Source organism: Nuphar pumila, chromosome 7 (genome assembly GCF_984573655.1).
Source record: "Nuphar pumila chromosome 7, dmNupPumi1.hap1.1, whole genome shotgun sequence".
In the NCBI taxonomy this organism is placed as follows: domain Eukaryota; kingdom Viridiplantae; phylum Streptophyta; class Magnoliopsida; order Nymphaeales; family Nymphaeaceae; genus Nuphar; species Nuphar pumila.
Genome location: NC_143255.1, coordinates 109,072,246 through 109,195,388, shown reverse-complemented (window position 1 = coordinate 109,195,388; position 123,143 = coordinate 109,072,246). Strand labels below are relative to the sequence as shown.

At 37.4% G+C, this 123,143-nt stretch overlaps 4 protein-coding genes across 4 annotated transcripts; 2 read left to right on the top strand and 2 right to left on the bottom strand.

The window, feature by feature from the left end:
- Positions 1-2,343: 2,343 nt before the first annotated feature.
- LOC149832871 (putative pentatricopeptide repeat-containing protein At3g01580) lies at positions 2,344-5,304 on the top strand. The gene has a single exon (XM_090013324.1). It carries the CDS (start codon positions 2,344-2,346, stop codon positions 5,203-5,205), a length of 2,862 nt encoding a protein of 953 aa, XP_089869450.1. The 3' UTR covers positions 5,206-5,304.
- A 2,584-nt stretch (positions 5,305-7,888) lies between these two features.
- LOC149832870 (DNA-directed RNA polymerase subunit 10-like protein) lies at positions 7,889-34,533 on the top strand. Its single transcript, XM_090014756.1, has 4 exons — positions 7,889-7,986; positions 12,687-12,745; positions 34,050-34,144; positions 34,249-34,533. Exons 1-4 carry the CDS (start codon positions 7,951-7,953, stop codon positions 34,272-34,274), a joined length of 216 nt encoding a protein of 71 aa, XP_089870882.1. The 5' UTR covers positions 7,889-7,950; the 3' UTR covers positions 34,275-34,533.
- A 2,691-nt stretch (positions 34,534-37,224) lies between these two features.
- On the bottom strand, positions 37,225-69,677 carry LOC149832869 (CAAX prenyl protease 1 homolog). Its single transcript, XM_090014751.1, has 14 exons — positions 69,515-69,677; positions 66,171-66,318; positions 65,875-65,959; positions 65,694-65,789; positions 49,141-49,206; positions 48,872-48,970; positions 48,550-48,663; positions 48,236-48,346; positions 47,434-47,496; positions 44,162-44,254; positions 38,987-39,100; positions 37,973-38,044; positions 37,826-37,891; positions 37,225-37,760 (listed from the first exon to the last, which is right to left on the bottom strand). The coding sequence occupies exons 1-14, from the start codon at positions 69,543-69,545 to the stop codon at positions 37,644-37,646; spliced, it is 1,275 nt and encodes a 424-aa protein (XP_089870877.1). The 5' UTR covers positions 69,546-69,677; the 3' UTR covers positions 37,225-37,643.
- A 17,523-nt stretch (positions 69,678-87,200) lies between these two features.
- LOC149832868 (protein BYPASS1-LIKE-like) lies at positions 87,201-88,674 on the bottom strand. The gene has a single exon (XM_090012619.1). It carries the CDS (start codon positions 88,598-88,600, stop codon positions 87,476-87,478), a length of 1,125 nt encoding a protein of 374 aa, XP_089868745.1. The 5' UTR covers positions 88,601-88,674; the 3' UTR covers positions 87,201-87,475.
- Positions 88,675-123,143: the final 34,469 nt, after the last annotated feature.

Below are 123,143 nucleotides of genomic sequence, written 5' to 3'. Positions count from 1 at the left end.
ATATTAGTTAAAAGAGGTCGGGGTAGGCCTAGGAAGACTTGGATGGAGATGATAGGAAAGGATATGAATGCTTTGAACCTCACCGAGGACATGGCATTGGATAGAAATGATTGGAGGAAAAGGATTCATGTGGAAGACCCAAAATGATTTTCTTTTTTGGTTCATATCGCTGACCCCAATTGTTTTGGGATGAAGGCGTAGTTGTTGTTGTTGTTGTATAAGATTTGGGTCATTTAGCCAAATGTGGGTCGAATCTGGGATAAATATATTTAGAGTAACCGGACCCATTTTTCACAAGAAAATCAATATGTATAACTTTTTCGCAGTGTATCCCATATCACAGGGTCTCATTTTCTAACCGAAATCAGGGAGAACTGTCTATGATATAGTTTTTTTTTTTTAAAGAGACTATGATATAGGTTTAAACTTGAACCAATATATAAAAACTGAATCCAAAACTGGACCTAATCCATGTGTGGGTTTGATAGTTAACCAATTTGTTTGGACTTTGATAGTTGACAGATATATTTGGGTGTCAATAGGTTAGATTTGGATGGACCCACATCGATTTGTTGAAGGTCAGACCTACTGACTCATGCCTAGTTAGATCTATAACAAATATATTAATAAATAGAAAAAGAAAAGGATAGGAGAATAGTTTTGATATTTTAAAATATCTAACTTAGGTTAACTGGGTGAGGGTAACCATAAGAGTTAGACCAGAGGCGGATCTACATTAAGCTCAAGGTGAGCACATGCCCACCCTGACCGGCAGAGGGGTAAGGCTAGTGCCCACTTGACAGCCATATGATCCCGACCTCTGCGGTTCTGCCCTTCCTGTGACCCCACTGTGGTCCCCTCCCTGCCATGACCCCACATCCAGTCCGCCCAAGCCCCCAGTTTCGCTCTCTCTATTCTTCTTCTCTGCCCTTCCCACAAGCTGATTCTGGAGTCATTATGCATTTGTGCCCACTCTGGCTTAAATTTTTTGCTCCGCCCATAGTGACAAATATGGCGAGATTTATGAAAATCTCGCGATAATATTGTGAGAAATTGCCTGAAAGTTTAAAACGTCGCAAGATTTTCAAAATATCACGAGATTTATGAAAAAAACATAAATACCGCAATTTAAACATAATATTTACGTTTTGAACGACTATTTATCATGAAAAAATCATGTATTTTTATTTTAAAATAATTTTTATTAATATTTTCTTATAAAAAATATATTTTATATTTTTTAATTTATTTTTTTATTGCTGAGATTTTGCAGAAAAAAAATGCCAGATTTATGAAATTTTTTCAATTTCTCGCGAGTTTTTTGAAAAGAGAAATTGCCGTTTTAAACGTTTGTTACTATGGCTCCGCCTCATGGGTAAATGTTGAATTTCAGGTAAAAGGTGAGACTGTATTAGAAAATTACCCTCTAACCTTTTAAGTTTGCCCGCACATGGGTTCGAATTTGATGAGGTTACTTGCTGAGCCGATCCGGTGATTGGGTCTGAGTACTTCACAAAATAATCGGACTGCGTAGAAATCGCTGTGCGAGTAGCGATTTTCTGTATTTATGTTTAAAACAAAAAATTGTCATGTGAGAGCAATTTTCTGTGTTTTGTGTTTGAAAATTTTACAAAATTTCACCTAACTTTTTTTAATTACAAATACATGCCTAATTTTTCAAATTTTACAAATAGGCACTTGAGTTACGAAAATAACTCTACAAAATCTGCTCCTTTTTAACTCTAGCATGTTAACTATGGTCAAAGTGCAGTTAAGCATGTCAGGTTACCATCATACCCATCATCAAAACATACTAAATGCACTCTAACTCGTTTATGCAGCAAGCACCCCATTTTTTTAAAGGCAAGCTGGGGTTCATACATTTTCCTTCGCAGGAAACCAGTCTAGGGATTGATTCTTCCTTAATTTTTGGATTCCCTCGTCGCTAATTTTGCTAAAACTTTAGCTGTTCGCAGTACGTTTGGCATTTTATCAGAGTCTTTAAATTGTTAAGAAAATCATGAGCAAGAAACAAAAAAAAAAAAAACAAGAACAATCAAACAAAACACAAAAAAAACATAAATTTTAGTAAAAAAAAAAACTCTCCTCAGATTCAAGAGAAAGTAAAAAACCACGGCCGCCCATAAAAAAATCTTATTACTTTTTTCCAACAGTGCGACAAACCTAAACTTAACCAAATCGGGTCTGATCCACTGAAAACCAAGTCCCAAACATAAGTCCAAAAAAATTTATTTTTTTTGAGGGGGGGGGGGCGGCCCCGACCCTGTCAGCTGACCGCACAGCAAGACCCACACCGAGGAGAGCCCCCGGGGGACAAAAACAATGAATCAGGCTCCAAATCTCATCATAAATATCATCACATCCCTGCTCCCCACAAGGCCTCAACCAATGCTTGTGCACCTCCCACAACCCTTCCCTCCACCCCCAATTTCAAAGTCCAACCAAAGATGGCAACAAAAGGAGGACCCCAAAGGAACCCTCAAACCCACCACCCACCACCTTCTCATCCTCCTCCGAGACTCCCCTCGTCTGGAAACGGCCAAGCAAGTCCACGCCCACTCGCTCAAGGCGGCTCTCCTCCCCAACGACCTCCCTCTCGCCACCAGAATCCTCTCCATCTACGGGAATTCCGGCCATTTGCGCGATGCCCACGCCGCGTTTCGCTCGGTTCTGAGGCCGGACATTGTTCTGTGGAACTCGATCATCAGGGCATTTGGGATCAACAGTGCGTGGCTTGATGCCCTCTTGTTGTACTCAGAACTCGGACGGAGTGGTTCGGTGAAGCCCAACAATCTTACATTCCCCTCTGCCATCAAGGCGTGCTCGAAGCTGATGCTTCTCGAATCGGGGAGACAGATTCATTGCCATGTTCTGCGAATTGGGTACCCGCCGGATTCGTTCGTCGGCACCTCGCTGATAGCCATGTATGCGAATTGTGGGCGGTTCGATATCGCGTGCAAAGTGTTTGATGAAATGCCTCGCAGAGAAACTGCATCATGGAATGTGGTGATCAGTGCTTCTGTGAGGAATGGGCTTGCGGAGGAGGGTTTGATGTTTTATAGGCGGATGAAGATGGAGGGCTGTGTGCCTGATGCGATGACGGTTGTGGGAGTTTTTAATGCTTGTACTGCCTTAGAGCGTGTGGGTTTTGGGGCATGTGTTCATGCCGATGTAGTGAAGCTTGGCTTGGGCTTTGATGTGTTTGTTGGTAATTCTCTGCTGGACATGTATGCGAAGTGCGGGTGTATGGGAATGGCTTTGAGAGTTTTTGACGAAATGGATGAGCAGAATGTAGTCACCTGGACTGCTTTGGTTTCTGGTTATTGCCAGAATGGAGAAGGTGATACTGCAGTCACTGTGTTTAAGCAAATGCTGGTTGAGAATGTGTTGCCTAATGAATTTACTTTAGCAGCTCTGCTTCGAGCATGCACAGAAAGGCGGCATTTGCAGATGGTAATGATGGTGCATGCTTATATCTTGAGGAATGGTTTTTCGGTAGATGATTTTTTGTTAAATTCTCTAATTGATAATTATTCAAAGACTGGAGCCATCAGTGCTGCTGAGAAGATTCTAGACAGAATGAATTGCAGAGATGCCATTTCATGGACATCAGTTATCACGGGGTTAGTATCCCATAACCTTATTGACAGAGCATTGATCTTGTTTCATAAGATGCAAAATGACCATGTGATGCCAACTGCAATCACTCTTGCCAGTCTAATTCACGGTTGTAGTCATCTGAATGCACCAGCAGTTTGCAGGTCAGTTCATGGTCTTGTAATGAAAATGGAGATGAGAACTGATACTATTGTTGCAGTTTCTCTCATACAGATGTATGCTAGAAGTGGATCAATGGATGTTGCATATCAAGTTTTTGATGAGTTGTTGGAGAGAAGTATTGAGTCATGGGGTGCAATAATCACAGGCTATGTGCATAATGGTTCTATCAAAAGAGCCCTGGAAATTTTTATCCAATCCCATATTTCTGGGGAATATTTGAGCCAGGAAACCATGGCAATCCTAGTTCAGGGTTGTGCCCATGAGGGCTCTCTTAAACAGGGCCTGGCAATACATGGTTACCTAGTTAAACATGGTTTCCTTCCCTGCACTGTAATTGAGAATTCACTCATGAATATGTATGCTAAGTGCAAGCAGGTTCACTCCGCCTGTCTGGTTTTCAATAAGATGTGCAGAAGAGACAATATCTCATGGAACACCATAATCGAAGGCTATGTTTGGAATGACTATTTATGTGAAGCTCTGTGGCTTCTCTGTGAGATGAATTGCCAATGTGGTGATATAGAAATTGATGCTGTTACAATGCTGAGTGCACTCCAAGCCTGCATTCAGCTCGGCTCTTTGCAGTATGGTGAAATTCTTCATGGGTTCATAATAAGATCAGGGATTGACTCAGATATCTTTGTACAGAATTCATTGTTGGATATATATGCAAAGTCTGGTAGAATTGATCTTGCTGAACAGGTTTTTGCAGAAATGCCAGAAAAGGATCTGAGCTCATGGAACTCTATGATTTCGGCATATGGGATGCATGGTGATGGTAGTTCTTCTCTGAAACTTTTTGCCAAGCTTCAAGAGTCTGGGGCCCCTCAGCCGAATCACATCACATTTGTGTCTGTGCTATCTGCTTTTGGTCATTCAGGCTATGTAATGGAAGGCTACAAGTGCTTTAACAGCATGTTGCTAGACTATGGCATTGAGCCTGGTTTGGATCACTATGCTTGTGTGGTTGATATCTTGGGAAGGACTGGGCGTTTGACAGAAGCAGAAGAGTTCATACACATGATGCCGGTCACGCCCGGTCCAGCTGTCTGGGGAGCTCTCTTGGGTGCTTGCAGGAATTCTGGGGATGTTGAAGTGGCAGAAAGAGCTGCAAGAAGGCTTGCTCTTTTAGAGCCAAAGAGCATGGTTTGGAGAGTACAATTAGCAAATGTTTATGCTGCAGCAGGAAAATGGTCTGAAGCACAGAGAATAAGAGCAGCTATGAAGGATAGTGGGATGAAAAAGGAGATAGGATGGAGTTGTGTGGAGGTTGGAGGGAAGAAATACAAATTCATGGTAGCAGATGCAAGACATCCAGAAAGCAAAAGAATTTATGAGATATTGGATAGCATTACAGCTCAGATGAAAAATGACAATGTTAGTGATAAGGTGCTCTTTTATTGAACATTCTGGAGAAGAGATTGCTGTGGCTTAGGCTCCATTTGAATCCCGCGGATCTCAAATCTTAGGATTCCAGATCCTCGGTTCTTCTGGGTCAAGAGAGAGGGGTTGAGCCAAAAATGTGTATATGAGGCCATTCTCGGATCTCATATCCAGAATGGGTTTCGCCCCAAATCCAATACTCAGATCTGAGATTCGTGGCATTCATATGCGCTCCAGTGCATTCTGTATGTATCTACTGAAACATATGGACCCCTTTCAAATGTCTCTCTCGGAGGCCAGCCTCAACTCAATTTAGGGTTCTTCAAGTTGCTCTTTGGCTTCTATAGGTACGCTAGTAAGCGCGGCATTGATTCGGGAAGTGGAATATCTATCCTTATCGTTAATGGGGCGGTCCACTGGACCTACAGTGCTTACAAAACTAATCAGCAGTAGAATTAAGGATGCAAACGGTTCGGATTTCAGATCCCGAAATACACTGGGGAGTCCGATCAGGGACAGCCAAAATTTGCAAAATTCATTTCCTGAATCCGACCCGTTTGCGACCCTAGTCAGAATTTTGTGGTCGCTTTTGATATTGGGAAGGAAGAGTTCAGCCTCATCCTGTTCCCAGAGCAATGCCGATCGGCATCAAGGGTTACAATGTGGACGTTGTGGAGGTCAAGGGTTGCCTCTATTTCCTCCACACCGATCCCTGCCACACATTCATGGACCTCTTGTTGCTCAAGGACTAAGCTTGCAAGAAGTGGACTAGGCTGCTCCATATTGATATTTTTTTCGACAGTTTTTTTTTCGACAGAGAAGGGAGAGAGAATATAACTAAAAGAAGGGAGTGCCATGGACGGCCAAATTTTTATCATCCTCATTGTCTACCGCCTTCATCTCTTTTGATCCTGAACATGGGAGTGAACAAGTTCCAAATACCCTACTAAGGGGTGGTACCTGGCTGTGTTTTTCAGATTATGGGTGCTATCATGGAGTCTTTCCAAGCAATTAAAAGTTAGGGGGGGGGGGAGATTTTGGAAAGCTGGGGAAAGATATTTCTATAAAGAAACAAGTGAAAACAATATCTGATTTTGTGCAGTTGAAGCTCAAGGGTCCTAAACGAAATGGGTGGAATGTTTCTTTGATGAGCTTCAAGGTGTCTTCTTTCCATTGTATTTAATATTGGTTCAGTTGATCAATTCAAAGTTGTTTATGTTTCACAAGCATGTCAGAAAAGAGGGAATACTGAGATTTGCATCATTGAGGTCGAATGAGATAGCTGGATGGTTAGGTTGCACTATTATAACTGAATGGTTCTGGGTTCGAATCTCATGGGGTTATCCTTTAGCTTGCATATCAAAATTAAAAAACAAAAAGGAAAAAAATGCATTATTGGATTAGATGCAAGAATCTTTATGGAATCTGTATAAAGTGTACGATTCTTATATGCCATTTCCTTGAAGACCTTAAATCTCATCACTGCAGAAGAACCTAAAAGATTGAAAAAATGGGAGGAAGAAATTGGTGGATGGAGTTGACTTTCTAATATTGAACCCAATGTCATGTATATATGGACCTTAGGTTTTTTTGCAAATTTACATATGCATTCGGCATAGTCCATTTGCTAAAAATCAACTGTTGGATCATCGTAATCTGAACAAGAAATGTGATTTTTTATGCTTGAATATTTATGAAAAATCTAAGTCATTGAGTTTCAACCCTTAAAAGATACTTTTTATACATCATAATTAAAAGATCCAAGAGTTAGTTTCTATAAAACCAATCATATCACATCTGTACTGTTAAATTTTCAAAAATAACCTATAAAAATCTTGGTTCATACCATTAAATATATTTGGTTGGTAAACAAATTTCAATTACCGGAGAACATATATCAGGAGGCTTATTGGTGGTTAAACTCATGTTATTTTTCTTGAACTTTTTAAGTTTAATTGCTATTTTCCATTGAATTTCTTATCTTCCTAACGTAGCTGGGTACAGTGGGTGTAATTTAGCTATTTTCTGCAATCTCCAGTTTCGGGTTATAAATTCAAAAAAAAAAATCTTGATATGATCCAATCAGGTTTCATGCCAAAATCATGGTTTTTTCTGGGTTCACACCCAGCCAACTGAAACCGGACCTAGAATTGTGGATTGGGTCTGTGTCAAATTCAACACTTCCTTTAGTTATGTTTCTAGTAACTCTTATGTAGAAAAAATTGGCCAGACGTGAATCGAACAGAATCATGCCACAGTTTACACATTGCAGGTTAGTAGCAATACGTGAAATGTCAAAACTAAAAATGAATACACGATTAAAAATGTTTGCATTAAAAAAAGATAGATATATACGGTTTAATTTGATTTTTATGTTATGAAAATTTACCTTGAAAATCAAGTCAGGGTACAGGAACTACAGGATTTGGATCCAAGATTGAACATATCCGATAAAATTAGATCTACATTAGCGTTTCTCGAAAAGCATTTCCAAAAGATTTTTTGTTTGTGTTTTAAACGTTTCTCTCAAAATAACACAGGTTTTTGCTTGCATTTGGAAAAAGACAATTTTTTATTTATTGAAAAAGACATCTTTAACAGAGTTTTGCTAGTTTATAGCGGATCAAAGACTGACATTATCTTTGGATTTAGGCCCGTTCCATTTTGTAGATGGGCTCAGATGTATGGGTTTATATACATATGCAAGCGGCAAACCTCGAAGGTTCCTCGGGCCGGAGAGAGAGAGAGAGATAGGATTAGGGCAAGATGATCATTCCCGTTCGATGCTTCACCTGCGGGAAGGTACTCTCTCTCTCTCTCTGTATGACGATCGATATTGGTTTTGGCTTGTCCTTTTGAATCTATTGCAAGGGTAAGCTTAATTCGGGGAAACGGGAAGATGGATTGATCTTTGTTTGCTTTTTCCCCGTTCTTCTTCTCTCTCTCTCTCAAACGAGGATGTGATGATTGATTGTACCATTTTGGCATTCTTTTGTTGAGAATTTAGTGTTTTCTTCGTCAGTACTTTTGAATGTTCTGATATGGTTTTCAGTGAGTTCGTGTTGATTCTTTATCTTCTTCTTCTGGGTGTAGGTGATTGGTAACAAGTGGGATAAGTAGGGTCAGTGATGTATAGTTATCCTTCTTGCACTTCAATTAACAGGTAGGGTCTGCCTCTGCCAAGCCCCAAATAAATAAAAAAAACTTTATATATATATAACTTCTCAGGGCGCATCCATTTGTGTCAGGCACAAAACTTGTCAGGCAGCTACCACTCACTATATATATATATATATAACTGAAATATGTTTACCAACCGAATATGTTTGCGGGTATGAATCTATATTTTCATAGGTTTTTCGCAAATCTAACCCTGCTGATGCATTTGGCGTGGTCAGTTTGCTGGAAATCTACTGTTGGATCTATGGATCAAGAAATGTTGAATATTTTTAAAAAATTTAAGTTGTTGATTTTCAACCCTTAAAAGATCCTTCTTATACATCGGAATTGGATGATCCAAGAGTCTATTTCTATAAAACCAAGTGCTAGATCACATAATTGTGGTGAAATTTAAAAAAAAATCTATGAAAATCTTGGTTCATACTAGTAAACATATTTGGTTGGTAAACATATTTTAGTTACCCGAATATATATATATATATATATATAGAGAGAGAGAGAGAGAGAGAGAGAGAGAGAAATTGGTAGCTGCTCACAGGTTAGGTGTGAAATCATTCGTGCTAAATTGGTTTTTCTACCCTTCTGGTGTTTTTTTGCAGTTTTGACCCATAAATGTGTTGGGCATGGTCGATTTATGAGGAATCCACACCTGGATCATGTGTTTTCGATGAAAAAAATGATATTTGGAGCCTAAAAAATTTACAAAGATTTTGGACTGTTGTTTTTTTTAACCTTATAAAAACCCACCCATATGTCGGAATAGAATGCTTCAAGAGCTGATCTCTATAAAATCAATTTCATAGATCAACAACAACAACAACAACAATTACGCCTTCATCCCAAAACAATTGGGGTCAGCGATATGAACCAAAAAAGAAAATCATTCTGGGTCTTCCACATAAATCCTTCTCCTCCAATCATTTCTATCCAATGCCATGTCCTCGGTGAGGTTCAAAGCATTCATATCCTTTCCTTTCATCTCCATCTAAGTCTTCTTAGGCCTACCCCGACCTCTTTTAACTAATATATTTTCCCATTTCTCCATCCTTCTAACTGAAGCATCATTAGGCCTTCGCCGAATATGTCCAAACCACTGTAAACGATTCTCTCTCATCGTATTTTCAATGGATGCAACACCTACCTTCTTACGTATCTCCTCATTTCGAATCTTATCTTTTATTGTATTTCCACACATCCATCTAAGCATACACATCTCAGCTACACTCATTTTTTGAATATGATGTCTCTTGGCAGCCCAACATTCCGTACCATATAGTAAAGCGGGCCTAATTGTCGTCCTATAAAACTTTTCCTTCAACCACAATGGCATTCTACGATTGCACAACACTCCAGTTGCACTTTTTCATTTCATCCACCCAACCTTTATCCTATGATTTACATCTCCGTCAATTTCTCAATACTTTTGAATGATAGATCTCAAATATTTGAAACAGTCATCCACCAATATTTCTTGCTCACCAAGCTTCACTACACTCCCATCATTGCTTCGTTGCTTACTAAACCGACATTCCATATATTCTGTCTTACTCTTACTCAACTTAAAACCTCTTGCTTCCAATGCCTGTCTCCATAATTCTAACTTAGCATTAACCTCAGCTCTAGACTCATCAATCAAAACAATATCATCAGCAAACAACATACACCACGACACATTTTCTTGAATTGATCTTGTAAGCTCATCCATCACTATAGCAAATAGGAAGGGGCTTAATGCAGATCCTTGATGTAACCCAACCGTTATAGGAAAATTGGTTGTCACCCCTCCACAAGTGCGGACATTGGTTACTACTCCTTCGTACATATCTTTAATTATACTAATGTACTTGAGAGAAACATCTTTCTTCATCATTGTCCACCAAAGAACATCCCTAGGTACTCTATCGTATGCCTTCTCCAAATCAATAAAAACCATATGCAAATCTTTGTTCTTCTTTCTATATCTCTCAATAAGTTGTCTAAGAAGATGTATAGCTTTCATAGTTGATCTTTCAGGCATAAAACCAAATTGATTCTCCGATATCATGACAACCTTCCTCAACCTATACTCAATCACCCTCTCCCAAAGTTTCATAGTATGACTCATGAGTTCTATACCACGATAGTTTGTGCAATCTTGTATATCACCCTTATTCTTATATAGAGGCACCAAAGTACTCTTCCATCACATAAATAAAATGAAAAAAAGGCTGAAAAACCCATTTAGCACGTTCATTTTGCACCTAACCTGTGAGCAGCTACCAATCACTATATATATATATATATATATATATATATATATATATATATATATATATATATATATATATATATATATATATATATGAGACGCTCCTAGCAGTGGACGGGCTTCTCTTCGAATGAGAATCGGACGCGCCTTGCGCGTCCGATTTAGTGTAATCTAAAGCATTAACGACTGTCACAATCATCGCTAATTCAAGTTTTACGTTTAAAAAAATAGGTAGCCACTGAACCTTTGGGATCAACGGGGGAGAAGCGTCCACTAACAGTTACGGGCTTCTCATATATATATATATATATCATTGTCTCAAACCGAGAAACATTTATAATGAGTCTTCTCGGTTTGACATAACTGAACCACGTAGCAAAAGTTTCTCGGAGTCTTGTCGTCTTGCAGAGGCTATATAAGGCCTTACCTTCCTCGGGCTGGAGAGAGAGAGAGAGAGAGAGAGAGAGAGAGAGAGAGAGAGAGAGAGAGAGAGAGAGAGAGAGAGAGAGAGAGAGAGATGATCATTCTTGTTCGATGCTTCACCTGCGGGAAGGTACTCTCTCTCTCTCTCTCTCTCTGTATGTGCTAATTCAGTGCTTCGTTCGAACTAATCTTCTAGAGATTCAAACACAGTATGTGACAATCAATATTGATTTGTCCTTTTGAATCTGTTGCAAGGGTAAACTTGATTCGGGGAAACGGAAAAATGGATTGATATTTGTTTGCTTTTTCCTGTGTTTTTCTTCTTCTTCTTCTCTCTCCCAAACGAGGATGTGATGATTGATTGTAAAATCAACATTTCTTTGCCTTTTTGGCATTCTTTTGTTGAGAATTTAGTGTTTTCTTGGTCCGTACTTTTGAATGGTCTGATATGATTTTCAGTGAGTTCATGTTGATTCTTTATCTTCTTCTTCTGGGTGTAGGTGATTGGTAACAAGTGGGATACGTAGAGTCATTGATGTATAGTTATCCTTCTTACACTTCAATTAACAGATAGGGTCTGCCTCTGCCAAACCCCAAATAAATAATATATATATATATATATATATATGTATATATATATATAAAGTGGTAGCTGCCTTACCATCTTTGTGCCTAACGCAAATGGACTCGCTCTGAGCGTCCATCGCGCTAGCGCCCTGTATAAAAACTGCCTTTAGCAGCGCTTTTAAAGCGCTGCTAAAAGTCAAAACTCTGCTCAGACCTTTAGCGGCCTTTTTTTACATGATGCTCATTGAGCATCCATCACACACGCCTGATGGACGCTCATCAGGCACCCATTTGCGTCAGACACAAAACCTGTCAGGCAGCTACCACTCACTATATATATGAGAAGCTCCTAACAGTGGAGTTGCTTCTCGTCGAACGAGAATCGAATTCACCGCACCTTGCCCATCCGATTCAGTGTAATCTAGAGCATTAACGACAGTCACGATCACCGCTAATTCACGTTTTACGTTTAAAAAAAATAGAGCTGCTGATCTGCCGGGGATAAGCGTCCACTATAAGTTACGGGCTTGTCATATATATCATTGTCTCAAACCGAGAAACTTTTATAATGAATCATCTTGGTCTGACGCAACTGAACCACCTAGCAAGAGTTTCTCCTAGTCTTTCCGTCTTGCAGATGCTATATAAATCCTTACCTTCCTCGGGCTGGAGAGAGAGAGAGTGGATTTGGGAAAGATGATCATTCTTGATGCTTTACCTGCAGGAAGGTACTCTCTCTCTTTGTATGTGCTTTCGTTTGAACTAATCTTCTAGGGTTTCAAACAAAATATGTGATGATCGATATTGGTTTTGGTTCGTCCTTTTGAATCTATTGCAAGGGTAAACTTAATTCGGGAAACTGGAAAATGGATTGATCTTTGTTTGCTTTTTCCCCGTTCTTCTTCTTCTTCTTCTCTCTCTCTCAAACGAGGATGTGATGATTGATTGTAAAATCAACATTTCTTTGCCTTTTTGGCATTCTTTTGTTGAGAATTTAGTGTTTTCTTGGTCCATACTTTTGAATGTTCTGATATGATTTTCAGTGAGTTCGTGTTGATTTTTTATCTTCTTCTTCTGGGTGTAGGTGATTGGTAACAAGTGGGATACATATCTGGACCTTCTCCAGGCAGACTATACCGAAGGGTATGGAGTCCTTGTTAATTTTTATTTATCTCATTTTCCTTTTAGTTACTTTGGTTTGTAGTCATTGTTTGAATTTTTATTTTTATTTTTATTTTATTTTTTTCAATACCTGAGATTCTTTCATCCGATGAGTCTTTACATGATTGTTGGAGGTTTGGCGGTTTAATAATTTACTTTTAGTTTTTATCTAGTAGTAATCTTGTGATTGGGGGACTAAGGTTGATTACAGTAGATTTAATGGATGAATCATTGTTGCTTTGTTTGTTTGAGTAACTAATTTATAACAATTAATCCTGAATTACAGAATTGAAGGTAGACTTCAGATATGCCCCACTCCTGTCTCCTCTCTCTTTAAAAAAAACCTACTGCGATTTTCTTTTTTCCTTTTCTTCGTTTTATGTCTGGGCATATTTACATACATATAAAAGCCTGGTGAATCTTCTCGAGGATCCAGAAAGAACCCAAAATTCTTCTTAGTCTAAGAACTTCAAAGATAGATTTGTAATCAAATTGGCAGAGATAAGCATAGGTTAATGAACCAATCACCGCTTGGATTCAGCTTAGCCTTTCTCTAGTTTTTCTTATACTAATATGTGGATGAATGCCCAAAAGATCCTAGTTCCCTAGATTTCTGAGATATGATCTTGTTGCGAGCTCCTTCAGCCATATCATGCCTTGATTTTTTTAAATTTTTGTGGTGTTAATTTCATAATCCTTGCAGGAGGTTGTGGGCCTCCTGAATGGTTTGAACAATTGATGAACATGACACAGATCATGAAAAAAGTGTAAGTGAGTACTTCACTGATAATGAATCATCATGTTGCGATGCTTCATATCTAGTCTGTCCTTACTGTTAAAATACAGTATGCGTATGGATCTGGATCCAGATCCATACGCACATTAAATAACACACGCACAATGCTGTTTCATTAATGGCATTTCTGTAATATCGTCTATTGTATATTTGCTTTTACTTTATAAGGATTAGGGCTCGGTGGTCGTGAGAGCTTGAGCCGCCCCGGCCATTCTACATCTCTCTCTCCCTCTCTCTCTGCTTTATGTTTTCTGTGCAGATTGGACTGCGGTAGAGTCTTCTCAAGACATCTTATATGGTATCAGAGCATGAGGTTGCAAAACCCTACCAGAGAATCGTCTTAACGAGATCTTTGTTTCCTGTGGTATCTTTTAAATCTAAATCCCTGTCGGTAAAGTTTCTGGCCCTCTTTTCCTTTGATTCAAAGCATCACGCACAACCCTCGATATTCTTTTCTTAAACCTCTGTCGCAAGTTCCCTTAATTCTTTTCCTTTTGCTGTACGTCATCCTTTCTCGATTTTGTTTTCTTTTAACTTATCGTTATTTGCTCTATTCTGCGTTTCTTTTTCTCTTTTCCTTGGCGTCATTGGTATCAGGTTGTGATTTCCCTTTTAATCTACAACTTACATGCGTCTGAATCGTTTCCTTTTATATATTGCTGAACGTCAGTCACTGTTATATCATTCCCGAACTTGTATTTTTGTGCGTTTCAATTAGCAATAAAACCAGTTTTGTGCTTATCTGCGCAACATCTATAGGCAGCCTATAACTATTTAGATTCCGAAAAAAAGTCGTTTCTTCCCTTCCGACCTGTTTGCTTATTCGTTGTTTCATCGACATGGATTCTTTTTCGTCTTTCGATCCCTCTGCAAATTTCTTAAATCAGCTTGTTACAGAAAACTTACTCATTCTAATTTCTTGACATAGAAGAGACAAATACTTCCGTTTATACAAAGTCAGGATCTCGATGAACATCTGGATGGTTCTGTTCCTGTACCATCACGGCTTATTTTGCAGGAAACCAATGATGAGAAGGGTGACATCATTACCAAATCTATTAAAAATCCAGAGTATACAGCTTGGAGAAAGCGGGATCAATCTTTGGTTGCTTATATTACGTCAACACTCTCTCAAGAAGTGTTGGCGACTCTTTCAGATGATTGCACTGCAACAGAACTATGGAGTAAGCTCTCTCAGACATACTCTAAGATATCTGAAGCTCGGGTTATGTGCTTGAAAAATGAGTTCCAGAGTTTGAAGAAAGGCTCAATGACAGTTATGGAATACATAGGCCGCATGAAGAGTATCACTGACCAAGTGGCTGTTATTGGAAGTGCTATTTCAGATAAAGATAAAGTACAACTTCTTAATGGATTGGGCCCTGATTTTGACATGGTTACCACAACTTTATCATGTCTTCCCCACTTGCCCAACTTTGACGATCTTCAGGCAAAACTTCTTCAGCATGAGATGATTATGAAACAAAGGGCAGAAGGAAATGAATCAGCCCATTCTCACTCAGTTTTGGCTATGGACACTTCTGCTGGCTTTGGACGAGGATATGGCGGCAATCAAGGAGGCAGGAACCGAGGACGTTTTGGGCAGGGAGGACGTGGTATTTTGCCTACACCTAATAGTTCAAGTGTCTTTAATACAGGGAATCAAAGGAGAGTGCCCACTTGCTTCTTATGTAACAAACGATGACATGTGAAAGTTGATTGCTGGTTTAATTTGCAGAACAAAGGAAAAATAAAGAAAATTGAAGATAAGCCAGCCACGATTATGAACTCAAAAGCACCATCTGCAGATGTGCAACAACTTTTACCATCTTCATTGTCACAAATGACGATCAAACAAAATGAACAAGGAGAATGGTATGTTGATTCTGGTGCTGCCACACATGTCACGGGTAATGCGGGTAAGTTATCTCACTTATTGCCTTATCTTGAAAAAGGTAGTATAGTTACGGAAGCTGAAACTTATCACTCCATCAGTCATTATTGGCCATGCACATATTCCTCTTTCAAAGTCCTCACTTCACTTGTCCAATGTCCTTTTTGCTCCTAATATTAAAAAGAACATTGTCTGTGTGGGTAAACTTGTTGACGATATGAATTTTTCAGTTGAATTTACTCCCTCCTCTATTTATGTTAAGGATTTTCGAACAAAGGAGACGTTCGCTAAGGGGGAGCGACGAGGAAACATGTACGTCTTCAACGAGATTCCCTCAGTTCCAGTTCTTCAGTTGGAGCCATCCAAGCATTTTTCAGTATTTTCGCCTTCAGAGTCTTTGTCATTCCGTCCATTAGAAATTTTTTATTCATCTCATTGTAATAAGCCAAATATCTGGCACAGTCGCTTGGGACATTGTAGTCGGGGTTTCATTGAAAAACTTGTATCTGATGGTCTTGTTCCAAAGTCTAGTTTATGTTCCTTTTTAGAGAATAAAAAGTGTTCATCTTGTGCACTCTGCAAAAGCCATGTTCTTCCTTTTCATGTTATTAATAAAAGAGCTTCAAAGCCATTTGAAATTGTTTCTTTCGATGGTAAGCATGAAGTTTTCCGAATATTTCGGGAATTCCATTCGATGGTCAACACAAAGTTTTCCTGTAATATTGTGCATTTACAATATGATGGTGGAGGAGAGTATTCATCAAATGAATTTATTGCTTTTCTTCGAGATAAAGGCATAAGTCGACAAGTTTCTTGCCCGCATACCCCTCAACAAAATGGGGTTGCGGAGAGGAAACATCGGCATATTGTCGAAAGTGCGATGAGCATGTTACATGATAGCAATATGCCCATTGGTCTTTGGACAAAAGTTTTTCACACATCTGTTCATGTCATAAATCGTCTTCCTATGGTACTTCTGGATCAGAAATCCCCTTATTATACTTTATTTGGGCAACATCTCTCTTATGATAAGCTGCGTGTTTTTTGTTGCGTATGTTATGTACATATTGATTCTTCTTTGCGAAATAAGTTCCAGAACAAGGCCACTAAGTGACGATTTGTTGGGTATGCGGATGAATACAAAGGCTATCGATGCTATGACTCTACCGTAAAACGTATTAGGACCTCTCGGAATGTTGTTTTTGATGAACAAAATTTTCAGATCAATGACTTTGAACCGTTGTCATCTTGAGCAGTAGAGGTGTATGATCCATGGATGAGCGCAACCCTTTTTGCCAATATAGGAGAGACATGTCAGGCACCTTGTCCTTCCTTCGACTTGAATAGGGAGTTGAGTAACACACAGATCCATGTCGAGCCATCCTTCGTTGAGCCACCTCCAGTTGAATGCTTTTCTGGATAGGTCTACACTAGACGGGACAAAAATACAGGGCCGAGAGATGTGAAAATCGTTTCTAGTCATTCGGCTCAAAGGCCGTCATGCATCGGGCACCCTATTCAGCGATGGGTGAGTTATGAGACTTTTTCTCTTGATTTTCAGTTGTTTATGTCTCAACTCACATAACAAAATAAACCCACTTGTTTTAATCAAGCTCTTCAATCCCGTCATTGGATTGAGGCTATGAATGAAGAAATGGAAGCTCTTCATGAGTGCCAGACTTGGGAAATAGTACCTCGGCCAGAAGGAAAGAATGTAGTTGGCTCAAAATGGGTTTATAAGGCAAAATATTAGCCCGAAGGAAGTATTGACAGATATAAGGCATGACTTGTTGCTCGGGGATTCACGCAACAATATGGTGAAGATTACGATGAAACTTTTAGTTCGGTTGTCAAAATGGGCATAATTCGTGTCATCATATCATTAGCAGTCGATCGAGGATGAAAGCTTAGTTAGATGGATGTTAAAAATGCATTCTTGCATGGGGCTCTAAAGGAGGAAGTATATACGGAGCAACCTTCTGGGTATGCCGAAAAGGATCCTACTGCCTGGGTGTGCAAGCTAAGGAAATCTCTATATGGGTTGAAATAGGCGTCTCGTTCTTGGTTTGAAAGTTTTTTCGTGCAAATTCAAGGCTACGACTTTAGAAGATGCTCTCTGGATCACTCGCTCTTTATTTACCAAGAGACAAACATAGTTACACTTCTTATATATGTTGATGATATTGTGATCACGGGGAGCTCAGATAATCATGTGCAAGAAGTGAAGCAGTTTTTGATGAAAACTTTCAAAATGAAAGATTTAGGGGAGTTGAGATACTTCCTTGGTGTAGAGGTTGACAAACAAGAAAACACATTGACACTCATGCAACAGAAGTACACTCTTGATCTTCTGGAAAGAGACGGGATGACGAATTGCAAACCTGTCAACACTCCGAGTGTACTACATCAAATGCTGAGCTCTGAAGATGGCCACCTTTGTATCAATCCTATAACGTATAGAAGTCTTGTAGGGATGCTGCAGTATTTGATTTTTACCAGACTTGGTATAGTTTATGCTGTCAATCAGGTATCTCAGTTTATGCATGCTCCAACAGAAGGTCATATAGAAGCTGTGAAGCGTATTCTACGCTATTTGAAAGGAACTATAGGAGACAGACTTGTTTACCGCAAAAACGATAACCTATATATAGGACATAAACTCATCACTTATACAGACACAGATTGGGCAGGGGATCCAAATGAGAGACTATCCGTCTCTGGATATTGTGTATACATTGGACACAATTTAGTGTCTTGGAGCAGTAAAAAACAAAGGCAGTGGCACAATCGAGTACAGAGGCATAATACAGGTCGATGTCCGCAGGCACGGTAGAAGTTACATGGATTAGACACTTATTGAGTGACCTTGGGGATACAATTATTCGATCATTTATCCTATGCGACAATCAAAGCGCAATCAATATTGCATACAACCCTATTCAGCATAGCAAAACGAAGCATATTGAGATTGATCAACATTTTATACAGCAGAAAGTCGAGATGAAAGAGATAGAACTACGTCATGTTCGAACATAAGATCAAGTGGCAGACTTGTTTACCAAGGGGTTAACAGGACGTCAATTTTGGCTATTGAAGAGCAAGTTGTACATGCTCCAAAACCACGTACAACTTGAGGGAGAGTATTAAAATACAACATGCGTATGGATCTGGATCCAAATCCATACGCACGTTAAATAACACACGCACAATGTTGTTTCATTAATGGCATTTTTGTAATATCGTCTATTGTATATTTGCTTTTACTTTATAAGGATTAGGGCTCGATGGTCGTGAGAGCTTGAGCCGTCCCAGCCATTCTACATCTCTCTCTTCCTCTCTCTCTCTGCTTTCTGTTTTCTGTGCATATTGGACTGCGGTAGAGTCTTCTCAAGACATCTTATACTTACTCTGTCTGATTTTATAAGTGAGCGCTGAATCAAGTAATGTTTATAATGACATACCAGACCAGAGTTTAGATCACATGACTATCGAGGTGGCCATAACATCATTATAGCTGAATGGCATGTTTCTTTTCATTTCAACAGTGTTCTACCTTTACTTTCACTGCGGGAGCACAGAGAGTAAAGAGGATATAACAATGGATTCACTTATAAGCTTATTTTTCCAAGAGATGGTAGGAAAGGACTTTGTTGACGAATATTTAGGAGTTTTGTTCCTTATTTTATCTGGAACACAATACATGTTCAAACATAAATGGAATCGGCTGTCAGTTCCAACATCCCTCCATGCTATTTATCTTGTAATCAAATTGATTGTCCTTGGATGTATTAACAATTACTCAAAGTAGATATTTGAATTATTCTGGACTGGACTATATATCTGGAAAAGGATTGTCTTACTGATTGAGCATAAGTAATTCACCCATCAACTTCTTAATGTTGGATCCATTTTTATCTTTGTCGTAGCATGTGACACTGTATATAAAGCTTTTCGGATGCCTATAGACTGTATTCAATGCAATATTTTTAAGATGTGTATATTTCTTAGTAATTGGTGCAACACTAAGGTTCACTATACCTATTTCTTTTGTTTCCCTTCATTCCGGATCAGTCCATGTTATGGAAGCTTATCATCATATTAACCAATCTTAATGCTCTCTCTCCCTCTCTGGTATATGGGGAAACCCTTTGAAATCCCGGTAAGACAGCTTAGCTACCTAAAGGTGGTAGCTGCTAACCATTTTTCTACCTGGGGTTTCACTACAAGAAAATGTGGATTAGCGACAGACGCTATCCGTTGCTAATCCATCACCAATCCATCGCTGAACTGTTTAGCGACAGATTGGCGATGGATTAGCGATGGATAGCGTCCATCCCAATTCCTTGGTCGCTAATTAGCAACAAAACCGATTTGTCGCTACTTCCGTCGCTAATTTGCGACGGATTAGCGAATGCCATGATCCGACGCGAGTCCGTCGCTAAATAAGCACGGATTTGGTTTTGCGACAGATACATATCTGGCGCTAATCCGTCGCTATTTTAGCAATGGATTAGTGATGGATTACATTCCGTCGCAAAACCAAATATTAGTGATGGATAATATCCGTCGCTAATCTGTCGCAAAATTTAAAAAAAAATTAAAACAATTTTGTTTGAAACTATGTTACATGGGTGCGGGTGCGGGGATTCGGCACTTCCAAAAAACCAGGGTGCGGGGGTGCGGCAGAGGAAAAAATGTAATATATATATATATATCATGTATAGTCTATATGTATGAATATATATATATATATCATGGTATAGTCTATAAACTTGAACCGATAACCCCATCCATTTAAAAGTTCCTGCATATGATATTTCAATAAAGATATCATTTAATCAAAGCTTTTGCATATCACACGCACGCTCTCTCAAATGCAAGAAGAGAGAGTAGAAAAGCATTTCCATGCGAGTGTTGGATCTATCCAAGTGATAAGCATATCCTGAATCCAGATCCAGTCTCATGGAGTTAAAAAAATAAATAAATGGTGACACTCCACCACGTAATAGGTGCTGAACCATGTGGCTGGGTTCGGGGGAGTCATCCAAAAAACGGGAATAACGCTAGTGGGGCGTGACTCGTGAGCTTGACGACGTGAAATGCAGGAAGTGGGGCCCACTGTGTCATTTTCGGGAGCACAGGTGTCAACATTTTTTGAGTCCCAAGGTGAGTGTCGGGGGCATAGACCATCGTCACCGTCGGTTTCTACAATCCAATGGTCTGCGTCCCACTGTTTCTGCTGGGGTTTACATCCCGAGGGCGAAAGGGGTTCTGGAAGGCGGTGTCCGTTGGCTCCTTGTGCCTTTAAAAGGCGAAGGGAAGAGAGAGAGAGAGAGAGAGAGAGAGAGAGAGAGAGAGAGAGAGAAGAGTCGATCGATCGATCTGAGGGATGGCGAAGAGGAGCGTGAGCGATCTGAGGGAGGAGGAGCTGAGGGGGAAGAGGGTGTTTGTGAGGGTCGATATCAACGTCCCCCTCGATGAGAACCAGAAGATCACCGACGACACTGTAATGAAAAGAGGCGGAAGCACCAATAGAGCAAAAGTCACTCCTTAAGAGTGACTACAAGAGCCAAGAACACAAACACCAAATGTGCACACACAAAACTCACAAATATAGGAAATGACTTAAAGTCATAAGTTGGATTTATTGAAGAAAGGAAGAGAAGGGTGTAAAAACCCATACATTTAAGAGGGGAAGACCTCCTCTATTTATAGAGGAGGGAAGCACTGAAAGGAACCACAAGGGGGGCTCCCTTGTAGTCGTTGGGAGCCCCAACAGTCAGAAATTTGACCGTTGGAGCCCCAACGACTACAAGTGTGGGGCCCCCTTGTGGTCTTTACAAAAAGGAAAAAATAAAGAAAAAAGAAAAAAGGAAAAAAGGGAAAAAGAGAAAAAATAAAAAAGAAAAAGATACATATGTGGTTTTACAAGAATACCCCTATCGGGTATTTATCTAAATGAGAAATAGTATATATATACATATATGTATATATATATACTTATATATATATAAGTATATATATATATATTTTAACACGCCCCCTCAAACTTTACGGGGAGAAGACCGAAAGTTTGCTAAGGAGGAACATAAATCGTGGAGTTGGAAGCGCTTTGGTGAAGAAGTCAGCAAGCTGATATTCTGAAGTAACATATGGTAATGAGATAGTCCCTCTGAGATATTCGTCTCTAACATAATGGCAATTCATCTCGATATGCTTTGTCCGTTCATGAAAGGTGTGATTGCTGGCAATGTATATCGCACTTTTGTTATCACAGCAGAGCTTGGTAGGAGTGGAAATGAGGACGCCCATGTCAGCAAGGAGACTTCTGAGTCATACAATTTCCATAGTTGTCATCGCCATAGCCCGATACTCGGCTTCAGTAGATGATAAAGAGACTTTTTGCTGCTTCTTGCATCTCCACGAGATGAGAGATTCACCTAAAAAGATACAAAGACCCGTAATTGAGATACGATCATTGGGATTGCCTCCCCAGTCAGCATCAGTAAAAGCAGTCAATTCAAGAGATGAGGAAGAGGATAAGAAGAGTCCCTTTGAGATGGTGTTTTTGATATATCGCACAATTCTCATTACGGCCGCCATATGAACCGTGGTAGGTGCGTGCTGGAACTGGCTTGCTGCATGAACCGCATGAGCTATGTCAGGACGGGTGATGGATAGATAAGTGAGGGATCCAATTAATTGACGGTAGGGAGTTGGATCTTCAAGAAGAACACCATCTTCAAGTCTAAGTTTTGCATTGATAACTTCGGGAGTCTCAACTTTCTTTTCATTAGATATTCCTGATTTGGTACAAATTTCAGCAGCTAACTTCATCTGAGATAAGATGTATCCACGTTCGGAATAAGCCACTTCAATACCTAAAAAATATAGCAAATAACCAAGGTCAGACATATCAAAGGTATCTTTTAGCATAGACTTAACATCATTTACTCCCTTTTTGTCATTCCCAGTGATGATCATATCATCAACATACAGCAGAAGCATAATAATGGAGTCGCCTGTTCTTTTCACAAAAAGAGCAGTGTCAGTATAACAAGAAGAAAATCCTAAATTTATTAATACGTTACTAAACTTATCATACCAAGCTTTTGGTGCTTGCTTAAGACCATATAAAGCCTTTTTTAATTTCAAAATTTTTCCATTTAAATCCATACCAGGAGGTGGTTCCATATACACTTCTTCATTTAAATTACCATTCAAAAAGGCATTTTTAACATCAAGTTGAAAAATTGGCCATTTTTTAACTGCGGCTATAGCAATAAGAGCTCGAACACTAGTCATTCGAGCAACGGGGGCAAAGGTTTCATCATAATCTACCCCATACTCTTGGGCATATCCTTTAGCTACCAACCTAGCCTTATACCTTTCCAATGAACCATCACTCTTAGTTTTTACTTTAAAAACCCATCTACATCTGATGGGTTTCTTGCCATTGGGAGGATCAATGATTTCCCAAGTTTGTGCCTTTTTAAGAGCATTAAGTTCAAGTTGCATAGCTTCATTCCAATGAGCATATTGCTTAACATCATTGTAATGAGATGGTTCATGAAAAGAGTGAAGAGCAAGAAGGCATGCTCGAAAGTTAGGCGAAAAAGAATCATAAGAAACAAATCTATTTGGTATTTTGGAAATCCGATTTGATCTTCTTTGAGAAGTCTCTTCGGTGAACTCATTTTGGGAAAATTTTTCAAGGGCACAAGGAGGATTCCTTTCATTCCTTCTAGAGTAGACTTGAATTTGTCTTGAAACATTTTCTTCAAAGTTTTGATCATCGTTTGGATGTTCAACAAGATCTTCACTAAGAGATTCATTAGAATCAATATGATCATCTATGATGTTTTCTTTAGGCAATAAGTCAAATAAGAATGAATAATCAATATTTTCATTCGGTTGGTGCGAAAAACCACTTTCCTCTTCAAGGAATGTGACATCTTTAGAGATATAAAGCTTATTTTTAAGTATGTCAAAACATCTATACCCTTTTTGTTTTTCGCCATATCCCAAAAAAATACATTCAATAGCCCTAGGGGAAAGTTTATCATTCTTGTGAGTTAAAACAAAACATTTACATCCAAAAATTCTTAGTCTTTTGTAATCGGGAGACATATTGTAAAGTTTTTCAAATGGAGAAAGATTTTTTAAAGAGGACGAAGGGGTTCTTATGTAGAGGTTAGAACCGCTTCGGCCCAAAAGGATTTTGGAATGTTTCTTGAGATTAATTACGTTCTTGTAGTCTCTATTATGTGCCTATGCTTTCTTTCCGCAAGTCCATTTTGTTGTGGAGTGTTGGGACAAGAACGTTGGTGGAAAATTCCATTTTCTTTTAAATAGTTTTGAAAATCATTGGACATATATTTGCCTCCCGAATCGGATCTAAGAATAGATAAATTTCCCAAAAATTGCTTTTTGACCATTGCATGAAATTCTTTAAAGAAGGAGAAAACTTCGGATTTGCGACTTAGGAAGTAAATCCACGTGAATCGAGTAAAATCATCAATAAATACCACATAATACGAAAAACCTCCTTTAGACAAAATAGGGGAAGGTCCCCACACATCGGAATGAATAAGTTCAAATGGCCGAATGGTAAAGTAACTTCTTTGTGGAAATGGAATAGCTTTAGATTTCCCAAAAATGCAATCTTTACAAGTCATGTGATTGTCTTTACAAGTATTGTTCAAAAACGGAAAAAGAGACATTTTTACAAAATTTGGATGGCCAAGTCTCTCATGCCATATTCCAATACTTTTGTCTTTTATAAGATTGCATGATGCCTTAGATGAGAGAGTAAAAAAATCCATAAAGTAGAGGTCACCCCTTCTATGGCCTTGCCCAATCAGCTTCCCTGACTGGAGATCCTGCACGGTGCAATCCTTAGGTGAGAAAGAGACTTGGCATCCATGATCGGTGATTTGAGATACGGAAAAAAGATTTAAATTTATTTTAGGAACGATTCTTACTTTAGGAACAAAGAAGTTTTTGTACCATCGGCCGTTGAAACACAAGAAGATATAGGTTCGGAAAAAATATTTGAAAGAGAATTTTTATGAGATGTCATATGAAAAGAAGCACCGGAGTCTAGTATCCACATACCTGGAGGAGATGAAGAGTAGGCAATGGCGGCCCCGGATGTTGAAGGAGAAGTCTTGAGAAGATGTTGAAGAACTTCGGAGATGTGATTTAGAGTTTCTTTGATATCTCCTTCTTTAGTACTTTCTTCCTTCTTTGGAGAAGTTTCCCCAACCACGACAACTTTTCCTTTGAGTTTTGGACAAGCCGGTCTAATGTGACCCGATTCATTACAATAATGGCATATTATTCCCCTTCTAGGTCCATTGATATTTTTGTTAAAGTGGGGAGGTCTATATGCTTTAACATTTGATCCGGGCCTATTAACGGCCAAAACTTCATCATTCCTAATGCTCAAGCCAAGTCGAGTTTCTTCTTGACATACCTCGGCAAGAGCATCTTCAATAGGTAGGGCTTTGCTTCTATGGAGAAGAGATGCCCTCACTTGTTCAAATTCCGGGCGAAGACCATGAAGGAATTGAAAAAAGTGCTCCTTTTCAATTTGTTCCCTTCTTAGTTCAATGTCTTGTGGAGCAACCCATTTGGGCTCAAGAAGGGCAAGCTCATCCCAAAGAGGAGTTAGAGAGCTAAAATAGTCCCGGACACTCATATCCATTTGTTTGGTGGAACGAATTTTTTCTTGGCAAAAGAATTGCCGAGCAAGATCCTTTTGGGTATACATACCCTTAAGAAAAAACCAAGCCTCATTGGCTCTTCTAAACTTGGCAATATTGACACAATTTTTAAGATCTACGTTGTTCATAAACCATGCCAAGATTTTGGCATGGTTTCTTTCCCAATCTTCGATTTTGGATTGATGTTCATTAATGGCTTTGATGCGCTCATCACCATCTAAAGCCTTTTCAACTTCATTTTCAATTTTGGTAAGAACAAGAGAGGGTTCGGGAGTAGTCCCCATAACAAAACCCCAAAGTTTCTTACCTCTTAGATGATTTTCCATAGCGGAGGCCCACATGAGATAGTTGGACCCATTTAGCTTGAAAGAGAGCTGCACTTTAGAGTCACGTTCCATCGACACCAAATATACTTTCTTTCTTCAAAAACTTTGAGAGGCACGCTTTCCAAGATGTCAAAAAGAGAAGCCCAATCACCAACCGAGCTCTGATACCATGTAATGAAAAGAGGCGGAAGCACCAATAGAGCAAAAGTCACTCCTTAAGAGTGACTACAAGAGCCAAGAACACAAACACCAAATGTGCACACACAAAACTCACAAATATAGGAAATGACTTAAAGTCATAAGTTGGATTTATTGAAGAAAGGAAGAGAAGGGTGTAAAAACCCATACATTTAAGAGGGGAAGACCTCCTCTATTTATAGATGAGGGAAGCACTAAAAGGAACCACAAGGGGGGCTCCCTTGTAGTCGTTGGGAGCCCCAACGGTCAGAAATCTGACCGTTGGAGCCCCAACGACTACAAGTGTGGGGCCCCCTTGTGGTCTTTACAAAAAGGAAAAAATAAAGAAAAAAGAAAAAGGAAAAAAGGGAAAAAGAGAAAAAATAAAAAAGAAAAAGATACATATGTGGTTTTACAAGAATACCCCTATCGGGTATTTATCTAAATGAGAAATAGTATATATATACATATATGTATATATATATTTTAACAGACACCAGGGTCAGGGCCTCCGTCCCCACCATCAAGTACCTCGTCGATCGTGGTGCCAAGGTCATCCTTGCCAGCCATCTGGTAACCAACTCTCTCTCTCTCTCTCGTGGTTTTTTTATTGTAGCTCTGGTGTCGATTGGTTTGGTTGGTAGAGATCCGAGGTGTATTCCAAATGCCATTCCGAGGTGAGTAGCCTGATTCATTGTTTTAAATTCTGCAGCCCATTTCATAGGGCAATTTTTTTTTTTAAATCCAAAAAAAAAATGGACAAAAATGACCCTGGGTGCGGTCAACGAACCCAGGGTCGGGTTGACTGCACCCGCGTCGAGTCGCGTCGACGCGGGTGCGGCACCCTGCTAGCCGAATCCCTGTGACATAGGTTTGAAATATAAATATCGAGAAAAAAATTATCGTTATATAATTTATATAAGTTGTGTATAAAAGGCAAAGTACACATAAAAAATACATATACAAAGCAGGTGAAACAAATTTAATACAAGTTATAAGTGAAACAAATTTAATAACCCAGTATAATCCTCGTCAAGTTCTAATTAGTTATAAGTGAACATATACAAAGAGTTTCGTTTGAAACAACAAGTACGTGAAACAAATTCAATACATGAAGCTACTCCTCGCCAAGATTCGGAGCATCATCCTCTTCGTTATCTTGATCTGCCCCTTCATCCATGCCTCCATCAGCTCCTCTACGCTGATCATCTCTAGCATCCTACAAGAGAACCGAAATGTTAGTATTGATAAACAAAATATAAACTAATTCTTTGGTGACATCATACAAGAATCAAACACTTTTCCTGTCACCTATTTACCAACTTGCATTAACATCAATGCATCAAAAACTATGAAGAGCTAAGGCCCAATAATAAGATTTTATCCAGCTTCAATGAGTCATCATTTACCACCACTTTATAAAACCAATGATCACAGTTTATTCTTTAACAAAAGAAAATAAAAAAAGTGCATGGAATTCCACTATATTTTTAGAGGAAACAGATCTTGAAACTTTTCTGATGAAATCTTGTAGCTGCTTCACCGAAAAGTCAAACATAGCATCCAACTGGGAGGAAGCTGTTCACTAGGGCAAGCTTAACATCTAAACCACACTACCCATATAAAAAGAACAAAATTAAACTTGACTTCTTATGTGCCACTGTGCAAGAACCAAAATCAGTTAAAGCATACATAAATTAGTGAAATGAGAGAAGTACAGTCAGTTCATCTCCTATTCTTTTCTAAAGTAACACATCTATAGTAAACTTCAACCTCATAATATCTAGCATTAAATATTAACTCAAATAAATTAAATATGTGCATTTAAATGAAGAACAATACATGACAATAAATTGATCCAAATGCCATATATATATATTCAGAATACTAGTTAAAATGATATCTGCCAACATCGGATTACCTGTCAAATCTAGACACACACATTACATACTATTTCCCTCAAAAAATGTTTCACTTTTAAAATGCAGATAAATATACTAGAATTTGCATGAAATGACAGGATATGCCTACTGTTATCCACTACATAGTGTGATGCATGTGCAGATAATATCTACACCAAAATAAACCAAGTGAAGAACACATCACTTGAAGAAAGGAAATTACCTTGATAGAAACCAAGCTTCCAATTGAATAGTAGTAGTCAGACAGTGAACTTGAATCTTTCACAATGGTTTGAAGCTTCAAACTGACATCCTTTACAGTTATATGATAAATATCATAAAAGTATTCAATAAACATTGAAGGTGAAGGAAACCATAGAAATGACAAGCAACAAAATACAGTATGCACATCCAGACCAGCAAAATTAAAGGCTGTCAAAGTACCTCCAGAAGTGTGGCATCTATTTGACATTGTACAATAGTATTGATTTTAAGAGCGTAGAAAAGCTCATCTGTTTTAGCAGATGATGGACTTTATTTCAGCATTTGGTTCTATGCCAAGAATCTGAAATGTTCTTAATGCCTCATATGTTTCCTGTAAACTGAGAAAAAATATACAAAATTGACCTGTTAAAAGTACTTCTAGAAATACTATATATATATATATCACTGCAATTCTGCATAAAAGGATCACTTTTCAATCTTATCCATTAAATGCTGCAACAACAAATGGGCAAGAGTGCGATTACAACCTTTGTAACCATGTAATAGAGAAAACCAACAGTTGAGATCGCTTAACGAACATAGGTAAAAATAAGGATGCCACAATTAACACTGCAGCATAGTACAAGATTTCCACGATCAATTTTGTCAACAGTCACATGTATAAGTCTCAACAATATCTTGGTGAGGTAACTCTCATGATATTAAAGAATTCTTCATAAATCTTTAAAAAAAAAATTGCCAATTAAAATTCTGAAAAGATAAAAATAATACCAAAAAAAAGAAAAGAACCGGCTTCAGTAGTATTATTTCAAACAGATGAAAAAAAAAACTAAAGAGTTTTAGAATACAAAATTATATCAAAAAAGACTGAAAAGAAAGTGATAAGATGAATTATTTATTTTGATATTTTGAAAATATCATGAAACTTTACCTTTTAAATTGGAATTTGAATATTGCTATCATGATATATTCAAAACATCAGTGATATTTGTGACATTGCTTTTGTCTTATATTGGTTCACCACCTTGGTTTAAAAGATAAAGATGAAGGGGGATCTTCTTCATGTAATATAATGATATGTATGGTGATGATGCAACAACTTAGATGTCAAATGTTGAAACCCCATATGAGGATTGAGTTGGATAACTTTAGCAGCTTCCACTTCTTACTTGTTTTGGTTTCTTATTGCCATATTGTCCTTTTCTCTTTATTTGGTTTGATTACATACTATATTTGATCATCCTGAGTATGATATGCTTTTACCTTAAAACTAAGGAGGCTTCTTATATGTTTTTCTCATATATCTATCCTTGTTAGGCTCATGGTTTGTGGTTAGAATGAGAGAAGCATCACAAAATAATAAAACAGCACCGTTACTTCAATGATCTATCATGAATTCCTTAGTAGTTTCCCTAACTTAAAAACATCTAAAAGTAGTTTGCATCGAATTCCTTATGTTCTCCTTAAGATTTCGAAGCAATGCCCATCATGATGCCATCAACCATACAACTTAGTGCATCCATAATTAGCCAAACAAAAGAACTAAGATACACAAAAGAAGAAGCGAACACACAAGATGAGGACCCCTACCCAGATCCCAGACTTGGAACTTAATGTTGTTGTACTGCACGGTCTCCACATTGAAGCCAATAGCTGAATCACAATTCAAGACCAAAACAAATCGTGAAAAATGCAAAAAGAACAAAAAAAATGCAAAAACCACCATAGACGGGAAAATTAAGAAAAACAGATGCCCACTTCTCAGAAAACCAAACAAGAATAACAAAAACAGAACTTTACTTGGAATGGTGGACTCCACTTCTCCCATCTGCAACCGATCTGAACAGAAAGAAACCAAAGTCACAATCCGCCACAAATAATCACAACCATAACGACCACCAAAAAGAAACGAACCAATCAAAACACCAGAAAGATCGAAATCGTACAGAGGATCGTCGTCTTCCCAACATTGTCAAGACCGAAAACGAAGATCTTGGCCTCCCTGTTTCCGAAGAGGGAGGCAAAGAGCCTAGAAAAACAATACCCATCTTCGGAAGCTCAACACATGCAATTCCCTACTCAGGTGGAACTCTGGATTTCTAGGAGACGACCTCGATTGGACGAAATTCGGTGGAACTCCGGTGAAGGAGGGAGGAGAGTGGTTGATGGTAGTCTGGTGGTTACCAGTGCCTGCAGAGAAGAACCGTTGTGGTGGATCGTGCAGAGGGTGGCGAAGAAGGGGGCGTTTGACAGTGGTTGGGGCTCCCGGCGGCATGGTAGCAGCATCGAGTCGCAGTAGGGGTTGGTTCGTCTCTGATCGGCACCTGAATAGGGAAGAACATGGAAAATAGGAAGAGGAGGAGGACGTCACGACGGTGACAGTCACGCTGGTCTTCGGCAGGTGCCCAAACAGACACTTCACGGTGGTGGCTCACCCGGCTTCTGGCGTTGATAGTGGAGGGTTTCAAAAGAGAGGGGGTTGCTAGAATGGCGTGGCGACTATGCACCCATGGGTGCTCGGACGAAAGGGGCAACACAGGAGAAAGAAAGGAAGAGGGGAAAAGAAGAAGGGAAGGGAAAGGAGAGAGGAAGGAGGGGAAGACAAGAGTAGGTCGGCGGGAGTCGGCGACGACGTGGCTTCGACCGGTCTGTGGACGAGGAAGAGAAAGGAGAAGAAAAGGCTTGGGGGTGGTTGTGTACAGTGAAAGGGGAAAAAGTGCGAAGGGGGTGACAAAAATTTTGCGCCCTAGATGGGCCGTTTGATATCGAAAATTAGCGACGGATTAGCGACGAAAATATTTTGTCTCAAACATCGCCGCAAATTAACGACGAAAAAATTCTGTCGCTCATCCGTCGCGAAGTTGCGACGGAGTTTGAGACAGAATGTTTTCGTCGCTAATTAGCGACGGATTTTAAGGCAGATTTTTTTCGTCGTTAATTCCACAACTAATTCCAATTTTAAGGACGACTAGTTTTCTGTAGCTAATCCGTCGTAAATTTGCACCGCAAATTTCCGTCGCTAATTAACGCTTTTCTTGTAGTGCTTTCCATGTTTTCTTTAAATATGACCGTACAGATGCATTCTACATGCTTGATTGTATCACAATCAACTCTTGGATCATCCGATTCCAATACGCAGGTAGGTTTTTATAAGGTTTAAAAATCGACAGTCTAAGATTTTTCCTAAATATTCAAGGCTTAAAAAATCATGTTTTTTATAAAAAAAATGATCCAAGTGTTGTTTACTACTAAAACGATTGTGCCGAACACATCTGTATGGTCAGATTTAATTAATACGTGGGGAAAGCCCTTCAAAATCCCAGTTAGCATGGCGATTAGCTAGAAAAATGGTTATCAGCTACCACCTTCTCTCTATATGAGGTGGTAGCTGCTAACCACTTTTCTAGCTAACCTTTGTGCTAACTGGGCTTTCAAAGGATTTTTCATGTTTTCCTTAAATTTCACTGTACATTTGCATTCCACATGCTTGATTTTGTAGGAATTGATGCTTGGATCATCCGATTTCGATACATAGATAGGGTTTTATAAAGTTTAAAAAATCGACAATCTAAGATTTTCCTAAATATTCAAGGCTTAAAAAATCATGTTTTTCATTAAAAAACATTATCCAAGTGTCGTTTTTTAGTAAAACAGCTTTGCGAACACATCTGTACGACATGATCCAAGTGTCATCTCCTAGTAAGACGTCCGTGTCGAACACATCTGTATGGTTAGATTTAAGTACTACATGGGAAAACCCCTTTGAAAGCTCGGTTAGCACAGCGAGTTAGCTAGAAAAGTGGTTAGCAGCTACCACCTTCGTATCTGCTAACCACTTTTCTAGCTAACCGGGATTTCGAAAGATTTTTTTATGCTTTCCTTAAATCTGACTGCTTGATTTTTATAGGAATCGACTCTTGGATCGTCCGATTTTGATACCCAGATTAGGTTTTATAAGGTTTAAAAAATCAACATTCTAAGATTTTTCTAAATATTCAAGGCTTAAAAAATTATGTTTTTCATGGAACAAACATGATCCAAGTGTTGTTTCCTAGTAAAATGATCATGTCGAACACATCTGCATGGCCAGATTTAAGTAATATATGGGGAAAACCCTTCAAAATCCCGATTAGCATGGGCAGTTAGCTAAATGGTTAACAATGCTAACTGCCATGATAACTGGACTTCGAAGGGTTTTTACATGTTTTCTTTAAATCTGACTGTACAGATGCGTTCTACATGCTTGATTTTAAATTGATTCTTTAATCATCTGATTCTGATACATAGATAGGTTTTTGTAAGGTTTAAAAAATTGACGGTCTAAGATTTTCCTAAATATTCAAGGCTTAACAAATCATGATTTTCATAAAAAAACATGATCCAAGTGTCGTTTCCTAGTAAAACGATTGTGCCAAACACATTTGTATGTTCAGATTTAATTATACATAGGAAAACCCTTCCAAATCCCGGTTAGCATGGCGGTTAGCATTGCTAACAACTTTTCTAGCTAACTAGGCTTTCGAAGGGTTTTCTCATGTTTTCCTTAAATCTGACTATGCATGCATTCTGCATGCTTGATTTTACAGGAATAGACTCTTAGATCATTCGATTCTAATACGCAGGTAGGTTTTTATAAGGTTTAAAAAATCGTTGGTCTAAGATTTTTCTAAATATTTAAGGCTTAAAAAATCATATTTTTCATTAAGAAAACATGATCTAGGTGTCGTTTTCTAGTAAAATGAATGTGCTGAACACATCTGTACAAACAGATTTAAATAATACATAGGGAAAACCCTTCGAAAGAACGATTAGCACGGCGGTTAGCATCTACCACCTAGAAAGTGGCTAGCAGCTACCACCTTCTCTATATGAGAAGGTGGTAGCTGCTAACCACTTTTCTAGCTAATTGCTGTGCTAACTGCGCTTTCAAAAGGCTTTTTCTTGTTTTTCTTAAATCTGGCTGTACAATTGTGTTTTACATGCTTTGATTTTATAGGAATCGACTCTTGGATCATCCTATTCCGATATTCAGATAGTTTTTCATAAGGTCTAAAAAATCGCTAGTTTAATATTTTTTAAAATATTCAAGGCCTAGAAAATCATGTTTTTCATCGAAAAAACACGATCCAAGTGTTGTTTCCTAGTAAATTGATCATGCCGAACACATTGGTCAGATTTAAGTAATACATGGGGAAAACCCTTCTAAAGCCCGGGTAGCTAAAAAAGTGGTTAGCAGCTACCACCTTATCTCTCTCTCTCTCTCTCTCTCTCTCGATATATATATATATATATATATATATATATTAGTAATGCTAGGGGTGCTCGGAGAGCACCTACTACCACATAATAGAAGCTTCAAATTCTGAGTGTTTTTTTCTTTGATCAGACCCTATATATATGATCTACAATCATTATTTAGTGAAAAATAAGTTTTCGATCATGTGGTTATGGCATACATGTAGGTTTTTTAAGATCTTCAAAAATGGACGACTCACAATGTACCAAAATTTCATGACTTAAAACTATTTTGATGTAAAAAAAACATGATCCAAAACATGATTTCTATCAAATAAACTGTTAAGTACATCTATAAGGTCTAATTGAGAAGATGCAACGTACACCTATGATTTCTAGTAGGTGGGCGTAGGTGCTCTTGGATCACCATATAGGATTTATATTTGGTACAAACTATTGTACCTACAATCTAGTTTGAATCTACACACACTTAGTGCTTGTTTTGGGAAAGCTACTAAGTAGTATGAATAAAAAGTGGTACTTGAGACTCCATATACTGAAACTCTTTCTCCTTTAAGAACATCCAGAACACCTACTCATTGTTTGCAGCATGAAGAGATGCGAACTTATGCTGAAAACACATTCATAACTGATTTTGTTTCCACTGTCACAGAAACATGATCAGTACATGCATCTCCGAATGATCTGTTATTACAAAATAGGAATTGCCAGATCTAGTACTTTTAAGTTTTAACTGTATGGTAGTATTTGTTTTACATGATTCTTGGTTATACTTGTTATTTATTGCCGTGTGCTAATGAGGTAACCGGTACTTCCTCGGTGATCGCATGGATGTTGCTGGTTGGCCATGTGCATTGTCTAATTAATGCTTAATTCCTTAAGTTTGCAGCCGGATATTTGTTCAGAAACTTTTGGGATTTTATGGTGAATGAATGTTTACTTGGCTTAGGTAGGTGTGCTGACTTATTGGATGTGGTTTTCAGGGATGCTCTTGATGCACTGGGCTTGGTTCGCTACTGTTGCAGGCGCATGCTAATGACTCATGTAGACCTCATTGAGAAGCTCCTGAACTATAACAGTAATCTCTCTCTCTCTCTCTCTCTCTCTCTCTCTCTCTCTTGGCTCGTGCTCATTCATCGGTCAATCTTTTGATTTGCACTGACATGTGGGTTTGTACTACAGCACTGGAGAAGAGCGAGCCAGCGTAATTTTCTTCTGTGGAGAACACGATGCTTAAGCTAATGAGACAATGCTGGAAGGAAACATGGTGTCTGTGTAGATGGTTCGTCTGCGTACACGAACAGAAAATTCTGCGTTTTGGTCTTGATATAGAAACTATGTAGCGAAGAGTCGGTCTTGTAGTGTGTGACTTTGTAGACTATGATTTCCATGTCTAGTTAAGTAATTTCTGTGGGCTACATACATGTTAACAATTACAAAGCTGGCAATTTCTGATATTGATTTTAGTAGACGGCCTAAACTTTCATCTGGTTTACCAATTACAAAGCCAGCATTTTTTTTTATTTGTACTCGGAGAAATCACGAAAGGTGCGGACCTATCAGTGCTGGCTTAGCTTGCTGTACTTAGCATAAAACTCCGAGGGCTTACCCCTTGACCCCAGGGAGTCACCAAGCTTCAGCTTACGCAGGAGGGTGACGCCCATTGGATTTGACGTAGGCTGCCTGTCAAACGGCCAAGGCCCCATCCCACTTCGCAAAACCCCTTGGGTCTGGGTGTAACCAACGCAATGTCAACGACACTTGAAGTGGGTTGGCTATCCTTGTTTTTTTCATGGATGGGGAAACCACCCTTGGGATCAAAGACCTAGTTGCGCTGGCTAAGCCTACTCTACTTATGGTCGCTTTGCCGATGGTGTAAACCAACGTTGTTAAATGTGATAAGGCGAAGCGAGGCATTGAGCCTGTTATGAAGCGAGGCATAAGCCTCGAGGCGTTGAAGCGTAAGCTTCATGATCAAAATAATAAAATATATAATATTAATAGAATAATAAAAATTTTAAATGAGAACAACTAATAAACGACAATATAAAATAAAGACTACTTTTCTATAATTAACTTGTATTATTCATTTTCTTATATTCATGCACATGTAAGCTACAATTAAGTTAGGCTCATAGTGCAAGATAAAACAAGTTATATCTACAATCATGAAATCATATTGAATACACGTGGGGCCATCTCAAATCGACCTGTTCTAGAAATACTTTCTATGCACAAAATTTTTGTTGTAATAATAGAGTTCAAATGCACAATTAATATAAAATAAGTTAATTCCTCAATTATTGTACAAAACTAGATCATGATAGAAATCAGTGTTTGGATTTTGTTATTCCAACATGTATGTAAGTTTTTACAAGGGTTAAAGCAACATCTTATAATGTAACAAAGTTTCAACCCTTATAAAATCGTATTTTACTTTGAAAAATCATAATTCAATTGTCAATTAGTTGATTCTTACTATTTTGACCATGCTATGGGTTGGGTATGACCCAATTTGGACCCGTACTAAATTTGATAGGGTCAAGGTTTGGTAACAAAGAAAGGAGTCTGATTAACTATTCGGGTCAGACCCATGAAGTCCAATATGGTTTATGAAATTTTATACCAAAATCAGATCCATCTCGAGTTCCATCCACAATTTTCAATGTAAAAAAAAATATTATTTTATCTGGTTTGGTTTATGTAATCCTTATCGAATCCAAGTATGGTCTTTCTAAAGAAATATCAAATCAGATCCGAATTTGAATACTTCCTACTCGGATTTGAGTACAGACTCACATGTAGAATCTGCATATTTTAAGTATTATATTTGCTGGAAGTAGCTTTTGTTGGATCTGAGATCTGATTTGGATCCGACCCACTTACACCCCACTTGGGAAAGCGATCGGGCGAGGCGGTGTCGCCCAATAGTACAAAGGAAAGCTTAACGGTAATGAGGGAGAGCACAAGAAAATGAAAGAATGGTTTCTCTCTCTCTCTCTCTCTCTCCGAGCCGAAGCCACCATCATCGGAGAGAGACCTCTGCCAGAGATCGTCCCTCGCCAAAGAAAGAGATCCATTGTCGAAGGCTCATGCCAAACTTCCTCCACGGACCACCATTATCGGAGACACCTGCCAGAGAGAGAGGGAAACCCCTTTTTCCCAAGTTCCTCGTTGCACCCTCTCTGCCTACTATTGCTCCTCCATCACCTGACCACTGTCACCCTTATCAAACCTAGTTGCCTGCGAACCATCTTTCTCAAATCCCTCTTACCTTCCCCTATATCCACCTGATATCTTTACCACGATATCTTTACCACCTTCCTCAAAACACTCAATCACAGAGAAAGACGACTCCCATACCTGAAAGAAGATCGTCAAGTCGTAGGATTCCATAGGTTTTGGCCGCCGGGGGTTTGAGCAATGGGGTTTGATCAACAGGTTTCGATAGTTCTTGATCGCTGGGTGACAAGGTTTTAAGCGCGTACGCCTTAGAAGCGAAGCGTGCGCTTCACCCATGTGAAGCATGCACTTTGAGCCTGCAAACACCTCCCTATAGCACCTCAGTTCCTTGAGCTTGCACTTCCCTTCTGAGGCGTACACTTCAGGTATTGAGGTGTTCGCCTCTAACAACAATGGTGTAAACCCGTGATGCACCCCTTGCTCCCATAGACTCCCCCGGGGATAAGCAAGGGATTATCCCTTGACTTTATCCCTTGCTCTCATTAATGCAAAGATTTCAACACTTATGAAAATGGAACCCTGACCACCGTCAAGTGACCAAGGACCCTGCTACTCCACCAAACACCTTGCATTAATGAGAGCAAGGGATAAGCCCTTCTCCTTAGTCCGGGTGAAACATGTCAACACTTGCATGTGGAGAACAATGATTGAAATGTAAATCACACGACTTGGTTTTCCCTTTTTTCTTAATGAAATCCCAAGAGAAACTTATTGATAAAACAGTTAAAAAGATAACTGCAATACCATGAAAAGCACTGAGACTTTTTTGGGGACTTCCGCACTACGCAAAACAGTACAGATTGAATTGCCTAAATGAGCCAAATATCCTGCATTACAATCACCTAATACTGATAAAAGATCTAGAAAACAATTTGAAATAGAAAGAAAAAAAAAGCTGGTCACAGAAACTAAGCATTTGCCTCTTCAACACATTTTCGAGAGATGCCATTTAAATTGCAATTGGTATTTAAACAGTTGCTTTTTCTTCATTCTGTATTGTCACGCTGATTTTTAACGCACCTTGATCATCCACAAAAATCAAACCGCAAAAAGTAAATTTCGCATCCACAACCAAATTTTCATCTTCAACATTGTCCAGTTTATAGAGATGTTTACTCTGAAAATTCAAACCATTATGGAAACAAATAGAAGGATCGTTGCTATCAGGCTCCATGGAACGTAAGCTGGAATTAGTAAACCTCGATGCAGTGGAATCACTTAAGCCAACATGTCTGAGACCTGCACGCCTTACGATAAGCACACAAACTGCTGATTCCAAAGCTCAAATTCTGGCGCTCTTTTCACTCACTGTTCGAATCCAACAATCAATTGCATTAATCTGCTTTCTTGCGAGAGGCGTCCAGAGCTGCTAGCCTCTCAACTAGAGGTGGGTGAGAATAATGGTAGGCAGAATACCATGGATCTGTGTTCATGGCTGAGAGGTTTTCCTCCTAAAGAATGCAATATTGTACATTAGTCCCAATTCAAATAAGCAGAGGGGCAGAGACGTACACACCTGAAGTTTCACTAGCCCTGCTCGCAGTGGTGAACCAAAGCCAAGCTTCTTTGCAAAAGCATCAGCCTGTAGATTGTAGACCAAGCAGTTAGACTGTGCACTTAGATGGACTGCTACTGTAAAGATCTAAAAATCAATGTGATTTACCTGAAACTCGAAGGCACGACTAACAAGATTAAGAACAAAGCTTACAAGATGTTGAAGGGGTATTACCGTATGCTGCAAAGAACAATCCAATGTCAGAAAGGCTAACAGCTATTTTTCGCTAGAATATCAGTAGGCAAAGCTTCCCTTTGACTTCTTTTCTTGAACTGCCAAACTTTCCCAAAATGCATGAAACATTTCCAAAAAAATGGCAACCACTTACAGTTGTTCGGTAACAGGAGATCAAGTAATTTGCCAACTAATTGCATTTTGTTCAATCAAACAAGCATGAAAATGAAAAGTGTCGGGTGATAATGAAAACATTTAGGTCAGTAGGAGCAAATGAAACATGCAGCTTGAGCAAAATAATGCAAGAAGCTTGAAGTTAAACCATGACCAAGTGCTGCTCGGGTGGATGATACCTCATGGAAGTACTTAGTTTGCACCACATGCCAGCACTCATGTATGGTTGGGAAGTCCATGATTGTGTTTAAGAAAAGCCAGAATGCAGTTATGTTACATAGACACCCAAGGTGTTAGTTTTCGGACACAGCTGGACACTGACATGGACATGGCTGGACACATAGATACATGACTTTTTAACATGCAACTGTCCAAAAAAATTGGACACCCGTCTGTGGTAGTTATATTCAGTATAACATTAAATACAGATTTAACTCTTTATCTGAAAGCATTCATTGGCAGTTACCAGCTAAAGTAAACAATAAATGAGAACTAGAAGATGAAGTTAATAATTCAATGGTAACATAAATGAGCTATTCGAAAGGTATGATATTATAATTAAAAAATAGTATGTCTGGATTTAATATTTGCACATATAATGCAATCAAGTAAATAAGCTATATAAGAAAATGGTGTTCCATTCTTAAGAATTATTCGAGGATCTAACATACTTTAATCAGACTAATTTTGCTAAGCTATCCATTCATATGTAGCTTCCCATGTTACCTTTCAGAAAAACGATTGGACCATTAATAGAGGGAAAAAAGGCAATACCTGAAAAATGATAAGCCCAATAAGTACTGGTTGTGTTTCAAATCCAAAACTCTGAAAGAGATCCTTTGAGTTCCTTACAAGTGTGTAACCCCCAAATTGCATAAAGGTGAGAACCTGCTTTCCAATATAAAGGTGGCTCAGAACATTTTGAAACACTGTTAGATGCAGGCAAAGTGGAAATAAGAAGTAAACTTCGCATTGGAGAAACAAAGTATATACAAATAATCCAGGCATCGTTAAATTACAGAAAACATGGTGCTAAATTATTGAATGTAACAGCAATTTAGTTTTAATATCTATTTTGTCCTGGTTTTTAAAATGAGAAAACTTGTCATTCATTAATTTGCATTACCTATTTAACTGTACATAATTACTCTATTTCCAAATTGATGGATTGTTCCCTCCCGGTTTATATGGACCAGATTTGGCCCATGCCTCGGGTGATTATACTGCTCATGCCGCTTGAACAATGACAACGAGCACTAGACACCTGTTGTCATATAAGCCGCAGCATTACCAACTAACTCTGTCTCTGCCCCTACTTTGAGGGCTGCTTTCCCTATGGCTTCTGTTTCTGGTGGTACCTCCGCCTCCTCCTACTATTGGAACCCACTACTGCAGCCCCCTGGGGGAATAGGAAGACTGAATTTATCTTATACATCTGCCATGCTACATTGGAGTGCAGTTATGGGGTTCAAATGCAGTTTCATGTACAGTTTGGACATCAGTGCCAGTTAGAAAAGTTGAAGTCAACCAAAATCAACCACAATCTGGATCTTTTACAATCTGAAGGCTTTTGAAGGATTTGAGAAATTCTAAAACAATAAGACATTATTTCAAGAAATCAAATTTTCTGGCCCAGATTCAGATCAATGCTTTCAAATGGCTCAAGCCTCAGATAAAGTCCAACTGGATGTTTTTTATGGCATTTTATATACCTCATTTGGTCTCACCCTGTCAGCATTGTGAGAACTGATTTAAGAGGACTCTTGATTTCACAGACAGCATTTCTACTTTTGCAGTTGATATGAACAAGAGTGAAATAGCAAAGGAATACTGATTTGTTTGATAAAATGTGTATCAAGATTTGAAAAGTTCAACTACCAAGAACCCTAGTTATTCTAAGATTTTTGGGGATTAACTGGAGATTTCAGTTTTCTGATACCACTTCAGGTTCGGTTACGTTTAGGTGTAAATTATGCTTTTTGTTTGATTAATTATGTAGTCAAAAGCACAAGGTCTAAGTACCAGAACCCTAGCCTAGAGAAGATCTACTAAAAGGTTTCTTTTAAAATATTAAAATGTATGAAAATTATGAAAATTCTAAAAAATATCAAACTATGGCTTTGTTCTTTTGGCATTTAATGTAACAAAATTTAAATTTTTTTATAATTGCCGGTAGGCATCTGCCTTGTGCACACCATTCGCCTAGGCATTGGGCAAATGCCTAGGCATTGGGCAAACACCTAGGCACAGCTTTAACTGCTTGCTTGATTAATATGATCAACATGGAGGATGCGAACCAGATCTGATGCCAAGGAACCCAGAGCCAAAGATAAACCCAGAGGTCCTGCTAAAATATTTTAAATCATATAACAATTAAGTCGAACTCCGCCTGTGTAGTTATACACTGCCGGTCCCAAGCCCGGATAAAGGAGGAGGGTTGCGGTAGGCCTGTGACAGCCAGCATAAAAACTTTGTCATATCCTATGAAAATGAACCAATATGAGAATTTTGTTGGGGCGTTCCCTACTGAGCGACGCGCTGTACTCTCTAGGCCCGGAGGCAGTGATAAATGTGCAAGGGTTGCTAGGTCGTCGCCCAGAAGCGACGCGTCACACCGGCGCCCGGGTGTGGTGTCAAATAGGCAAGGGTTCCCTCACTTTGTTGGACGGGTGGGGGTAAAGAAGTTAGTCCAAGACCATAAAATTAGGTTAGCCACTTGGAACATAGGGTCTTTAACTGGTAAGTTGGTAGAGTTAGTAGATGTTATGTGTAGGAGAAAGATTGATATTTTATGTCTTCAAGAGACCAAATGGGTAGGTGAGAAAGCTAAAGTGATAGAACCTTGGGGATATAAGATTTGGTATACAGGAATAAATAGGAATAGGAATGGAGTAGGGATTGTTATGAGTCGTCAGTTTATAGATAATGTAGTTGAGGTCGGTAGGAAGGGTGATAGAATTTTACTTATTAAATTAGTATTAGGTACGGATATTATTAATATTATTAGTGTTTATGCACCTCAAGTAGGTTTAGATGATTCCATTAAGCATCAATTTTGAGAAGATTTAGATGGAGTAGTACAAGAGACATCTTATGGAGAAAAGCTTTTCATCGGCGGTGACCTTAATGGACATGTAGGCATTAGTAGGGATGGATTTGAGAATATCCATGGAGGCTATGGTATAGGAGAAAGAAATGAAAGTGGAGAAAGGATTTTAGATTTTTGTTTGTCCTATGATATGATCTTAGCAAACACTTGGTTTAGGAAGAGGGAGTCTCACCTAGTAACATTTAAAAGTGGGGTTAATACGAGTCAGATAGATTTTTTCCTACTTAGAAAGAGAGATAGGGGTTGTTGCATCGATTGTAAGGTTATACCAGGAGAAAGTGTAGCTACACAACATAGAGTCTTAATTTTAGATCTTAGAATTAGACAATGCCGCAAAAGGGATAGACATAGGATAGATCCTAGAATTAAGTGGTGGGCACTGAAAGGAGCTAAACAAGGAATGTTTGTAGAGTAGGTAGTTAAGGAAGCTGATTGGTGTATTGAGGAGGATTCAGAATCAATGTGGAATAAGATAGCGGGTGGCATGAGAAAGGTGGCTAAGGAGGTATTGGGTGAGTCTAAAGGCGGTGCACCGCTAGGTAAGGATACATCGTGGTGGAACGAGGATGTCAAATTAGCTATTAAGGTTAAAAGAGAGTGTTATAGAAATCTAAGAGTCGTGATAATGAGAATTTGGAGAAGTATATGATAGCAAAGAAGGAAGCTAAAAAAGTAGTTCGGAACGTGAGGGATAAGGTATATAAGGAGGTTTATGACAAGGTGGATACCAAAGAAGGCGATAAGGATATTTATAGGCTTGCAAAGATAAGAGATAGGAAATCGATGAATATGGGTATGGTTAGATGTATCAAAGATGAAATGCAAAGGGTTTTAGTCAAAGATGAGGAGATTAAAGAGAGATGAAAATATTATTTTGATAAGCTATTTAATTAAAGTCATGCTCAAGATCTTGGAGACTTGTCCATTCATTTTCATGAGATGAATCGTGACTTCATGCGCAAGATTCAAAAGAAAGAAATTTCAGAGGCTTTGAAGAAAATGAAATCAAGAAGGGCAGTTGGCCCATATGGTATACCTATCGAGGCTTGGAAATGCTTCAGAGAGAAAGGTTTAGAATGGTTGACAAATCTTTTTAACAAGATTTGGCGGACAAATAAGATGCCTAATGAGTGGAGGAAGAGTACTTTGGTGCCTCTATATAAGAATAAGGATGATATACAAGATTGCACAAACTATCGTGGTATAAAACTCATGAGTCATACTATGAAACTTTGGGAGAGGGTGATTGAGTCTAGGTTGAGGAAGGTTGTCATGATATCGGAGAATCAATTTGGTTTTATGCTTGGAAGATCAACTATGGAAGCTATACAATCTTCTTAGACAACTTTTTGAGAGAAATAGAGAGAGGAACAAAGATTTGCGTATGGTTTTTATTGATTTGGAGAAAGCATACGATAGAGTACCTAGGGACGTTCTCTGGTGGACAATAATGAAGAAAGGTGTTTCTCTCAAGTACATTAGTATAATTAAGGATATGTATGAAGGAGTAATAACCAATATCTGCACTTGTGGAGGGGTGACAACCAATTTTCCGATAACGGTTGGGTTACATCAAGGATCTGCTTTAAGCCCTTTCCTATTTGCGATAGTGATGGATGAGCTTACGAGATCAATTCAAGAAAATGTACCGTGGTGTATGTTGTTTGCTGATGATATTGTTTTGATTGATGAGTCTAGAGCTGGGGTTAATGCTAAGTTAGAATTATGGAGACAGACATTGGAAGCTAGAGGTTTTAAGTTGAGTAAGAGTAAGACTGAATATATGGAATGTCGGTTTAGTAAGCAACGAAGTAGTGATGGGAGTGTAGTGAAGCTTGGTGAGCAAGATATACCGGTGAATGATTATTTCAAATATTTGGGATCCATCATTCAAAAGTATGGAGAAATTGATGGAGATGTAAATCATAGGATAAAGGTTGGGTGGATGAAATGGAAAAGTGCTACTGAAGTGCTGTGCGATCGTAGAATGCCATTGCGGTTGAAGGGAAAGTTTTATAGGACGACTATTAGACCCGCTTTACTATATGGTACGGAATGTTGGGCTGCCAAGAGACATCATATTCAAAAAATGAGTGTAGCTGAGATGCGGATGCTTAGATGGATGTGTGGAAATACAATAAAAGATAAGATTCAGAACGAAGAGATACGTAAGAAGGTAGGTGTTGCACCCATTGAAAATAAGATGCGAGAGAATCGTTTACGGTGGTTTGGACATATTCGGCGAAGGCCTAATGATGCTCCAGTTAGAAGGTTGGAGAAATGGGAAAATATATTAGTTAAAAGAGGTCGGGGTAGGCCTAGGAAGACTTGGATGGAGATGATAGGAAAGGATATGAATGCTTTGAACCTCACCGAGGACATGGCGTTGGATAGAAATGATTGGAGGAAAAGGATTCATGTGGAAGACCCAAAATGAATTTCTTTTTTGGTTCATATCGCTGACCCCAATTGTTTTGGGATGAAGGCGTAGTTGTTGTTGTTGTATATAACAATTAAGTCGGTATCCTTTTCTCAAAAAAAAAAGTATCCAGCAGTTTTTGTAACATTCTGGTCTAGTCTCTGGATTTAAACCTTAAATTGTAACAATCAACTCTGCACTAAATTTTTAGAAAGTAACATGAAAACTGCACACCTTTACATTTTTATTAACTAGAGCTACAATTTGCGATTGCATACATAAGGACCATGGTGACAACTTCATGTACCAACAAAATATTGAATAAAGATAAGCATAACTAAAATAAAAACTAATCAAACAAAGAATATGAACAAACACTTCAATATTACATGATCACCTTCTAGCATGAAAGAAAACAAACCTGAACAGCAATGAATGAGTACAATGTATGGTTAAGTTTCCAATGCCCCAATTCATGAGCAATGACAGCAACCACTTCCTCCTCATTTTTACACTGAAAAGGTTCCAAAGTGCAAGAAAAATTAGCATTACACAAGAAACAAGGATCAATACCATCAGAATAATCATTAACTTTCAGAGCATGATATATCAGTGCCACAAGGCATTAAATTTTGAGTTCTTATCTGTAGAACACATTAAACGAACTATAGCATCAGAAATAAAACGAACTATAGCATCAGAAATAAATGATATACAGTACATACCTTTATTTCCATGATTTCTTGCACCAACAATTTTAAAACTCTAGGCAGCATTCATTCAGTTCAGCCCTCACAAAAATGTCGAAAAGGGTTCAACTCAAGGCCCACCAGAATTTGGAACCAAATTCAGATTATAATTTCCCAACTCATGAGAAATTAAATGGCTTAATAATGACTCATAATTCATCCATTTCTTTAAAATCACTGACTAAGTTTAGGCAGACATTACCAGGACAAATCTGGGGTGCAAAACGCTAACTACTTCCTCCAATTTTTTAAGACAGGAAGTAGCACACTACCATAAGCAGATGGTGTTTGCTGAAGATTCTAAGCGGAAGGAGCATGTAAGAGCACTGGTTAGTGACACCATGCACATGGAGAAATGAGCAATGATCTTGAGATAAACTTGTGTATAGCATCATCTTTTATTTCTTCAAAAAAAAACAAGATGTTCCTGTAGATATGTGCCGTATACGCAATTTGTCAATGACTTCAATGTTCTTTTGGTCTAGTGTGCAAAGGCCCTTTTATCACTAATACATTTGGAGGTAAGAAAATGGATAAACCATCTTATTTTTTTATGATTATTACTGATTCTTGCCTTCAATCACTTGAAAATTGGTGGAAATGCCACTTACACCATTTTCCCTCTCACAATGGAGACACCTGATGCACTATGTCACATGGGTGCGGGTGCGGGTGCGGGTGCGGGTGCGACGCGGGTGCGGCGCAATTTAAAAAAATTTGGACACGGGGACTCGGCTATATATATATATATATATAGAAGCAATAACATAGCAACAGAAAAAATTTATTGGCAATTTCATTGTCATTTATCAGTACATGAATATATAAAAATATCAAGTTTTTCAGTAGAGAAAATATGACTTGCATATGAAAATATACATCTTACATATACATCTTACAGGAAGAGGGCACATTCATGTTTCAGTTACCTTTGCTCTGGCTAAATCCTGGTTGTATTGTATTTATATTCCTTTAAATTGATAAATTGAAAGATATTTCAAAGTATTGGTCCTGAACACTGAGAAGCAACTTTCTAGTAGGCAGCTCACCCTTCGTTGGAGGAATCACGCTTCCCCTTAAAGATCACACATCCCCAATCAAATGGACTGCAGTTGCATAGACTGTGCAATGCAGTCTGTGACTGTGCACAGTCACAGACTGTGCAGTTGCACAGACTGTGCACAGTCAGACTATGCAGTTGCACAGTCTGTGACTGTGCAACTGCATTGCAGTCTGGTTATATATATATATTTTTAAAAAAGTTATATAAAAAATGATTTTTTTTGTTTTTCGTCTTAAAATGGACATTTTTGGACTCGGTCAAAGTTGACCGAGTCCAAAATGTGGACGGACTCGGCCTCGACTTTTTGACCGAGTTCGACTCGGCGTTGACCGAGTCTGGGCCGAGTCCGAAGCCGCACCCGTGTCGGGGCGTGTCGACTCGGGTGCGGCGCCTCCCTAGCCGAGTCCGTGTGACATAGCTGATGCATAGTAATCGCCCACTTAGATGTCAATTTTACTCTCAGTGTGTGAATCTTTATTCCTTTCAATGACTAGCTACAGACATGGGGCATGGTGAGTGCACCATGTCCACCATCCATGAGATACATTTGTGCTGGGTAGAGATGGGATAATTGGGTTAATAATGGTAAGAAAAATTATGGTAGTAAGGCTAGGAAGCCACAAATGATCTTTGATAGGAAGGAGATAAGAAATGAGATGAGAATAGTTTGCATATCTTGAGATCTTTTGGATAGGCTTAGTTTTTTTCTGTCAAAAGATAAAAGGGTATAATAAAGAAAGGTGAAAATGATAAGGATCATCTTGTTTTATAGCCATTTATGAGGCTAACAATGTGCTTTCAGATGAAATAATGGTCGTCCATAAAATTTGTCAAAACTGTCTACCACAAGAATACACGGAACTGACAGAAAAATGTGGAAAATTCCAAGCATTTTCTACTCTGTGAAAATTTATGGAACGTTTTGTATGTTTTCACCAAAGATGTAGAGTTGTTTTGTATGATTATCCTCATGAGCTCTCAAAAAGCATACGCCCAAAGATAAATTTACTAACAATAAAGTATAACTCGACTAGAATGACGCCCTGGCCTGGCCAAAGTGTACCAAATCCTAATTGGTGTGACAGGTGTAAAACTAGCCAAGACCTCACCTCAAAAGGAACACATTGTGCTGTGCTAATGATAGCATTTGCAATAAACTAGCTATGCAAAAGCAACCCTGAGGTCATAATCTAAGGACTTTGGCTATAGATAAGCGCAGGTTAATATGTTGGTGATATAGAGATGTGTAAGCCAAGGACTTTGGCTAAGGATAATCCTATGTTAATAGGTTGTGAGATAGATATGTGTGTTCCTTTTGACTGGCTTTGACTTAATGTGGTCCAGATTCGTGTGTCCACAGAGCAGAACACCAAAAGGGGAGGTTAACGTCAAGTCATCAAGCTGATTTTACTGCAGGTCCAGCCCTAGACTCTAGTTGACTGCTTGTGAGTGGAGCCTGCGAATTGAAGCTAAATATGCCCTATACATTCTCTATTTTGTAATCAACTAGCCACCAAGTCAACCTGGCATTAAAAAATAGAAGCACAAATTCAACAATCAGATACTCCCATATCATCCATATTTTATGTTCACTCCATGTTTTAGATTCATGGCCTTGTATCTCCCAAGATTTCAAGACCTGTATGTTCCTGTTGCTGAATCACGACCCTTCAACAAAAAAACAAAAAGTTTGATGCTTCATAAAGTTTAACATGGAAAAGATAAAGAGTCAATACACAACCAGTCATAGCCATAGCCAACCACTTCAATTTTTCACTGCTCATATTCGATAGAACCAAACAGCACATAATCTGTGTACTCAATTAGAGATCCTGAAAAATATGAACAAAAGATACTAGAAATTCTTAGGAACCACCATACCTGTTGAATCAATGTATCATAAAGAACGATTCTCTTGTTATTGAAAAAGCCATACATATATGCCTGCCAATAAATGAAATGCCAATAAATGAAAAAAAGAAATATTTCAATGCAACATGAATATTAAGACCAAATACAGTGCATGTGTCAGGGAATACTCAATCCATAAGAATACAGGTGGTAATATATATGAACAGAAGCTAGTTTAAATGGTTCAATTTGATACAGGATATACTTATGAAAAACAATCTGGAGACAGCCACCAGTAATAAAGGGTGAAAAAGGCAACATTAGGGCCTCTTTCAAAATGTCCAGCAAATGTCTATTAAGCTTACATGAACCATTTTAGTATTTTACTGACATGTACCATTTGCAACAAGCCGCTCTAAGTTGTCTATCATTTGTCATTTTTATAATATAGTACTCGGCATATTCTGCTTCCCAATCTCATCTTTGTACTAAAGATATATAATATGCAGGCTGATATCATACTCAACATTTTGCAAAAAATCTTTAATGTAGAGAATGGTGTGGAAAAGGTTTGACAAAATGTTTAATATTGAAGACTGTAGAAACTAGTGAAAAAATAAATAAAGTATAGAATACAAGAGTATGGACTCATTGGTAACCGCGCACGTGCAAGAATAAAAGCATCTTCCAAAACTAAGGATGGATCAAATTCTGATAACACCTCAAGAATCAGATTGACTCTACATGTGCACTAACCAGAAGAGTGAATCTACAAAAAAGTAATATTGAGATAAAAATAAAAATATAAGAAGAATACAAAACCTATGCTCACATTACTATGGCTTGATCTTGTGGATCCATCAACTACGAACAGTTTCTTTAGAGGGAACTTCAGTGAAGAAGCCAGTTCCTCAATCCTCTCACGCAATTCTCCTTCAGGAAGCTTTTGGTGAAAAGATGAAACAAGATAAATAAGTAAGCATGTGAGGAAAAATCAATACTAGACAGATTTCTACACCCTTGAAACAATAAGAAGCCTACAAAAAGAATGGTAACAAATGTTTTAAGCACCAGTGATTCCATGGAACTACCAAAGATACATAAACATGAAATTGAGTTCTAATAGAAGTAGAGAAAAACACTCACAATGGTGAACTTATTGAACAATGGCGCTATCAGGATAGGATACAGGGTCATCATCAAAAGAGACAGCACAAACACAAACGCCCAAAGATATATTGCCAAGTATGGGCCCCCTTTCTGACACATAAACAAGCAAAGTTAGTGTTTTCATTAGGAAAACACACAAAACACACTCTCCAATTTACTTGAAATATACTAAATCCATACATCAAAATTAGGAGAAAGAAATCTCAAAATATTGTAACAATTAAGATAATAAAGATTCATACTTTACCAGAGCATGCTAAGCAAGCAATGTAAAATGTAAACTTTTCATTGATAATACCTGCACTATTACAATTATTGCAGCCACAATAGGTGGACCAAGTACAATTGATAAACACATTCCCTTGAACATGTCCCTGAAGAACAACCATATTGTTTGCTGCAAAAGAAAGAAGTGAAATTTCAGTTAGAAACCTTAACAAGGGCTGACAAAGTAAAGATGAAGATTCCTATTGCCTCTAGAATACTTGATGTAAAGAGTTACAAGAAGACGAAAAGTGGTAGAAAACTACTATACATGAAGTAAAGATATATAGAAAGGAGACAAACTTTATTAAAGCCATGGCGAGCCTCAATTACAAAGGTTTTGTACAGTGAAAATGGAAAGTCGATTATCTGCAAGATGATAATGAGAAAATCAGTAGAAATAACATGGAATCATAAGATACTGGAGAAATGAGCACAAGCAACATCACCTGGTTCAGAGAAGAACTAAACTATTGCAACAGAACTTGATTGGAGTTCATAAACATCAAAGGCTCAATATTAAAAAAAAAAGGAGACAAAGAAATAGACTAAAGAAAAATTTCCAGGAAATTTGATCCAAAAAAGCACATTGTACACTTGTATGTCTAATGTGTACCTACACAGAACATCAATAATTTATATAGAACAAATTAGAGATAAAAGACAACATAAGGTTACTTTTGAGGGCCAAAAAATATTATGGATAAAACCATTCTCAAGCATAACAAAAAGTAGCTCTTAGAAGGCATATCAAGCTTATCCTTAACACTCGTGTTTTTCAAAATCAATCAATAAATAAATAATATAGTTTTGGATTTGACCGGATCCAGGTTGGATCCGACCGGATCTAGGTCGACGAAGACCCCCCGCCACCCCTCGTGTCTCTATTTAAACCCCCACAGGGGGGTTTCTTTTTAAAAGGTCCTCGAGGACCCGAGCTCCCCTGCGCAACCCTCCCTCTTCCTCTCTCTCCCCCCCCCCCCCCCCCCCCGACCACCCGCCGAGATCCCCCTCTCTCTCTCTGCACAACCCTCATCCCCTGACGAAACCCCCCTCTCGTCTCTCACTTTCTTCCCCCTCTCACCGGGCTCCCCTTCGTCGGGGCCCCTCCTCACGCTGGAGCTTCGCCGGAGGCGCCGCCTCCCTCAGGTACGCAACTTCATCTCTCTCTCTCTCTCCCCCTTCCCTTTTCTCTCTGCTAGACGCCGGCAGGAGGGAGGACAACGCCCTCCTGCCCTCCCTCTTTTAGCAGGCAGGGGTGATGCCCCTCCTGCCTCCCTGTTAACACAGCAGAGGAGGGGCATCGTCCCTCCCTGCTCCCTCTTCTTCCCTCTTTTAGAGGGCAGAGGCGACGTTGCCTCCTGTTAACACAACAGAGGAGGGGCGCTGCCCCTCCCTGCTCCCTCTTTTCCTCTGTTAGCAGGCAGGGGTGTAGCCCTCTCCTGCCCTCTTCTCTTTCGTCCCTTTATTAAGTCGATAGAGGAGGGGCGCCTCCCCCCTCCTTCTCGTTCGCCTCCCTGTTAAGGCACGGCAGGAGGGCCAACCCTGCTGCCCTCTCTCGTCTCTTGTTTGACAACAGTAGGAGGGTGTTGGCCTTCCTGCCCTCTCCCACTCCTTTTACCGCAGGTAGGTGGGATGGCTCACCTGCCCTCTCTCGTCTCTCTTTTGACAGCAGTAGGAGGGTGTCGGCCCTCCTGCTCTCTCATCGGTGGCCAGCAAGAGGGTGCCAACCCTCCTGCCCCCTCTCCTTTTTCTTTTTAGAGGGTGTCGGCCCTCCTGCCCCCTCTCCTTTTTCTTTTTACCCTATCTAGGTTGTAGCCTGCCCAGCCATGGTCATGTTGGGTAGGCTCGATCGAGTTGAGCTCGATCGTTACCGAGCCCAGCTCGATCCCCGCCTTCTGCTGGTCGAACGCAACCGAGCTGAGCCCGGCTAGCACTAAGCCTAGCTCGGTTCACCCTTGGCATGAGCCTGCTTCAGCCGGTCGGTTCGAACCAAGTTCGAGTTCGACCCCTGTGACACAAACATCGCTTATTTCAATAATTTAAAAAGGTTTCATCGTTCCTTTCGCAACACGATAAAATACCTTTTAGCGCACTCTATCGGCGCAACGAAAGTGACACGTACACAAAGGTACGAGCCCTTGAAAACCTACACTCGGAATCGCTCGCGAGTTCGACAATCTCTGAGGTAAGAGAAAGTTGCATACAAGGACAATGGCAGAACACTTCTAACATATATGTATACGTACAACTCAAGGACGTAGTTTTGTGTATTCTTATCCATTTAAAAGTTGTCATTTACTTTGCCGCCACGTTGTTACGTGCATAGGCTACGTCTTGCGCAATTTACTTAGCCGATGTACGATTTCGTATATCGTGTACTACTTACACAATTTATTTAGCCGATGTACAATTTCGTAGATCGTGCATGGCTTATGCAGTTTATTTAGCTCGATGTATGGTTTCGCACATCGAGTCTAACTTTATGTCATTTACTTTGCCGCTGTGTTGTTATGTGCAGATGCTACTGCTTATGCAATTTATTTGGCCGATGTACGGTTTCGTACATCGTGCACTGCTTACATAATTTATTTAGCCAATGTATGGTTGCGTACACCGTGCATCGTTTACGCAGTTTATTTAGCTCGACGTGTGATTTCGCACATCGAGTCTTGCTTTATGTCATTTACATTGTCGTCGCACTGTAATGTGCACAAGCTTATGTTTTGATATATATGCATTATATATGCATATATATAGCTTTGTAAGGTACGCAGTTTTGTGTACCCTTGCCTACCTTGCATTATGCTTGCATTTAAAAACATAGAATTGTGCATGCTCGCCAAGTCTTTAAAGAAAAAGAGAATTTCATGCGAGATTCCTATGTTTGTAATATTCGTTGTTTCGAAAAGCAAAAACGAATATCTGGCGATTGCTTATTTGCAACCAAGTCTTTCCCTCAACTCAGCGTAGCCCTAAGAGGTACGTACAATCTTTTGTTGATATCCAAAACTGACTCGGATATCCCCGACCTAGAGTACGGGACATTAAAATTTTTCTAAACAAAGTTGGGATTTCTTTCTGAGAAACTGATGCCTCTTTCATCGTAGCGGTACTATCAGACATGTGCGGTATGATAGTACTATGATGATTGGATGAAAGGTTTATGGTAACTTCGTAGCATGCAAATATAAAATGATATATGTTGAGAAGCAGTCATCATAGCATCAAGGGTAGTTTAGTAATTTTTTATTATAGCAAAGGGTATTATTGTACATGCTTTATTTTCTGTCTAATCTCTTTATTTAAGTGAGATTAGACCTAAATGAGACTTTAACGATTTTTCCTCTCTCTCTCTCTCTCTCTCTCTCTCTCTCTCTCTCTCTCTCTCTCTCTGGTTTTCTCAAAACCCTAGCCGACTGCAACATGGTATAAGAGCAGGACGTAGCTCTGGGCGTCTGACTTGATCGATCCACACGCGGATCGGGTGGCGTCGTGTACAGCATGAACAGCGATCTAAAGCCTCTCCAGCAGGAACGCAGATCGGGTGGCGCTATGTGCCAGCGTGTACAGCGATCGCCGTGTACAGCAATCTGAAACCTCTCCAGTAGGAACATGATTGGGTGGCGTTGTGTGCCAATGTGAACAGCGATCTGAAGCCTCTCCAGCAGGAACGCAGATCGGGTGGCGTCGTGTACAGCGACTACAACAATCGTTGTGCGCGTAATAGCAGGGATGTGTGCGTAGGAGCAGGGATACTCCGATCGTGTCAATGGTGGTTGATGATGGTTGTGTGGATGTCGAAGAGGCCCGCAATTTCCGTCATGATGCAGCCGAGGTATGCAGGTTGTCAATTTTTTTTTTGCGCGTGGTATGCATCTTGTCGCAGATTTTTTTTAAAAGGTGAATGGTTCAGGTAAAGTCCAATTCAAGTTAGATATTCAAGTTTTGGATCTGAATAGCGTATTACAGTTTTTATCCCCTGTATATCAGATTTTATCAGTGTGATTAAAATCTGGTAGAGTCGGTTTCTCAGTTGGTAGTTGGTGTGCACGTCAGATCCGAGTTTTCAGCAGTTGGTAGTTACGTATGGTTGTATTTCCATGGCTGAAATGCAGAAGTCAGACATGAAGACCGAAACAGTGGCTGATTATAAAGCCTTTGCAAACCCATTGTCATATGGATCATCTCTAAAGTTGGATGAGACTAACTATGCTAGATGGTCTCGTACGTTCATGATGTCTGTTTCAGGGCATCATAAAAAACATATTTTGTTGGAAAATGAGCCTAAGGACAAAACTGAAAAGTATGCTACATGGGAAGAGGACAATGATATTGTCATGTCTTGGATTATGAATAGTGTGCAACCTCACATAGCTGACGGGCTTATTTATTACACCTTTACAAAACAAATATGGGATAATTTACAAGATACTTATTCTCAAGAAACTAATATTAGTCGTATTCTTCAAGTAGAACAAGAGATCTATAAATTGCAGCAAGGAAAGCAAACTCTAGCCCAGTACTATGCCTTCGTGAAGGCAGCTTTTAAGAGACTAAATGCTCATAGACCACTATGTTTCGACAAACAAAAACTACACCAAAAGCATACCATGGTCGCACGGTTCCTGACTGGCTTGTCAGCTGAATTCTCAGTTGTCAAAGTTCAGATGTTGATAGGCTCAGATGTTCCCACTCTTGTTGAGGCATATAATTGACTGAGCAAGCTTGCCATGTCCCTTCATCTCAATCGGAATCACAAACCTCCGCTTTGTCTGTTTCCTATGGTCGAGGCCGAGGATTTATTCCTAATTCTCGAGGTCATGGACGTGATCGAGGCACGGAAGGACGAGACAAGCACCAGTGTACCTACTGCGGGAGACTTAGGCATTTAGAAGATAGATGCTTTGACAAGAATGGACGACCTCCCGCATCTTCAGCTAAAGTTGTTCCTACAGCTCAAGTGGCCAAACCCGAGTCTCCCACTGTTCCTCCTAGTGATTCGGTTACACTCACTCGTGCTGAGTATGATGATTTGTTGGCACATCTTCCGTCTAGTTCCCCCGTGGTTGATATTGCATGCTCTGCAGGTGATGAATTAGTTTGCCAAGGTAGTAGGTGGATTATTGATTCAGGGGCATCTAGACATTTGTGTGGAAATGCCTGTGATTATTCAAATTTGGATTGTGTTGCTAATCATAAAAAGGTTGTTTTTGTCGATGGAAGTTCCTCTCCCATTGTTGGCCAGGGAAATACCTCCATCTCCCCTACTCTTCAGTTATCAAATGTTCTTCATGCCCCTTCATTCCCTCAAAATTTGTTATCTGTTAGTCGTGTTGCAAAAGAATTGAATTGTAGAGTAATATTTGATCCTGCTTGTTGCACTTTTCAGGACTTGCTGACGGGAAAGACGATTGGTGAAGGCTATGAGGAAAGTGGAGTCTATTATCTACATCAAACAGTTGGATCTGTTCATTCAACAGTTGAGTCCTCCTCTAATCTGCTACTTTGGCATCATCGTCTTAGTCATCTCCCGTTGCTTAAATTGCGTAGAGTTATTCCTCATATCTAGTCGTCCACTAATCTGCTGTGTGAAGCATGGGAAGTATCATAGGAATTCATTTCCGTCCAGTCAGAGTCCTTCAAGTCAAAATCTGTTTGATCTTCTTCATGTTGATGTTTGGGTCCAAGTAGAATTTCTAGTTGTTCTAAGTGTTGTTATTATTTAGTCATTGTAGATGATTTTTCCAAATTATCCTGGGTATTCTTGTTAAAAGATAAGGTTGAAACCCCATTATTCTCAAATCCTTGATTATTGAAATAAAAAATCAGTTTAATTCTTGTGTCAAAGTTGTTCGCACTGACAATGCTCTTGAATTCAAATCTTCTAAATTGTTACAATTTTACAAAAATCTTGGAATCCAATCTCAGTCTACTTGTCCACATACCTCACAACAGAATGGTGTAGCGGAGCGTAGACATAGACAAATTCTAAATGTTGCTCGTTGTCTCATGATCCAGTCTAACATGTTTGCATCTTACTAGGGAGATGCGGTTCTAACTGCGAGATACCTAATAAACAGTATGCCTTCATCTTTTGTGGGAAACCATATTCCCATTCAAATTCTTAGGTCGGAAGCTCCTCTTTTCCCTATCGCCCCAAAGGTGTTTGGTTGCATATGCTTTGTTCATAAACTCGGTCTCAACCGAGATAAATTGTTACCCCAATCTATAAAATGTGGTTTTGTTGGGTATCCCAAGCACCAAAAAGGATATCATTGTTATGATCCCATATCCCAGAGAGAGTATGTCAGTGCGGATGTTTCCTTTTTTGAGTCTATCCCATATTTTTTTAGTACTTCAAGATTTCATGTCAGTCAAGGTGATTCCCTTCTTCTTCCTGTTCCTCACTTTCCATTAGAGTCTGTCTGCCTTGAGCCTCTTGTTCCAAGTCCGACTTCATCTCGCTACAAAAATTCTCCTATGGTGTACACCCATCGAGCTCCACCCAACTCTATGCCTTCGCCATCAGCTTCTCCAGAGGTGAGTGTTCCTGACCCTACTAACGAGCCTATTGGTGATGGTCATTTACCTATTGCTCTTCGGAAAGGAAAAAGGCAGTGTACACTACACCCTATTTCTCAGTTTGTCTCTAAGGCCAGATTTGGTTTTAATATGAAGAATTTTGTATTAGAATTATCCATTGCATCAGTTCCTCTCAATTATCATCAAGCCCTTCTGGACCCCGAATGGGCGAATGCCATGCAAGATGAAATGGATGCCCTTCTTTCTCAGAAAACGTGGGACTTAGTCGATCCTCCACATGAGGCTGATATTGTTGGTTGTAAATGAGTCTATACTATTAAGTATTGTGATAAACGATGAGAGAGGAGAGAGAGACTATGATGGCTGCACAAGAAAACCCCAATAGGGTCTGCGGTTTTTGCTTCACATTAAGTATGCACAGGTACAGAGATTAGGGTACGAAAATACCCATTATATAATATACTAAAATTACAACATGCCATTAATGAGCATGTGTTTTAATAAATAAAACAAATTGGGTTTGGATCCTGAGATCCAGACCCAATCGTGAATGATGATGTCTTTTCACCCTCCCTCAAGTTGTACATGGTTTTGAACCATGAACAACTTGCCTTTTAATATCCAAAATTTGTCCTTGATAAGTCCTTTTGTAAACAAGTCAACAACTTGATCAATAGTCCGAACGTATTCTGGTTCAATTTCCTTTTCTTCGACCTTCTGTCTTACAAAATGTTGATCAATTTCAATATGCTTGGCACGACTGTGGTAGATAGGATTGAATGACATATTGATAGCACTTTGATTGTCACACAAGAGAACGCTTTTAGAAATCGATTCTCCTACTTCCGTCAACAGGTGTCTGATCCATGTTACTTCGGTTGTAGCAGCTGCCATTGATCTATATTCAGCTTTTGTGCTTGACTACTGCTTTAGGAGACAAGATTTAGGTCAATAAAAACACAGTATCCTGAGACTGACCTACGTTCATCTGGATCTCATGCCCAATCTGCATTTGTGTAAGTAAGAAGTTCATGCATGTGATGGCCATGCATACGCTTTCTGTACAGAAGACCAACTCCATTAGTTTCCTTCAAATATCGAAGAATGCGTTTAACAACTTCCATATGCCCAATATGTGGTTCATGCATGAACTGAGATACATGATTGACAGAATAGACAATGTCAGGCCGAGTGAAGGTAAGATATTGAAGCATTCCTACAATCCTGCGATATCCTGTAGGGTCCTCATACAAATCTCCATCTTGGGAACTGAGTTTCTGATGAAGTACATTGGGTGTGCTTAGAGGGTTGCAGTCTGTCATACCTGCCTTGCTAAGAACATCAACGGTATACTTATGTTGAGTAAGTGTCATGCCTTCAGAAGTTCTATCAACTTCTACTCTAAGAAAGTATCGCAGTTCAAGATCCTTCATCTTAAATCTATGGTTCAAAAGTTCTTTAACCTTTTCAATATGTTCAGTAGAGTTACCTGTAATGATAATGTCATCAACATATATCAATAACAGGATAACTATATCTTTGCATTTGAATATGAAAAGAGAATGGTCAAGAAGAGACCGAATGAAGCTATATTTTTCTACTTCAAGCGAAAAATTATCAAACCAAGATCGAGATGCCTGTTTCAGATCATATATAGCTCTCTTTAACCTGCACACGTATTCTTTAGAGTTCCCTTCTGCATACCCAGTGGGTTGCTCCATGTATACTTCCTCCTTCAGAGTTCCATGTAGAAACACATTTTACACATCCAGTTGGTTGAGAGTCCACTAGTGATCAACAGCCAATGATAGTATGATGCGGATAGTGTCCATTTTCATGACCGGACTGAAAGTCTCATCATAGTCTTGTCCTTGCTCATGTGTGAAGCCTTTGGCAACCAACCGAGCCTTGTATTGCTCGATAGTACCATTTGGCTTATACTTTATCTTATACACCCACTTTGACCCAATCACATTTCGATTGTATGGTCTGAGAACAATATCCCAAGTGTCACATTCATGAAGAGCCTCCATTTCTTCGTTCATAGCTTCAATCCATCTCTTAGAATTTATTGCTTGATAAAATGTTGTAGGTTGATCTTCCTTGCCCCAAGAGGCTAAGAAGAGTTGAAAATCCATCGTGAAGTTCTCATAACTAACCCACCTATCAATTGGATGTCGAGATCGAGTAGACCTTATGTGAACAGGTGATTAAATGGAAACAAAAGGAGAATTCTGCTCCTGATTAGAGCTGAGAGGTATTTCCTTCTCACGTTGAGAGTAAACAATGCCTTTATACCTTTCGGGGGCCGATAATGGCTCAGAAATCACACTTTCCTGAGTTCGTTGCTCAACAGTAAATACGTTTTCCTCATCGCTTTGATTACATTCAGAAGAGCAAACATCATCAATACTAGAAAAGAGATCTGAGTTCAACCAAGGGTGATAAACTTCAATTTCAGGAAAAGTGGTAGCATTATGATCAAAATTTGATTCATCAAACACAATATTTCTGGATATTTTAATGTGCTTGCTCACGGAATCATAGCATTTGTAGCCTTTGTAATCATCAGCGTACCCAACAAATCTACACTTTAAGGCCTTATCCTGAAACTTGTGCCACATTGAACTGTCAATATGAACATAACATACACACCCGAATACACGCAAATCATGATAATTTGGATGCACACTATGCAAAGAGAAATAGGGTGATTTGTTTTCCAAGATGTTCATGAGCAATCGATTTATGACATAGATTGTTTCCAAGATGTCCATAAGGTAACTGGAAGATTACTATCATGCATCATGTTCATTGCACTCTCGACAATATGGCGATGCTTCCGTTCAACAATCACATTCTGTTGAGGTGTATGAGGGCAAGACACCTGCCTACTTATCACATTTGTCTGAAGGAAACTAATAAAGTCATTTGAATAGAATTCACCTCCTCCATCACATTGAAAACAAATGATATTCTCAGAGAATTGATTTTGAACAAATGAATGAAAGTTTCGAAATAACCTGAAGGTTTCAAATTTATTTTTCATAAATAAGATCCATGTATATCGAGAATAGCTATCAACAACGATGAGATAATATCTAGTGCCAAACATGGAAGGAACTGGAGCCGGACCCCAAACATCAGAACATATAATCTCAAATGGTCTTGAAGCTCTTTTATTAATGGAACGAAAATGAAGAACATGACTCTTACACTGAAAACAACTAGAACAATTTTTATTGTCGACACTTAAATTTAGACTTGACTTGGGAATAAGACTACTTGAAACAAACTTATCAATAAAACGACTACTACAATAACCCAGACGACAATGCCAAACATTTGGCTCAATACATTCAGAAAGATTAAAAACACTATCAGGAGGAACTCAAGATGATGTGAGCTTCAAGATCGAATCAACAGGCTAAACACAAGAGGAAGGATTCTCTTAGAACACATACATATTCTCTTGTCGTTTTCCTTCAGCGAATGTTTTCCTCGTATGAAGGTCCTTAACACAAACAGAAAAAAGAGTAAACTCAACTGAAGCATTAATGTCATCTACAAGCTTAGAGACAAAAACAATATTTTTCTTGATACTAGGAGCATGAATGACATTTGAAAGAGTAAGAGAAGAGTTGGACATAGGAATTACAGAATTTCCAATGTGCGAAATATGGTGGTGAGACCCATCTCCAGTCACTATATTGTTTCTACCAACATAAGGAACAAGATTTAGGAGCTTACCAGCATCACCAGTGACATGAGTGGTTGCACCAGAATCAACATACCAAGTGCCTTGATCATTCTGTTTGATATTTAATTCAGCCAAGGCAGATAATAACAGTTCTTTGACTTTTCCACTATTCTTCAATGTATTTGTTCATTTTCTTGTCTCTAATTGCTTTCCTCTATTTTGCGGGTTAAACCAGCAATTTGCTTTTATGTGCCTCCTTTTGTTGCAGAGAAAGCAGGTAGGTATTGTCCTTTGCCTTGGCAGATTAGGAGGCATATTGGGAGTAGGTAATATTCCACGAGCTCCTTGTCCATTCCTCTCTTGACCTCCCCTTTCTCGAGATTCATACCTGTCACGTCCTCGACCATAGGTAACTCCTGTGGCAAAAACGTCGTGAGCTCCAATGGGATTGTGATTATTTTAATAGAATCCTTTCAAAGTCATCTCATATTATAAGAGCTTAGCACGAAGATCTTCAAATGTAGGTAAGTCTGACAAACACAGCAAGGAAGTAACCATCATATGATAATCGGGTCCCAGCCCGCTCAAAGTTTGTTGCACCATATCTTTGTCACTAACCGCGCAACCCACGATGGCCAACTGATCTGTAATAGTTTTCATTTTGTTTAAGTAGTCTATGACAGTCATGGAGTCGTTTCTCAACATTTGAAACTCTTTCTTTAAAAATAAAACTCTAGCCTGAGAAACTTGAGAATACGTCTAAACAAGACGATGCCATAACTGCATAGTTGTGCAGTCATCTAGGATTGCCACAAGCACCTCCTGTGACAGGGTGGAAGTGATGTAGGCAACCAAAGCTTGATCTCACTTCATCCAGGATATATATTCTGGATTTCTGACAAAAGTAACGGAAGTGTCACCCTCCCCAGTCTTGCCATCTTGTGATATGAAGGAACAGAAACAAAGTCATTTAGATGTCCAGAAAGATCCTGACTTCTTATGAATGAGATGATTTGTCTTTTTCAGGTGAGAAAATTGGAGTTGTTCAGTTTTTCAAATACAAGTTGGCTAAGAAAGTTGGAAGAAAGGCCAGATTGAGAAGAAGAAAAAGAATCCATAGGCGATTGAAGGCGAAAGCAAGATAGAATTAGAAACAAGGTTGAAGTAGAACAAGGGAAGTAAAGGCAAGAACCAATACATAATTTCAGAGAACTCGGCTGCCCGACCTTTTTTTTTTTACAGCAGACCCAAGACAAAAACCGAGGTTACGCAGCAAACTGATCTGAATAAAGATCAGTCAATGAAACGTAAAACAGAAACATGTTATTTGGATGTAATGTGTTTTTCGTTTCGAAAAATGCAAAGAAGAATAAAAGAAAGGAAATCCGAAAAGAAAAAAGGAATCTGATATTTTACTCAGATATGAATCTGACCTTACTTTTCTGAAGAAAATGAGGAACTTATGAAATCACGCAAAAGATTTGTTCTTGCGTGATCATATAAAATCACATCAAATAGTGTGAAAAAAAGAAAATGCAAATGGACGTGAGATGTAGATTTTAGAATAAGGAGGATAACGATTAGATGTGAAAACAGAGAGATTAGATGCAGATTTCAGAAATAGGAAAAATAGAATATGTTGACTGGAAAGAGATATTCTGCAGTTGGCTGAGAGATTCAGAAAGAATAAGAAAAAGAATACCTTGGAAGAAGACGTTGGAGAGGATCAATGCTTTGATACCATGTGAGAAAACAACGAGAGAGGAGAGAGAGGCTCTGATGGCTGCGGAAGAAAACCCTAATAGGGTCTACGTTTTTTGCTTCACATTAAGTATGCACAGGTACAGTGATTAGGGTACAAAAATACCCATTACATAATATGCTAAAATTACAACATGCCATTAATGAGCATGTGTTTTAATAAATAAAACGAATTGGGTCTGGATAATGACAATGTCTTTTCAAGTATAACTCAGATGGATCGATTGAAAGGTTTAAAGCCCGCCTGGTTGCTAAAGCCCGCCTGGAGTGAACTTCTTTGAAACATTCTCTCTTGTTGCTCGTCTTGGGACCATTCATCTTGTTTTGTCAGTTGCAGTGCACCATGATTGGTATCTACGTCAGCTTGATGTGAAAAATGTCTTTCTGTATGGAGACTTGGAGGAGACAGTTTACATGCAACAACCTCTAAGGTTTGAAGTTCAGGGAGAGTGTTAGAAGGTATACAAGTTGAACAAGGCAATCTATGGTCTCAAACAGAGTCCCCGTGCATGGTTCTCCAAGTTGGTTGAGGTCAAGTCAGCATTTGGGTTTGTCTGATCTGCCTCAGACCACTCTCTTTTTATTAAAAAGACTTGTGTAGGAATTGTGGTTATGATAGTATATGTTGATGACATTATAGTCACAGGAAGCAGTAATAAAGACATCTCTGAGACCAAGTCCCACCTTCAAAAACACTTTGTGACTAAAGATCTGGGACCACTGAGATATTTCTTGGGCATAAAGGTTGCAAGGAGTAAAGAAGGATTGGTTTTGTCACAGCGGAAATATGTCTTGGACCTGCTAAAGGAGACAGGGATGTTAGGTACCAAACCTTTGATGAAAAATCAAAGTATGTGGACAATAGTCGTTATCGCTCCTTAGTTGGCAAGCTATTATATGTGACTGTAACCAGACCCGACATATCTTTAGCCATGAGCAAGATAAGTCAATTTATGGACAAACATACAAAGGCTCACTGGGAGGCTGCGATGATGATTCTCAAATATCTAACGCTATCCCCTGGTAAAGGACTATGGTTTAGACAAAAACCCTAGGACTATGGTTTAGACAAAAACCCTCTCTAGATGTTACTGCTTACTAAGATGCAGATTATGCAGGGTCGGTTGTTGATAGAAAGTCGACAACTGGATTCTGTGTGTTTGTTGGAGGAAATCTGGTTACTTGCAGAAGTAAGAAACAAACTGTTGTTGCCAGATCGAGTGCTGAGTCAGAGTATCGAGCTATGGCTCAGACCGCTGCAGAGATGATATGGGTTAAATCTGTGTTGACTAATCTCCAAGTGAAAGTCTCATTACCTATGGACATGATATGTGATAATAGAGCTGCTACTTATATTGCTAATAACCCAGTGTTTCATGAAAGGACAAAGCATATTGAGGTGGATTGTCACTATGTACGTGACCTGGTACAAACTGGGCACATTTGTACCAAGCACATATCTTCAGAAAACCAAATTGCTGATGTCTTTACAAAACCCTTGGCTAGTTCAAATTTTTCAAAGTGTTGTGACAAGCTGAACATTATTAATATATATGCTCCAGCTTGAGGGGGAGTGTTAAGACGCAGTCACCGTAGCATCAAGGGTAGTTTAGTAATTTTTTATTATAGCAAAGGGTATTATTGTACATGCTTTATTTTCTGTCTAATCTCTCAATTTAAGTGAGATTAGACCTAAATGAGACTTTAACGATTTTTCCTCTCTCTCTCTCTATGGTTTTCTCAAAACCCTAGCCGACTGCAACAATATAAAAGAAAATCACATAAATAGTGATAAACGGAACATTGAAATTTCTAAATGATGAATTTTTTTTAGAAACTGATACTCCCATCATCATAATGGTACTATCAGACATGCACGACATGTTAGTACTACGATGATTGAATGAGAGGTTTATGGTAACCTCATAGCGTAAAAATGCACAATGATGAAAAGAAAATCACATAAATGGTGATCATCGCATTCACAGGTAAGATGCTCGATTTAGTTTGAAAGACCAGAGCATGTAGAATGGGTCGTTAGTTAAAATAGAACCTGACATACCCATTCGTTTCTTGGTTCCGTCAAGGGAGAGGATTGGATGGTACAAAACTCTGATGGACAGGTTGTTGTTAACTACGCTCCTTGAGTAACAATTAACTCAGTGTCCCCGATCATCGGAGTTAGGGGACATGACTACCAAAAATTATCCTAGGTGATAGGTCTCGTGGACTTCTGTAGAAGTTGGATGCATTCCTTGCCATGAATGCCTCTGGGGAATTCTCTCTCGATCATTGGTCGTCCCTTTTTTAATAGACTCAACTAGCTGTCTGAAGTATCAAAATACAGAAAATAACAAACCCCCATGTAGTCTTAGTTGTTTCTACGTTTCTCCTGCGCGTACCCTCAGGATAGTTAATATCGAAACAAAGTTATTATGTTCATTTTTCTTATTTTGACTTCGAAAGGAACAACGTATATATTAGTTTTGTTCTGAATTTTGTTATCTATGCACCTACCAGATTTTTATCAATCTGACTCGTTTCATGGGTACAAATAATGATTAGGTCAGAATGGCAAGCGATGGCACAATGACGTGATGATATCAAGATGAGACTCTTTCACTGACGTTTCGCTCTTGAGGACATTTTTATAATTTGGTATAAGGGTTTCTTTGAAATTTCACTTTTCATATAAACTTTAAAACCTTGTTTTAAATCTATTTGGTTTCAATGAATATACAGAGTTACAAATTCGTTGTGTAAAGGAAGGTTCGCCTTTAGTGCGCCCAAGGTCCGTTGACTTGTCATTTCAAACACCATTTTCCGCTGAACTGCTATTTTAAACTCTGAAAAAGGAATGATTACAAAGCTTTCAAAAAATTTTAAAAAAGTTACAAGTCCAGTATTTTGGGGGCGTTACATTATCCTCGCACAAAAACATCAGTTATTAAGCAAAAAAAAGTTCATAGCCCATTTTGTCCCATTAACAAATGAGATATTCAGAATCCCTAGTTTTCTCTAAAGCTGAACTCCCCTACAATGCCTTCAAACTGTCTCACCCAAGCAGATAAAGGAAATGCCTATTAAGAAGTATGGATGGTTGACATATTTCCAGCTTTCAAAGAATGTGGTTGCCGGAGCAACTAAAGCACATAAAGGTTCTCCTCCATGTTCAGTTTTTCAGTGGACACCAGTGAAAAAAACGGATTAGTCCAGGTAAGAAACCATCTTTGGTGCATAGAAGGGTTAAATACTCAAAAAAGCATCAAAGAGACATACATGGATTCTTTTGAGTAGCATTTTTTAATGGTCCACAATCCAAAAGACTGACTCACAGTTCATCCTCAATCTGGCATGCAGTTCCTCAAGCAAGGAAAAAGTTTGGTATCTTCAAGAAGGTTTCCTTCCTCCAGAAAAAACACCTTTTACCAAGCCAGGTGTCATTACAAATTGAAGAAGCTCCACAATCCACATCATGGTTGTAAGTACTAAGTAGCATATCGTTATCCCGTATCGGTCAGGCACAAAGTTAGATACGTATCGTAAAAAAATCATAATTTAAAAAAAAAATAAATTAAAAATCAAAAAATAAAAAAAAATAGCAATTTAAAAAAAATCATAACACATGAAACAATGATGAATTGCACAAAATACAACAAAAAAATCACATATGAAGCATTTATGTCTCTATGAGCTACATAAGATATCATCAAACATCAACTAATATAGATAATATTGCATAAATATATAACAAGAACAATGCAAAATATTAAATATCTTGCAATTAAGAACATGCCACAAGACTGAAACTTTCATATTGCATAAAAAAAAAAAATTTAGGGTGCGTGGGTTCAACTACATGAGAAATCCGCAAAATCCCTCTCCCTTGTGCACAAATCAGCACCTAAATCACTCTCGTGCCTCTTAGGGTGTGTGGGTTCTCCTCTAAAGGTCACTACACAAATGAAAAAATAGAACCTAGGGAGGTCTTTAAAACCCAAAATTACAAAGTCGAGTTTCGACCCTTTTAGGTGCGTCAGACACATATTGTACAATACACCGTGTATCATACGATATTGTATGATACGGGTTGCAACTTGCAACGTACGTTACAACCGATACGGATACGATATACAATCTCGTATCAAGTTAGGTTATAATTATGTATTATATCGTATGATAAGGTACAATACTTACAACATTGATCAACATAGCAGAAATTTGTTTTGCACATAATGGCTAAATATAATATAACATGGGTGTCAGGTACGACTCATGTTAAGCTTCACTAGGAGAACAAATAATAAACAATAAGTTGAAAAAATAGCAGTGGAATAATTTCAAAGCTAATTCTAGAACTGAAGATAGGTTTTAGTGAGCTGTACCAAGAAGAATCTAAAAATGCAATAAAGTAGTGTAAATTATTCTTTTGAAACATTCCAGATAATGTGTTCTGCAAATTTTCTATATTTTCAATCTTTTGAATGCTATCAAACAGATTTTCAAAACATTGTTTAGTCATGAACTTTAGATTTTCTATTCGTATTTTCAAATATTTTGAATGCTATCAAACAAAAACTCAGAACATTATCCAGCCATGAGATTTAGATCTTTATCTAATGTTGTTCTTCCTCTGACCACTAAAACCACAGTTAGTCTCCGTAAGTTCAGCCAGATATCACCCGTTGACATGAATTTAATATAGAGGACCCAATCAAGAATATTGACTTTGACATGCTCCTCTACAGCCAAACCTCAGCACCGTTCAAATATAAATTTCCCATGAATGAATGCTTGAAAAATGGATCCAAACAGCATGACTACACCATCTAAGATTTCAAAATGGTACCTGCGACCAAAGCATGACACCAGCCAAGAATGCTAGAGTATGAAGTATCTCGTTCTCAGGATTCAAGCCTACGAATACTAAAAGATCTGCTGATTTCTGCAACCGAAAAAATCAAGGAGTTCAAAAGCTAACCCAAACAAAAATGAGCAAAGTAACTGCATACAAATCCACAAACACATACCTTCCAACACCACGGCAGTGCACCAAAGTACAAGATGGCTGAGTCCAACGCAATTGTAAAAGCTTCATGAACAAAGTGGAAGCAGCTGAAGCATGATACACAGATAAAAATGAGCCCCATACAACCATTACTGTATATCTGGCCTAGCCTAAAGACTGCAACGAATGCAATTAGAATGTTCTGGCAACACTAATCACATTTGGTGTTAAGTTGAATAGGAAAACAGGATATCTAAGCAAGCCCCCATGAACTAGGGGTGCCAATGCCATAGTAAATAAGAGTGAGAACAGGCATACCTCTTATCCAGGCTATAGGCACGAGATTTCTTAAATTTTTCTGGACTGACCACCCCTACTAAAGGTTTAGGAAGGGTAGGCAACTTCAGGGCTGCATGTTGTCTCATGTCCAAATATGTCTCAAAAATGTACATTAAGATCATAAAACCTGCAGCAATTGAAAGATATTAGAAGCAAAGATTATGGTACCTGTATTCTAGCTATGATACTAAAAGCTGCCCAAAAACTACTGCAAAATCAAACTTACTGTGAACTAAAAAATTGAAAATGAACAACCAAGGATCTATAGTCCAGTCCTTATTAACTGGCATGTTCACTCAACTATTTGATAACCGAGACTGCAGAATACTTAAGAATGCAGCATAGAGAACCCACAACCACATTCAGCACATGAACAGCTACTTCAGACCACCTCTGTTTCTAGCATCACTATTTTCAATCATTCCTAATCCTTACATGTTTAATAGAGTGACCTTGGAAATCACGATAAATCAATAAGATAAGTTTTGAGGAAAAAAATAACATATCTAGACACAAAGATCACGTGACATTGATATCATTAATGCTCCCCTACTAGAAAGCAGCAATCATGATATTGGATGAAGTGATTACTGGTGGTACCTAACAAAATAGAAATTAATGTCTGTATTCATAAGTAGATTCCCTTTGCAATAGAGCGGTGACAATTTTCCCAGCTTAGTAGCTTACCCTAAACATAATTAGCTTCTTAGTTCTCTTCGAACATAAAGTTATCTACACCTGTCACAGGAAAGTAACTTCACTAAGAAGGAGCTGACTTTTTCAATTTGAGTCAAAGAGCATTTTTTTTATTGCTGGCATTGATACCCCTGCAAGAAGATTATACTCAGGTTTAGGTCCGCCTTTATTGGTGACTAAGAGAGTTGCTACCAACAAGTGAGGAATTAGCACTACCATCCATTTCCCAAAGCCAAAAATTACCTAAGAACTGTGTGGAAATATTGATCAAACAAGGACCAAAACCAACAAACAACATGGAGAATGTATTGAAACCCAATAAGCAGCAGTGTAGTCCTTCTGCAAATTGCTTTGATTGTGTGCTTAGGTGTGCTCCGGCTTTAAACCTAATTCTGATTAGACCTCAATCTTCTTCAACATGAATGCTTAACTTGCTGGAACCATTGTTTATGTAAGAAAATCATACTTCTAGTCCAATTAGGCAATTAGTAAAGAAAAAATATTTTTAATTGTTTCCTTTATAAAGATTTTGTCTTATATTTCTACAGGGATTCAATCTTGAAACTTTTGTAACTGACCTGATGGAGTGACTGTGATATTGCATGGGAAGTGCAAGGTGCAGCTTATTGGGGCATTTCCATAAATCAGGTCTAGCTGAAAAACGATTAATGACTATGGCATTCACTAGTTACAAACTTACAATTGAAAAACACGAGATGACATTTTCAAATGTCAACAAAATTGAAGGGCATTTTCATCAATAATGATGGCTCCAACATAAATTGAAATGGTTTCCCTTCATTAGTAAACAGGTCAGATTAGATTTTTCATGTAAATGAATTCAGATACTAATCGGTCTCTGATTTGAATCCCAAGGTAAATGTATCAAGTGAATCCAAATCCGGTTAATAATTAGATGCTGCCATTTTTAGTGTTTACCAAAGCCAACTAACGGATCCAACCCAAATCTGGTAGCCAGACATTCTAGTGAGGAGGTCTTTTAGTCAATCTTTCTTGTGCATGAATAACATCTACTTAACTCAATTGCACCCTTGGCATCGCTTATTGTATTTTTCAAATTGGCACCTAATATCCAAGCATTTAAAATTTTGAAAAACACAATCTTTGTTATGGTTAATCCTATTTGTACATTTCACCTTAATCTACAGCAAATTCATGAAAATGTCTTCTTTTGCTGTAAAGGCCTAACCCCCCGCAACGAGATCCCCGCCTCATTGCCTGTTCTCCCACACATGTGCCATCACATGTTTGGATGGTTTTGGCATCATAACTTAGGACAAGCAAATTATCCGAAAGAACCAAACATAAGCTAGTTTTGTGGCGAGTCGAACCAAGCTCGATCTACTGATGATTTTTCAATTTGTGGTGAGTAGAGCCAAGCTCGAGCTCATGATGCCATGCTCAAGCTAGCTCATTTACAAAAACAAGACATAATTTAGTTTTGGTTTATATATATATATATATATATATATATATATATATATATATATATATATATATATATATATATATATATATATATGTGTGTGTGTGTGTGTGTGTGTGTGTGTGTGTGTGTGCAGAGAGAGAGAGAGAGAGAGAGAGAGAGAGAGTGCTTGCAGAGCCCCTCTATAAGTTTTCTGGCTCCGCTGGTTAAGCTATGCTTGAGTAAAACGATAAGAAGGAAGTAGATAATGATACAGCCACAGCCCACGGCACAGTGTTGATGACTATAAGTGGAATATGACATGTTAGGTAGAAGGAAGATGGCAGTCTTGGCAGACTGTTTGGAGTAAGAAACAGTTGAGGTTTTAATAGTTCCACTTCAGTGATAGTCAAAACCTTCCATAATCCTCGAAAAAGGGATATATCTAGATCACAGTTCCGCCAGTCAGATGGAATGTTCCAGTGGGTCAATCAATCCCAGTTCCAAACTGCCTGGATTACAGCCAGAGCCACTTGGCCATAACGTAATAGTTCTTTCCTGCACTCACTGCAGTTCTATGATTCTATCAATGTATGCTCTGATATCCTTAAGCGCGCAAAAGAACAACTATAACTCGTTTATAGAACTTCTTCCGCAAAGCAAGTTGATGCCTTCCGAGCAACAGCAACCACATCATCTCACAACCATCACACCAAGAAGCTAATATAACTATAACCAACATTCGTTCGTAATACACAAGGAATTAAACAATTTCTCAATGAAATCTAGCATCAGAACACAAAAACACCTAGTTCAACGCAAATCTGTCATTTTTATATAAAACTAGTACATCCATATCTCCAAGGTCTAGCAGAACAACATCCTCTTCTCCGAGCCAATCTCATACACAATTCAAGAAACAAATAAGCAAAAACTCAAGGAAACAACAACAGCAACAATCACACATCAAAGGCACCATCATCAGAGCGACGCTCTCGCCACTAAGAGAGCAAATTAGCATCTAAACTTCCATTCAACACCATAGAAACGCAAAACTATGCAAACACAAGACCGATAATCATCCAAGAAACAACAAGAAGATGCAAGCGAACGCCGATCGAAAAACGTTCCAAGGAAATAAAGAAAGTAAGCGACAATTTATGGGAAAAAAGAGATGATGAGAAGGCAGAGAAAGGCGTACCTAGAACGGCTTCCATGTAAGGAAACGCCATCCTTTTATGAAATCGGAAGTTGACGGTCAGAGAGAGAGAGAGAGAGAGGGAAAGAGGTTTCCGTCTGTGGATCAAAGGAAGGGGGAGAGGGAGAGAATTCCCCGCTCCAGGCCTGAAATTTCCCGCGATCAGAGTGAAATCCAAACTTAGTAGCGAAGGCTCCGGTGTTCCAATTTAAGGCAAAGAGCCACGCGGTCTTCCGCGTCAATGCCATTTTGTCAAGGCGTACGAAAAAATTCCATTGTCAAAGGAAAAACTTACGATAAATTGAAGTTTTTCATTAAAATAACGATTCAGTGAATCAGGTTATATATATATATATATATGAATGAAAACCTAACCACTAAAAAGCATGCCAAAACTACTCAATCCAAAAAAAATTGTGTTTTTTTCAAACTTCTGACTGTACAGATAGATTTATCAAAAATAGACACTTGGATCATGAATTTGGATAGAAAAAACGGTATTTAGAGCCTCAAAGATTTATGAAAATTGAAAGTCATTAATTTTTTAAACTTATAAAAAACTATACATGCATCATGCATCATAATCAAATGCTCCAACAACTAATTCCTATAAAAACAAGCATATAGAACACATCTTTATGGTCATGTATATATATATATATATATATATATATATATATATATATATATATATATATATATATATATATATATATATATATATATATATATATATATATATATATATATATATATATATATATAAGAAAAGGTGATTGTCCGATCAAAAGAAGGTTAAAATATGTATTGGATTTTTATAATTTGTTTAGTAAACATGTTTTAGATTACGATTTTTCAATGTTTGTTTTTTAAAACGCCAAAATTTAATAGCCCACAATACTTTGTAATGTAAAATTGTAAATATATTGTGAGCTATTGATTTTTCAAGGCTTCAAAACATGTATAGATGTAAAATTTTCATGTAAGTCTCCTTTGGTTGAAACGCATTTAAGTAGACTCCCAGTTCTGTTAATCTCCTTTGCCAATTATTGAATCAGGATACTAAACCTAATCCCCTCAAATTGAAATGGATGGCAGAGTGCTGGTGGCAAGCAGTTATATGAAAATGATGCTTTACCCATAGTCACAAATGTCGGTATAGACTATATCTTGGTGAGGCTATTTTTTGCGATATTATAGGTTTGGTGATAAATCTTGAGAAAATATCAAGGTTTAAAAAATATAAAAAATAAGTATAAAATATTATGTTTAGAAAAAACTATAAACAATAAAAAATAAGTAAAATTAATTGAAAATATAAAAATAAATAAAAACAATAAAACTAATTGATAATATCACGGTAATATTACAATAATGTCAAGATATTCTCATGATAATATCATGATATTTTCAAAATATCATGGTATTTTACTTATATTATTGTTTGCTGGATTTATAATGATAATATTATGATATTTTCAAAATATCACTGATGTATGTGACTAGGGATGGCAGTGGACTGAGAGGGAAATGGGGCCCCACCCTACCCTCAATCCTTCTAATGTGACTATGGTTTTACCCATGAATGCTTCTTCAGCTATTGAAAAAAATGGTATGGATGATGTTGAGGAATTATATTGTACATCATGTACACACACATGGGATATAATTTGGTATCTTCTTAGGTAACTAAACCCCTAATTGAAACTCTTATGAGGAGGTTGTTTAGACTAATATGACATCATATGATTGAACATGATTAAAATAGTAAGAATCCACCCTTGGATAATATTTTTTTATGCAAAAATATGTTTTTTTGATGTTTAAAAATTTGGTATAATTTAGACCATTGATTTTTCAACCCCCTAAAAATCTGGTTTATACATGAGAAAACATGATCCAAAGGTTAGTTTCTACTAAACTTAATAGGTAAATCACATTTGAAGGGTTAGCCCTGCCAAAAACTGAAAAAAAAAATTATTACAAATTTTCATTAAGGGTTTTCTTACCCACTAAGATAGCAAACATTACCCTTATGAGAGAGAGAGAGAGTGATTAGTGTAGGCGTGCATGCCCTAGATGCACATGCATTAGACCTAAAAAGATCAGGTGCAATATGATTGCACAAATATTTTTGCATTAAGCACCTGATCACCCTTCATCTTGGGGACAAGGCCTGACAGTTGTGGAGCCCAAGGCTTGATGGAGGGCAATCAGGTGCTTAATGCACAATTTTTGTGCCATGTGATTGCACCCGATCCGGACTCTCATTAGACACTTTCACCAATCTGACCACAACCATGTGTCTGACATATCCATTGGCTGGGAGCTGACCCATTTTGTTGCTTTTTTTGGATTTATAACTTGAAATCATGCTCGATACTATGTGAATTGAGGCTTTATTGTGATACAATTGTACCACCCATTGGCTAGGTCCAACTCTCACTTAAATATAGAATCACATGTTTTTTTATTCAGAACTCATGAACTCACATACATTTATTTGCAAATTTTTGGTGAAACTGAAACCACTAAAATCTTAAATATTGTACTTTTTTGCATATATATTAATATTTTGCATAAATATATTTGTTAAACGCCTTTCACATATACGTCACCAAATTGCATAAAATTATGTGTGAAACTTCACTTAAAGGGAAACAATAAAATTGCAAATATCCTACTTAAGTATTTATAATTTTTTTATTATATGCTATTTTTCTTAATATTTACGAATTTGTCACCTTATATTGCAATTATCATACTTAAATGCTTACAAAATTATGATAAATATACTATATTTCTTATTTTTATTAATTTGTCAGATCATATATAAACCTATTGTGGTCCCCAACCAGCTTATTTTTTCATAATCTAAGGCTTTTTTATCTTTTGTCCCAACCAATGGTCCCCAACCTGCTTATCTTCTGATAACTATTCATAGAAGGCACTTCATCACTATTGAACCATTGAGGGTGTATTTTTTTCGGTAAGTACAATGTTCACTTTTGTTAACGACTGAATCAAACAGTTTTCCTTTTGTCTTTTTTTAATAAAATATTTTTTTAATATTTTTTGGTAAACACAATGTTCTATTTTTTTTGAAATGCTTTTTGAAACACAAATAATTTATTTATTTTTTGTAATGCTTGTTCAATATTCCTTGTGTTGTTATTGTAGGAAAATTTTAATATGTTTATTAATACAATATGACCAATAAAAAAATATTGTGTCGAAGGGGTCCATACCCACATCATCTTCTATTGTTGTAGCATAACAAAAAAAGCCAATGAAGAACTATGAATTAGATCATTCTGGTAATTGGAAGCATGACATAGTATGCAGAAGTGGGTAGAGAGGGAATCACATCCAAAGGAAAAAATGTGGGTGTCTGATATTTTTCACAAAAAATGCACCCTCAATAATCATATACAATTGTGTTCAAACAATGAGCTGCAAAAAAAGCTGAATTATCGTATAAAGAATAGCTACAAATTTCAAAGTAACCCTTATCTAAGGCATCATATGCAGAAAAAGTTGAGTAGTTTGTTGGCACATTCTTGTCTCCCATCCTAGAAGCATCTAAGAAGGGGGAGGGTGACCCATTGACTGACATTGAGGTTGTTGTTAACCTCAATGCTCGAATAAATAAAGCTGGAGATGCAGTTACCTGTAGTGACAGTGATGAGAGGGCAGATAAGGTACCTGACCAAGGGGCTGAGGTTAATGTGGACCTTCCTCAGGAAGTGGATATAAGTGAGGGTCATATGGCTGGATCGTATGCGAACATGTTCGAGAGTCCGATGATGTTCTTCATGCAGAGGAAAAAGTGCAAACTTTGACGAAGAGGTCATAGTGGAGAAGAAGGTCTGGTACTCGGGGACATGTATTTTGTTCATTTGTGATTTGCAATAATCAGTTTCAAATTTACATTCAATCATTGATTAAATTGTGATATATATATATATATACATTCAATTATTGATTAGTTTAATGTTGCTACTATCCATGAATGCAATTGATTAGTTTGTCATATATGTGTGAAGCATGTAGAAATTTATTGAAATTGATTGATTTCAGTAAAATTAATTTGGATTGTAGGATTCTCAACCAATTGATTCAGAAGCGCCAATATCTTGCATGCACCAGTTTGACTAGAATCAAGCACACCAATGGTTTTTAATACTAACAAAGGAAGTAAAGGAGCTGTTAAATCGAATGTGTTTTCACAAATTTTTGGATATCACATCATAGAACATCAGTCACTCCCTCTTAGAGGCTATTGTGCAGTTTTGGAATTCAATAATCAACACATTCCAGTTTGGAGATCTTGAAATGACTATCACGTTGGAGGATGTAGCACGAATCACCGGACTAAAGTGCCATGGGAAGACCATTAGTCGACAACGGTGGAGAGATTTTAAGCACTTATGTGATATTTATTTGCAAGCAAATGATGATGTATATGAAGGCGATACGATCATGTTTTCATGGCTTAGAAGCTACCATGACCCCAGTAAGGCGAGGAGGATAAACGAGAAACTATTGTGTGTTGGAGAAAAGGGGAGTAGTAGGGTGGACAAGAAGGCAAGAGCATTCTTGATATTCTTCTTTGGCTCTTGCTTTTTCATCGACACTAGTAGAAAGTTTGTACATACATCGTACATCGAACTGTTGGAAAACCTGGACTGTGTCATTCAATATGCATGAAGAGCAGTCACACTTGCACACCTGTACGCAAGTTTGAGTAGCACAAGAAGCAAAAAAAAAAAAACTTGTTGGGATATTGATGCTATTAGAGGTATTTATTCTTTCATTGTACATAAACTTTTGATTTATAGTTATTCTTATAATACCTGCAATTTTTCGAGGCATTTTCTTGAATTTTACATTTTTACTTATTGTGTGATAAAATAAAAATTTTAAATTTTAGGTAAGTAATGTATTAGAGGGTTGGTAGGATTTAGAAAAAAAAATTAATGTGGGAAAAGAACTCCTACATGCCAGAGTCTAACAGATTTCAATTTTTTTTAGAAATAGTTTTCGAGAAATTTGAATTAGCCTTAAGGAATAAATTAAATTAAATAAATTATTCATATAAAAATTCAAAAATCTACAAATGGGATTTAATTAGGTGTAGACTTAACTTAAATTTCATTTATCAATATTTCATGTGAATTTACAATTTCATTTATGAAAGATTTCATTTGAATTTAAATTGAATTAAATTAGAATTTTATGAAATGGATTTCAAATAATTAGCCAAAATTTATAAAATGGTAGGAGTCTATAGTGGCTCATCCCATCCTATGTGGCATCCTAATTTAAACTTTAAAATATAATAAATAAAAACAACCTTTTAAAACAAGTGAAATTAAAACTTACCAAAAAAGAAAAAAAAACAAGCCAAACAAGTCAAAACTTTCCTTTTTTAAAAAAATAAGCCCATAACGGGGGAGCCAACTCTAGGATGTTCTAGAAAGGTCCAGCAAGAGCTGGACCAATTAAAGAAAGATGAAAGAAAGAAAAAAGGAAAGAAAGAAGAAAAAACAATGATAATAAAAAAAAAAAGTAGTCAACTTGCTTGCCAAGCAAGCAAGTTGAAAATATTTTAAAAATGAAAGGGAGGCCAACCCATGGGGGTCGACCTACCCCCTTCCTTATATAATTAATTACGTAATAATAATTATGCTATTATATGTATATAACATATATATCATATACTATGCTTAGAAAAAAAATAAGAAATAAAGAATTAAAAAAGAAAAGAAAATGGTAAGTAAAATACAATTGGATTTATAAACTAAGCCAAAATTAAATCAAGGGTTGAGATTAGCCCCAACCATTAACTTAATCTAAGGGCTATATAAAGGGAGGAGGGGCTCACACCCCCCTATTTTGTCTCTTTTATTTCCCCCCAAATTCTTTTCCTCTCCCAAGACCTTAGTGTTTCACACTTGGCTCAGCAAGGGAGGGTTCTACATGCATGAGAGGAGCCTTAGGAGGTTGTGTGCAAAGTCGTGGTTTGTGTGAAATGGCTGAATCGTGTGAAAAGATCAACTTAAGTGCGTATAAATGAATTTTGTCAAAAAGGTAGGGGGGATCTATGCTTTACTTGTAAAACAGAATTCGTGGCACAAATTTCATCAATTTTTCATAAGTATAGACCCTAAACCAAGCCTCCCATATGTGGTTTTGGCTTAAGACTATTGAAGTATGAAAATAGAATGGGTTTTCGAGAGAAAAGCCCTTTTGAAAATATATTTTTTTCAAAAATTGGTTTCTTAATAAATAAAAACGTAAATTTTCAAAATACTTAGGTCACACAATAACTTTTCTATAAATCTTGATTTGGGTTAGTAGAACATGTCATTACAGATGTTCTCTAAAATTTAAAGGATTTTCATTATCAAAATTCTTATATATTACGTATTTAGCTTTATCAGGTTTCTTAGAAAAAAATGGTAAATTTAGTAAAAAACATGAATTACTTAATTAACTCCATGCAAAATTTAATTATAGTTGGTAGAATATTTTCATGCTAATATTCTGTAATTATTGCATAATTTTTTTATTTTTATTCGTAAGAAAAATTCATAATTTACTTGTTCAAGTGTGTAATTTACCAAAATTATTTCTCAAGAATCATTCTATGTGTAAGACATGTCTGTTTTTCCAGCCAAATGATTGAGAAAAATAGATTTGTCCATTATAGATTATGTTAGGCTAGAATGGTATAATTTTTATAAATTTTTTGATTTAATTTATGCCAAAAAAATTCAAAGTTATGGATTCGGGTGACCCATTTTGGCCCTACCTGAATACATAAACCCGATATTACATATTTTCAGTCTGACACCCGATCGGTAAATCACTTGTATCTTCCTCTTTCGGAGAAATTTTGATGAACGATTTATTGCGTTGAAAAGTTAATAAAATTTTACACCTACTATAAATTTTTTGGCTTTGCTCATAGACTTACCATTGTTATGTAACAGTCAGAACATAAAAGTATAGGCTCGTAGTAAAACGTTCGTAACTTTCTCATACGAATGAATTTTTATGAACGGTTTGCAGCTTTGGAAAGCTGACAAAATTTCCTTTGATTTATTCAGCTCTGTTAACCAACTAAAAAGTTTTTTGTAAACTCTATAACAGTTGGAAAAAGTTGGATATTTCGTAAGTTTGGAATCGATCTAAGGACCGAAACCCAAACACTTGCGTATTTTTGTTTCATGGATGTGTGTACCATTACGAATAATATGAAGATTGTTTATATGTGGAAAAAGTTTGTTTATATGTAGGAAATGACGTGCTTATGCTGAGGCATGAATGCATGTTTAATTAATGAGATATGTTTGTCTAAGGGACTATGCGCTAAGAGACCGAAAGGTCCGACTTTTATAATTTAATGTAAATGTTTCAATATTATCCTTGCTATATATTTATGCATATTTTTGTGATGATGATGATGATGATGATATAATTGTGTGGATGCATGAAAGTTATGATTGTCTATCGCATTACTTATATACATGCACATGTGTTTGCAAAGCATGAGAATGAATGTGTTACTGGATGCTAAGTTCTAATGAATGCATCCATTACCCTAAAAGTGACATAATCCTCATGACGGATTCAATCATGATGTTACATGTAAGACATTAAATTAAATAAGTAAAACATACGATATTAAAGTAAAGGATTATAAGGAGAGGGCAAGCGGTACATCTGGATTCGTGGAACTCTATTTTGAGTATGAAAAGTTGCTCTTCTCCACCTACGAAGATAGGTAAACCCTCTTCAATAGTCTGTAGCATAGGGAAAAGAAACTCATGAGTGAAATTCTGTTGCATCGAGATTGAGGTGTTGGGAGTCTCTCTCGCTTTTGTCGGCCCTCACCCAGAACTGGTGAAAGGTGTCCGACAAGGCTAAAGTCACTCCTATATGAAAATACCGCCTGCGTCATGGCCCTGATCCAAGTGTCTGACTGTGTTTGTACCCATAGGGCTAAGAAGTGAAACTTAAATGTATGTGCATTAGTTAGGCATGACATGCTTCATCTAAGAAAGAACATATAATTAAAGATAAGAATTGGTGCATGCATATGAATGACTTCTATATTGGTAAGTACATGCATTTTTAACTGTTCAGACATTTTACCTGCTTGGTTGAAATGAATGATGCATATTTGTTTGTTTTTGCAATTGGTATGCTTACCTGAAATATTGAGATGCATGTTCAATTATTTAGAGTTAATTTGATTCATTATGAAAAGTTAGATGTAATTTATGCTTTAGTATTTCTGTTTTACTTGTTTAGTATATCCTTACTATATTGAGATAGTGTATGTCTGACCCCTTTGGTTTTAATGTTTTTCAGGAAGTGAGTAGGACATACATGAGATGGCAGGAGGTTGCGATAGGGATCGAGTCATATCTTTCTTACACCTTCGAAGTTTTGAGACTCTGATATTTTATTTTGGTTTATTTGTAATTGAATAATTATAATTAATTATAGATATTTTATTTATTTCATGAATGCTTAAATTATTTTAAATTCCATGGTTGTATGGTTATGTATGGATAAGAGAAGTAACATGCTAAGTTTTAGACCCGATAAGTTTTTTCACTGCAATTTATTAAAGGATTTAAAAGTATTTTAAAAAAAAAATTCTATCATTTTTCGAGATTTAAAAATTTGGGGTGTTACAATTCTTATACTTACATATTGTGTATTAATTATTATTAATCTCTGTTAATCATTGTTATGTAAGTTTGGATATGGAAGAACATATCTATTGAAAAGCCCCAGATGCTTGACATAGCCCATGAATTTTCACGTGTTATAATGTGGAGTTAGTCATGCAACCAAGAGAGTCGTGATCGAAGAATGGTGAGTCATCGCATGTCATGTGCCGAATGCGTTGCATCACTTCAGAGGCTGACTAGGGCAAACATAAGTATTGTTGTTGATATTTTATATTTTTTTAGTAAATGCATGTTTGCAGGCCTAACCATAAAGGAAATATAGGTAAACTGGTGCCCCTTTGAAGGCACGTTGGAGGAGGAGGAGAATGCCGATGTAGTTATGGGGGTAAAGAACATCTTCAGAAAGAATATTTGGCTGCACAACATGAATAAAGTTGAGTGTTAAATAACCACCCAAGTTATTAAGCAGTTTAGGTTTGTTTAACAACTACTTAGTCACCCTCACACAGTTAACAAATTTTTATCATGTTCTATGAAGGATCGGATGAAAGATTACCCCAAGTATTCCTCTTTAAACTTCAAGATTGGTGTGAGGGCAGCGAAGACATCGACTTGTTGTCCATGACACATGCCACAAATGACGATTTTGTGGCCGCCTAACAGGTTACATGTTCTTTAATAGCAAAGAGGGTCTTTTATAGGGGAGAAGAAAGTTTGAGAGAAGCACAAAAAGATCGTAAGTAGATCAAAGGGAGAGTTGGCTCTTGCGCTTAAAGAAATTCGCATGCTGAAAAAAATGATACATACTCAAACTGGCCTTTTGGAGAACGCAAATAAGGTCATCGAGGAACTACCATCGCGCCAATCACAACATCCTCAATTGTAGAAATTCATTTGATTGTTTCTTATTTTTTTATATGTATTTAAAGATCAACATTATAACTCATTGATTTGTATATAATGTTATTTGAATGGGGGTCGTTGAGTATAAGTTTGGATTTGTTTCAATGAATGAATTTTTATATAATGTCATTTGAATGTTTATATTAAGTTTAATAATAGATTACACTAAAACTGAAACCACAATTGAATGTTTAAACTGAAACCATTATTGAATGATTTGTATATAATGTCATTGTTTATATGTTTTCAAACCATTTGAATGTTTAAATGATTTGAATGTCTATTTGCTTACATTCATTGTTATTTGAGTTGTTATATGTGTAATTCTACTTAAAAAACTAAAACCACTAAAATCACAAATATCCTATTCTTTTGCATATACTTCATAAATGTGTGGCACTCCACTTAAACTGAAACCACTAAAATTACATATATTATATTTTTTTGTATACAATTCACAAATTTGCATAAATATAATTGTAAAAATCCTATTGTTTCATAAAAATGCAACTATTTCACAATAATCCTACTATTTTTCATAACCACTGAAACAACTAAAATCGTAAATACCCAATTCATTTGCATATACTTCACGAATTCACATAAGTTATGTGTGAAACTTCACTTAAATTGAAACCACTAAAATCAATATATAGACCTTTTCACATATAATTCATGGATTCACTTAAACATATTTGCAAAAATCATACTAATTCACAAAAAACTAACAATTTCACATATACAGTCCAAAATCACATAAACATATTTGCGAAAATTGTATTGATTCACAAAAATCTGTCAGTTTCGCATATACATTCTAAAATCACATAGACATATTTTCAAAAATCCATATCATTCATAATAGAGACATTGTAAATATTGCAAATATATTTACTATTGCAAAAATCCACAATATTGCAAATATAATTACTATTCCAAATCTAAACACAAATACAAAACAAAAACATTGTTCAAACAAAAAAACATCCTTAATTTTATAACTTTATGGGCTTCATATCATTCATACATGTGTGTGTATCTGAAATTTATAATTACAATAGGCACATAATTGTTGAAGTTTACACTTACCAAAAAACATCCTTAATGTTTGAAGTTTATAATTACAAAGTTATAATTGGCGCTAGCTCAGCTAGTTGGATAGATTCTTCTGACACCTCTCTAACTGATGTCTCTGTCTTTTCATTGTCCTTCACACCCTTGAAAGCCATGTCCTTCATATGCTTGTAGAACTTAATCATACAATTCTTTATATATATATATATATATATATATATATATATATATATATATATATATATATATATGTGTGTGTGTGTGTGTGTGTGTGTGTGTGTGTGTGTGATACCTTACTGAAAATAACATTTTATTAGCAAATAACTAACTACAACGAATATCTCAAAGTAGTGAACTGACATATAAACACATACCTATATGAAGTTCAATTTTCAGTTTATGCCCAAGTAGTGCATATATTGTATGACAAACATACCATAGTTATACTTGTAAAATAAAAAAATATCAAGTGAAAAAGATATACATACACGAAATGAGTTAACAAACAAATGCAAAGTAATTACTTATTCTCTTGTTGAGGAATACCCTTCATGGTCTGCGCCATCCAATCTTTGTAACAGTCAAACACAAATTGCGCTAAAAAAAAAAACTGTAACACATATGCACGAAAAGGCGATGACAAGCACACAAAAGCAAGTATATTATTAAGTTATGTTATTATACTATTTGTTTGAGGTTTTTATATGTTAAATATGTATTCAGCATGAAATTGTACAACCTGAAGTCATTTTCTTTCATGTTCATTTTCAGGATTAATAGTATAGGTCGACAACAATATACCTGTGTATTATCCTTTTAGGAAGGTATCATCTACCATAAGAACTGAATGCCATCCTTTCAAAAATACATCAATGCTTGGCCAGAAGGATAAAAATATATACTGAAATCGATTTTAATATACCCTATCGATCCTTGGTTAGCCTTCATTAGATGATCCAAATAGGCGAGATGTATCTTGAAAGACCCTTCGAATGAACCATATAATGCAGCGTTAGTGTGTTCCCGTCCATACCATGTTTGTGTTTAAGTAACCTCTACACCTTCATCGCGAGTGGTATTATTCATGATTTATCTTGGAATTATCTTCGGGTTATCATGCATGCATTTGTAAATAACACCTAAAGTCCATTTTGAATGCACTTTCTCTGCTACAAAGTTGCCCAATGATCTACCACATGTATGATCGCTATCATATCTCCTCACTTGAAAAAAAATTGCTCTATATACTTTTGTGCAATAAATATTTCAAGGGCAATCAACCATCATATGCATGTTCTTCTTCATGTATACGACAATGACTCTGTTATTGTAGCTCTTTAAGAATTTTGCTTTATAGTTATTCCTTATTACATGATCTTTCAAAACTTGCGACAGTGCTGGAGATCATTAAAGTTTTTGCCCAAAGCAATTTCTTGATCATTTGAGTTTGTTGTTAACCATTGAAATTGTTTACAATCATTAAGCCTTTTATTATACAAGTGTTCATACAATTCAGATGTCTCTGCTTCAAGGGTTTGCAATTGGATATCATTGTATGAGAACCCATTGAACGAGAACCAAGGGTTCACATTCTCAAATGCTATTCATACATCACTTTCACCCACCATTATTTGTCTTATGTCATCGTTGTCTTCATTTTCTCTTATCGACATGGTACACTCAATATCATCGATAACATCTGATTCTTCACTGTCAATATGATCGTTGTTACCACTAATTGACTGTTTGGTTGCATTAACTAAATCAAAATTCATTGTATCTATCGCTTCATATGCTTTCATGCATTCATCATTCCTGCATTTTCAACATTCAAGATTAACAATCAAAATATCACATTCATCATCGCACCTACATCTCAATCATAAATTATATAAAAAATTATAAGGTTTACCTAGCATTGTCATATGCCTAGGGAGGCTGCATGTCATTCAAATTATTATGATGAAGATCATTGACACTTATTTTCTCACATGATTTCATATCCTTTACAGTGATCCGTTAATTATATAAAACATAAATATCATCCGTTGTTTGAGACAGTTAGATAATCATCAAATGACTCAACTCGATAGATAGTGCCTGAGATACGTGTACATTCTTCATGAGATTCATATTATTCTATTGATCAACTACTCCTTGATTAACTTTGCATACTTTCAAGTAAACATCTTCACTAAATAACATCGATTCTACATCCTCCTCCTCCTTAACATCTATATCCATATTTTGTTGTTGTTTAAGTTTGAAGAATAACTATACCGGAGGTTCAATAAGTTTAACATATATCGAGTTTTATGAGATATCAAAGTCGTAGATTCCTTAAAAGTAATGTTTTTGGAGACCACTATAGATTTTCAAATAGTGTAATCAAATCTACGTTATCATACTTTAGCCCTTTCAGACACCATTATTGACAGACTACAACAACTACTATAGTGTACTTTAGCCCTTTCAATACGTGTGCATAGTGAACCTTAACCCCATTAAACCAACATAAAGAAAAACAATTATTAACTAAAGGACAAGCAAACAATGATAAATCATCTACAACAATATATATTTCTACAAAAAAAATCATAAGCATAATAAATTTTGTGGCTGGAGATTTCAATGACAACACAAGAAAGAATAAAAAAAGCATTCATAGCAACAACCAAACACAAATATGCATGAAAATATTCAATGATCGTGAGCTGGATCCGTTCATACCTCTAATTGTAGGCTACCATATTAAACAAAAATATGAATGGGGATACACATGTATATATTGTATGAAACTCGCATTTTGAACCTGTAGATGAGTAAGTTGACCACAAGGATGATACCACAACCTCCTCAGAATGTAGAGCCAAATTACACGAGCATCACTACAAGATTTCTACAGAGAAGTTATTTGCATATATAAATGAAAAAAATAAACCCTCTAATAAAAATGAGTATATATATGATTCGAGAACTCTATACATATTAAGAAAAATTGCATATAATAAAAAAATCATGAATATTTATGTAAGATATTTGTGTTTTTGTTGTTTCCCTCTAAGTGGAGTTTTGTACATAAATTTATGTAATTTTGGAAAGTATATGCGAAAAAGTAGAATTTTTGCAAGAAGTGTTTCACAAATATATTTATGCAAAATATTGACATATATGTGAAAGAGTATAATATTTGTGATTTTTGTGGTTTTAGTTTCACCAAAAATTTGTAAATAAAGTTATGTGAGTTTGTGAGTTCCGCATAAAAAAACAGGAGATTATGGATTTAAGTAAGAATTGGAACTAGCCGATGGGCAGTACAATTTTATCGCAATAAGGTCTCAATTTGCAGTTATAAAGGGTAAAAGGTTCTAACGATGTCAAATATTTATGATTTTGGACATCAAAAGAAATATAAAAAATTATAGGGTTTTTAGATAATCGGGTTAAATTATCGGTATAATACGATCATTTTACATGTATTATCGCAAGATCTCATTTTATAATGGTATTCAAAATTTTATTATGAGATCTAAAGTAGGTCTAACTATAAAACTAGGACCGATCTTGAAAATTCAGATCCAAAACCAGTTTTGACCCATATTTAGACTTCGAAAGAGAACGAGTAAAAGATAGTTTGCTCATGTTAGGTATTAGTTAATCCCTGGTTAAATACCTTCTCCCCTATCATCTCCGTAGCTGCATTTGATAAGCCAAAACCATATTCAGTTATAATTTGATGCGGATATGGTTTTGATTAATTGCGACTAAATCCAACAAATATCCGGATTTAACAGATGTCCAGATCCATTTACAAGGGAATCTAATATGAGTTTTTTCATCATCCAAATCCGAATTCGAATCCATATATTGGCCATATTCGATGCAAATCCGAACCGTTTACATAGCTCCACCCACAAACCTTCTGGGTCATCGACTTCTTGATATTCCGCGGAGGAAGAAGGCGACCTTCGTCTTCGAGTAGCGAAATGTTACCAAGGACCCTCTAAGAAACCTTGATTTGATGGGGCTTGCGTTGGCAATTTGGTCTTCCTACGATCCCCACAAATTTCGGCCAACTGAGGTCGTCCGATCCTTCCCATCCTTCGGCGAGCCATCATTCTTGTCGCCATCTTCGTTTCGCCAAGATGGGTGTCTGTTTTTCAACGGAAAAATAACGAATTCAAGGATTGGTGTCCCTGTTAAGCTAAAATAGCAGCTACCCATTTCTTGATTTAGGGTCTTATGACTGGATTTTGCGTTTATAGTATGAATATCATGACATATGTCCAACAAGTAGTATATCTGCTTTCTATTTTCTTGCGCGATGAATTTCTTGTTGAGGTATTGATTAAAATAAGGATCATGTTTTGCCTCCTTCCTTTTTTCTTTTTTTTCTGTTGCTATTTGCAACTTCCCATTGCATTGGTTTGGTAATCTATAGATATGACCACTATTAGCAGTGTTAATTTGATCACGCTCTTGTGCTTTTGCATGTCTCCATATTCAAAAGCACGAACCTTTTCTTTTCTTTTTACTTAAAAAAAAAGCTTTTTCCTGTTCTAGTTGGAAATATGATACCATGCACCACAACTCTACCTGTATGTGAAATTGATGAATTGGAATTGATTCAGGAATTACTGGAACAATGGTGCATGCATGAACTTCATAGATCGGTTATATGAGATGCGCGAATGCGTTAGGAACATGAGCTCATTTGGTAGGAAGAGTGAGTTAGTTGGTGTAATTCCTCAGATGGCATGTCACTACTTTGTGTGAGATCATTCTTTAATTGTGTGCTCATGCAGGAGCTTGTTGCCTCTGAATTGATGTATATTCATTGTAGAAATATCTGACAATTAGAAATCTTCCCACTAGAAAACAATATATTGCTCTTATCCGAGAGAGGGATAAGAGATCCCCCCATGCTAATGTTGGAAATGACTGCTACAATCGAATCATTGTGGTGGGCGGTCAAGTGTATGGTGAGATTGTTTGTAGAAGAGTTCTTATTGTTGAGAATGTGAATTAGGGCTTAAGTTCAACATGCTTTCTGGGTACTTGATGGGAATGGAAAATGATCACCTTCATCTCCTGCCAAGGTTGCACTCGTTTGCTAACGACTTTATGAATATACACTGAGCCATAAGTCCATGCACAGAATATACTACATTGCGACCCTGATAGAGTTGCAAAAGAAAGTATAGCAGTTATTGCTGATTTGTTTCGTGGTTGCTATCAATGCTTAGGGTATCTCACAAGGACTCTCGTACATACAAATGCATTCCATGTTCCAAAAGGCAGATACTGCAGAACTGGCTACACTTGTAATGCATAACCATCTCCTGTTAATGTGTTTGAGAATCTTGATGGACAAAGCATTGCACTTTTGATATAATATGTTAATTCTTTAATTGCTAGCTAGTACCCTACAACAAAATTTTGCAGGTGTGCTTGGTATTAGTGAACCACTTAGACTGATAAAAAGGTGAATGAATCTCCAACCTATTTCATATTTAAATTAGAAATTGCTTGTTTCTGGTTTCATACTATGTGTCCAACTATTCGGGGTACCCCCCCAGCGTCCTTCTTTCAAAGAAAAATACAGTGTCCAACAGAGAGACACTATGTTCTATTTTGCCCTTGCAGTGCAGAATCATGGTGTGGGTTCCATTATTATCTGTGTCAACATTTATGTTGTATCATTCATAATGTGCCACCAAGTAGTTTACGGCGTTGCAGCCGTGTTCTGTCCAAAGACTCTTAAAAGCTGACATTCCTGTATCATTTCCAAAAGAAAATAGATAAACTGGGTGGATAAGTGAAAGATATTATTTGTTTTCCATCCCTTGCACATGTATCAGTAAAATATCGAGACATTCAATTTATTGTAGCATTTTAAAATCAATCATTTCCTATATATCAAAGGGGTTGATTCCATCATTGAGAATAAAAAAGAAGAGACAGAAGGCATTTTCTAACCCATAAGAGTTCTTTTCCTTCTCTTTAAAGCTGAAATCGTTTTTTCCTATCCATTCAGCTGAATTTCCTCTGTTTCATATATCTTACATATCTCAGAAGGTATCCTGTTTGTAGATCAATTTCCTTTGTACTGGAATAGCGTGAATTTTCCCACTTATATAAAGCGCATTGCGATAATTCACAAAACTCTGCATGTGTGGGTTTCCCACTTTAATTTAGTGTTTTTGTCACATGCAATTGGATTCTCTGTGAATTAACTGCCAGTTTTCATGTAGCAAGTAGTCAGATCTCAGCCCTGGGCTATGGTTGATCTGTATTTGGATCTGAACTTGAAGCAATAGGTAATAATTCAAATGAGACCGGATGAAGTAGAGTTGAATCAGAATCTGTAGATTTATATGGAACTTGATATGCTAAAAAATGCTGAAAACAAGCTTGTTTTAGTGTCAGAATTGCATTGAAGGTTCAATTGAACTGGACTCATTTGCAGCCCTAGAGCTAAGGCATATCACTATTTAAATGTTGAATCCTTGAAGTAACCACTATTCAAGCTAGTTATTTTTTTTCCTCTTGCAGTATTTTGGAAAAACACAATGTGTGGAGATGTTTTATTAGTGAATTACATAAAGAGATTGATATGTTACATTTATGATATATTGATATGTAGACAGAGCAGCCATAATGACTGATTCATGTTCTTCCACAACTTCAGAGGGGTATTTACCTTATGGGGATGCATGGGAATGTTACCTTTGTAAAGATGACAATCAAATAGATGCATCACACTATCACAGCCATACTACCTGTGTAACATCGATATACACATGCATGTGATGTGGATACAAGGCATGAATAATTGATTTTTATGAAAGCTAGGTAGGACATGACTTGGGAAATTTCTGGGAATCAAAGCCCCCTTTGTCCTTCAGATAAGAATTTTTTTCCCCAGAGAAAGTTGCACAGGGTCCTTTGATTAAATTCTCTTCAGATAAAAGATGGGCATGTGTGTGTGTGTGTGGGTGGATAGGTTGTAATGCCTGAATTCTTAATCAAATTGGAAATGATAAGCCTGAGTTTGTAAAGAGGTGATGTTAGCCAGCATAATGTACAGAGTTAATGGTAATCTAAGCTGGGCTGTATTCCATAATACCATGTCATAAGAGATCACATTGGGTGTGGTAATGGTCGACTTTCAGCATCAGAGGTGTCGAGCTTAGCACCTAATCTGAGGCCGCTTGGAGGTTTATCATGCGTATTCTGTCCACTGCATGGAGAAGATGATGATGGAACAAGCTGATTAGAATAATTTTGTACATGCATAAACGGCCTTATTAGAAATGGAAAACAGGAAAGGGTTCTGAGAATCAGCAGACCTGCAAAGACGGTGCAGAATCTCATTCCGGCTTTTTATGATCTGGTGAAATGCTTCCCTGACCTGCCTCCTGAAGATCTTCAGTCCTTCCTCCAAGCTATGGCTCACTTGCTTCAGCTCTAGCAATTGCTTCCTGACCTCAGTTACTTTGTCTTCCTCCATCAGAAAATGATCTGAGCCAGTCAGTTCTACCAGATTCCGATTGCACCGGTCCAATGTCTGCAGCTCTTCCATCAAACCAGCCACACCACTTCCTTCTTTCCCTCTCTTCCGCCACTCCTCCAATATCCTCTCCTGGAGGGCCACCATTGGCGTAGCCCATTCAAACTGCCGGACCGGTGGTGCAGGCACAACCAATCTTGTGGCAATCCCTCTGTCTCCACATGCAACAGCCACTGCCAACACCCACATGACAAACACCAAGACGCAGCTCATGGTGTAAACATGGACTACAAAGCTGTTATCAACGTTCCGCGGGGGTGCCATAAAGTTGTTGCCTATGGCAAGAAGGAGGGTGCGGAGATTGCCTCGCTCATTTGCCTTCTGGCCAGTTGATTGGTTTCCTGCGCCATCGTCCTCACCTAGCAACTTGATCAATTCACCAAGTGCTTTCTTTGCACACGTGACATGTAATTTGGTCATGGGGTCGGACAATGCATGGACTACGATCTTTGCATGGGAATGGCAGAGGTAGAGGTGGTCCAGGACTTCTCCAATGGCAACGCAAAGGTCCAGCACCTTGAGGGAACGTTCAAAGAGGTCGGTGATGAGGCCGTGTTTGGGGCAGTGCAGGAGCACAGCAGATGTGAAATGCTCATGGCAGTAGATGAAGGAATTAAGGAGTCTGAGGAGCCATGACAGAGAAAGAACTTGGTTGTTGCTTGATGAGGCAAGGTCGAGGAAGGTGTCTGCTACAAGTTTTTGATAGTCATCATGGCGGTGTTGATTGTTGTCACGGTCTACGGGTGTCACGAGCTGGTTCCGACGCAGGCTGAGGAGGGAACGGCCAATGGAGGCAAAGGCAGTGGCTGCATTCTGGTATTGATCCATTGCAGGCACTCTCTCTTCTCTCTATCATACGAACAATTTTATATGTATTTGCTGTCTTTGAAAGACTCCTTCCAAACTTTCAAAATCTACATAAAACCATATCAAGTTTGAAGATTTTGCATGATTCATATAGTTGGCCATACACCAATGATAAACTCTGAAATTTTACATGGTTCTTTCTATGACAGTTTTTCATGAACCAGAAAGTGATCAAACGGTAGTTATTATACTGTCATGGAGGAGTTGTTCACATATTATAAAAGGCATCACTCGCTGTTAGCTTACTGTCACCCATAAAAGGTCAGAAAGCTAAACATGGAAAGCTCATTGTTGAGTCCCACGTCTTCCTTGGAAAGAGGAAGACTAAGCCACCTTGGTTTTAAAAAACAAGGGGTATTATACAACCCTGATACATTTACAATGGTTGGATGGAGCTCATATGGTGTTAGCCGGCCATATTCGAGTCTCATTCAACTCATTTTCCAGCCTTATCAATTACTAAATTTCTAGGATCTCCTAAAATTATGATGTAAACGGTTCGAATTCAGATGAGATGATTGTAGCCAATACCATATTCGAGTGATCAGATGTTGGCTAAACTGGTTCTAATTTTGATGGTGAAATGCTCGTACCAGATCTGCTTTTTTACATCTAAACGGGAGAATATCCATCAAATTCATATATTTGTTGGATTCAGCCATAAAAAATCAAACCATATCGGCATCTGATTATAATTAGACATGGTTTTGGTTTACCGACTGCAACTAGATAGAATTGAACTCGGCCAGGTATTGGATAAAATCCCGTTCAGTGACATCCCACCGCTAAAATGTAGCAACAAACAAAAGTTTGTTCTTATTCACAAACTTTTAAAAAACTATATATAGGGTAACTAAAATATGTTTGCTCGTATGAACCAAGATTTTTATAGGTTTTTTTACTTTTTTTTTGAAAATTTCAGATCTAAACATTTGGTTTTGTAGAAATAGACTTCTGGATCATTCAATTACTATGCATAAGAAGAATATTTTAAGGGTTGAAAATCAACAACTTAGAATTTTCATAAATATTCAAGCATAAAAAGTCACATTTTTTTATCCGATTACGATGATCCAATAGTTGATTCCTAGCAAATGGACCATGCCTCAGCAGGGTTAGATTTGTAAAAAAAACCTATGAAAATCTTGATTCATACCAGCAAACATATTTGGTTGGTAAACATATTCCAGTTTGAAAATTACGTATGGTAGGCCATAGGCGAATCACAAACAATGTAAAATTTTGCTTGATTCGTTTCTGCAACATGATGAGAATTTCTGATGTTAATGACAATATTCTATAAAGCAGCAAGTGATGAAATGGTAGTGTTATTATATTTGAGTCATGGAGGAGATGTTCATATATTATAAAAGGTATCACTAGCTGTTAGCTATAGTGTCAGGATACTTTTACCACTCATACATTTACAATGGGCAACACATCTCATAGTTTAGACCGTCATTATGCTGATTGTCTTGCTTGCCTTTGGTGATTATGTTTCTTTTTTTTCATTAAAAGGATACTAAAGTTTGGTGAGTATCTGGGTGAACAACCACCTGACTAGCATAAAAGAGCATGAGAGATAAAAACCACAATTATAAAAGGTGGTTTTTAGGACATATATATCCATTGCAAGCCTATCAATCTAGGGGTGGGCAACCGGACGGGCGGTCCGATGGGCCAACTCAACCAGGCCCGCCATGGGCCGGGTTTGGGCCATGATTTTAGGCCTTGGACCGAATCCCAGACCATTATATACGTGGGCCGGGCTAGGGCCCCCGTCCACGGGTTACTGGGCAGGTTCGATGGGCTTAATTTATTTAATAATATAATTTTTTTAAAAATCAACTATTATATAGTAACTTGGATAACTATTACTGTTTACCTAATTAGTTGCATGAAAACTTACTATTTGTTAATTATTACTGTTTACCTTTCTTACATTGTGTAGCATCATATCATGATACATCTGATAATATGTTGACACAGTCCACGGTGCTCTGTTCTTTGCAGCAATTTTTGGGCATCATAATAACATGGGTGGATGTGGCTTTTGCATCCATAGCATAAAACCCATGGTTGAATCCATTTCAAGCTGTATATCTCTTATTTTGGAAATATCATAGCACGATATAAAAAAGGCTTTTAAATGTTTTGTGTTATTTTGAATTTTATGTTTTTTTCATTCAATTCATTTTTTTGTATTCTAAGAATTAATGTATTAATTTTATTAAAAAATAACCTATAAATGGGTTTGGACAGGGCTGGACCCGATCCTCTTTACATTGGCCCGTTGGGCCAATGGTCCGAGCCATGGGCTTCTCTTCAAACCCGAGCCCGTTAAGAATAGGGCCAAAACCTGGCCCCTTAGTAAACGGCAGCCTGGTCCATTAGCGGGCTGGCCCGATGCCCACCCCTACACCAATCCTCATGTTCACATGACTAGCAATTGTGGAAATCAGGTTTTTGTCAAACTCAGTTGCTAAAAACCTGGTTTAACTGAGTTTCTACAAATCTAGGTTTTGCAGCTTGTCATCCAAACAGGGAATTAGAAATTTCATCAAGGATCTCCACTTCCCTCGTTCTAGGTTAACTTTGCTTCTTCGAATCTTCTTGCACCATCTTGATAGGAGGTAATGAGGTAGATGCAACAAATGGTGTCTGTATAAGAGGTTCAGAACAGGTAAAACCAGGGGGATGATATGTACCTCTTCAAACAGTCACACGAAGGAAAATGATCTTTAGTACCACTAGGAAATGTCACTAAAAGCATCCTACTTGCCACTAATTGTCAAGCAGTGGTTCATCATTTGCCGCTGTAGGCATATAGTGGCGAATTTTTGAACTGTTAAACAGATGGCATTTTCCTAATGCCACTAAATCTCTGTAGATGTGCTTCCCTTGAATATCAATAGCCGCATTCGCCATTGCCACTATATAATTTTAGTGGTAATAACAAGTGCCGCTAGATTACCCAGCACCACTTCCACCGTGCGCTATTGCAGCATTATTTTCGCTATAGTGGCAGTTGGTATATGCCACTATAGATTATTAGTGGCAAAAATCCGAACTGTCGCTGTTTGTTGGCAACAGATTATTAGGACTTGAAAAATTGACAGACTATCTGATGGACCGCAGTGGTTACCCATGTGGTCTGCAGGGTCTTCTGTCAAGCTGAAGGCCCAGGATCAAATCCTGATGGCGGATGGGGGCTGCAGTTGCTTTATCACAGTTGGGTCACGTAAGACAGGGTGGTCATGTCCTCAACCCAGAGTTTTACCTCTAAGGGATGTGGGCTCATTAAGCGACGCTGTTCTCAGTGAGGGTTCCTTCGTCGTAAAAAGCAGAAAAAGAAAAGCAGTCATTCGGTTCGCATATGAAGCAGTATGATAGCATAAACCAGATTGGCGGCTTGTGACTTTTCAACATCGATATTCAATAGATTATATGTGATACTTACACATAAACAGATGCATGCGCGGGACCACAATCAAGGCTATTCCAAGACCTTGGAAAAGTTAAAAGATCTGCTCAAATTGGATCAATGCAAATTCCTATTATAATTGAAATTTCTTCTTACAAAGAAGAAAATTTATTAACAGATATGAAAATGCTGTATGAATGGTAGTCGATAGTAAAGGTGGTTGATCAGGCATCACCAGCAAAACAGAAGAAAACAGAATAGGAAAGGGAAATAAGAACAGATGATATTTGAATTCAGATTTTGAATATCAACTATTCATGTTCCCATTCCAATATATTCATTTCCTCTTCAAGAGGGTCTCTGCAACCCACTAATATATGGCTACAATCCTGGCTAACGCCAGTTTCATTGGACTCTCTGCTTTCAAGTGTTGCGACCAAGCCTATAGTTGCCTGAAGCGACTGCCTAGTGCGGGAAGCTGCTTCCGAGACAGGAAGCACCACGGTTCCCCAGAGGGAGATAAGAGGAAACATGAAGAAACCCACTTCCTATTAGTGGAAAGTGCATTTCCTATGGGAAACATGATCCTCCTCGATTTCTAGCTGATTCTCTAGCACTTACTATTCCTTCTTCTTATATATATATATGTGGTTTCCTATAATGTATCATACTCATTTTCTTGTTTATTTTACCTCATTTTTTTCTTGAATTTATAACCCAAAAAAACCACACCCACGAAGACTTGATTGCACTGGCTCAGCCTGCCATAACTATGGTCATCGTGCCAGCAGTGTAAAACTCCAAAGCTAGGGCTCCTCTCAGGGCCTATGCATTGGCTTACTCAAAAGGGCAATGCCCATGAGAATCCAACCTTGACTGCCAGTCTAGCAGCCAAGATTGATTTTACATCGCTTTCTATTTGTTTACATGTTTTTCATTTATTTTCATTTCGGCTTCCTATTGCTTCCCACATGTTTTGTTTTTTGCTTCTTATACATATTCACAATCACTTGTTAGGGAATGACACTTCGACCTACCGATGGATTGAAAAAAAAAAGGAGAAAAACAATCACATATGAAAACAAGAATTTTACATGGTTCGATGAGAATTGCCTACGTTCACGATCACACTGAGTCTTCGTGGGTGTGGTTCTTTATTGATTGAGATATACAACATAGATGACAATGCCTTCCTAAATAGGAGAAGTCTATGAATTTCACATTCAGTCTAATAGTATTGCTGGATACAGCAAGGAGTCTAAGGTAATATTATAGAACCAACTTAAAAAAAATTCAAAAAACTACCCTCCAAGTCAAATCTGTGAAAATTCTGGATTTATATCTAGTAGAAAGCATGCCTCAAACATCATTTGTTAAGTGTATGCGGCTTCCTTGTTTATACTATTTTCTCACACTTGCTTCTGGTATCACTTCTTGTATCCTAAGTAATTATAAACAAGCCACCTTCGTAGTTACTGTATGTAAAGAATGAGCTGGCAAAGTACATTGTATGCTGTCACATCATCCCATTCTGCAGGAGACACAAGTAGGGGTGGCAATTTCTGACACGACCCGCCAACCCGCCTCTTAGGCGGGTTCGGGTTGGGCTTAAGCCAACCCGTTTAATAAACGGGTCGACCCGCGTAACCCATTTATTAAACAGGTCGGGTTCGGGTTGGGGGTATGCCAACCCGCCAACCCGTCTGCCGACCCGCCAACCCGACCTGCCAACCCGACCCGTCAACCCATCAACCCGACCCGCCAACCTGCCAACCCGATCCGTCAACCCGCCAACCTGACCCGCGAACCTGAAAACCCGTTTACCCGACCCAACCCATTTATTAAATGGGTTGGCGGGTCGTGTCGGGTTACCCGTTTATTAAACGGGTCGGGTTCATGTTTGCCACAACCGACCCGTTTAATAAACGGGTCGGGTTCGAGTTGAGGTATGCTGACACGCCAACCCGACCCGATTGCCACCCCTACACACAAACACCCTTGTGGGCACACATACATGAATGATGGTACTTCAAGTGTCTTGGTAAACTTAGAGAATAGCAAGGTAACATGAAAGGAGTAGTACTTAGGATTGCAATGTAAAGGCGTGGAAGAAAATGATTCCTGCATAACAAGTACCATATTTGAACAGGAAACAGATAATCCCAACTTTATGAAACTATGCATCTAAGATAATGCCTCAAGGATGCTTTCACACATTACAGACCAAAGACAGATGGATCCCTTTACACGCACGTGGAGAGGGAGATGGAGGTGAATCAGAAGAGTAAAAAGAAAGAAAAACCAAAGAAGAAAAGACTTCTTTTCCCTGTTGGTGTGAAAGGGGCATACTCACCCAACTGTGGCAAGTTTTACAAGAGACAACTTGAAAAGGCCAAAATTTCTTTTTCATGGTTCTGTTTTCCTGATGACAGAAACCATGCTTTTGTGATTGAGAAGCTTTAATCATCCATTTTTTAACTACTAATGACGTATTCGTGGAGCAACCTGCACGGCTGGAGCCGGTGTTTCAGATATCTAAAATGCATTCTAATGTGGGATTGAGAGTATATGCTGATGGAATTAGGTGTGAACTATGTACAGATGAGGTATTTTCGATGTGTTGTTTTGCAAATCCGACCCCAAAGATGTGTTCAGCACAGTCCATTTGCTGAGAATCGACACTTGAATTGACCTTTTTGGATGAAAAAGTACATTTTTTTTGAGATTTGAATGTTCATGAAAATTTTGGACCTTGATTTTCAAACCCTTTTAAAATATACATGCAGGAATCACACGCTCCAAGAGCCGATTCTTATAAAATCAAGCATGTAAATCACATCTATATAATCAAAATTTTCAAAAAGAAAAGCAACCCCAAAATTTTCATTCATTTTGTAGTTTGCACTTAAGTCCATTTGCACCAACACCCAACTCTTAAACATATAAAGATGCATATTGACATCTACAAGTTAGTGATGATACATCCATTTTCAGCACAATTTTATATATAGTCTTGGATGATGGTTCTCCTTCTCCATCTATTGCGCGCTTCATGTTCATACTAAAGGTAAATTAGAGAGAAGATGAAGATGGTGGCTAACGTGCATTACAAGGATGAGGGTCAATAGCAGCCACTCTTTAACGACAACATAAAAAGTTGCCTCTATTGACTAAGCAATAACGGGGACTTTAGAATTCCCCGTGAATGCCTTGGCCCCGATCAAATGTTGCCATTATGAACATGTCTATAACAATGTCTTAAAATATCACAGTTATATGTATGTTTGTAATGGCAATATTATATGGCCGTTAACTATGTCACCGTTATAATGAGACCTATAGAGGTGACCTTACATATCGTTGTTATAGGTATGTTTATAACGGCGACATTATATGGCCACTACGAGGATGATGGTCAATAGCAACAATAATAAATGTCGCCACTATTGATAAACTACGGTAAACACGTCGTCGTTATAAACATACCTATAAGAGCATTGTAATTATCGTCGTTAAAGATACATGATGACATTATTTGGCCATTAAATATTGCCATTAAAACCTAACGTTAATATTTAATGGCGAGGCACATTCCAAGGCTGTTAAGGTCACTGTGGAGGGCCTTGAGAAGAGATTCTGTCAGCAGTTTGTGGAGTTCCAATTCTATAATACTGTTAAAGTTCCTCTCTCAAGAAAAGTTAAAGTTGTATTTTGATTGCTTTGTTTTATTTATGTTCAGTGAAAATACTGATGAGTGCTTGAAGTCTCTTTTTTCTTGTAGTTGTTATCATCATAGCAACACTATCCCCACCATTATGTTTACTGTAGATAATGTTTTTCTTTCCTTGATAGATCCCTTTATGAATTCATTGTCAAATCACAACCAGTCTCTTATGATGAAGTTGGTTGGTGTGGTGTGCCCTTGATAATTGATAACATTTGAATTGTTTAAACTGACAGACAAGTGTAGTGTTGTGATGAAAAGTTTTCATAATTGATCTAGACAGAAAAGTATAAAGAGATTAAAAGAAAATTCTGTGGAGAAGGTACATCTTTGCCCCACAGGTCACTCTTTCCCTTGCTTACTTTTTATATTTGAAAGTTTCTTCTTCTTGTAGACCGAATCCTCCTCATCAAGTTCAATCTTTTCTTTCCCCTATATACATTATTTTCCTTCTCACAAACAATTTTCATAAAGTTAACAAATTACTTTTGTCGCAACCCTCTCTCTCTCTCTGGACAAACTCAAGGAAAAAGTATTTGATTATCTTTCACTATTACAACAAAATTTTCAAGTCACCAACTCAAATTGGAACGTGAGCTGTCTTTAGTCTAGGGATTTAGAATATTAGCCCTCATTTCTAGTTCTAAAACATGCAAGATTGACATGACTGAAAGGTCACAAGACGTGTTATTTTCGTAAATCTGCCATTAAGAATGGTATATAAAGAACAAAAGATGGAAGTAAATCGGACTATCCTTGAGATATTGCTACTAAAAGATGAGCTATGAGTGTCCGGTTAGCTAGTTCTCATATTTTACTTTTCATATTCTAGTGACTCATGTATATATATATATATATATATATATATATATATATATATATATATGCCTTCTCTCAACTTTAGATAATTTATAGGCATTTTTTAGAATTTGTGTTTTTATTTGTAAATGCCACTGATCAAAGATTCTCTTGTTGAATATAGTGTGGTCACCGTTTGTGAATATGAATCAATCGTGAATACACATTCACAATAGAAGTTTTGAACTTTATACATCTAAAATTGATCGATTTATTAAAGTGTTATGTGCTCATGCCGATTCCACTGGTAGAATGCGATGCCTATGTTAGGACTGCAAGAATAAAAAATATAAAGTTGTACCATTGATCAAACTTCACTTGATTGGACGTGGTTATACCATGAAATATATTTAGTCATATATGAGTGTGACTCAAACCCAAGTAGATGCAGTGCAAAGGTTCATAATCGGGTTGAAGAAATGTTGAACGACGTTATTATGGGGACAACATTAGATCCAACTGCAGATGATGATGGTGAACACATACTCCTTCAAGACTTAATGGGTGATGCTCATGCCAAAAATGCAATGCACTTACGTCCATAATGGTTTTTACCATATTTGAATTTGTATTTGAGCATATCTTCTTGGCACCACTCTTATTGTCATCCTTTCTAGAATCTGGATTGTGGATTTGGAACTTCTCACTATCATGCCTCCTCAAACTGGATGTGAGAGGAATGGGGAGTACAAGTTTGATTTTCAGACCTTCAAACTGAGATCGTGGTAGAGCCTTAGTAAAGACATCTGCAACCAGTTTTGAAGAAGAAACATATTTCATAAATAAGAGTTTCCAAAGCCGCATTCTCTTTGACAAAGTGATAGTCTATCTCCACATGTTTCAGTATGGAGTAAAAGGCAGGTTTAATGGTGGTATGTAATGCTGAAATGTTATCAGAGAACAATGCCAGTGAATGCCGAAGATAGATGCCAATGTCTCAAAGAATAAATGTCAACCATATCAACTCGCTGGCGCACTAATAGTGCCAGTAAAAACCTTTGTTGGTGCAAGAATGTGCGCCAGCAGTAGAGCCAAGAAAGGTACAACTGTTAATGGGTTTTCTGGTGAAACTTTTACACTGTCAGGAAAATTATATTTTTGCTGGTGCAAATTTGCACTAGCAAAAAGTTAATACTGGCGCATAACTGCGCTAGTAAATATCTTTCACAAAATTGAAAGATCTTTTACTAGCGCATAACTGAGCCAACAAAAAATTAATACTGGCACAAAACTGTGCCAGTAAAGATCTTTCAAAAAAATAGAAGGATCTTTTACTGGCGCAGTTTTTGCGCCAGTAAAAACAATAATTTATTTTTCAAAATAAACCTTTTACAGATCACTGCGATGATTTACATCTGCAGAAATAAAGGTGCCTTATACTTCCACACGGGAGTAAGTAATGAAACAACATAAAGCGTTCAAAAAAATTTAGATTTATATCTTTTGACATATAGAACAACAAGATCAATAGCTTTCAAGTCTATATAGATTATGTTGACAACTACAGCAACAACAATAATAATAACATTATTATTATAGTAGTAGTGGTTTGCTTTTGTGATATCTTGGTCCAAGCACATACCTTTCTAGGCTGCTCTGCCCAGTGCCAAACATTAATGAACCTGGCATTGAAGACCCCAATATTAGAAGTGAATTCAGAATTTAAACTGTAAAGGTTCTGAAAACTGAATAGCTGAAGGGAGTGCCATCAAGACTATTTGAAGGAATCATACGAACAACTAGAAGGCAAAAGAAGGAATTAGCATTAGTGGTAGAATCTTGTTCTTAAATGATTTTCTAGTGAAGAAAGCTAACATTGTGCAAATACACAAAAGTTCAGTCACTGTTAAGATTCCAAAATTCATTTTTTCTTTTGACCACACATAAGACAAGTCACCATCAATGATGTAAATGAAATTTATGAGCAGTCCCAGGAACAGCATATGCCCCAGAATGATGATACTTCATAATTTAAACAGGCATATCGAGTTATTGAAACAAAGGAGTAAAAGACAGTATGTGCCGCATAATAATGAAGGAAGCTAGTCAAATACCTTTTAGGCCCTGTTTGGAAACTAGTAGCTGGGATGGGAAGTGACATTTCAGGAAGTAGCAGCTGCCAAATCCAGGTTTTGGCAGCTACCAACTCCTAGAGGTAGTAGCTGTCAATTCCATGCTTTAGTGTAAATACAATGCCACTTCCCATCCCAAATGCATTAACTCTCATCCCAGCTATTAGTTTCCAAACAGCCACCAGGTTGTAGTTTGACTAACTTTTTGCCAAATGCATTAACTCCTATCAACCTAATTGGCTTCCACAATTTCACCTTCATTACTTGTATATCTTCACAGTAACTAAACAGGAACTATTAGAAATACAACAAGAAACATTACCCACCAGATAAGCAAAGGTCTCAACTCCAAAAACAAAGTTTGGTGGGAAATCAATATATATATATATATATATATATATATATATATATATATATGAGCTTAAATATCAAATATCAAATACTAGAAATTGAAGGAGCGCCCATAAACCTGATACATCCCAGCAAAGGGAAGGAGCGCCCATAAGTCACTACAAGAACCTTCTTGTTGGGCAATAGTATGACCCGATCATAGTAGGAAGTCATTGTAACCAAATCCAACTTGTTGGGCCACCATAGCAATAAAAAATAATACGAAACAGCTCACAACAAATAACTATAACATGGGTTGCTCAAAAGTGGAAAAACCACATACCCTTTCTTTGAGTTCAAGCCAGTTCCAACAGCAGTAACACCCTGTGCAAGCTACTCCAAGCAGAACCCCAATTTGTTAGCAACACATTGGAAAGCAAATTGTAAAACCAAATAACAGAAGATACACATCTGATACATGTGAGGGAGAGTACCCATGACACGCTCAATTCCATACTTTACCTGTATTGAAAATTATGTCTACTCTTAAATCAAGAATAAAAGACAGTTTCTAATTCTAAATGTTGAAAAGAAAACAAACATAAAACCCACTTGTGTAGAATTGCCACTGTAACTCTTGCCCAAGGGTTAATGGTGTAGCATCTTGTGTGTGAGTACGTCCAATTTTAATAATGTCATTGAACTCAAATGACTGCACAGACAAACAGATAAACGTTTAAAATCATGCAAGCAACTAATACAACATCTACACAAGCACGTTTCCCAAGCTTTATTTGAAATGTGCAACACAATTTGCCTTTATCCAGATGTAAAACATTTACCTACACCACAACCTCCTTGGACCTATGGATATAAAAGTGATAATTAAAACAATAAAAAGAGAGAGAGAGAATGGTGAGAACATATGCGTTTCTATACGATAGAGACAAACTTATGGAAAATACCTAGCACAAGCCACCTGTAATATTACAGCTACTCCAACAATTGGGTGTTCCCGTGCACTATATAATTTAAACATAATTAAAGCCTTAACTATATTGAATTCACATCCAAGTCATGCTAAAATGTCATAAGTCATAACTAAACTACTAAGAGTTCATTTAACCAATGTCTTACATATCAATCTTAGAAACACATATTCTCAGTGTTGCATCCAATCTTAGTGATCTATTTATCTTGGGCCATTCTCTTGGCAAGTGGGTCACCATCATCATCTTAAGAATCTAGAAAAATGGTTGAAAGTCCTTTGCATTGTTGCACTATTATTCATCTTCTAATTTAGCAATAACATAAGCACGAAAAGTGGAGGAATGAATGGAGAAGGACATGAACATACATCTTGACGAAAACCTGCAATATGTTTCTTAAATCTATGCAGTCCGCCTTCAAGAATATGACCACATAACACACATCTCAATCCTAACCCTGGTAGTGATACATTATCAATCCTTCTGCAGTATTTCCATGCAGGATCATCTCATGAATGCGACATCGAAAAATCTAAAATAAAATACAACAAAAAATAAAAAATAAACTGGCTCCACATGTACCATGCAAATGTTTGTTTAAATAAATCTAAGAATTCTTAAGGAACAAGCAACTGATTTTATCAACAATAGACAAATAAGCAATGTGGATTTGCTAAAACCACTTATCAGAAACAACCATGTGGATTTGCTAAAATCATAAAATTTGGGGATTCCACATCTGGATCCTTAGCCCAAGGATGATAATTACTTTTAATTAGTGCTCTAAATGAGTCATCTCATTCTCATGATGCAACATTTTCATGATAATCTCACAAAGCATCACATAACTGATAAAGTTGATGGTCTAAAAAGTGAATTGACCATCTAGGGAGCAAGCAAACAAGTTGTGAAAATGATGATATGAACAAATATCATCAAAAGATTGCAATTGTCCCAGACCGAGCCATCAATATTGCATTTATATAACATCATAAGTATTAATAAGATAATTTGGATAACATTTCATAAGTTTTTGGATCAGGATAAATTTTTCCATATGAATTCACCATCACCGGATCATAAAATAAATCTTGAATTTAGTTGTAAGGAGTTACTTTAATATGATTGTTGACTTCTAATTTTTCTTTGGCAATAATAAGGAGAAATGTAATACCTCGATCTGGGACCATGGGAGTGCTAGTTCGGTTGGTATTACTTCCCAGAGAGAAAACATACAGAGTTCACACAAAGAAAACATTGTTAATTTTTTTTTTCATTCTTTTTTCAATAACTTATTTTCTTTCATAATGTTCATCATTCATAACATAAATGTTCAATGACAAGAAAAATAAAAACTACCAAGTGCTTTGTCGAAGAAATAGCTGATCATGTCCTGTTTGTGCTAGTGTGCTTAGAACCTACAATTGTAATTAAACAAGAGGGTGAGTCTACAACACAGTAAGAAATAATTATAAGCAAATAAACAATTTAACTTACAACTGTAGTAGGCTCTAAGCCCCAAGTCTGAGTTTAGTTTTCGACACACCACACAAGTTTGTATATTTTAATTATCCCTTCATTACTCTCTTAAACACTCGATCACACCAAACTAATCCTAAGTCGGCTATACCGGTCATAGCCGTCTATGGGCATATCAACACGCGTAGAATACCCTAATTCTATATGTTGGTTAGACAATGAATCATACACTCCTAGTCATTCTCGGACCACCATGCACTGCAGTGAAACAAAAAGGGGACCTCACCGATAGCTAGCTGGGAAGTCAGGCTCAATCTCAATCTCAATCTCGGTATAGTTTATGCTACATTCTAACCATGATAGTTATCAATCATCCATGGTCGTCTATAGTCTCAAACACTCTGTGAGTGTAACCCTAAGTCATAAGCTAAGTTCAACACATTGAATCATATTCTCAAACTTATATTTCACTCATTCTCTCATGAGTGATATCGTAAAATGATCATGATGGATCTTAATCTTTAATCTCAGGATGACATTCAGGTTCACACTTATCTCATACTAAGCACGCAACAATGTAGGTTCTCCACATCGTTAAATCACCAGCGGCCCACTCTCCATGATGATTGTACTCCAACTGCGAATCAGGTAGCCCTTACCACAGGCCTCCACTTTCAGGATTTAAGGGGTTATGATGTCTTTTTGAAATTTGTTGTAGTTTTGAAAAGATTTTTAGATGAAGAACATGTGAAAACCAAACATCAAATAATAAAAAATGGTTCTCACTAGTGGATGAGACCGGATCGAACTCAGGAAACGAGAATATTTTGTATTCAAACAAACAACTATACTATTCTTTATTGCCAAAATAGAAAAAGTACGAAGAAAAGTAAACTACTTGGCTATTACACTGAATGAATACCCTACGCAGAGGGCTTAAAATGCATTATTTACAAACCCAATTAAATGCCTAAATTCTAAAATAAAAGTAAAAAACTTCTACTCTTGTGCTTCTGTGTTACTCGATCACTTCTGCTCCACTCCTGTGCGATTCTGCATAAATCAAACGAACATGAACAGTACAAGAGATAAAAATAGAAACTGTGCTAAACTATTAATGCTAATGTATGCAAGATAACTATGAACTATATAAACCTAGTGACAACTCATTAAGTAATTTTAAGAACTAAATGTAATATAAAAAACTAACTGACAACATTTTCTTAACTAAGTAAAACTAATTACTAATTAGTTAAGTATTCTAATTATGAAGCAATTACCAATGCTAATTATTTTAAATCCACTAATTAAACCTAATTTCAAAACACTAAGTAAATGCAGTTACTAATCAGCTAGTAGCATATGATCAAAATCAACAATAATGGTCATGCATCAAGCAGATAGTAGACCGAAAGTCAAAACGATGACCAGATCGAAGGTCGAATATTGCTCAGAAATTAGATGGTCAACCAATAATCCGATCGGTCAAGAAATCAGTAGCTTAGACAGAGCTCAAAAATCAATGCTCAGAAAGAAAATTATTCATTTGATCAAATATTCTTACAAAAACTAACATCTTCAGACATTAGACCATCAAAAATCAACTCTGATAGTTCAGAATTCTCAAGTCTTCGATCAATATTCAGATTAGCCAGTGCTCAGAAATCAATAGCTTGATCGAAAACAAACATTCGATCGATGCCACAGATCAATCAATCAACTTTCAAACAATAATCACCAGAGATTAGTAAACAGCCACACTTGCTGGGGATCCGTAAACAGCCGATCAAAACTCAGATACTCGATTATTGAAATTCAATCGATCGAAATTCCAATGATCTTCAATTAGATCAGGCATCAACACAATTCTGACAAACTGGAATCAATCTAGTCATTCAGTTGATCAAAATCAGGCAGTCGATCGATCGATTGATCAAATTCTTATATTCAATCGCCGGAAAACAACAAATAGTAGATGATCACCAGACGACTCATACAGGCCAGGCTTCAATCGCTGGGAGTCAAATGATAATCGATCGGATGATCGATTAAGAATTATCCGACTCAATTCAATTAGATCAAAACCTTATAGGATTTTGATAAATTGGAATCGATCCAAGCCTCCGATTGATTCCAAAAATCAGTTTCGATCTGCTTTGGAAAAAATATGTTCCGGAACTCAGATTTCAGTCACGACGATCAACAGAATAAAATGCCTTCTTTTTCTGACATTGATCCAGATATCTGACTATCTTTTTCTGATGTTAAAAACACGACAATGAAAGTTGATCAGACATCCGATCGATTGAAAGACATTCGATTGATGGATTTCTATCAATTCATTATCAGAAACACACACAATCGATCAGATTAAGAACTTTTATCTTCTGATGATGCTCTGCTCTGCAATGACCGAATTGATATTATTGTAAACTAATGACGATGATGACACAACCTAAACTAATGTAACTAATGATGTAAGAGATGATTCTTATCCTCTGAACATGTTATAGAAGATCAAGACATGACGAAGCTAATATGCATAATGCGATGAATTCATGAATACAAAGGAAAAAATGCAAATGACTGCTACTACAGTAAAATCAACTGAATGATGCTGCTACAGAAATAAAAAATTTGTATACTAACTTAGAAAGTCAAAGAAAAGATTTAAGAAGAAGCGAAGAAGAAGATGAAGATGAAGATGAAGAAGTGAAGAAAAACTTATCGTGAAATCAGAGGTGTTAGAGGAGAAGTGGCCTCCACCACGTGCGCCGCCGCCGGACTGAACTATCTCCACCAGATTGAGGAAATAGAGAAAGAGGGAGAAGAGGAAGACAAGGAAAAGAGAGGGAAAAGAGGGGGAAGGGGAATCCGGACAGAGAAAAGAGAGGGAAAAGAGGGGAAAGGGGAAGGATTTGGCGTACAGGGTGAGACAGTTTGAAAATTTCCCCCTTCGTTGAGTTTTAAAGCTAATCTGGTAAGTTGTTACTGAATTTTTTCATTTTTTCTTTCAAAGTTCTACTATTTATCGGAAATTCCATTAAAGCTTTCCTAAAACAAATATTTATAAAACACCATTTTTTAAACTATGTTTTAAAATATATCTAACTAACTCTATTTTTTTTTAAAACTGACAATACTACATTAATGACAAACATTAAAATATACACTAAAATGCAGAATAAAAATAAATTTTAAGCATTTTCTTAATTTTTATCATTTGAGCATATTTACTCGAAACTAGCATAAAATTTGATTTTTAAATCATTTCTCACGAAATCATGCATATTTTCATATGAAATATCCCTAAAATATATGCATGATCAGGTTATGCATGCTAATCTCATTATATTAATTCATATAACATGAATAAAATAAATGAGACTCAAGTCTAAACACAATCTCATATTAATGCATGTTATTAGCAACTTATCATACAGATATGCTATCACAAAATAATCTCTTTCTAATATGTATGACATACCACGACCAAGATGTGTATGAAATCATATCATAATATCATGCATGGTCATTTTATGCACATCATGATCACACTTAAAAGCTATCATACTAATCATGCCAATTCACAATATTACAATAACATGCAACGCAAAAAAGGTTTATTCATATCTAAAATTACTTATAATATCTCTTACCTCGAATACAAATATTGTGTTATGGTCGTAATCAAGTCTTAAGATGATCTAACACTAGGATCTGATTATTACACAAGGATATTTGTATTAATATACATAACCTCTCATATCTTAACAAAATTACTAAAATACTCCTCTCAACTTGACTGATCAAAATTCAATTTTTATACCTCTGATTTGACCAAAATTGGAGGACAAGTAGATTCTCCTCTACGATACGAGTCTAGCGCACCAAAGCTCACTCAATTCTGAGTTCAGAGTGTAAAGTTATGCCCATTTTACCAAAATAGATCTTGGGTACACACATAAATATTTTGGTTATTTTGATAATTATTTCCAATATTCAAAATTATTCACACTCGATCCAGATCCATTTCTAATTTGGATCCAAAATTGTCTGACTGAATCCAGACCCATTACTGATCTAGATTCAGAACTGGCAGACTGGATCCAGATCTAATTATGATCTAGATTCAGAACAAATCTGAACCAGATCCAGTTTTGTTTTGGATCCAGTACTGATCCGAACCAGATCCAGTTTTGTTCTGGATCCAAAATAATTAATCCAGATCTAGACCCAAATCTTTTTGGATCTAATTTTATTTGGATCAGTTTAGGTTAATTGGATCCAGAATCGATCTAATCCAGATCAGACTGGATCCAAATCGAGAATGAGACCCAATCAGACCCAACTCGGTTTGGTTCACACCCATACCGGTTTGGTCCGTCTGAATCGGTTCAAACCTATTTGATTCAGACCGGTTTGGTCTGAGCTAACATGATCTAAACCTGGTTCAGTCAGAATTGATTCGATTGGAACTGGTTTGACCCGACCTTTTTTTTTATCATTTGGTTTGGCATAGGTCACACCCAGTTCGACCCGACCTATTCTCATTTTTTTTAAACCCTAAAAAAACAATAGGTGGAAGGGGCATCACCCCTTCCGTCTCTCACTTTCTCTTAAACACCGAGGGGCCGGTAGTCGGAGCCGGCCCTCTCTGTTTCTCTCTGAGGTAGAGGGGTTGGCCATCGGCCGACTCACCCCACCTCTCTCTCTCTCTCTCTCTGCTGTAAGGCCGACAAACATGGCTACTGGCTTATTATCTGAGGTTTTTTGCAACCCACCGATAGTAATGGTTGTCGGCCCTCGGATTGATCGAAAAAAGAAAGAGGAAGAAGAAACCTCTTACCTGCTATCGCCGGCCCCCAAAATATGGTGGGTCTCTTGTAATTTTTTTCTTCTTCTTCTTATCTCTCTGTCGCTTTCTCTCTCTCTCTCTCTCTCTCTCTTGCTCGACAATGGTGGGGAGTTCACCGTGATGGCCATTTATAACCCTCTCGGTGGGGTGAGGATAACCTCATCGCCCCATCGATTGTGGGGGGTGAGGTTTATCTTTATCCCCCACTTCGTTGGGGGAGGTGGTTCCCTCAAATGGGGAACCGACTTTTCCTTTTCTTTCTTTTTTTAAGTTTATCCCCTCTAACAAAATTGTCGGAGGGTTTTTTTACAATTCTACCCCCCTTAAAAGAAGATTTGTCTTAAATCTTTTCTGAAAATAATTATGAAAATTGTGCACAGATATCTGATTCGTGCTCCCATGTAGCCTCATTTTTATTATGATGACTCAATCTAACTAAAATAAGATATATTTCTTTGTTTCTTAGCTTCTGTACTTTCGCATCCAAGATTTTTATAGGCTTCTCACTCATGCTCAGATCATCTTGGATTTTCAGCACTGACTCGATTGTATCCAATATGTGGGAGGGATCAAACACATATTTTTGGAACATAGAGACGTGAAGCACATTGTGAATTTGAGACAAGAAAGGTGGCAAAGCCAATCAGTACACTGTCTGACCAATTTTTGCGAGTATCTCAAAGGATTCAATATATCTTAGACTCAATTTTCTACTTTGACCAAAACACATCACTTCTTTAAAGTGAGATATCTTAAAAAACACATGCTCACCTTGCTCAAATTCTAACTTGCAACGTAAGGTTGATGTAGTAAAACTGTTTGTAGCTCTAGAGTCAAAGAACACATGTGCTAGAATACCAGAAACAGAAAGTGTACCTTCAACCACTTCAAGGCTGACAAAAGCTTCTTGAAGAGTAGTCGTGTAAGTGCGACCTGATACTATGGGCTTCTGCTTCGGGGGTGCATTGCTTCTCTTTTCAGGTTATGGGAAGTCGTTAGCATAGTGACTCATCTGCTGGCAGTTGAAGTACCTGACATTCCTTAGGTCATATTTGCCCTCGTGGCTCTAAAGACCATAAGTCCTGCATGCATTGTCTGACTGGGCCGACTTTTGAATCTTTTGCCTCTTAGCTAGTTGGCCTCCCACATTCTTTACTTGCTTACCCTGGTTCTGACCAAGGGTTTGAACTTTGTACTGCCTCTTGTGCTCTCACTAGAATCTCCCGTTATACTGAAACTTCCTTTGAGAGGATTCTACTATATCACTACCATTGTGCTTGGCTTTATATTCAGTCTTAAGATTTTCTTTCTCCTGTGCTTCTCTTTCGTTCTCAACTTCCAAAATTCGTACCTTGAAGTATAGTCCACGAGCCGTCTATATTTTTTTATTTGTTGTGGTCCTACCAACATCAGAATCTCAGGTCTCAAGCCCCTTTCAAATCATCTGCATTTCTCTTTCTCATTCACCACTAAGGACTTGGCAAAATAAAAAAGAGAGTTAAATTGAGCTGTGTACTGGGCTACCGTCTTATCATCCAGTTTCAAGTTCCTAAATTCTTCTTCCTTTTTCACCCTTTGACACATAAAAAAGAATTGCCTGTAGAATCTTCTCACAAAGGTAGACCAAGGCAAGTATGTGCCCTGCTCTAAGGTGTCTCTGATTGACCTCCACTAGTGTTCTGCATCGCTGGTCAAGTTCAAGACTGCTATCCATACTCTCTGATTCTCTAAACACTAGATGGCATCTAAGGCCTTTTCCACTTGCATAAGCCAATTCTATGCTAGGACACCATCAGAAGTATCGTCAAAAAGTGGAGGTTGCATATTCTTGAACCTTTCAGCCCACGAGGTGATGCCAGAAATAATCATTTGGGGCTGACTTTGTTGATCTTAGGTCATCTGCAAGAGCTCATACAGAATGTGGTTCGTAGTATACTCAGAAGGGATCCTCGTGCTTTCTTTTACTGAGCTTAACATTGGCGATCATTGTGGGATATTTATACTTTATTCTCCACCATCACGTGAAACATGCCTCTCAGGGTTACGAAAAGATGAAGGCGCTCTTTGAACTTGTGCACCTTTCGAGGTGAAGGATGATGAAGGCACTCTTCAGGATGGTCCGCCAAGGCGCTCTCCATCCCCATCCCCAGCCGCTGTGTCGAGCTGTCCTATTTCTCGTTTGACGTCTACTGTGTCCTTAGACAGATAGGACGTTCCCCTATGAGTGGCCATATATGTTGCATTCGAATCATCACGTAATAAGCTTATCATTATTTGGGTCAGTTAGGTTATATTTGCATGAAATTTCACCACTTGCATGCAATTATGATACTCATTTAGACCAAAATATTTTATTTCATTAATCATCCAAGTACACTAAAATAAAATATTATTAGGCAAGCAAGAAGAAAATAAAGCAAAACAAGGAATAACCAAACTAGACTAAATAAAGCTAAACATTTCTAAATGCATCATTCTATCATTCTTCAATCCATTCGAAGCTTGGTTCTCTCCCTAAACTCCTTCGCGTCTGTTGAGGGCGAGTAATAAGAAGAGTATTTAGGTCATATTGGGGCGAAGCAGAAGTATAGGTAGGTTAAGCAGGATCAACAGTAGGATCTTCGAACACAGTAAGGGTACCCATATTGTATGGGGGTAAAGCGAGAGTGTAGGTAGGTGACGTGGGGTCAACAGTGAGGTTTTCATCTTTGCCTCCTTCCCATAAACTTTTCGATGCTGCTCGTCCCTATGCTAATTTTGGGCCACTTTTCTTTGCTTCTACAACACGACATGCTGCATCTGCAGCCTGAATTGCCGCTCTCCTAGTTTTTTCAGCAAGAAGCTCCCCAACTAGATGCGAAACTCCTCGATTGGCCCCACTCATGACAACCACATAACTAGCTCGAGACATATGTTATCCATGTGCACTGGTCATTCGAAACCCTACCTGAAATGCAAAGTTTGCGCTAGGAAATGCTCTCCTTGCAACTCTTCCTCGAGCCGTCATTGAATCTCTCATTATTCACCCACGCACTGATCAAGCTCTTTGATGGTGGGACTGGTGAGTCCCTTGCTCGTAGGGATGTGGTTGCTGCTTATAAAACTGTGACTGTCATTCATAAGTAGTGTCGGGATAGTCATGTCGATACGCATCTCTCTCCCTAGCAATGATATAAATCGGTGAGAATTATGGTGTCAACTCTCTAACTATCTGAGTCATGCCCGCCATGACTTCAGTAACCATTGCCATTACAATGTAGAACTCCTCTCTTTCTAAGATAGGTGGCTCAGAAGGGTCTTACACCCATAAAACTTCATGATTATCACACTCGCTAACCATTCCTAATCACAAAACAACCTAGTCACTAACATATTTTTATCGAGTATAGACTTATATCACATTCTATGTCATTGAACTTGTTATGAATTATGAACCTTTTTGTGTGAACCTGACTTTGATACAAGTTTGTAATACCTCGATCTAGGACCTCAGGAATCCGAGTTCGGTTGGTATTACTTTTCAGAGGAAAAGCATACAGAGTTCACATAAAGAAAACATGGATAAATTTTTTTTCATTCTTTTTTCAATAACTTACTTTCTTTTATAATGTTCATCATTCACAACATAAGAAATAACAAATACATAAATGTTCAATGACAAGAAAAATAAAAGCTACCAAGTGCTCTACCGAAGAAATAGTTGATCACGTCCTGCCTGTACTAGTGTGCCTGGAACATTTTTATCGACAAATTTTTATTTTTTCAAAAACTCATGAGAAATTAAAAAAATTTCATAAATCTCACATTTTTTGGACAATTTTTTGGCAATAAAAAACAAATTTAAAAATATAAAATTTATTTTTATAAGAAAATATTAATAAAAATTATTTAAAAATAAAAATACATGATTTTATGATAAATAGTCATTTAAAACATAAATATCACGTTTAAATCATGATATTTATGTTTTTTCATAAATCTTATGATATTTTGAAAATCTTAAGAGAAATTACCGTTTTAAACTTTCAGGTAATTTATTGCGATATTATCGCACGATTTTCATAAATCTTGCGTTATTTGTCACTATGGTCATAATTAAATAGAGGAGTGAGTCTACAACCCAATAAAAAATAATTATAAGCAAATAAACAATTTAACTTACAACTTTAGTGGGCTCTAAGCCCCTAGTTTGAGTTTAGTTTTCGACACACCACACAAGTTTTGTATGTTTTAATTATCTCCCCATTACTCTATTAAACATTCGATCACATCAAACTAATCCTAGGTTCGTTATACCGGTTATAGTTATCTATAGGTGTAACAACCCACATAGAACACCACAATTCTACATGTTGACCAAATAATGAACCATTTACTCTTAGTGATCCCCGGACCACCAGGCACTGCAGTGAAACAAAAAGAGAACCCCGCCGATAGCTAGTCTGAAGGTCAGGCTCAATCTCAATCTCGATATGGTTCATACTACATCCTAACCATGATAGTTATCAACCATCCATGGTCGTCTGGAGTCCCAAACACTATGTGAGTGTAACCCTAAGTCATAAGCTAAGTTCAATACATTGAACCACATTCTCAAAGTCATATATCACTCGTTCTCCCACGAGTGATATCGTAAAATGATTACGATGGATATCACTTTTTAATCTCAAGATGACATTCGGGTTCACACTTATCTCATACTAAGCACACAACGATGTAGGGTCTTCACATCATTAAATCACCGACGACCCACTCTCCATTGTGGCTACACTAAGGCAACGAACTAGGTAGCCCTTACCATAAGTCATCACTTTCGGGATTTAAGGGGTTATGCATGCTAATCTCATTATATCTATTCACATAACATGAATAGAATAAAGGAAAGTCAAGTGTAATCCCAATCTCATCACAATGCATGTTATTAGCAACTTATCACACATATATACAACAACAACAAACAACAACAAAACTTATCACACATATATGCTATCACAAAATAATTTCTTTTTAATATGCATGACATACCACGACTAACATGTGTATACAATCATCTCATAATATCATGCATGATCATTTTATGCACATCATGATTATACACAAAAGCTATCATGCTAATCTTGCCAATTCACAATATTACAATAATATGCAACGCAAAAAGGTTTATTCACATCTAAAATTACTTATAATATCCCTTACCTCAAATATGAATCTTGTGTTTTGGTCGCAATCGAGTATCAAAATGATCTGACAGTAAAATCTGATCATTATACAAGCATATTCATATTAATACACATAACCTCTCATATCTTAACAAAATTACCAAAATACCCTTCTAACTTGACTTATCAAATCTTGATTTTTGTGCCCTTGATTTGACCAAAATTGGAGGACAAGTAGATTCTCCTCTACGATACGAGTCCAATGCATCAAACCTTATTCAATTATGAGTTTGAAGTGCAAAGTTATGCCCATTTTACCAAAATAGATTTTGGGTACATACAAGGGCATTTTGGTCATTTTGATAGCTATTTTCAATATTCAAAATTATTCACACTCGATCCAGATCTATTTTTTATCTGGATCCAAAACTATTTGATTGAATTCAAACCCATTAGTGATCTGGATCCAGAACTGTCAGACTAAATCCAGACCTAGTTTTGATATGGATTCAGAACAAATCTGAACCAGATCCAGTATTGATCCGAACCAGATCCAGTTTTGTTTTGGATTCAGAACAGTCAATCCAAATCTAGATCTCTCTAGATCCAGTTTCATTTAGATCGGTCCAAGTTAACTGGATCCATAACCGAGACCAAGTTAGACCCGACTCGGTTCGGTTCACACCCAAACCAGTTCAGTTTGGATCAATTCAATCCGAGTTGACCCAATCTAAATTCAGTTCAATTTGAATTAGTTTAGTCTGAATCGGTTTAACCTGAACCAGTTCGATCAAAACTGGTTCGACTTGACCCTTTTTTTTATTCATCTGGTTCAGACCCACCCGACTTGTTCTCTTTTTTTTTTAAACCCTAAAAACAATAGGCGGAAGGGGCATCACCCCTTCTATCTCTCACTTTCTCTTAAACATAGAGGGGTCGACTGTCAGAACCGGCCCTCTCTGTTTCTCTATAAGGCAGAAGGACCGACCATCGGTGTCGGTCGGCCCTCTCTCTCTCTCGAAAGAAAGGTCGGTAGCCATGGCTGTCGACTTGTTGTTCGGGGTTTTCTGCAACCAGCAGATAGCAATGATTGTCGGCCCTGATCAAAAAAAGAAAGAGGAAGAAGAAACCTCTTACCTGCTATCGCCAGCCTCAAAAATCTAGTGAGTCTTTTGCAAATTTTGTTTTCTTCTTCTTGTCTCTCTCCCTCGCTCTCTGCCGCTCTCTCTCTCACTTGCTCGACAGTGGTGAGGATCTCACCGTGAGGGTTAACCCTCACGATGGGGTGAGAATAACCTCACCCCCGTTGATCGTGGGGGGGGGGGGGGGGGGGTGAGGTTTATCCTCATCGCTCAATCCATTATGGGGGAGGCGGTTCCCTCAAATGGGGAACCATCTTTTCCTTTTTTTTTTAAGTTTATCCCCTTCGACGATTTGGTTGGAGGGGTTTTACAAGAAACATGTACTTTGCATAGAACATTTAAAAAGCTGATGGCTAGAGAAACATCCAAAATGGTTAAAGCATAATTATCAATGAGTTAAGAACTTAAGATTATAATAATAGCCCTATTAAATATTTAGAGACTATATCTCTGAAGGTTAGAATGTCCTTTATGGGAAGACAAAGTACATTTGTTTGATCCAATCTTGTTTAGCCCATAAACCCATTCCTTACAACCAGAGTCACCATATTAAAGTTTTCCCCTGCTATTTTAAAAAGATTAAAGATTACTAATCCCTTCTGGACTCAAGTGGGATTATGTGCAGCCCAATTGAAATCTAAGCACCCATTCAACAAACTAGATAGAGTCTCCAACCAACAGCTACAAAATGCAGACTGCAGATCACCAAGGCCCAAAAGGCCAAGACCCTCAGGTGCTCTAGCGTAGTATCATTTGAAATCAATGAACACCTCTGAAGAAAAAAGTATTAATATTTGCATCATTTGCTGGCATTTGAAATCACATATTAAACCATCCTTGGCTATAGTGTAGTATCATTTGAAATCAATGAACATCAAACCAACCTTTGCTGGCATTTTCATCCCATGCTAAGATACATTGATGACCAACGTTACATCTAATTTAGAATGCACAGAACTAACAGGAAAGACTCCAATGCTAAGAATAAATTCACTACAAAAAGATAGTAACCACATATTAATAAGAACACATATTAATAAGAAAAAACATTTACATTAGTGAATTTTACAATGAAAGGCTTAGTCAGAGATGCCACTAATACACTTGATCCTCTCCCCTCAACAAAGGCATAACAACATCCACGATTAAATAACCCCAGTAGGCGGTCATTCAAGGTCAGCTTGATTAACAGATAGGAAAAAGATAACACAATCAAACAACAGATAAGAAAAAGAGACAACACAACGTTCACAGAGAAACCCCTAACAACTAGGGATGGCAATGGACTGGGGGGAAACAGGTCCCGCCCACCTCGCTCCATTTGGACCGAGGATGGAGGGCATGAAATAGGGATGGAGGCGGGGATGGGGGTTAAAATTAAAACCTGTGCAGGGATGGACTTATGCTCCCCCCCCCCCCCCCCCAACACACACACACCACATCGTTAGTAAACATTCCTCTCCTTTAGGGATGACAATGGATCGAGGGAAAATGAGGCCCCACCCTATTGTTGGAAAAAACTGGCTTTTCCACAAGTGTGAATAGATGAAAACAATATATTGATGACAATGAGAGAAAAATATATCAACAACAGAAACAAAAGAAGCACACAAAGATTTACGTGGTTCCCTTTCAAACTGAGGTACGTCCACAACGGCCAATAGGTTAGCACCTTCCACTATTTTCAAAACAAAGTTTACAAAGTGGCCAAAGAACATAAGCCCTTACAAACACACGAAGGTGTAACGAAATGAACAAAGTAGATATACCTCACTGAAGAACAAAGAACAAATGCTCTGAAGAACCAACCTCACGAAGCTGTCTTGAAAGAAGTGTAACAACACTTCTTGCGTTTGTTCGCAACACACCCTTTCAGTGCCCTAAAATTATTTCTCACACTTTCTTCCTGCTTTTTGCAGCTCGCACTTTCTCTCTCTTATCCATCCCTTAAATAGAGGATGAGACCCACATTTAATGCGGAAGACTAAACGTCTTGCACAACTTACAATGCGCCTGAATCGTCTTATCACAAATCACTATCCAATGAGTACTACAAATCGCTATTCAACGAGTACTGAAACAAATCGCTATCCAACAAATACTACAAATCTCTATCTAGCGAGTACTGAAACAAATCGCTATACAGTTGAAAGCACTAACCACAAATCGCCATCGACAAATCGCTGATCCTCAAAACTCTAAACAGCTGAATTATCATTCAACTGTGAGGACTTCTACAAATCGCTATCCAGCGAATACTACAAATCATCCTTGAGAAGATCAAGCATCGTGCTTGGGAATTCTTCCATGATAATGAATATGCATCAAACTATTAATGATGCCATAAATGACCAGTTATCAGATGATCCGTTTCTAAGATAGATGAACCCCATAAGGAGGGAAACCCAACAATTCTCCCCCTTCCCGACTTATGAGGAGGCTTCTACCATTCCTGCTAGTAATCAACACTTCTCAAGCTTGTCCTTGGGAATGCCTTAGTTAACATATCTGATGTATTATCATTAGTGTAAACTTTCTCAAGTTGCAACAATTTGTCATTCAAGACATCTCGAATCTAGTGGTATCAAACATCAATATGTTTTGATCTTGAATGAAATGAGAAATTCTTACTCAAGTGAATTGCACTCTGGCTATCACAGTGAAGAACATACCTTTCTTGCTTCAAGCCCAACTCTTGCAAGAATTTCTTCAACCACAATAATTCCTTACTTGCTTTTGTTATGGCGATGAACTCAACTTCTGTGGTGGAGAGAGCTACACATTTCTGTAATTTCGACTGCCATGCAACTGCTCCCCCTGCAAAAGTAATCAAATACCCAGAAGTAGATTTTTTACTATCAACATCACCAGCCATATCAGAATCTGTGAACCCATCGAGAATAGGTTCATCATTTTCAAAACACAGACCCATCTTCGAAGTGCCCTTAAGATACCTTAGAATCAATTTTACTGCTGCCCAATGTTCTTTCCTTGGATTTGACAAAAATTGACTAACAACTCCAACAACATGAGCAATATCCGGTCGAGTACAGACCATAACATACATTAAAGAACCTACTGTTGAAGCATAGAGAATTTTCTGCATCTCAATTTCTTCTTCATCATTTGCAGGACATTGACTTGAGCTAAGTTTGAAATGCCCTGCAAGAGAATAATTAACAGGCTTTGCTTTATCCATGTTGAACCTCTCAAGAACCTTTTTGATATAATTATCTTGAGATAACCAGATCAACCCATGTGATCTGTCACGAACAATTCTCATCCCAAGAATCTACTTTGCTGGACCTAAATCCTTCATGGCAAAGGTCTCACTCAGCTCCAACTTCAGCTTGCTTATCCTGCTGATGTCTTACCCTACAATCAACATATCATCCATATAAAGCAAGAGAATGGTAAAAAAATTATTTGAAAATTTCTTTACAAACACACAATGGTCTCTGGAGGTTCTTGAATATCCAAGCTCAGTCATAAAAGAATCAAACTTCTTATACCACTGCCTTGGTGCTTGCTTCAATCCATATAAGCTCTTCTTCAGCTTGCAGACAAGGTGTTCTTTGTCGTTGTCAATAAAGCCTTCAGGTTGCTTTATATAAATTTCTTCTTTCAAGTCACTATGCAGAAATACAGTCTTTACATCAAGCTGCTCAACTTTTAAGTTCATTGTTGCTGCTATACCGAGCATAGTTTGAATGAAGAACATCTTCATAACTAGTGAGAAGATCTCATCAAAGTCAACTCCCTTTTTCTGACCAAAACCTTTCACGACAAGTCGTGCCTTGAATCTAAGTTGAGAGACATTCCCATCAGTCTTCTGCCTGAAGACCCACTTGTTCTTCAACACCTTCTTCTCTTTAGGTGGCTTTACCAGATCAAAGGTGTAATTCTTATGCAATGAATTCATTTTCTCATTCATTGCCTTGAGCCACTCAGACTTGTTTTCATTCTCCAAAACTTCTTGAAAAGTTTCTGGCTCTCCTTGATCTGTAATCATCAAATACTCATTTGATGAGTATTTTCACATTAGACACCATAAGATAGCCACATACTTGATGCCAAGCATTTGAGCCTTGTAAAGCAACTCATAAGCATATCTTTTCTTATTCAAGAACAAACCACTAGATAACTTTTATACCTCAATTCCAAGGAAGAAGTGTAAAAATCTGAGGTCGAATCACTTGATTAATGAATGTAGCAAAAAATTTTGAATCATTCACTGTGAAGATAATATCATCAATGTAGAGTAGTAATAATATTGTTTTATCTTTATTTTGGCAGATGAATAATGATGGATCCATAACACTAGAAAAAAACCCAAGCAATAAAGGAAAATTCCTAAATCGATCATACCAAGCACATGGCGCATGTTTCAACCCATTCAATTTGCAAACAAAGACAAGTTTTTGAGAATCTTGGAATCAAGGAGGTTGTTCAAGACACTACAACAAACCAGTGGATTAGCAATGACCTAAATCCGTTGCTAATCCTCCACTAATCCATCGTTAAACAACTTAGCGTAGGATTAGCGGCGACTTAGCATCGAATTAGCGATGGATATCTTCCATCGCAATTTTTTGACGCTAATAAGCGACGAAATATATCCGTCGCTAAGTAGCGACAGACTATATCTGTCGCCAGTTCCATCGCTAAGTTGTGACAGAATAACAAATGACAATATCCATCGCAAGGCCGTCGTTACTAAACAACGACTTTAGTTTGGCGACGGATTTATAGCTGTCACTAATCCGTCGCTAAATTCAACATGAATAGTGATTAACGACAGATATATCCATCGCAAACAAGGGAAAAAATTTTAAAAAATATTTGAAAATTAAATATCGAGAAAAAAATTCTTGTGCTACACTTTATATTTCCTGTGAATAAAAAACAAAGTATACATAAAAATACATATAAAAGGAAACTAAAACAATTAATCGTTCCACTTTAAAATTCGCAAGTTTTAATTATTTACAATTCAATATTTACATCTTCGAAACAAAAAGAAAGTAGAACAAATTCAACACATTAATGTAATCATTTTCAAGATTTTGTGCGTCTTATTGTTCATTGCCATGATCTGTCCCTTCAGCTCCACTACGTTGATTATCGCCAGCAACCTACACAAGAAAAGAAAGGTCAATATTGATAAACAAAATATATTGAAATAAATTATACACTATATGTGATTCTATCATGAATGATATGTGTTATAAGGCAGTAAAAAAACTCTATATGTGATTCTATCATGCTCATATGTGTTCTAAGGCAGTAAAAACTATATATGTAATTATATTATGCTCATATATGTTCTAAGACAGTCAGAAAAACTCTATATGTGATTCTACCATGCTCATATGTGCTATAAGGCATGCAAAAAGTTGTATATGTGATTCTATCATGCTCATATGTGTTCTAAGGCAGTCAAAAAACTGAATATGTGATTATATCATGCTCATATGTGTTCTAAGGCAGTAAAAAAAACTCTATATTTGATTCTACCATGCTCATATGTGTTCTAAGGCAAGCAAAAAACTTCATATGTGATTCTATCATGCTCATATGTGTTTTGAGGCGGGCAAAAAATTGTATATGTGATTATATCATGCTCATATTTGTTTTAAAGCAGTCAAAAAAACTATATATGTGATTCTACCATGCTCATATATGCTCTAAGGCAGTCAAAAAACTGTATATGTGATTCTATCATGCTCATATGTGCTCTAAGGCAAGCAAAAAACTGAATATGTGATTATATCATGCTCATATGTGTTCTAAGGCAATCAAAAAAACTTTATATGTGATTCTATCATGCTCATATGTGCTCTAAGGCAGGCAAAAAACTTTATATGTGATTCTATCATGCTCATATATGTTCTAAGACATGCAAAAAACTGTATATCTGATTATATCATGCTCACATGTGTTCTAAAGCAGTCAAAAAAACTGTATATGTTTTTCTACCATGCTGATATATGCTCTAAGGCAATCAAAAAACTGTATATGTGATTCTATCATGCTCATATGTGTTCTAAGGCAAGCAAAAAACTGAATATGTGATTATATCTTGCTCATATGTGTTCTAAGGAAGTCAAAAAAACTTTATATGTGATTCTATCATGCTCTTATGTGCTCTAAGGCAGTCAAAAAACTGTATATGTGATTCTATCATGCTCACATGTGTTCTAAAGCAGGCAAAAAACTATATATATGATTATATCATGCTCATATATGTTCTAAGGCAGGCAAAAAAATTGTATATGTGATTCTACCATGCTCATATATGTTGTAAGGCAGTCAAAAAACTGTATATATGATTCTATCATGCTTACATGTGTTCTAAAGCAGGCAAAAAACTGTATATGTGATTATATCATGCTCATATGTGTTCTAAGGCAGTCAAAAAAATTGTATATATGATTCTACCATGCTCATATATGCTCTAAGGTAGTAAAAAAAACTGTATATGTGATTCTTTCATGCTCATATGTGCTTTAAGGCAGTAAAAAAAGCTGTATATGTGGTTCAATTGTGCTCATATTTATTCTAAAGGCAGTAAAAAAACTTATATGTGATTCTATCATACTCATATGTGTACTAAGGCAGACAAAAAATGTATATGTGATTCTATCATGCTCATATGTGTTCTAAGGCAGGCAAAAAAATATATATGTGATTCTATCATGCACATATGTGTTCTAAGGCAGGCAAAAAAATGTATATGTGATTCTACCATGCTCATATGTGTTCTAAGGCAGTAAAAAAACTGTATATGTGATTCAATCATGCTCATATGTATTCTAAAGGCAGTAAAAAAGCTTATATGTGATTCTATCATGCTCATATGCGTTCAAAGGCACTAAAAAAACTGTATATGTGATTCTATCATGCTCATATGTGTTCAAAGGCAATAAAAATATTATACTAAAATATTATATAAAAGGCCAATATTGATAAACAAAATATACTGAAATAAATTATATCCAATGCACCTAAGTTAAGGCAATCAAAGTTATATGAAATCTAACGACATGCAATATATCACATGAAACTTTCATACCTGAGAGGCACCTGCAATCGAAGTTCCCCTGTTCAGCAAAAAACTGTTGAACTCAGCTCGGAGAACGTCGGCGATGGTTTCATAGAAGTAGTCATGTATTGTGTCCTTAACGATCTGGCGTACATCATCACCAGAAAAAATAGGATGCTTGAAACTGATGTCGACAGGAGAAGTCTGTGAGCCATGACTGAAGGAAGCAACGACAGGTGAGGTGTTCATATTACTCCCAAACCCAAACACACGACTCTTTTTGGGTTCACCTGCTGCAGTCACCCATGCTGCAGGATCAAATGATGGATGCTGAGTAGAGTCATCACCATATCGCTCTACCATCTGCTGCTCATATGCCTCCTACAAAATAATGTTTACAGTATGCATTAATAATTACAAATTACAATATTTATGATAACTTGTATATTACAATGATTATTAATAGAATAAATACATACCATTGTCGTTCTCGCCTTCTCTGATACGAAATCTCCCGTGGTCTTCCATTTATGTGTTTCAACAAATACATTATTGTATGATACAATGCCTCATTTTTCTGCTTCCTACGAAGTTAAATGATAAAAGATTTAGTTAACAAGTTTGCAACAATACTTATAAAATTGACAACATATATATTGATGAGTTACAATTTTCTTCAGGTGGCTCCCAAAAGTCTTAGATTCACCTGTGTGTAGATAGGCTTTGGGCATTTTCGCTCAATTTTGTGCAGCCTTCGCAGAGCGATTTCAAAATGCATCCCCCGCCCACTTGTCGCACATTCCCTCCCAATAATCCCTCCTGATAGTAATAGGGTCATGGCTCTTCCACTGTAGTGGATCATCTATTCTGCCAGATGCTTTTTTTGTTGCAATATTTATATTGTGTAGCATGTCTGCAAATCGATTGGTAGTCACCCTCTGCCACACCTTCCTTGCATCATGTTCTTCCATCGTAGTCGCAAAGCGATTCAAAGCCTATATATATTTTCAGAAAGTTAGTAGACATGACTATAACAAAAAACTAAATATGAAACACATTAACTATGACAAACAACTATATACCGTGAATGAGGACCATAATCTGTCTATCACCACTTTTGGATACTCTTTCTATTGAGCGACCGGTCCTAGTAGATGTTGAAGAAGTGAATTTCTAATCTCGCGTACTACTTATTGTGGCTCAAACCTCGTGCTGCACATGAATTGGTATACAATAAATATCAATATAAAATATTTATAAAATACGCAATAAGTGAAAATGAAATACTTACGGTCGATTATCGATATACATTATTTGAATGAGTCTTCTTGTGCCAGACTGAGAAGATTCTGCATCCTGTATTGGTTCTTGACTTGTATGATCAACTGGTGTAGATGGGTCATATACAGACGAAACATCATCTGTAAAAAATCCGTTAGAAATTCTCAGAATGCGCATTTCAACTAATCAAGCATTCAATTAGTTAAATGATATACCTATCACAGAAGCTCGTGAAGATGAAGGCTCAGCCTGACTACTACTGGATGAACGACCACTGTAAGCTCCATGAACCATATTCTAACAAATAAAAAATATCATATAATACATTCAAATTGTTTCAAATTATTCACATTAATGCAATACATTTTAATATATTCAAATAATTCAAATCAAGTATTACAATACATTCAAATCATTCAAATCATTGGAATACCTGCAAATCATTCACATCATTGCAATACATTCAAATCATTCATATCAAGTATTGCAATACATTCAAATCATTCGCATCAAGTATTACAATATATTCAAATAATTGGAATACCTACAAATTATTCACATCATTGCAATACATTCAAATCATTCACATCAAGTATTGCAATACATTCAAATCATTTGCATCAAGTATTATAATATATTCAAATAATTCAAATCATTCACATCAAGTATTGCAATACATTCAAATAGAGGTTTGTATTACAAGATTTTTCTCACTAGCTTGAGAATTCTTCCTCATCACTTGTTTGACTTTCATATTCTTCTTCATTGTTTGCCCATCCACTTGGTATATCATTTAGATCACATTCTTCTATTAAGGTTTCATCGACTAATGGAGATATGACATGCATATCATGCACAACATCATGACCATAAGAGAAGTCATAGATATCATCTGATTGATAGTAATCATAGTCTTCAGCTAACTTGTCTTCCTGTAACTAATCATATTCAAGGTATAGTTTGGACTTCACCTTATAAACTGCCCACCATTCATTTCTATCTGAACTATTCATAAAATGATACATTCACTTGAAGCATGCTTTCATTATACAATTTCACATGTAAGTAATAAATAAATTGAAAGTAACTACATGAAAGCATTGATACAATCCCATTCAACATTGTAATACATCGAAAACATTCATATCAAAAAAGTGTCAAACATGTACCTGCAGCAAATACACTCAAATATCCTGCTAACTACTACCATGCCTAGCATTGAATCCGTACTTCAAAAATAAGAACACTTCTATTCTCATACATTTAAATCATGCTCAACATGATCTCCAAACTCTAACAAAATAGTCCTACATATCAACAACTAAGTGAGTGTGTGAACAGTAAAGTGTTGCATCCAATAAATTAAATAACATGTGATACGCTTGCATTACGTACTAACCATGGGTATTCACCCAATTTGCATTGATTTTGTAAGTTACTTACTACGGGTGGCGGGGCACAAGCGAGATCCGTTGAGAAATCTGCAAGAGACAATGTGTTAAAATGAAGTCACCCTCTGTTAAAATGAAAAAAATCTTGCATTGACCTTTTATCTAAAAATATGACCCTTTCAGAAGTCGAGCTTTAGTGCACGTATTAGATCTAGCTTTACTAGAGTTATCTAAGTAACAGGAACCATCAAACAAACTATAACTGATTTAATGAGTCATTCGCAGTTTCACAAAACGATGCAGTGTGGCCTGCCAAACCGCATGTCAAGCCCTCTGGCAAGATGCACAAGAAACCTTGCAGTTGAGCTGTCAGCACCGAGTAGGGACACAATTCTGCTACGACAAAGGGAAAGCAAACACAAAGATCCCAAAAAGCACACGCCGTGCACACGGGCATCAGCACAATGGAGGCGTTGAGAAGCCGAGCACCTAAGCACCTAGTGGCAAATTAGGGGGCGACCCCCTGCCAGAAACGCAGGGGGTGACCCCCTGCCGGAAAAACCAAAGAGGCAGGGGGCACCCCCCATCCGGAAAAGAATTGGGGCGCCCCCATGTCGGAAAAGAAGGGGGGCGACCCCCCTGCCAGAAAAGAAGGAGGGCGACCCCCCTGTCGAAAATGCAAGGGGGCGATCGCCCTGCCGAAAAAACCAAAGAGGCAAGGGGCGCCCCCCATTCTGAAAGGCATTGAGGCG

Excerpts from the sequence above, each read along its gene's own strand:
- LOC149832871 (XM_090013324.1), top strand. The coding sequence starts at position 2,344 with ATGAATCAGGCTCCAAATCTCATCATAAATATCATCACATCCCTGCTC.
- LOC149832870 (XM_090014756.1), top strand. The coding sequence starts at position 7,951 with ATGATCATTCCCGTTCGATGCTTCACCTGCGGGAAG. Across the intron at positions 12,746-34,049 it reads CAGGCAGACTATACCGAAGG|GGATGCTCTTGATGCACTGG; the intron begins GTATGGAGTCCT and ends TGTGGTTTTCAG. Across the intron at positions 34,145-34,248 it reads GAAGCTCCTGAACTATAACA|CACTGGAGAAGAGCGAGCCA; the intron begins GTAATCTCTCTC and ends TTTGTACTACAG.
- LOC149832869 (XM_090014751.1), bottom strand. The coding sequence starts at position 69,545 with ATGGCGTTTCCTTACATGGAAGCCGTTCTAG. Across the intron at positions 48,664-48,871 it reads CAATAATTGTAATAGTGCAG|AAAGGGGGCCCATACTTGGC; the intron begins GTATTATCAATG and ends TTTATGTGTCAG. Across the intron at positions 47,497-48,235 it reads CAAGATCAAGCCATAGTAAT|GCATATATGTATGGCTTTTT; the intron begins GTGAGCATAGGT and ends ATTTATTGGCAG.
- LOC149832868 (XM_090012619.1), bottom strand. The coding sequence starts at position 88,600 with ATGGATCAATACCAGAATGCAGCCACTGCCTTTGCCTCCATTGGCCGT.